Raw genomic sequence first — 143188 nt, 5'->3', positions numbered from 1 at the left:
CTGGGATAAGTCTCGGATGCATCCCAGAGGATGGAGCATTATCCAAGGAGAAAAATCATCTCAGGTACCTTCCCTGGAGGAGTCTGGGGTTGCTACCCAGGAACACAGGACCCTAAACCACCGGAAAAAAGACTCAGGGACATACCTGCGAGGAGTCTCCGGTGAATCCCAGAGGATGGAGCATTGCCCAAGGAGAAAATTCATCTCGGGTATCTTCCCTGGAGGAGTCTGGGGTTGCTACCCGGGATTACAGGGCCCCAAACCACAGGAAAACTATCTGCGGGAGATGCCTGGGAAGAATCTCACATGCATCCCAGAGGATGGAGCATTGCCCAAGGAGAAAAATCATCTCGGGTATCTTCCCTGGAGGAGTCTGGGGTTGCTACCTGGGATTTCAGATACCTAAACCACTAGAGAAAAGTCTGCGGGAGACACCTGTGAGGAGTCAGGGGTACATCCCAGAGGATGGAGCAGATTCTAAAGAGAAAAATCATCTCGGGTATCTTCCCTGGAGGAGTCTGGGGTTGCCACCTGGGATCACAGGGCCCTAAACCACCATAAAAAAGACTGAGGGACATACCTGTGAGGAATCTCCAGCGAATCCCAGAGGATGGAGCATTGCCCAAGGAGAAAAATCATCTCGGGTATCTTCCCTGGAGGAGTCTGGGGTTGCTACCCGGGATCACAGGGCCCTAAAGCATTGGAGAAAACTCTGCGGGAGATGCCTGGGAGGAGTTCTGGGTAGATCCCGCAGGATGGACCACTGTCAAGAGAGAAATATCATCTCGGGTGTCTTCCCTGGAGGAGTCTGGGGTTGCTACCTGGGATGACAGGACCCTAAACCACTGGAAAAAAGACTGAGGGACATACCTGTGAGGAACCTCCGGTGAATTCCAGAGGATGGAGCATTGCCCAAGGAGAAAAATCACCTCGGGTATCTTCCCTGGAGGAGTCTGGGGTTGCTACCCGGGATTACAGTGCGCCAAACCACAGGAAAAATATCTGTGGGAGATGCCTGGGAGAAATCTCAGGTGCATCCCAGAGGATGGAGCATTGCCCAAGGAGAAAAGTCATCTCGGGTATCTTCCCTGGAGGAGTCTGGCGTTGCTACCTGGGATCACAGGGCCCTAAACGCCAGGAAGAAAACACTCAGGAACAGAGCTGGGAGGAGTCTCGGGTGCATCCCGAAGGATGGACAATAGTCCAAGGATAAAAATCATCTCGGGTATCTTCCCTGGAGGAGTCTGGGGTTGCCACCTGGGATCACAGGGCCCTAAAGCATTGGAGAAAACTCTGCGGGAGATGCCTGGGAAGAGTTCTGGGTAGATCCCGCAGGATGGACCACTGTCAAGAGAGAAAAATCATCTCGGGTGTCTTCCCTGGAGGAGTCTGGGGTTGCTACCCGGGATGACAGGACCCTAAACCACCGGAAAAAAGACTCAGGGACATACCTGCGAGGAGTCTCCGGTGAATCCCAGACGATGCAGCATTGTCCAAGGAGAAAAATCACCTCGGGTATCTTCCCTGGAGGAGTCTGCGGTTGCTACCCAGGATTACAGGGCCCCAAACCACAGGAAAAATATCTGCGGGAGACGACTGGGAAGAATCTCTGGTGCATCCAGAGGATGGAGCATTGCCCAAGGAGAAAAATCATCTCGGGTATCTTCCCTGGAGGAGTCCGGGGTTGCTACCTGGGATTTCAGATACCTAAACCACTAGAGAAAAGTCTGCGGGAGACACCTGGGAGGAGTCAGGGGTACATCCCAGACGATGGAGCATATTCTAAAGAGAAAAATCATCTCGGGTATCTTCCCTGGAGAAGTCTGGGGTTGCTACCTGGGATAAGAGGGCCCCAAACCACTGGAGAAAAGGCTGCGGGAGATGCCTGGGAAGAATCTCAGATGCATCCCAGAGGATGGAACATTTTCTAAGGAGAAAATTCATCTCGGGTATCTTCCCTGGAGGAGTCTGGGGTTGCTACCTGGGCTAACAGGGCCCCAAACCACTTGAGAAAAGTCTGCGGGAGATGCCTGGGAAGAATCTCAGATGCATCCCAGAGGATGGACCATTTTCTAAGGAGAAAATTCATCTCGGGTATCTTCCCTGGAGGAGTCTGGGGTTGCTACCTGGGATCACAGGGCCCTAAAGCATTGGAGAAACCTCTGCGGGAGACGCCTGGGAAGAGTTCTGGGTAGATCCCGCAGGATGGGCCACTGTCAAGAGAGAAATATCATCTTGGGTATCTTCCCTGGAGGAGTCTGGGGTTGCTACCCGGGATGACAGGACCCTAAACCACCGGAAAAAAGACTCAGGGACATACCTGCGAGGAGTCTCCGGTGAATCCCAGACGATGCAGCATTGTTCAAGGAGAAAAATCATCTCGGGTATCTTCCCTGGAGGAGTCTGGGCTTGCTACCCGGGATCACAGGGCCCTAAACCACCGGAAATAAGACTCGGTGACATACCTGCGAGCAGTCTCGGGTGCATCCCGCAGGATGGAGCATTGTCAAAGGAGAAAAATCATCTTGGGTATCTTTCCTGGAGGAGTCTGGAGTTGCTACCTGGGATCACAGGGCCCTAAACCCCAGGAAGAAAACACTCAGAAACAGAGCTGGGAGGAGTCTCCGGTGCATCCCGCAGGATGGAGAATTGTTCAAGGAGAAAAATCATCTCGGATATCTTCCCTGGAGAAGTCTGGTCTTGCTATCCAGGATTATAGGGCCCCAAACCACAGGAAAAATGTCTGCAGGAGACGACTGGGAGGAATCTCAGGTGCATCCCAGAAGATGGAGTACTGCCAAAAGAGGAAAATCATCTCAAGTATCTTCCCTGGAGCAGTCTGGGGTTGCTACCTGGGATGACAGGACCCTAAACCACCGGAAAAAAGACTGAGGGACATACCTGTGAGGAACCTCCGGTGAATTCCAGAGGAGGGAGCATTGCCCAAGGAGAAAAATCATCTTGGGTATCTTCCCTGGAGGAGTCTGGGGTTGCTACCCAGGATTACAGGGCCCCAAACCACAGGAAAAATATCTGCGGGAGACGACTGGGAAGAATCTCTGGTGCATCCCAGAGGATGGAGCATTGCCAAAGGAGAAAAATCATCTCGGGTATCTTCCCTGGAGGAGTCTGGGGTTGCCACCTGGGATCACAGGGCCCTAAACCACCAGAAAAAAGACTGAGGGACATACCTGTGAGGAATCTCCAGTGAATCCCAGAGGATGGAGGATTGCCCAAGGAGAAAAATCATCTCGGGTATCTTCCCTGGAGGAGTCTGGGCTTGCTACCTGGGATCACAGGGCCCTAAACCCCAGGAAGAAAACACTCAGAAACAGAGCTGGGAGGAGTCTCGGGTGCATCCCGAAGGATGGAGCATTGCCCAAGGAGGAAAATAATCTCAATGTATCTTCCCTGGAGAAGTCTGGGGTTGCTACCCGAGATGACAGGACCCTAAATCACCGGAATAAAGACTCAGTGACATAGCTGGGATAAGTCTCGGATGCATCCCAGAGGATGGAGCATTATCCAAGGAGAAAAATCATCTCAGGTACCTTCCCTGGAGGAGTCTGGGGTTGCTACCCGGGAACACAGGACCCTAAACCACCGGAAAAAAGACTCAGGGACATACCTGCGAGGAGTCTCCGGTGAATCCCAGAGGATGGAGCATTGCCCAAGGAGAAAATTCATCTCGGGTATCTTCCCTGGAGGAGTCTGGGGTTGCTACCCGGGATTACAGGGCCCCAAACCACAGGAAAACTATCTGCGGGAGATGCCTGGGAAGAATCTCACATGCATCCCAGAGGATGGAGCATTGCCCAAGGAGAAAAATCATCTCGGGTATCTTCCCTGGAGGAGTCTGGGGTTGCTACCTGGGATTTCAGATACCTAAACCACTAGAGAAAAGTCTGCGGGAGACACCTGTGAGGAGTCAGGGGTACATCCCAGAGGATGGAGCAGATTCTAAAGAGAAAAATCATCTCGGGTATCTTCCCTGGAGGAGACTGGGGTTGCTACCTGGGATAACAGGGCCCCAAACCACTGGAGAAATGTCTGCGGGAGATGCCTGGGAAGAATCTCAGATGCATCCCAGAGGATGGAACATTTTCTAAGGAGAAAATTCATCTCGGGTATCTTCCCTGGAGGAGTCTGGGGTTGCTACCCGGGATCACAGGGCCCTAAAGCATTGGAGAAACCTCTGCGGGAGACGCTTGGGAAGAGTTCTGGGTAGATCCCGCAGGATGGACCACTGTCAAGAGAGAAATATCATCTTGGGTATCTTCCCTGGAGGAGTCTGGGGGTGCTACCCGGGATGACAGGACCCTAAAACACCAGAAAAAAGACTGAGGGACATACCTGTGAGGAATCTCCGGTGAATCCCAGAGGATGGAGCATTGCCCAAGGAGAAAAATCATCTCGGGTATCTTCCCTGGAGGAGTCTGGCGTTGCTACCTGGGATCACAGGGCCCTAAACGCCAGGAAGAAAACACTCAGAAACAGAGCTGGGAGGAGTCTCGGGTGCATCCCGAAGGATGGACAATAGTCCAAGGAGAAAAATCATCTCGGGTATCTTCCCTGGAGGAGTCTGGGGTTGCCACCTGGGATCACAGGGCCCTAAAGCATTGGAGAAAACTCTGCGGGAGATGCCTGGGAAGAGTTCTGGGTAGATCCCGCAGGATGGACCACTGTCAAGAGAGAAAAATCATCTCGGGTGTCTTCCCTGGAGGAGTCTGGGGTTGCTACCCGGGATGACAGGACCCTAAACCACCGGAAAAAAGACTCAGGGACATACCTGCGAGGAGTCTCCGGTGAATCCCAGACGATGCAGCATTGTCCAAGGAGAAAAATCACCTCGGGTATCTTCCCTGGAGGAGTCTGGGGTTGCTACCCAGGATTACAGGGCCCCAAACCACAGGAAAAATATCTGCGGGAGACGACTGGGAAGAATCTCTGGTGCATCCCAGAGGATGGAGCATTGCCCAAGGAGAAAAATCATCTCGGGTATCTTCCCTGGAGGAGTCTGGGGTTGCCACCTGGGATCACAGGGCCCTAAACCACCAGAGAAAAGACTGAGGGACATACCTGTGAGGAATCTCCGGTGAATCCCAAAGGATGGAGAATTGCCCAAGGAGAAAAATCACCTCGGGTATCTTCCCTGGAGGAGTCTGGGGTTGCTACCTGGGATCACAGGGCCCTAAACGCCAGGAAGAAAACACAGAAACAGAGCTGGGAGGAGTCTCGGGTGCATCCCGAAGGATGGACAATAGTCCAAGGAGAAAAATCATCTCGGGTATCTTCCCTGGAGGAGTCTGGGGTTGCTACCCGGGATGACAGGGCCCTAAAGCATTGGAGAAACCTCTGCGGGAGACGCCTTGGAAGAGTTCTGGGTAGATCCCGCAGGATGGACCACTGTCAAGAGAGAAATATCATCTTGGGTATCTTCCCTGGAGGAGTCTGGGGTTGCTACCCGGGATGACAGGACCCTAAACCACCGGAAAAAAGACTCAGGGACATACCTGCGAGGAGTCTCCAGTGAATCCCAGACGATGCAGCATTCTCCAAGGAGAAAAATCACCTCGGGTATCTTCCCTGGAGGAGTCTGCGGTTGCTACCCAGGATTACAGGGCCCCAAACCACAGGAAAAATATCTGAGGGAGACGACTGGGAAGAATCTCTGGTGCATCCCAGAGGATGGAGCATTGCCCAAGGAGAAAAATCATCTCGGGTATCTTCCCTGGAGGAGTCTGGGGTTGCCACCTGGGATCACAGGGCCCTAAACCACCAGAAAAAAGACTGAGGGACATACCTGTGAGGAATCTCCAGCGAATCCCAGAGGATGGAGCATTGCCCAAGGAGAAACATCATCTCGGGTATCTTCCCTGGAGGAGTCTGGGGTTGCCACCTGGGATCACAGGGCCCTAAAGCATTGGAGAAAACTCTGCGGGAGATGCCTGGGAGGAGTTCTGGGTAGATCCCGCAGGATGGACCACTGTCAAGAGAGAAATATCATCTCGGGTGTCTTCCCTGGAGGAGTCTGGGGTTGCTACCTGGGATGACAGGACCCTAAACCACTGGAAAAAAGACTGAGGGACATACCTGTGAGGAACCTCCGGTGAATTCCAGAGGATGGAGCATTGCCCAAGGAGAAAAATCATCTCAGGTATCTTCCCTGGAGGAGTCTGGGGTTGCTACCCAGGATTACAGTGCGCCAAACCACAGGAAAAATATCTGTGGGAGATGCCTGGGAGAAATCTCAGGTGCATCCCAGAGGATGGAGCATTGCCCAAGGAGAAAAATCATCTCGGGTATCTTCCCTGGAGGAGTCTGGCGTTGCTACCTGGGATCACAGGGCCCTAAACGCCAGGAAGAAAACACTCAGGAACAGAGCTGGGAGGAGTCTCGGGTGCATCCCGAAGGATGGACAATAGTCCAAGGATAAAAATCATCTCGGGTATCTTCCCTGGAGGAGTCTGGGGTTGCCACCTGGGATCACAGGGCCCTAAAGCATTGGAGAAAACTCTGCGGGAGATGCCTGGGAAGAGTTCTGGGTAGATCCCGCAGGATGGACCACTGTCAAGAGAGAAAAATCATCTCAGGTGTCTTCCCTGGAGGAGTCTGGGGTTGCTACCCGGGATGACAGGACCCTAAACCACCGGAAAAAAGACTCAGGGACATACCTGCGAGGAGTCTCCGGTGAATCCCAGACGATGCAGCATTGTCCAAGGAGAAAAATCACCTCGGGTATCTTCCCTGGAGGAGTCTGCGGTTGCTACCCAGGATTACAGGGCCCCAAACCACAGGAAAAATATCTGCGGGAGACGACTGGGAAGAATCTCTGGTGCATCCCAGAGGATGGAGCATTGCCCAAGGAGAAAAATCATCTCGGGTATCTTCCCTGGAGGAGTCTGGGGTTGCTACCTGGGATAAGAGGGCCCCAAACCACTGGAGAAAAGGCTGCGGGAGATGCCTGGGAAGAATCTCAGATACATCCCAGAGGATGGAACATTTTCTAAGGAGAAAATTCATCTCGGGTATCTTCCCTGGAGGAGTCTGGGGTTGCTACCTGGGCTAACAGGGCCCCAAACCACTTGAGAAAAGTCTGCGGGAGATGCCTGGGAAGAATCTCAGATGCATCCCAGAGGATGGAACATTTTCTAAGGAGAAAATTCATCTCGGGTATCTTCCCTGGAGGAGTCTGGGGTTGCTACCTGGGATCACAGGGCCCTAAAGCATTGGAGAAACCTCTGCGGGAGACGCCTGGGAAGAGTTCTGGGTAGATCCCGCAGGATGGGCCACTGTCAAGAGAGAAATATCATCTTGGGTATCTTCCCTGGAGGAGTCTGGGGTTGCTACCCGGGATGACAGGACCCTAAACCACCGGAAAAAAGACTCAGGGACATACCTGCGAGGAGTCTCCGGTGAATCCCAGACGATGCAGCATTGTTCAGGGAGAAAAATCATCTCGGGTATCTTCCCTGGAGGAGTCTGGGCTTGCTACCCGGGATCACAGGGCCCTAAACCACCGGAAATAAGACTCGGTGACATACCTGCGAGCAGTCTCGGGTGCATCCCGCAGGATGGAGCATTGTCAAAGGAGAAAAATCATCTTGGGTATCTTTCCTGGAGGAGTCTGGAGTTGCTACCTGGGATCACAGGGCCCTAAACCCCAGGAAGAAAACACTCAGAAACAGAGCTGGGAGGAGTCTCCGGTGCATCCCGCAGGATGGAGAATTGTTCAAGGAGAAAAATCATCTCGGATATCTTCCCTGGAGAAGTCTGGTCTTGCTATCCAGGATTATAGGGCCCCAAACCACAGGAAAAATGTCTGCAGGAGACGACTGGGAGGAATCTCAGGTGCATCCCAGAAGATGGAGTACTGCCAAAGGAGGAAAATCATCTCAAGTATCTTCCCTGGAGCAGTCTGGGGTTGCTACCTGGGATGACAGGACCCTAAACCACCGGAAAAAAGACTGAGGGACATACCTGTGAGGAACCTCCGGTGAATTCCAGAGGATGGAGCATTGCCCAAGGAGAAAAATCATCTTGGGTATCTTCCCTGGAGGAGTCTGGGGTTGCTACCCAGGATTACAGGGCCCCAAACCACAGGAAAAATATCTGCGGGAGACGACTGGGAAGAATCTCTGGTGCATCCCAGAGGATGGAGCATTGCCAAAGGAGAAAAATCATCTCGGGTATCTTCCCTGGAGGAGTCTGGGGTTGCCACCTGGGATGACAGGGCCCTAAACCACCAGAAAAAAGACTGAGGGACATACCTGTGAGGAATCTCCAGTGAATCCCAGAGGATGGAGCATTGCCCAAGGAGAAAAATCATCTCGGGTATCTTCCCTGGAGGAGTCTGGGCTTGCTACCTGGGATCACAGGGCCCTAAACCCCAGGAAGAAAACACTCAGACACAGAGCTGGGAGGAGTCTCGGGTGCATCCCGAAGGATGGAGCATTGCCCAAGGAGGAAAATAATCTCAGGTATCTTCCCTGGAGAAGTCTGGGGTTGCTACCCGAGATGACAGGACCCTAAATCACCGGAATAAAGACTCAGGGACATAGCTGGGATAAGTCTCGGATGCATCCCAGAGGATGGAGCATTATCCAAGGAGAAAAATCATCTCAGGTACCTTCCCTGGAGGAGTCTGGGGTTGCTACCCGGGAACACAGGACCCTAAACCACCGGAAAAAAGACTCAGGGACATACCTGCGAGGAGTCTCCGGTGAATCCCAGAGGATGGAGCATTGCCCAAGGAGAAAATTCATCTCGGGTATCTTCCCTGGAGGAGTCTGGGGTTGCTACCCGGGATTACAGGGCCCCAAACCACAGGAAAACTATCTGCGGGAGATGCCTGGGAAGAATCTCACATGCATCCCAGAGGATGGAGCATTGCCCAAGGAGAAAAATCATCTCGGGTATCTTCCCTGGAGGAGTCTGGGGTTGCTACCTGGGATTTCAGATACCTAAACCACTAGAGAAAAGTCTGCGGGAGACACCTGTGAGGAGTCAGGGGTACATCCCAGAGGATGGAGCAGATTCTAAAGAGAAAAATCATCTCGGGTATCTTCCCTGGAGGAGACTGGGGTTGCTACCCGGGATCACAGGGCCCTAAAGCATTGGAGAAACCTCTGCGGGAGACGCTTGGGAAGAGTTCTGGGTAGATCCCGCAGGATGGACCACTGTCAAGAGAGAAATATCATCTTGGGTATCTTCCCTGGAGGAGTCTGGGGTTGCTACCCGGGATGACAGGACCCTAAAACACCAGAAAAAAGACTGAGGGACATACCTGTGAGGAATCTCCGGTGAATCCCAGAGGATGGAGCATTGCCCAAGGAGAAAAATCATCTCGGGTATCTTCCCTGGAGGAGTCTGGCGTTGCTACCTGGGATCACAGGGCCCTAAACGCCAGGAAGAAAACACTCAGAAACAGAGCTGGGAGGAGTCTCGGGTGCATCCCGAAGGATGGACAATAGTCCAAGGATAAAAATCATCTCGGGTATCTTCCCTGGAGGAGTCTGGGGTTGCCACCTGGGATCACAGGGCCCTAAAGCATTGGAGAAAACTCTGCGGGAGATGCCTGGGAAGAGTTCTGGGTAGATCCCGCAGGATGGACCACTGTCAAGAGAGAAAAATCATCTCGGGTGTCTTCCCTGGAGGAGTCTGGGGTTGCTACCCGGGATGACAGGACCCTAAACCACCGGAAAAAAGACTCAGGGACATACCTGCGAGGAGTCTCCGGTGAATCCCAGACGATGCAGCATTGTCCAAGGAGAAAAATCACCTCGGGTATCTTCCCTGCAGGAGTCTGGGGTTGCTACCCAGGATTACAGGGCCCCAAACCACAGGAAAAATATCTGCGGGAGACGACTGGGAAGAATCTCTGGTGCATCCCAAAGGATGGAGAATTGCCCAAGGAGAAAAATCACCTCGGGTATCTTCCCTGGAGGAGTCTGGGGTTGCTACCTGGGATCACAGGGCCCTAAACGCCAGGAAGAAAACACTCAGAAACAGAGCTGGGAGGAGTCTCGGGTGCATCCCGAAGGATGGACAATAGTCCAAGGAGAAAAATCATCTCGGGTATCTTCCCTGGAGGAGTCTGGGGTTGCTACCCGGGATGACAGGGCCCTAAAGCATTGGAGAAACCTCTGCGGGAGACGCCTTGGAAGAGTTCTGGGTAGATCCCGCAGGATGGACCACTGTCAAGAGAGAAATATCATCTTGGGTATCTTCCCTGGAGGAGTCTGGGGTTGCTACCCGGGATGACAGGACCCTAAACCACCGGAAAAAAGACTCAGGGACATACCTGCGAGGAGTCTCCGGTGAATCCCAGACGATGCAGCATTGTCCAAGGAGAAAAATCACCTCGGGTATCTTCCCTGGAGGAGTCTGCGGTTGCTACCCAGGATTACAGGGCCCCAAACCACAGGAAAAATATCTGCGGGAGACGACTGGGAAGAATCTCTGGTGCATCCCAGAGGATGGAGCATTGCCCAAGAAGAAAAATCATCTCGGGTATCTTCCCTGGAGGAGTCTGGGGTTGCCACCTGGGATCACAGGGCCCTAAACCACCAGAAAAAAGACTGAGGGACATACCTGTGAGGAATCTCCAGCGAATCCCAGAGGATGGAGCATTGCCCAAGGAGAAAAATCATCTCGGGTATCTTCCCTGGAGGAGTCTGGGGTTGCTACCCGGGATCACAGGGCCCTAAAGCATTGGAGAAAACTCTGCGGGAGATGCCTGGGAGGAGTTCTGGGTAGATCTCGCAGGATGGACCACTGTCAAGAGAGAAATATCATCTCGGGTGTCTTCCCTGGAGGAGTCTGGGGTTGCTACCTGGGATGACAGGACCCTAAACCACTGGAAAAAAGACTGAGGGACATACCTGTGAGGAACCTCCGGTGAATTCCAGAGGATGGAGCATTGCCCAAGGAGAAAAATCATCTCAGGTATCTTCCCTGGAGGAGTCTGGGGTTGCTACCCAGGATTACAGTGCGCCAAACCACAGGAAAAATATCTGTGGGAGATGCCTGGGAGAAATCTCAGGTGCATCCCAGAGGATGGAGCATTGCCCAAGGAGAAAAATCATCTCGGGTATCTTCCCTGGAGGAGTCCGGGGTTGCTACCTGGGATTTCAGATACCTAAACTACTAGAGAAAAGTCTGCGGGAGACACCTGGGAGGAGTCAGGGGTACATCCCAGACGATGGAGCATATTCTAAAGAGAAAAATCATCTCGGGTATCTTCCCTGGAGGAGTCTGGGGTTGCTACCTGGGATAAGAGGGCCCCAAACCACTGGAGAAAAGGCTGCGGGAGATGCCTGGGAAGAATCTCAGATGCATCCCAGAGGATGGAACATTTTCTAAGGAGAAAATTCATCTCGGGTATCTTCCCTGGAGGAGTCTGGGGTTGCTACCTGGGATCACAGGGCCCTAAAGCATTGGAGAAACCTCTGCGGGAGACGCCTGGGAAGAGTTCTGGGTAGATCCCGCAGGATGGGCCACTGTCAAGAGAGAAATATCATCTTGGGTATCTTCCCTGGAGGAGTCTGGGGTTGCTACCCGGGATGACAGGACCCTAAACCACCGGAAAAAAGACTCAGGGACATACCTGCGAGGAGTCTCCGGTGAATCCCAGACGATGCAGCATTGTTCAAGGAGAAAAATCATCTCGGGTATCTTCCCTGGAGGAGTCTGGGCTTGCTACCCGGGATCACAGGGCCCTAAACCACCGGAAATAAGACTCGGTGACATACCTGCGAGCAGTCTCGGGTGCATCCCGCAGGATGGAGCATTGTCAAAGGAGAAAAATCATCTTGGGTATCTTTCCTGGAGGAGTCTGGAGTTGCTACCTGGGATCACAGGGCCCTAAACCCCAGGAAGAAAACACTCAGAAACAGAGCTGGGAGGAGTCTCCAGTGCATCCCGCAGGATGGAGAATTGTTCAAGGAGAAAAATCATCTCGGATATCTTCCCTGGAGAAGTCTGGTCTTGCTATCCAGGATTATAGGGCCCCAAACCACAGGAAAAATGTCTGCAGGAGACGACTGGGAGGAATCTCAGGTGCATCCCAGAAGATGGAGTACTGCCAAAGGAGGAAAATCATCTCAAGTATCTTCCCTGGAGCAGTCTGGGGTTGCTACCTGGGATGACAGGACCCTAAACCACCGGAAAAAAGACTGAGGGACATACCTGTGAGGAACCTCCGGTGAATTCCAGAGGATGGAGCATTGCCCAAGGAGAAAAATCATCTTGGGTATCTTCCCTGGAGGAGTCTGGGGTTGCTACCCAGGATTACAGGGCCCCAAACCACAGGAAAAATATCTGCGGGAGACGACTGGGAAGAATCTCTGGTGCATCCCAGAGGATGGAGCATTGCCAAAGGAGAAAAATCATCTCGGGTATCTTCCCTGGAGGAGTCTGGGGTTGCCACCTGGGATGACAGGGCCCTAAACCACCAGAAAAAAGACTGAGGGACATACCTGTGAGGAATCTCCAGTGAATCCCAGAGGATGGAGGATTGCCCAAGGAGAAAAATCATCTCGGGTATCTTCCCTGGAGGAGTCTGGGCTTGCTACCTGGGATCACAGGGCCCTAAACCCCAGGAAGAAAACACTCAGAAACAGAGCTGGGAGGAGTCTCGGGTGCATCCCGAAGGATGGAGCATTGCCCAAGGAGGAAAATAATCTCAGGTATCTTCCCTGGAGAAGTCTGGGGTTGCTACCCGAGATGACAGGACCCTAAATCACCGGAATAAAGACTCAGGGACATAGCTGGGATAAGTCTCGGATGCATCCCAGAGGATGGAGCATTATCCAAGGAGAAAAATCATCTCAGGTACCTTCCCTGGAGGAGTCTGGGGTTGCTACCCGGGAACACAGGACCCTAAACCACCGGAAAAAAGACTCAGGGACATACCTGCGAGGAGTCTCCGGTGAATCCCAGAGGATGGAGCATTGCCCAAGGAGAAAATTCATCTCGGGTATCTTCCCTGGAGGAGTCTGGGGTTGCTACCCGGGATTACAGGGCCCCAAACCACAGGAAAACTATCTGCGGGAGATGCCTGGGAAGAATCTCACATGCATCCCAGAGGATGGAGCATTGCCCAAGGAGAAAAATCATCTCGGGTATCTTCCCTGGAGGAGTCTGGGGTTGCTACCTGGGATTTCAGATACCTAAACCACTAGAGAAAAGTCTGCGGGAGACACCTGTGAGGAGTCAGGGGTACATCCCAGAGGATGGAGCAGATTCTAAAGAGAAAAATCATCTCGGGTATCTTCCCTGGAGGAGACTGGGGTTGCTACCCGGGATCACAGGGCCCTAAAGCATTGGAGAAACCTCTGCGGGAGACGCTTGGGAAGAGTTCTGGGTAGATCCCGCAGGATGGACCACTGTCAAGAGAGAAATATCATCTTGGGTATCTTCCCTGGAGGAGTCTGGGGTTGCTACCCGGGATGACAGGACCCTAAAACACCAGAAAAAAGACTGAGGGACATACCTGTGAGGAATCTCCGGTGAATCCCAGAGGATGGAGCATTGCCCAAGGAGAAAAATCATCTCGGGTATCTTCCCTGGAGGAGTCTGGCGTTGCTACCTGGGATCACAGGGCCCTAAACGCCAGGAAGAAAACACTCAGAAACAGAGCTGGGAGGAGTCTCGGGTGCATCCCGAAGGATGGACAATAGTCCAAGGATAAAAATCATCTCGGGTATCTTCCCTGGAGGAGTCTGGGGTTGCCACCTGGGATCACAGGGCCCTAAAGCATTGGAGAAAACTCTGCGGGAGATGCCTGGGAAGAGTTCTGGGTAGATCCCGCAGGATGGACCACTGTCAAGAGAGAAAAATCATCTCGGGTGTCTTCCCTGGAGGAGTCTGGGGTTGCTACCCGGGATGACAGGACCCTAAACCACCGGAAAAAAGACTCAGGGACATACCTGCGAGGAGTCTCCGGTGAATCCCAGACGATGCAGCATTGTCCAAGGAGAAAAATCACCTCGGGTATCTTCCCTGCAGGAGTCTGGGGTTGCTACCCAGGATTACAGGGCCCCAAACCACAGGAAAAATATCTGCGGGAGACGACTGGGAAGAATCTCTGGTGCATCCCAAAGGATGGAGAATTGCCCAAGGAGAAAAATCACCTCGGGTATCTTCCCTGGAGGAGTCTGGGGTTGCTACCTGGGATCACAGGGCCCTAAACGCCAGGAAGAAAACACTCAGAAACAGAGCTGGGAGGAGTCTCGGGTGCATCCCGAAGGATGGACAATAGTCCAAGGAGAAAAATCATCTCGGGTATCTTCCCTGGAGGAGTCTGGGGTTGCTACCCGGGATGACAGGGCCCTAAAGCATTGGAGAAACCTCTGCGGGAGACGCCTTGGAAGAGTTCTGGGTAGATCCCGCAGGATGGACCACTGTCAAGAGAGAAATATCATCTTGGGTATCTTCCCTGGAGGAGTCTGGGGTTGCTACCCGGGATGACAGGACCCTAAACCACCGGAAAAAAGACTCAGGGACATACCTGCGAGGAGTCTCCGGTGAATCCCAGACGATGCAGCATTGTCCAAGGAGAAAAATCACCTCGGGTATCTTCCCTGGAGGAGTCTGCGGTTGCTACCCAGGATTACAGGGCCCCAAACCACAGGAAAAATATCTGCGGGAGACGACTGGGAAGAATCTCTGGTGCATCCCAGAGGATGGAGCATTGCCCAAGAAGAAAAATCATCTCGGGTATCTTCCCTGGAGGAGTCTGGGGTTGCCACCTGGGATCACAGGGCCCTAAACCACCAGAAAAAAGACTGAGGGACATACCTGTGAGGAATCTCCAGCGAATCCCAGAGGATGGAGCATTGCCCAAGGAGAAAAATCATCTCGGGTATCTTCCCTGGAGGAGTCTGGGGTTGCTACCCGGGATCACAGGGCCCTAAAGCATTGGAGAAAACTCTGCGGGAGATGCCTGGGAGGAGTTCTGGGTAGATCTCGCAGGATGGACCACTGTCAAGAGAGAAATATCATCTCGGGTGTCTTCCCTGGAGGAGTCTGGGGTTGCTACCTGGGATGACAGGACCCTAAACCACTGGAAAAAAGACTGAGGGACATACCTGTGAGGAACCTCCGGTGAATTCCAGAGGATGGAGCATTGCCCAAGGAGAAAAATCATCTCAGGTATCTTCCCTGGAGGAGTCTGGGGTTGCTACCCAGGATTACAGTGCGCCAAACCACAGGAAAAATATCTGTGGGAGATGCCTGGGAGAAATCTCAGGTGCATCCCAGAGGATGGAGCATTGCCCAAGGAGAAAAATCATCTCGGGTATCTTCCCTGGAGGAGTCCGGGGTTGCTACCTGGGATTTCAGATACCTAAACTACTAGAGAAAAGTCTGCGGGAGACACCTGGGAGGAGTCAGGGGTACATCCCAGACGATGGAGCATATTCTAAAGAGAAAAATCATCTCGGGTATCTTCCCTGGAGGAGTCTGGGGTTGCTACCTGGGATCACAGGGCCCCAAACCACTGGAGAAAAGGCTGCGGGAGATGCCTGGGAAGAATCTCAGATGCATCCCAGAGGATGGAACATTTTCTAAGGAGAAAATTCATCTCGGGTATCTTCCCTGGAGGAGTCTGCGGTTGCTACCTGGGATCACAGGGCCCTAAAGCATTGGAGAAACCTCTGCGGGAGACGCCTGGGAAGAGTTCTGGGTAGATCCCGCAGGATGGGCCACTGTCAAGAGAGAAATATCATCTTGGGTATCTTCCCTGGAGGAGTCTGGGGTTGCTACCCGGGATGACAGGACCCTAAACCACCGGAAAAAAGACTCAGGGACATACCTGCGAGGAGTCTCCGGTGAATCCCAGACGATGCAGCATTGTTCAAGGAGAAAAATCATCTCGGGTATCTTCCCTGGAGGAGTCTGGGCTTGCTACCCGGGATCACAGGGCCCTAAACCACCGGAAATAAGACTCGGTGACATACCTGCGAGCAGTCTCGGGTGCATCCCGCAGGATGGAGCATTGTCAAAGGAGAAAAATCATCTTGGGTATCTTTCCTGGAGGAGTCTGGAGTTGCTACCTGGGATCACAGGGCCCTAAACCCCAGGAAGAAAACACTCAGAAACAGAGCTGGGAGGAGTCTCCGGTGCATCCCGCAGGATGGAGAATTGTTCAAGGAGAAAAATCATCTCGGATATCTTCCCTGGAGAAGTCTGGTCTTGCTATCCAGGATTATAGGGCCCCAAACCACAGGAAAAATGTCTGCAGGAGACGACTGGGAGGAATCTCAGGTGCATCCCAGAAGATGGAGTACTGCCAAAGGAGGAAAATCATCTCAAGTATCTTCCCTGGAGCAGTCTGGGGTTGCTACCTGGGATGACAGGACCCTAAACCACCGGAAAAAAGACTGAGGGACATACCTGTGAGGAACCTCCGGTGAATTCCAGAGGATGGAGCATTGCCCAAGGAGAAAAATCATCTTGGGTATCTTCCCTGGAGGAGTCTGGGGTTGCTACCCAGGATTACAGGGCCCCAAACCACAGGAAAAATATCTGCGGGAGACGACTGGGAAGAATCTCTGGTGCATCCCAGAGGATGGAGCATTGCCAAAGGAGAAAAATCATCTCGGGTATCTTCCCTGGAGGAGTCTGGGGTTGCCACCTGGGATCACAGGGCCCTAAACCACCAGAAAAAAGACTGAGGGACATACCTGTGAGGAATCTCCAGTGAATCCCAGAGGATGGAGCATTGCCCAAGGAGAAAAATCATCTCGGGTATCTTCCCTGGAGGAGTCTGGGGTTACTACCCGGGATCACAGGGCCCTAAAGCATTGGAGAAAACTCTGCGGGAGATGCCTGGGAGGAGTTCTGGGTAGATCCCGCAGGATGGACCACTGTCAAGAGCGAAATATCATCTCGGGTGTCTTCCCTGGAGGAGTCTGGGGTTGCTACCCGGGATGACAGGACCCTAAACCACCGGAAAAAAGACTCAGGGACATACCTGCGAGGAGTCTCCGGTGAATCCCAGACGATGCAGCATTGTCCAAGGAGAAAAATCACCTCGGGTATCTTCCCTGGAGGAGTCTGCGGTTGCTACCCAGGATTACAGGGCCCCAAACCACAGGAAAAATATCTGCGGGAGACGACTGGGAAGAATCTCTGGTGCATCCCAGAGGATGGAGCATTGCCCAAGGAGAAAAATCATCTCGGGTATCTTCCCTGGAGGAGTCCGGGGTTGCTACCTGGGATTTCAGATACCTAAACCACTAGAGAAAAGTCTGCGGGAGACACCTGGGAGGAGTCAGGGGTACATCCCAGACGATGGAGCATATTCTAAAGAGAAAAATCATCTCGGGTATCTTCCCTGGAGGAGTCTGGGGTTGCTACCTGGGATAAGAGCGCCCCAAACCACTGGAGAAAAGTCTGCGGGAGATGCCTGGGAAGAATCTCAGATGCATCCCAGAGGACGGAACATTTTCTAAGGAGAAAATTCATCTCGGGTATCTTCCCTGGAGGAGTCTGGGGTTGCTACCTGGGATCACAGGGCCCTAAAGCATTGGAGAAACCTCTGCGGGAGACGCCTGGGAAGAGTTCTGGGTAGATCCCGCAGGATGGGCCACTGTCAAGAGAGAAATATCATCTTGGGTATCTTCCCTGGAGGAGTCTGGGGTTGCTACCCGGGATGACAGGACCCTAAACCACCGGAAAAAAGACTCAGGGACATACCTGCGAGGAGTCTCCGGTGGATCCCAGACGATGCAGCATTGTTCAAGGAGAAAAATCATCTCGGGTATCTTCCCTGGAGGAGTCTGGGCTTGCTACCCGGGATCACAGGGCCCTAAACCACCGGAAATAAGACTCGGTGACATACCTGCGAGCAGTCTCGGGTGCATCCCGCAGGATGGAGCATTGTCAAAGGAGAAAAATCATCTTGGGTATCTTTCCTGGAGGAGTCTGGAGTTGCTACCTGGGATCACAGGGCCCTAAACCCCAGGAAGAAAACACTCAGAAACAGAGCTGGGAGGAGTCTCCGGTGCATCCCGCAGGATGGAGAATTGTTCAAGGAGAAAAATCATCTCGGATATCTTCCCTGGAGAAGTCTGGTCTTGCTATCCAGGATTATAGGGCCCCAAACCACAGGAAAAATGTCTGCAGGAGACGACTGGGAGGAATCTCAGGTGCATCCCAGAAGATGGAGTACTGCCAAAGGAGGAAAATCATCTCAAGTATCTTCCCTGGAGCAGTCTGGGGTTGCTACCTGGGATGACAGGACCCTAAACCACCGGAAAAAAGACTGAGGGACATACCTGTGAGGAACCTCCGGTGAATTCCAGAGGATGGAGCATTGCCCAAGGAGAAAAATCATCTTGGGTATCTTCCCTGGAGGAGTCTGGGGTTGCTACCCAGGATTACAGGGCCCCAAACCACAGGAAAAATATCTGCGGGAGACGACTGGGAAGAATCTCTGGTGCATCCCAGAGGATGGAGCATTGCCAAAGGAGAAAAATCATCTCGGGTATCTTCCCTGGAGGAGTCTGGGGTTGCCACCTGGGATGACAGGGCCCTAAACCACCAGAAAAAAGACTGAGGGACATACCTGTGAGGAATCTCCAGTGAATCCCAGAGGATGGAGCATTGCCCAAGGAGAAAAATCATCTCGGGTATCTTCCCTGGAGGAGTCTGGGCTTGCTACCTGGGATCACAGGGCCCTAAACCCCAGGAAGAAAACACTCAGAAACAGAGCTGGGAGGAGTCTCGGGTGCATCCCGAAGGATGGAGCATTGCCCAAGGAGGAAAATAATCTCAGGTATCTTCCCTGGAGAAGTCTGGGGTTGCTACCCGAGATGACAGGACCCTAAATCACCGGAATAAAGACTCAGGGACATAGCTGGGATAAGTCTCGGATGCATCCCAGAGGATGGAGCATTATCCAAGGAGAAAAATCATCTCAGGTACCTTCCCTGGAGGAGTCTGGGGTTGCTACCCGGGAACACAGGACCCTAAACCACCGGAAAAAAGACTCAGGGACATACCTGCGAGGAGTCTCCGGTGAATCCCAGAGGATGGAGCATTGCCCAAGGAGAAAATTCATCTCGGGTATCTTCCCTGGAGGAGTCTGGGGTTGCTACCCGGGATTACAGGGCCCCAAACCACAGGAAAACTATCTGCGGGAGATGCCTGGGAAGAATCTCACATGCATCCCAGAGGATGGAGCATTGCCCAAGGAGAAAAATCATCTCGGGTATCTTCCCTGGAGGAATCTGGGGTTGCTACCTGGGATTTCAGATACCTAAACCACTAGAGAAAAGTCTGCGGGAGACACCTGTGAGGAGTCAGGGGTACATCCCAGAGGATGGAGCAGATTCTAAAGAGAAAAATCATCTCGGGTATCTTCCCTGGAGGAGACTGGGGTTGCTACCCGGGATCACAGGGCCCTAAAGCATTGGAGAAACCTCTGCGGGAGACGCTTGGGAAGAGTTCTGGGTAGATCCCGCAGGATGGACCACTGTCAAGAGAGAAATATCATCTTGGGTATCTTCCCTGGAGGAGTCTGGGGTTGCTACCCGGGATGACAGGACCCTAAAACACCAGAAAAAAGACTGAGGGACATACCTGTGAGGAATCTCCGGTGAATCCCAGAGGATGGAGCATTGCCCAAGGAGAAAAATCATCTCGGGTATCTTCCCTGGAGGAGTCTGGCGTTGCTACCTGGGATCACAGGGCCCTAAACGCCAGGAAGAAAACACTCAGAAACAGAGCTGGGAGGAGTCTCGGGTGCATCCCGAAGGATGGACAATAGTCCAAGGATAAAAATCATCTCGGGTATCTTCCCTGGAGGAGTCTGGGGTTGCCACCTGGGATCACAGGGCCCTAAAGCATTGGAGAAAACTCTGCGGGAGATGCCTGGGAAGAGTTCTGGGTAGATCCCGCAGGATGGACCACTGTCAAGAGAGAAAAATCATCTCGGGTGTCTTCCCTGGAGGAGTCTGGGGTTGCTACCCGGGATGACAGGACCCTAAACCACCGGAAAAAAGACTCAGGGACATACCTGCGAGGAGTCTCCGGTGAATCCCAGACGATGCAGCATTGTCCAAGGAGAAAAATCACCTCGGGTATCTTCCCTGCAGGAGTCTGGGGTTGCTACCCAGGATTACAGGGCCCCAAACCACAGGAAAAATATCTGCGGGAGACGACTGGGAAGAATCTCTGGTGCATCCCAAAGGATGGAGAATTGCCCAAGGAGAAAAATCACCTCGGGTATCTTCCCTGGAGGAGTCTGGGGTTGCTACCTGGGATCACAGGGCCCTAAACGCCAGGAAGAAAACACTCAGAAACAGAGCTGGGAGGAGTCTCGGGTGCATCCCAGAGGATGGACAATAGTCCAAGGAGAAAAATCATCTCGGGTATCTTCCCTGGAGGAGTCTGGGGTTGCTACCCGGGATGACAGGGCCCTAAAGCATTGGAGAAACCTCTGCGGGAGACGCCTTGGAAGAGTTCTGGGTAGATCCCGCAGGATGGACCACTGTCAAGAGAGAAATATCATCTTGGGTATCTTCCCTGGAGGAGTCTGGGGTTGCTACCCGGGATGACAGGACCCTAAACCACCGGAAAAAAGACTCAGGGACATACCTGCGAGGAGTCTCCGGTGAATCCCAGACGATGCAGCATTGTCCAAGGAGAAAAATCACCTCGGGTATCTTCCCTGGAGGAGTCTGCGGTTGCTACCCAGGATTACAGGACCCCAAACCACAGGAAAAATATCTGCGGGAGACGACTGGGAAGAATATCTGGTGCATCCCAGAGGATGGAGCATTGCCCAAGAAGAAAAATCATCTCGGGTATCTTCCCTGGAGGAGTCTGGGGTTGCCACCTGGGATCACAGGGCCCTAAACCACCAGAAAAAAGACTGAGGGACATACCTGTGAGGAATCTCCAGCGAATCCCAGAGGATGGAGCATTGCCCAAGGAGAAAAATCATCTCGGGTATCTTCCCTGGAGGAGTCTGGGGTTGCTACCCGGGATCACAGGGCCCTAAAGCATTGGAGAAAACTCTGCGGGAGATGCCTGGGAGGAGTTCTGGGTAGATCTCGCAGGATGGACCACTGTCAAGAGAGAAATATCATCTCGGGTGTCTTCCCTGGAGGAGTCTGGGGTTGCTACCTGGGATGACAGGACCCTAAACCACTGGAAAAAAGACTGAGGGACATACCTGTGAGGAACCTCCGGTGAATTCCAGAGGATGGAGCATTGCCCAAGGAGAAAAATCATCTCAGGTATCTTCCCTGGAGGAGTCTGGGGTTGCTACCCAGGATTACAGTGCGCCAAACCACAGGAAAAATATCTGTGGGAGACGACTGGGAAGAATCTCTGGTGCATCCCAGAGGATGGAGCATTGCCCAAGGAGAAAAATCATCTCGGGTATCTTCCCTGGAGGAGTCCGGGGTTGCTACCTGGGATTTCAGATACCTAAACTACTAGAGAAAAGTCTGCGGGAGACACCTGGGAGGAGTCAGGGGTACATCCCAGACGATGGAGCATATTCTAAAGAGAAAAATCATCTCGGGTATCTTCCCTGGAGGAGTCTGGGGTTGCTACCTGGGATAAGAGGGCCCCAAACCACTGGAGAAAAGGCTGCGGGAGATGCCTGGGAAGAATCTCAGATGCATCCCAGAGGATGGAACATTTTCTAAGGAGAAAATTCATCTCGGGTATCTTCCCTGGAGGAGTCTGCGGTTGCTACCTGGGATCACAGGGCCCTAAAGCATTGGAGAAACCTCTGCGGGAGACGCCTGGGAAGAGTTCTGGGTAGATCCCGCAGGATGGGCCACTGTCAAGAGAGAAATATCATCTTGGGTATCTTCCCTGGAGGAGTCTGGGGTTGCTACCCGGGATGACAGGACCCTAAACCACCGGAAAAAAGACTCAGGGACATACCTGCGAGGAGTCTCCGGTGAATCCCAGACGATGCAGCATTGTTCAAGGAGAAAAATCATCTCGGGTATCTTCCCTGGAGGAGTCTGGGCTTGCTACCCGGGATCACAGGGCCCTAAACAACCGGAAATAAGACTCGGTGACATACCTGCGAGCAGTCTCGGGTGCATCCCGCAGGATGGAGCATTGTCAAAGGAGAAAAATCATCTTGGGTATCTTTCCTGGAGGAGTCTGGAGTTGCTACCTGGGATCACAGGGCCCTAAACCCCAGGAAGAAAACACTCAGAAACAGAGCTGGGAGGAGTCTCCGGTGCATCCCGCAGGATGGAGAATTGTTCAAGGAGAAAAATCATCTCGGATATCTTCCCTGGAGAAGTCTGGTCTTGCTATCCAGGATTATAGGGCCCCAAACCACAGGAAAAATGTCTGCAGGAGACGACTGGGAGGAATCTCAGGTGCATCCCAGAAGATGGAGTACTGCCAAAGGAGGAAAATCATCTCAAGTATCTTCCCTGGAGCAGTCTGGGGTTGCTACCTGGGATGACAGGACCCTAAACCACCGGAAAAAAGACTGAGGGACATACCTGTGAGGAACCTCCGGTGAATTCCAGAGGATGGAGCATTGCCCAAGGAGAAAAATCATCTTGGGTATCTTCCCTGGAGGAGTCTGGGGTTGCTACCCAGGATTACAGGGCCCCAAACCACAGGAAAAATATCTGCGGGAGACGACTGGGAAGAATCTCTGGTGCATCCCAGAGGATGGAGCATTGCCAAAGGAGAAAAATCATCTCGGGTATCTTCCCTGGAGGAGTCTGGGGTTGCCACCTGGGATCACAGGGCCCTAAACCACCAGAAAAAAGACTGAGGGACATACCTGTGAGGAATCTCCAGTGAATCCCAGAGGATGGAGCATTGCCCAAGGAGAAAAATCATCTCGGGTATCTTCCCTGGAGGAGTCTGGGGTTGCTACCCGGGATCACAGGGCCCTAAAGCATTGGAGAAAACTCTGCGGGAGATGCCTGGGAGGAGTTCTGGGTAGATCCCGCAGGATGGACCACTGTCAAGAGCGAAATATCATCTCGGGTGTCTTCCCTGGAGGAGTCTGGGGTTGCTACCCGGGATGACAGGACCCTAAACCACCGGAAAAAAGACTCAGGGACATACCTGCGAGGAGTCTCCGGTGAATCCCAGACGATGCAGCATTGTCCAAGGAGAAAAATCACCTCGGGTATCTTCCCTGGAGGAGTCTGCGGTTGCTACCCAGGATTACAGGGCCCCAAACCACAGGAAAAATATCTGCGGGAGACGACTGGGAAGAATCTCTGGTGCATCCCAGAGGATGGAGCATTGCCCAAGGAGAAAAATCATCTCGGGTATCTTCCCTGGAGGAGTCCGGGGTTGCTACCTGGGATTTCAGATACCTAAACCACTAGAGAAAAGTCTGCGGGAGACACCTGGGAGGAGTCAGGGGTACATCCCAGACGATAGAGCATATTCTAAAGAGAAAAATCATCTCGGGTATCTTCCCTGGAGGAGTCTGGGGTTGCTACCTGGGATAAGAGGGCCCCAAACCACTGGAGAAAAGGCTGCGGGAGATGCCTGGGAAGAATCTCAGATGCATCCCAGAGGATGGAACATTTTCTAAGGAGAAAATTCATCTCGGGTATCTTCCCTGGAGGAGTCTGGGGTTGCTACCTGGGATCACAGGGCCCTAAAGCATTGGAGAAACCTCTCCGGGAGACGCCTGGGAAGAGTTCTGGGTAGATCCCGCAGGATGGGCCACTGTCAAGAGAGAAATATCATCTTGGGTATCTTCCCTGGAGGAGTCTGGGGTTGCTACCCGGGATGACAGGACCCTAAACCACCGGAAAAAAGACTCAGGGACATACCTGCGAGGAGTCTCCGGTGAATCCCAGACGATGCAGCATTGTACAAGGAGAAAAATCATCTCGGGTATCTTCCCTGGAGGAGTCTGGGCTTGCTACCCGGGATCACAGGGCCCTAAACCACCGGAAATAAGGCTCGGTGACATACCTGCGAGCAGTCTCGGGTGCATCCCGCAGGATGGAGCATTGTCAAAGGAGAAAAATCATCTTGGGTATCTTTCCTGGAGGAGTCTGGAGTTGCTACCTGGGATCACAGGGCCCTAAACCCCAGGAAGAAAACACTCAGAAACAGAGCTGGGAGGAGTCTCCGGTGCATCCCGCAGGATGGAGAATTGTTCAAGGAGAAAAATCATCTCGGATATCTTCCCTGGAGAAGTCTGGTCTTGCTATCCAGGATTATAGGGCCCCAAACCACAGGAAAAATGTCTGCAGGAGACGACTGGGAGGAATCTCAGGTGCATCCCAGAAGATGGAGTACTGCCAAAGGAGGAAAATCATCTCAAGTATCTTCCCTGGAGCAGTCTGGGGTTGCTACCTGGGATGACAGGACCCTAAACCACCGGAAAAAAGACTGAGGGACATACCTGTGAGGAACCTCCGGTGAATTCCAGAGGATGGAGCATTGCCCAAGGAGAAAAATCATCTTGGGTATCTTCCCTGGAGGAGTCTGGGGTTGCTACCCAGGATTACAGGGCCCCAAACCACAGGAAAAATATCTGCGGGAGACGACTGGGAAGAATCTCTGGTGCATCCCAGAGGATGGAGCATTGCCAAAGGAGAAAAATCATCTCGGGTATCTTCCCTGGAGGAGTCTGGGGTTGCCACCTGGGATCACAGGGCCCTAAACCACCAGAAAAAAGACTGAGGGACATACCTGTGAGGAATGTCCAGTGAATCCCAGAGGATGGAGCATTGCCCAAGGAGAAAAATCATCTCGGGTATCTTCCCTGGAGGAGTCTGGGGTTGCTACCCGGGATCACAGGGCCCTAAAGCATTGGAGAAAACTCTGCGGGAGATGCCTGGGAGGAGTTCTGGGTAGATCCCGCAGGATGGACCACTGTCAAGAGCGAAATATCATCTCGGGTGTCTTCCCTGGAGGAGTCTGGGGTTGCTACCTGGGATGACAGGACCCAAAACCACTGGAAAAAAGACTGAGGGACATACCTGTGAGGAACCTCCGGTGAATTCCAGAGGATAGAGCATTGCCCAAGGAGAAAAATCATCTCAGGTATCTTCCCTGGAGGAGTCTGGGGTTGCTACCCAGGATTACAGTGCGCCAAACCACAGGGAAAATATCTGTGGGAGATGCCTGGGAGAAATCTCAGGTGCATCCCAGAGGATGGAGCATTGCCCAAGGAGAAAAATCATCTCGGGTATCTTCCCTGGAGGAGTCTGGCGTTGCTACCTGGGATCACAGGGCCCTAAACGCCAGGAAGAAAACACTCAGAAACAGAGCTGGGAGGAGTCTCGGGTGCATCCCGAAGGATGGACAATAGTCCAAGTATAAAAATCATCTCGGGTATCTTCCCTGGAGGAGTCTGGGGTTGCCACCTGGGATCACAGGGCCCTAAAGCATTGGAGAAAACTCTGCGGGAGATGCCTGGGAAGAGTTCTGGGTAGATCCCGCAGGATGGACCACTGTCAAGAGAGAAAAATCATCTCGGGTGTCTTCCCTGGAGGAGTCTGGGGTTGCTACCCGGGATGACATGACCCTAAACCACCGGAAAAAAGACTCAGGGACATACCTGCGAGGAGTCTCCGGTGAATCCCAGACGATGCAGCATTGTCCAAGGAGAAAAATCACCTCGGGTATCTTCCCTGGAGGAGTCTGCGGTTGCTACCCAGGATTACAGGGCCCCAAACCACAGGAAAAATATCTGCGGGAGACGACTGGGAAGAATCTCTGGTGCATCCCAGAGGATGGAGCATTGCCCAAGGAGAAAAATCATCTCGGGTATCTTCCCTGGAGGAGTCCGGGGTTGCTACCTGGGATTTCAGATACCTAAACCACTAGAGAAAAGTCTGCGGGAGACACCTGGGAGGAGTCAGGGGTACATCCCAGACGATGGAGCATATTCTAAAGAGAAAAATCATCTCGGGTATCTTCCCTGGAGGAGTCTGGGGTTGCTACCTGGGATAAGAGCGCCCCAAACCACTGGAGAAAAGTCTGCGGGAGATGCCTGGGAAGAATCTCAGATGCATCCCAGAGGACGGAACATTTTCTAAGGAGAAAATTCATCTCGGGTATCTTCCCTGGAGGAGTCTGGGGTTGCTACCTGGGATCACAGGGCCCTAAAGCATTGGAGAAACCTCTGCGGGAGACGCCTGGGAAGAGTTCTGGGTAGATCCCGCAGGATGGGCCACTGTCAAGAGAGAAATATCATCTTGGGTATCTTCCCTGGAGGAGTCTGGGGTTGCTACCCGGGATGACAGGACCCTAAACCACCGGAAAAAAGACTCAGGGACATACCTGCGAGGAGTCTCGGGTGGATCCCAGACGATGCAGCATTGTTCAAGGAGAAAAATCATCTCGGGTATCTTCCCTGGAGGAGTCTGGGCTTGCTACCCGGGATCACAGGGCCCTAAACCACCGGAAATAAGACTCGGTGACATACCTGCGAGCAGTCTCGGGTGCATCCCGCAGGATGGAGCATTGTCAAAGGAGAAAAATCATCTTGGGTATCTTTCCTGGAGGAGTCTGGAGTTGCTACCTGGGATGACAGGGCCCTAAACCCCAGGAAGAAAACACTCAGAAACAGAGCTGGGAGGAGTCTCCGGTGCATCCCGCAGGATGGAGAATTGTTCAAGGAGAAAAATCATCTCGGATATCTTCCCTGGAGAAGTCTGGTCTTGCTATCCAGGATTATAGGGCCCCAAACCACAGGAAAAATGTCTGCAGGAGACGACTGGGAGGAATCTCAGGTGCATCCCAGAGGATGGAGTACTGCCAAAGGAAGAAAATCATCTCAAGTATCTTCCCTGGAGCAGTCTGGGGTTGCTACCTGGGATAAAAGGGCCCCAAACCACTGGAGAAAAGTCTGTGGGAGATGCCTGGGAAGAATCTCAGATGCATCCCAGAGGATGGAACATTTTCTAAGGAGAAAATTCATCTCGGGTATCTTCCCTGGAGGAGTCTGGGGTTGCTACCCGGGATCACAGGGCCCTAAAGCATTGGAGAAACCTCTCCGGGAGACGCCTGGGAAGAGTTCTGGGTAGATCCTGCAGGATGGACCACTGTCAAGAGAGAAATATCATCTTGGGTATCTTCCCTGGAGGAGTCTGGGGTTGCTACCTGGGATCACAGGGCCCTAAACCCCAGGAAGAAAACACTCAGAAACAGAGCTGGGAGGAGTCTCCGGTGCATCCCGCAGGATGGAGAATTGTTCAAGGAGAAAAATCATCTCGGATATCTTCCCTGGAGAAGTCTGGTCTTGCTATCCAGGATTATAGGGCCCCAAACCACAGGAAAAATGTCTGCAGGAGACGACTGGGAGGAATCTCAGGTGCATCCCAGAAGATGGAGTACTGCCAAAGGAGGAAAATCATCTCAAGTATCTTCCCTGGAGCAGTCTGGGGTTGCTACCTGGGATGACAGGACCCTAAACCACCGGAAAAAAGACTGAGGGACATACCTGTGAGGAACCTCCGGTGAATTCCAGAGGATGGAGCATTGCCCAAGGAGAAAAATCATCTTGGGTATCTTCCCTGGAGGAGTCTGGGGTTGCTACCCAGGATTACAGGGCCCCAAACCACAGGAAAAATATCTGCGGGAGACGACTGGGAAGAATCTCTGGTGCATCCCAGAGGATGGAGCATTGCCAAAGGAGAAAAATCATCTCGGGTATCTTCCCTGGAGGAGTCTGGGGTTGCCACCTGGGATCACAGGGCCCTAAACCACCAGAAAAAAGACTGAGGGACATACCTGTGAGGAATGTCCAGTGAATCCCAGAGGATGGAGCATTGCCCAAGGAGAAAAATCATCTCGGGTATCTTCCCTGGAGGAGTCTGGGGTTGCTACCCGGGATCACAGGGCCCTAAAGCATTGGAGAAAACTCTGCGGGAGATGCCTGGGAGGAGTTCTGGGTAGATCCCGCAGGATGGACCACTGTCAAGAGCGAAATATCATCTCGGGTGTCTTCCCTGGAGGAGTCTGGGGTTGCTACCTGGGATGACAGGACCCAAAACCACTGGAAAAAAGACTGAGGGACATACCTGTGAGGAACCTCCGGTGAATTCCAGAGGATAGAGCATTGCCCAAGGAGAAAAATCATCTCAGGTATCTTCCCTGGAGGAGTCTGGGGTTGCTACCCAGGATTACAGTGCGCCAAACCACAGGGAAAATATCTGTGGGAGATGCCTGGGAGAAATCTCAGGTGCATCCCAGAGGATGGAGCATTGCCCAAGGAGAAAAATCATCTCGGGTATCTTCCCTGGAGGAGTCTGGCGTTGCTACCTGGGATCACAGGGCCCTAAACGCCAGGAAGAAAACACTCAGAAACAGAGCTGGGAGGAGTCTCGGGTGCATCCCGAAGGATGGACAATAGTCCAAGTATAAAAATCATCTCGGGTATCTTCCCTGGAGGAGTCTGGGGTTGCCACCTGGGATCACAGGGCCCTAAAGCATTGGAGAAAACTCTGCGGGAGATGCCTGGGAAGAGTTCTGGGTAGATCCCGCAGGATGGACCACTGTCAAGAGAGAAAAATCATCTCGGGTGTCTTCCCTGGAGGAGTCTGGGGTTGCTACCCGGGATGACATGACCCTAAACCACCGGAAAAAAGACTCAGGGACATACCTGCGAGGAGTCTCCGGTGAATCCCAGACGATGCAGCATTGTCCAAGGAGAAAAATCACCTCGGGTATCTTCCCTGGAGGAGTCTGCGGTTGCTACCCAGGATTACAGGGCCCCAAACCACAGGAAAAATATCTGCGGGAGACGACTGGGAAGAATCTCTGGTGCATCCCAGAGGATGGAGCATTGCCCAAGGAGAAAAATCATCTCGGGTATCTTCCCTGGAGGAGTCCGGGGTTGCTACCTGGGATTTCAGATACCTAAACCACTAGAGAAAAGTCTGCGGGAGACACCTGGGAGGAGTCAGGGGTACATCCCAGACGATGGAGCATATTCTAAAGAGAAAAATCATCTCGGGTATCTTCCCTGGAGGAGTCTGGGGTTGCTACCTGGGATAAGAGCGCCCCAAACCACTGGAGAAAAGTCTGCGGGAGATGCCTGGGAAGAATCTCAGATGCATCCCAGAGGACGGAACATTTTCTAAGGAGAAAATTCATCTCGGGTATCTTCCCTGGAGGAGTCTGGGGTTGCTACCTGGGATCACAGGGCCCTAAAGCATTGGAGAAACCTCTGCGGGAGACGCCTGGGAAGAGTTCTGGGTAGATCCCGCAGGATGGGCCACTGTCAAGAGAGAAATATCATCTTGGGTATCTTCCCTGGAGGAGTCTGGGGTTGCTACCCGGGATGACAGGACCCTAAACCACCGGAAAAAAGACTCAGGGACATACCTGCGAGGAGTCTCGGGTGGATCCCAGACGATGCAGCATTGTTCAAGGAGAAAAATCATCTCGGGTATCTTCCCTGGAGGAGTCTGGGCTTGCTACCCGGGATCACAGGGCCCTAAACCACCGGAAATAAGACTCGGTGACATACCTGCGAGCAGTCTCGGGTGCATCCCGCAGGATGGAGCATTGTCAAAGGAGAAAAATCATCTTGGGTATCTTTCCTGGAGGAGTCTGGAGTTGCTACCTGGGATGACAGGGCCCTAAACCCCAGGAAGAAAACACTCAGAAACAGAGCTGGGAGGAGTCTCCGGTGCATCCCGCAGGATGGAGAATTGTTCAAGGAGAAAAATCATCTCGGATATCTTCCCTGGAGAAGTCTGGTCTTGCTATCCAGGATTATAGGGCCCCAAACCACAGGAAAAATGTCTGCAGGAGACGACTGGGAGGAATCTCAGGTGCATCCCAGAGGATGGAGTACTGCCAAAGGAAGAAAATCATCTCAAGTATCTTCCCTGGAGCAGTCTGGGGTTGCTACCTGGGATAAAAGGGCCCCAAACCACTGGAGAAAAGTCTGTGGGAGATGCCTGGGAAGAATCTCAGATGCATCCCAGAGGATGGAACATTTTCTAAGGAGAAAATTCATCTCGGGTATCTTCCCTGGAGGAGTCTGGGGTTGCTACCCGGGATCACAGGGCCCTAAAGCATTGGAGAAACCTCTCCGGGAGACGCCTGGGAAGAGTTCTGGGTAGATCCTGCAGGATGGACCACTGTCAAGAGAGAAATATCATCTTGGGTATCTTCCCTGGAGGAGTCTGGGGTTGCTACCCGGGATGACAGGACCCTAAACCACCGGAAAAAAGACTCAGGGAAATACCTGCGAGGAGTCTCCGGTGAATCCCAGACGATGCAGCATTGTCCAAGGAGAAAAATCACCTTGGGTATCTTCCCTGGAGGAGTCTGGGGTTGCTACCCGGGATTACAGGGCCCCAGACCACAGGAAAACTATCTGCGGGAGACGACTGGGAAGAATCTCTGGTGCATCCCAGAGGATGGAGCATTGCCCAAGTAGAAAAATCATCTCGGGTATCTTCCCTGGAGGAGTCTGGGGTTGCTACCCGGGATTTCAGATACCTAAACCACTAGAGAAAAGTCTGCGGGAGACACCTGGGAGGAGTCAGGGATACATCCCAGAGGATGGAGCAGATTCTAAAGAGAAAAATCATCTCGGGTATCTTCCCTGGAGGAGTCTGGGGTTGCTACCTGGGATAGCAGGGCCCCAAACCACTGGAGAAAAGTCTGCGGGAGATGCCTGGGAAGAATCTCATATGCATCCCAGAGGATGGAACATTTTCTAAGGAGAAAATTCATCTCGGGTATCTTCCCTGGAGGAGTCTGGGGTTGCTACCTGGGATCACAGGGCCCTAAAGCATTGGAGAAACCTCTGCGGGAGACGCTTGGGAAGACTTCTGGGTAGATCCTGTAGGATGGACCACTGTCAAGAGAGAAATATCATCTTGGGTATCTTCCCTGGAGGAGTCTGGGGTTGCTACCCGGGATGACAGGACCCTAAACCACCGGAAAAAAGACTCAGGGAAATACCTGCGAGGAGTCTCCGGTGAATCCCAGACAATGCAGCATTGTCCAAGGAGAAAAATCACCTCGGGTATCTTCCCTGGAGGAGTCTGGGGTTGCTACCCAGGATTACAGGGCCCCAAACCACAGGAAAAATATCTGCGGGAGACGACTGGGAAGAATCTCTGGTGCATCCCAGAGGATGGAGCATTGCCCAAGGAGAAAAATCATCTCGGGTATCTTCCCTGGAGGAGTCTGGGGTTGCTACCTGGGATTTCAGATACCTAAACCACTAGAGAAAAGTATGCGGGAGACAACTGGGAGGAGTCAGGGGTACATCCCAGAGGATGGAGCATTTTCTAAAGAGAAAAATCATCTCGGGTATCTTCCCTGGAGGAGTCTGGGGTTGGTACCTGCGATAAAAGGGCCCCAAACCACTGGAGAAAAGTCTGCGGGAGATGCCTGGGAAGAATCTCAGATGCATCCAAGAGGATGGAACATTTTCTAAGGAGAAAATTCATCTCGGGTATCTTCCCTGGAGGAGTCTGGGGTTGCTACCTGGGATGACAGGACCCTAAACCAACGGAAAAATGTCTCAGGGACATAGCTGCGATATGTCTCGGATGCATCCCAGAGGATGGAGCATTGCCCAAGGAGGAAAATCATCTCAGGTATCTTCCCTGGAGGAGTCTGGGGTTGCTACCCGAGATGACAGGACCCTAAATCACCGGAATAAAGACTCAGGGACATAGCTGGGATAAGTCTCGGATGCATCCCAGAGGATGGAGCATTTTCTAAAGAGAAAAATCATCTCGGGTATCTTCCCTGGAGGAGTCTGGGGTTGCTACCCGGGATCACAGGGCCCTAAACCACCGGAAATAAGACTCAGTGACATACCTGCGAGCAGTCTCGGGTGCATCCCGCAGGATGGAGCATTGTCAAAGGACAAAAATCATCTTGGGTATCTTTCCTGGAGGAGTCTGGAGTTGCTACCTGGGATTAAAAGGCTCTAAACCCCAGGAAGAAAACACTCAGAAACAGAGCTGGGAGAAATCTCAGGTGCATCCCAGAGGATGGAGCATTGCCCAAGGAGAAAAATCATCTCGGGTATCTTCCCTGGAGGAGTCTGGGGTTGATACCTGGGATTTCAGATACCTAAACCACTAGAGAAAAGTCTGCGGGAGACACCTGGGAGGAGTCAGGGGTACATCCCAGAGGATGGAGCAGATTCTAAAGAGAAAAATCATCTCGGCTATCTTCCCTGGAGGAGTCTGGGGTTGCTACCCGGGATCACAGGGCCCTAAAACCCAGGAAGAGAACACTCAGAAACAGACGTAGGAGGAGTCTCGGTTGCATCTCGCAGGATGGAGCATTGTCCAAGGAGAAAAATCATCTTGGCTATCTTCGCTGGAGGAGTCTGGGCTTGCTATCCAGGATTATAGTACCCCAAACCACAGGAAAAATGTCTGCGGGAGACGACTGGGAAGAATCTCGGATGTATCCCAGAGGTTGGAGAATTGCCCAAGGATAAAAATCATCTTGGGTATCTTCCCTGGAGGAGTCTGGGGTTGCTACCTGGGATGACAGGACCCTAAACCACCGGAATAAAGACTCAGGGACATAGCTGTGATAAGTCTCAGATGCATCCCAGAGGATGGAGCATTTTCTAAAGAGAAAAATCATCTCGGGTACCTTCCCTGGAGGAGTCTGGGGTTGCTACCCGGGAACACAGGACCCTAAACCACAGGAAAAAAGAGTCAGGGACATACCTGCGAGGAGTCTCCGGTGAATCCCAGAGGATGGAGCATTGCCCAAGGAGAAAAATCATCTCGGGTATCTTCCCTGGAGGAGTCTGGGGTTGCTACCTGGGATTTCAGATACCTAAACCACTAGAGAAAAGTCTGCGGGAGACACCTGGGAGGAGTCAGTGGTATATCCCAGAGGATGGAGCATTTTCTAAAGAGAAAAATCATCTCGGGTATCTTCCCTGGAGGAGTCTGCGGTTGCTACCTGGGATAAAAGGGCCCCAAACCACTGGAGAAAAGTCTGCGGGAGATGCCTGGGAAGAATCTCAGATGCATCCCAGAGGATGGAACATTTTCTAAGGAGAAAATTCATCTCGGGTATCTTCCCCGGAGGAGTCTGGGGTTGCTACCCGGGATCACAGGGCCCTAAAGCATTGGAGAAACCTCTGTGGGAGACGCCTGGGAAGACTTCTGGGTAGATCCCGCAGGATGGACCACTGTCAAGAGAGAAATATCATCTTGGGTATCTTCCCTGGAGGAGTCTGGGGTTGCTACCTGGGATGACAGGACCCTAAACCACCGGAAAAAACTCAGGGACATACCTGCGAGGAGTCTCCGGTGAATCCCAGACGATGCAGCATTCTCCAAGGAGAAAAATCACCTCGGGTATCTTCCCTGGAGGAGTCTGGGGTTGCTACCCGGGATTACAGGGCCCCAGACCACAGGAAAACTATCTGCGGGACACGACTGGGAAGAATCTCTGGTGCATCCCAGAGGATGGAGCATTGCCCAAGGAGAAAAATCATCTCGGGTATCTTCCCTGGAGGAGTCTGGGGTTGCTACCTGGGATTTCAGATACCTAAACCACTAGAGAAAAGTCTGCGGGAGACACCTGGGAGGAGTCAGGGGTACATCCCAGAGGATGGAGCAGATTCTAAAGAGAAAAATCATCTCGGGTATCTTCCCTGGAGGAGTCTGGGGTTGCTACCTGGGATAAAAGGGCCCCAAACCACTGGAGAAAAGTCTGTGGGAGATGCCTGGGAAGAATCTCAGATGCATCCCAGAGGATGGAACATTTTCTAAGGAGAAAATTCATCTCGGGTATCTTCCCTGGAGGAGTCTGGGGTTGCTACCCGGGATCACAGGGCCCTAAAGCATTGGAGAAACCTCTCCGGGAGACGCCTGGGAAGAGTTCTGGGTAGATCCTGCAGGATGGACCACTGTCAAGAGAGAAATATCATCTTGGGTATCTTCCCTGGAGGAGTCTGGGGTTGCTACCTGGGATAGCAGGGCCCCAAACCACTGGAGAAAAGTCTGCGGGAGATGCCTGGGAAGAATCTCAGATGCATCCCAGAGGATGGAACATTTTCTAAGGAGAAAATTCATCTCGGGTATCTTCCCTGGAGGAGTCTGGGGTTGCTACCCGAGATCACAGGGCCCTAAAGCATTGGAGAAACCTCTGCGGGAGACGCTTGGGAAGACTTCTGGGTAGATCCCGCAGGATGGACCACTGTCAAGAGAGAAATATCATCTTGGGTATCTTCCCTGGAGGAGTCTGGGGTTGCTACCCGGGATGACAGGACCCTAAACCACCGGAATAAAGACTCAGGGAAATACCTGCGAGGAGTCTCCGGTGAATCCCAGACAATGCAGCATTGTCCAAGGAGAAAAATCACCTCGGGTATCTTCCCTGCAGGAGTCTGGGGTTGCTACCCAGGATTACAGGGCCCCAAACCACAGGAAAAATATCTGCGGGAGACGACTGGGAAGAATCTCTGGTGCATCCCAGAGGATGGAGCATTGCCCAAGGAGAAAAATCATCTCGGGTATCTTCCCTGGAGGAGTCTGGGGTTGCTACCTGGGATTTCAGATACCTAAACCACTAGAGAAAAGTATGCGGGAGACAACTGGGAGGAGTCAGGGGTACATCCCAGAGGATGGAGCATTTTCTAAAGAGAAAAATCATCTCGGGTATCTTCCCTGGAGGAGTCTGGGGTTGCTACCTGGGATAAAAGGGCCCCAAACCACTGGAGAAAAGGCTGCGGGAGATGCCTGGGAAGAATCTCAGATGCATCCCAGAGGATGGAACATTTTCTAAGGAGAAAATTCATCTCGGGTATCTTCCCTGGAGGAGTCTGGGGTTGCTACCCGGGATCACAGGGCCCTAAAGCATTGGAGAAACCTCTGCGGGAGACGCTTGGGAAGACTTCTGGGTAGATCCCGCAGGATGGACCACTGTCAAGAGAGAAATATCATCTTGGGTATCTTCCCTGGAGGAGTCTGGGGTTGCTACCCGGGATGACAGGACCCTAAACCACCGGAAAAAAGACTCAGGGACATACCTGCGAGGAGTCTCCGGTGAATCCCAGACGATGCAGCATTGTCCAAGGAGAAAAATCACCTCGGGTATCTTCCCTGGAGGAGTCTGGGGTTGCTACCCAGGATTACAGGGCCCCAAACCACAGGAAAAATATCTGCGGGAGACGACTGGGAAGAATCTCTGGTGCATCCCAGAGGATGGAGCATTGCCCAAGGAGAAAAATCATCTCGGGTATCTTCCCTGGAGGAGTCTGGGGTTGCCACCTGGGATCACAGGGCCCTAAACCACCAGAAAAAAGACTGAGGGACATACCTGTGAGGAATCTCCAGCGAATCCCAGAGGATGGAGCATTGCCCAAGGAGAAAAATCATCTCGGGTATCTTCCCTGGAGGAGTCTGGGGTTGCTACCCGGGATCACAGGGCCCTAAAGCATTGGAGAAAACTCTGCGGGAGATGCCTGGGAGGAGTTCTGGGTAGATCCCGCAGGATGGACCACTGTCAAGAGAGAAATATCATCTCGGGTGTCTTCCCTGGAGGAGTCTGGGGTTGCTACCTGGGATGACAGGACCCTAAACCACTGGAAAAAAGACTGAGGGACATACCTGTGAGGAACCTCCGGTGAATTCCAGAGGATGGAGCATTGCCCAAGGAGAAAAATCATCTCAGGTATCTTCCCTGGAGGAGTCTGGGGTTGCTACCCAGGATTACAGTACGCCAAACCACAGGAAAAATATCTGTGGGAGATGCCTGGGAGAAATCTCAGGTGCATCCCAGAGGATGGAGCATTGCCCAAGGAGAAAAATCATCTCGGGTATCTTCCCTGGAGGAGTCTGGCATTGCTACCTGGGATCACAGGGCCCTAAACGCCAGGAAGAAAACACTCAGGAACAGAGCTGGGAGGAGTCTCGGGTGCATCCCGAAGGATGGACAATAGTCCAAGGATAAAAATCATCTCGGGTATCTTCCCTGGAGGAGTCTGGGGTTGCCACCTGGGATCACAGGGCCCTAAAGCATTGGAGAAAACTCTGCGGGAGATGCCTGGGAAGAGTTCTGGGTAGATCCCGCAGGATGGACCACTGTCAAGAGAGAAAAATCATCTCGGGTGTCTTCCCTGGAGGAGTCTGGGGTTGCTACCCGGGATGACAGGACCCTAAACCACCGGAAAAAAGACTCAGGGACATACCTGCGAGGAGTCTCCGGTGAATCCCAGACGATGCAGCATTGTCCAAGGAGAAAAATCACCTCGGGTATCTTCCCTGGAGGAGTCTGCGGTTGCTACCCAGGATTACAGGGCCCCAAACCACAGGAAAAATATCTGCGGGAGACGACTGGGAAGAATCTCTGGTGCATCCCAGAGGATGGAGCATTGCCCAAGGAGAAAAATCATCTCGGGTATCTTCCCTGGAGGAGTCTGGGGTTGCTACCTGGGATTTCAGATACCTAAACCACTAGAGAAAAGTCTGCGGGAGACACCTGGGAGGAGTCAGGGGTACATCCCAGAGGATGGAGCAGATTCTAAAGAGAAAAATCATCTCGGGTATCTTCCCTGGAGGAGACTGGGGTTGCTACCTGGGATAACAGGGCCCCAAACCACTGGAGAAAAGTCTGCGGGAGATGCCTGGGAAGAATCTCAGATGCATCCCAGAGGATGGAACATTTTCTAAGGAGAAAATTCATCTCGGGTATCTTCCCTGGAGGAGTCTGGGGTTGCTACCCGGGATCACAGGGCCCTAAAGCATTGGAGAAACCTCTGCGGGAGACGCTTGGGAAGACTTCTGGGTAGATCCCGCAGGATGGACCACTGTCAAGAGAGAAATATCATCTTGGGTATCTTCCCTGGAGGAGTCTGGGGTTGCTACCCGGGATGACAGGACCCTAAAACACCAGAAAAAAGACTGAGGGACATACCTGTGAGGAATCTCCGGTGAATCCCAGAGGATGGAGCATTGCCCAAGGAGAAAAATCATCTCGGGTATCTTCCCTGGAGGAGTCTGGCGTTGCTACCTGGGATCACAGGGCCCTAAACGCCAGGAAGAAAACACTCAGAAACAGAGCTGGGAGGAGTCTCGGGTGCATCCCGAAGGATGGACAATAGTCCAAGGATAAAAATCATCTCGGGTATCTTCCCTGGAGGAGTCTGGGGTTGCCACCTGGGATCACAGGGCCCTAAAGCATTGGAGAAAACTCTGCGGGAGATGCCTGGGAAGAGTTCTGGGTAGATCCCGCAGGATGGACCACTGTCAAGAGAGAAAAATCATCTCGGGTGTCTTCCCTGGAGGAGTCTGGGGTTGCTACCCGGGATGACAGGACCCTAAACCACCGGAAAAAAGACTCAGGGACATACCTGCGAGGAGTCTCCGGTGAATCCCAGACGATGCAGCATTGTCCAAGGAGAAAAATCACCTCGGGTATCTTCCCTGCAGGAGTCTGGGGTTGCTACCCAGGATTACAGGGCCCCAAACCACAGGAAAAATATCTGCGGGAGACGACTGGGAAGAATCTCTGGTGCATCCCAGAGGATGGAGCATTGCCCAAGGAGAAAAATCATCTCGGGTATCTTCCCTGGAGGAGTCTGGGTTTGCTACCCGGGATCACAGGGCCCTAAACCACCGGAAATAAGACTCGGTGACATACCTGCGAGCAGTCTCGGGTGCATCACGCAGGATGGAGCATTGTCCAAGGAGAAAAATCATCTTGGGTATCTTTCCTGGAGGAGTCTGGAGTTGCTACCTGGGATCACAGGGCCCTAAACCCCAGGAAGAAAACACTCAGAAACAGAGCTGGGAGGAGTCTCGGGTGCATCCCGCAGGATGGAGAATTGTCCAAGGAGAAAAATCATCTCGGATATCTTCCCTGGAGAAGTCTGGTCTTGCTATCCAGGATTATAGGGCCCCAAACCACAGGAAAAATGTCTGCAGGAGACGACTGGGAGGAATCTCAGGTGCATCCCAGAGGATGGAGTACTGCCAAAGGAGGAAAATCATCTCAAGTATCTTCCCTGGAGCAGTCTAGGGTTGCTACCTGGGATGACAGGACCCTAAACCACTGGAAAAAAGACTGAGGCACATACCTGTGAGGAACCTCCGGTGAATTCCAGAGGATGGAGCATTGCCCAAGGAGAAAAATCATCTCGGGTATCTTCCCTGGAGGAGTCTGGGGTTGCTACCTGGGATTTCAGATACCTAAACCACTAGAGAAAAGTCTGCGGGAGACACCTGGGAGGAGTCAGGGGTACATCCCAGAGGATGGAGCAGATTCTAAAGAGAAAAATCATCTCGGGTATCTTCCCTGGAGGAGTCTGGGGTTGCTACCTGGGATAAAAGGGCCCCAAACCACTGGAGAAAAGGCTGCGGGAGATGCCTGGGAAGAATCTCAGATGCATCCCAGAGGATGGAACATTTTCTAAGGAGAAAATTCATCTCGGGTATCTTCCCTGGAGGAGTCTGGGGTTGCTACCCGGGATCACAGGGCCCTAAAGCATTGGAGAAACCTCTGCGGGAGACGCTTGGGAAGACTTCTGGGTAGATCCCGCAGGATGGACCACTGTCAAGAGAGAAATATCATCTTGGGTATCTTCCCTGGAGGAGTCTGGGGTTGCTACCCGGGATGACAGGACCCTAAACCACCGGAAAAAAGACTCAGGGACATACCTGCGAGGAGTCTCCGGTGAATCCCAGACGATGCAGCATTGTCCAAGGAGAAAAATCACCTCGGGTATCTTCCCTGGAGGAGTCTGGGGTTGCTACCCAGGATTACAGGGCCCCAAACCACAGGAAAAATATCTGCGGGAGACGACTGGGAAGAATCTCTGGTGCATCCCAGAGGATGGAGCATTGCCCAAGGAGAAAAATCATCTCGGGTATCTTCCCTGGAGGAGTCTGGGGTTGCCACCTGGGATCACAGGGCCCTAAACCACCAGAAAAAAGACTGAGGGACATACCTGTGAGGAATCTCCAGCGAATCCCAGAGGATGGAGCATTGCCCAAGGAGAAAAATCATCTCGGGTATCTTCCCTGGAGGAGTCTGGGGTTGCTACCCGGGATCACAGGGCCCTAAAGCATTGGAGAAAACTCTGCGGGAGATGCCTGGGAGGAGTACTGGGTAGATCCCGCAGGATGGACCACTGTCAAGAGAGAAATATCATCTCGGGTGTCTTCCCTGGAGGAGTCTGGGGTTGCTACCTGGGATGACAGGACCCTAAACCACTGGAAAAAAGACTGAGGGACATACCTGTGAGGAACCTCCGGTGAATTCCAGAGGATGGAGCATTGCCCAAGGAGAAAAATCATCTCAGGTATCTTCCCTGGAGGAGTCTGGGGTTGCTACCCAGGATTACAGTACGCCAAACCACAGGAAAAATATCTGTGGGAGATGCCTGGGAGAAATCTCAGGTGCATCCCAGAGGATGGAGCATTGCCCAAGGAGAAAAATCATCTCGGGTATCTTCCCTGGAGGAGTCTGGCATTGCTACCTGGGATCACAGGGCCCTAAACGCCAGGAAGAAAACACTCAGGAACAGAGCTGGGAGGAGTCTCGGGTGCATCCCGAAGGATGGACAATAGTCCAAGGATAAAAATCATCTCGGGTATCTTCCCTGGAGGAGTCTGGGGTTGCCACCTGGGATCACAGGGCCCTAAAGCATTGGAGAAAACTCTGCGGGAGATGCCTGGGAAGAGTTCTGGGTAGATCCCGCAGGATGGACCACTGTCAAGAGAGAAAAATCATCTCGGGTGTCTTCCCTGGAGGAGTCTGGGGTTGCTACCCGGGATGACAGGACCCTAAACCACCAGAAAAAAGACTCAGGGACATACCTGCGAGGAGTCTCCGGTGAATCCCAGACGATGCAGCATTGTCCAAGGAGAAAAATCACCTCGGGTATCTTCCCTGGAGGAGTCTGCGGTTGCTACCCAGGATTACAGGGCCCCAAACCACAGGAAAAATATCTGCGGGAGACGACTGGGAAGAATCTCTGGTGCATCCCAGAGGATGGAGCATTGCCCAAGGAGAAAAATCATCTCGGGTATCTTCCCTGGAGGAGTCCGGGGTTGCTACCTGGGATTTCAGATACCTAAACCACTAGAGAAAAGTCTGCGGGAGACACCTGGGAGGAGTCAGGGGTACATCCCAGACGATGGAGCATATTCTAAAGAGAAAAATCATCTCGGGTATCTTCCCTGGAGGAGTCTGGGGTTGCTACCTGGGATAAGAGGGCCCCAAACCACTGGAGAAAAGGCTGCGGGAGATGCCTGGGAAGAATCTCAGATGCATCCCAGAGGATGGAACATTTTCTAAGGAGAAAATTCATCTCGGGTATCTTCCCTGGAGGAGTCTGGGGTTGCTACCTGGGCTAACAGGGCCCCAAACCACTGGAAAAAAGTCTGCGGGAGATGCCTGGGAAGAATCTCAGATGCATCCCAGAGGATGGAACATTTTCTAAGGAGAAAATTCATCTCGGGTATCTTCCCTGGAGGAGTCTGGGGTTGCTACCTGGGATCACAGGGCCCTAAAGCATTGGAGAAACCTCTGCGGGAGACGCCTGGGAAGAGTTCTGGGTAGATCCCGCAGGATGGGCCACTGTCAAGAGAGAAATATCATCTTGGGTATCTTCCCTGGAGGAGTCTGGGCTTGCTACCCGGGATGACAGGGCCCTAAACCACCGGAAATAAGACTCGGTGACATACCTGCGAGCAGTCTCGGGTGCATCCCGCAGGATGGAGCATTGTCAAAGGAGAAAAATCATCTTGGGTATCTTTCCTGGAGGAGTCTGGAGTTGCTACCTGGGATCACAGGGCCCTAAACCCCAGGAAGAAAACACTCAGAAACAGAGCTGGGAGGAGTCTCCGGTGCATCCCGCAGGATGGAGAATTGTTCAAGGAGAAAAATCATCTCGGATATCTTCCCTGGAGAAGTCTGGTCTTGCTATCCAGGATTATAGGGCCCCAAACCACAGGAAAAATGTCTGGAGGAGACGACTGGGAGGAATCTCAGGTGCATCCCAGAAGATGGAGTACTGCCAAAGGAGGAAAATCATCTCAAGTATCTTCCCTGGAGCAGTCTGGGGTTGCTACCTGGGATGACAGGACCCTAAACCACCGGAAAAAAGACTGAGGGACATACCTGTGAGGAACCTCCGGTGAATTCCAGAGGATGGAGCATTGCCCAAGGAGAAAAATCATCTTGGGTATCTTCCCTGGAGGAGTCTGCGGTTGCTACCCAGGATTACAGGGCCCCAAACCACAGGAAAAATATCTGCGGGAGACGACTGGGAAGAATCTCTGGTGCATCCCAGAGGATGGAGCATTGCCAAAGGAGAAAAATCATCTCGGGTATCTTCCCTGGAGGAGTCTGGGGTTGCCACCTGGGATCACAGGGCCCTAAACCACCAGAAAAAAGACTGAGGGACATACCTGTGAGGAATCTCCAGTGAATCCAGGAGGATGGAGCATTGCCCAAGGAGAAAAATCATCTCGGGTATCTTCCCTGGAGGAGTCTGGGCTTGCTACCTGGGATCACAGGGCCCTAAACCCCAGGAAGAAAACACTCAGAAACAGAGCTGGGAGGAGTCTCGGGTGCATCCCGAAGGATGGAGCATTGCCCAAGGAGGAAAATAATCTCAGGTATCTTCCCTGGAGAAGTCTGGGGTTGCTACCCGAGATGACAGGACCCTAAATCACCGGAATAAAGACTCAGGGACATAGCTGGGATAAGTCTCGGATGCATCCCAGAGGATGGAGCATTATCCAAGGAGAAAAATCATCTCAGGTACCTTCCCTGGAGGAGTCTGGGGTTGCTACCCGGGAACACAGGACCCTAAACCACCGGAAAAAAGACTCAGGGACATACCTGCGAGGAGTCTCCGGTGAATCCCAGAGGATGGAGCATTGCCCAAGGAGAAAATTCATCTCGGGTATCTTCCCTGGAGGAGTCTGGGGTTGCTACCCGGGATTACAGGGCACCAAACCACAGGAAAACTATCTGCGGGAGATGCCTGGGAAGAATCTCACATGCATCCCAGAGGATGGAGCATTGCCCAAGGAGAAAAATCATCTCGGGTATCTTCCCTGGAGGAGTCTGGGGTTGCTACCTGGGATTTCAGATACCTAAACCACTAGAGAAAAGTCTGCGGGAGACACCTGGGAGGAGTCAGGGGTACATCCCAGAGGATGGAGCAGATTCTAAAGAGAAAAATCATCTCGGGTATCTTCCCTGGAGGAGTCTGGGGTTGCTACCTGGGATAAAAGGGCCCCAAACCACTGGAGAAAAGGCTGCGGGAGATGCCTGGGAAGAATCTCAGATGCATCCCAGAGGATGGAACATTTTCTAAGGAGAAAATTCATCTCGGGTATCTTCCCTGGAGGAGTCTGGGGTTGCTACCCGGGATCACAGGGCCCTAAAGCATTGGAGAAACCTCTGCGGGAGACGCTTGGGAAGACTTCTGGGTAGATCCCGCAGGATGGACCACTGTCAAGAGAGAAATATCATCTTGGGTATCTTCCCTGGAGGAGTCTGGGGTTGCTACCCGGGATGACAGGACCCTAAACCACCGGAAAAAAGACTCAGGGACATACCTGCGAGGAGTCTCCGGTGAATCCCAGACGATGCAGCATTGTCCAAGGAGAAAAATCACCTCGGGTATCTTCCCTGGAGGAGTCTGGGGTTGCTACCCAGGATTACAGGGCCCCAAACCACAGGAAAAATATCTGCGGGAGACGACTGGGAAGAATCTCTGGTGCATCCCCGAGGATGGAGCATTGCCCAAGGAGAAAAATCATCTCGGGTATCTTCCCTGGAGGAGTCTGGGGTTGACACCTGGAATCACAGGGCCCTAAACCACCAGAGAAAAGACTGAGGGACATACCTGTGAGGAATCTCCGGTGAATCCCAAAGGATGGAGAATTGCCCAAGGAGAAAAATCACCTCGGGTATCTTCCCTGGAGGAGTCTGGGGTTGCTACCTGGGATCACAGGGCCCTAAACGCCAGGAAGAAAACACTCAGAAACAGAGCTGGGAGGAGTCTCGGGTGCATCCCGAAGGATGGACAATAGTCCAAGGAGAAAAATCATCTCGGGTATCTTCCCTGGAGGAGTCTGGGGTTGCTACCCGGGATGACAGGGCCCTAAAGCATTGGAGAAAACTCTGCGGGAGACGCCTTGGAAGAGTTCTGGGTAGATCCCGCAGGATGGACCACTGTCAAGAGAGAAATATCATCTTGGGTATCTTCCCTGGAGGAGTCTGGGGTTGCTACCCGGGATGACAGGACCCTAAACCACTGGAAAAAAGACTCAGGGACATACCTGCGAGGAGTCTCCGGTGAATCCCAGACGATGCAGCATTGTCCAAGGAGAAAAATCACCTCGGGTATCTTCCCTGGAGGAGTCTGGGGTTGCTACCCAGGATTACAGGGCCCCAAACCACAGGAAAAATATCTGCGGGAGACGACTGGGAAGAATCTCTGGTGCATCCCAGAGGATGGAGCATTGCCCAAGGAGAAAAATCATCTCGGGTATCTTCCCTGGAGGAGTCTGGGGTTGCCACCTGGGATCACAGGGCCCTAAACCACCAGAAAAAAGACTGAGGGACATACCTGTGAGGAATCTCCAGCGAATCCCAGAGGATGGAGCATTGCCCAAGGAGAAAAATCATCTCGGGTATCTTCCCTGGAGGAGTCTGGGGTTGCTACCCGGGATCACAGGGCCCTAAAGCATTGGAGAAAACTCTGCGGGAGATGCCTGGGAGGAGTTCTGGGTAGATCCCGCAGGATGGACCACTGTCAAGAGCGAAATATCATCTCGGGTGTCTTCCCTGGAGGAGTCTGGGGTTGCTACCTGGGATGACAGGACCCTAAACCACTGGAAAAAAGCCTGAGGGACATACCTGTGAGGAACCTCCGGTGAATTCCAGAGGATGGAGCATTGCCCAAGGAGAAAAATCATCTCAGGTATCTTCCCTGGAGGAGTCTGGGGTTGCTACCCAGGATTACAGTGCGCCAAACCACAGGAAAAATATCTGTGGGAGATGCCTGGGAGAAATCTCAGGTGCATCCCAGAGGATGGAGCATTGCCCAAGGAGAAAAATCATCTCGGGTATCTTCCCTGGAGGAGTCTGGCGTTGCTACCTGGGATCACAGGGCCCTAAACGCCAGGAAGAAAACACTCAGGAACAGAGCTGGGAGGAGTCTCGGGTGCATCCCGAAGGATGGACAATAGTCCAAGGATAAAAATCATCTCGGGTATCTTCCCTGGAGGAGTCTGGGGTTGCCACCTGGGATCACAGGGCCCTAAAGCATTGGAGAAAACTCTGCGGGAGATGCCTGGGAAGAGTTCTGGGTAGATCCCGCAGGATGGACCACTGTCAAGAGAGAAAAATCATCTCGGGTGTCTTCCCTGGAGGAGTCTGGGGTTGCTATTCGGGATGACAGGACCCTAAACCACCGGAAAAAAGACTCAGGGACATACCTGCGAGGAGTCTCCGGTGAATCCCAGACGATGCAGCATTGTCCAAGGAGAAAAATCACCTCGGGTATCTTCCCTGGAGGAGTCTGCGGTTGCTACCCAGGATTACAGGGCCCCAAACCACAGGAAAAATATCTGCGGGAGACGACTGGGAAGAATCTCTGGTGCATCCCAGAGGATGGAGCATTGCCCAAGGAGAAAAATCATCTCGGGTATCTTCCCTGGAGGAGTCCGGGGTTGCTACCTGGGATTTCAGATACCTAAACCACTAGAGAAAAGTCTGCGGGAGACACCTGGGAGGAGTCAGGGGTACATCCCAGACGATGGAGCATATTCTAAAGAGAAAAATCATCTCGGGTATCTTCCCTGGAGGAGTCTGGGGTTGCTACCTGGGATAAGAGGGCCCCAAACCACTGGAGAAAAGGCTGCGGGAGATGCCTGGGAAGAATCTCAGATGCATCCCAGAGGATGGAACATTTTCTAAGGAGAAAATTCATCTCGGGTATCTTCCCTGGAGGAGTCTGGGGTTGCTACCTGGGCTAACAGGGCCCCAAACCACTTGAGAAAAGTCTGCGGGAGATGCCTGGGAAGAATCTCAGATGCATCCCAGAGGATGGAACATTTTCTAAGGAGAAAATTCATCTCGGGTATCTTCCCTGGAGGAGTCTGGGGTTGCTACCTGGGATCACAGGGCCCTAAAGCATTGGAGAAACCTCTGCGGGAGACGCCTGGGAAGAGTTCTGGGTAGATCCCGCAGGATGGGCCACTGTCAAGAGAGAAATATCATCTTGGGTATCTTCCCTGGAGGAGTCTGGGGTTGCTACCCGGGATGACAGGACCCTAAACCACCGGAAAAAAGACTCAGGGACATACCTGCGAGGAGTCTCCGGTGAATCCCAGACGATGCAGCATTGTTCAAGGAGAAAAATCATCTCGGGTATCTTCCCTGGAGGAGTCTGGGCTTGCTACCCGGGATCACAGGGCCCTAAACCACCGGAAATAAGACTCGGTGACATACCTGCGAGCAGTCTCGGGTGCATCCCGCAGGATGGAGCATTGTCAAAGGAGAAAAATCATCTTGGGTATCTTTCCTGGAGGAGTCTGGAGTTGCTACCTGGGATCACAGGGCCCTAAACCCCAGGAAGAAAACACTCAGAAACAGAGCTGGGAGGAGTCTCCGGTGCATCCCGCAGGATGGAGAATTGTTCAAGGAGAAAAATCATCTCGGATATCTTCCCTGGAGAAGTCTGGTCTTGCTATCCAGGATTATAGGGCCCCAAACCACAGGAAAAATGTCTGCAGGAGACGACTGGGAGGAATCTCAGGTGCATCCCAGAAGATGGAGTACTGCCAAAGGAGGAAAATCATCTCAAGTATCTTCCCTGGAGCAGTCTGGGGTTGCTACCTGGGATGACAGGACCCTAAACCACCGGAAAAAAGACTGAGGGACATACCTGTGAGGAACCTCCGGTGAATTCCAGAGGATGGAGCATTGCCCAAGGAGAAAAATCATCTTGGGTATCTTCCCTGGAGGAGTCTGCGGTTGCTACCCAGGATTACAGGGCCCCAAACCACAGGAAAAATATCTGCGGGAGACGACTGGGAAGAATCTCTGGTGCATCCCAGAGGATGGAGCATTGCCCAAGGAGAAAAATCATCTCGGGTATCTTCCCTGGAGGAGTCTGGGGTTGCCACCTGGGATCACAGGGCCCTAAACCACCAGAAAAAAGACTGAGGGACATACCTGTGAGGAATCTCCAGTGAATCCAGGAGGATGGAGCATTGCCCAAGGAGAAAAATCATCTCGGGTATCTTCCCTGGAGGAGTCTGGGCTTGCTACCTGGGATCACAGGGCCCTAAACCCCAGGAAGAAAACACTCAGAAACAGAGCTGGGAGGAGTCTCGGGTGCATCCCGAAGGATGGAGCATTGCCCAAGGAGGAAAATAATCTCAGGTATCTTCCCTGGAGAAGTCTGGGGTTGCTACCCGAGATGACAGGACCCTAAATCACCGGAATAAAGACTCAGGGACATAGCTGGGATAAGTCTCGGATGCATCCCAGAGGATGGAGCATTATCCAAGGAGAAAAATCATCTCAGGTACCTTCCCTGGAGGAGTCTGGGGTTGCTACCCGGGAACACAGGACCCTAAACCACCGGAAAAAAGACTCAGGGACATACCTGCGAGGAGTCTCCGGTGAATCCCAGAGGATGGAGCATTGCCCAAGGAGAAAATTCATCTCGGGTATCTTCCCTGGAGGAGTCTGGGGTTGCTACCCGGGATTACAGGGCACCAAACCACAGGAAAACTATCTGCGGGAGATGCCTGGGAAGAATCTCACATGCATCCCAGAGGATGGAGCATTGCCCAAGGAGAAAAATCATCTCGGGTATCTTCCCTGGAGGAGTCTGGGGTTGCTACCTGGGATTTCAGATACCTAAACCACTAGAGAAAAGTCTGCGGGAGACACCTGGGAGGAGTCAGGGGTACATCCCAGAGGATGGAGCAGATTCTAAAGAGAAAAATCATCTCGGGTATCTTCCCTGGAGGAGTCTGGGGTTGCTACCTGGGATAAAAGGGCCCCAAACCACTGGAGAAAAGGCTGCGGGAGATGCCTGGGAAGAATCTCAGATGCATCCCAGAGGATGGAACATTTTCTAAGGAGAAAATTCATCTCGGGTATCTTCCCTGGAGGAGTCTGGGGTTGCTACCCGGGATCACAGGGCCCTAAAGCATTGGAGAAACCTCTGCGGGAGACGCTTGGGAAGACTTCTGGGTAGATCCCGCAGGATGGACCACTGTCAAGAGAGAAATATCATCTTGGGTATCTTCCCTGGAGGAGTCTGGGGTTGCTACCCGGGATGACAGGACCCTAAACCACCGGAAAAAAGACTCAGGGACATACCTGCGAGGAGTCTCCGGTGAATCCCAGACGATGCAGCATTGTCCAAGGAGAAAAATCACCTCGGGTATCTTCCCTGGAGGAGTCTGGGGTTGCTACCTGGGATCACAGGGCCCTAAACGCCAGGAAGAAAACACTCAGAAACAGAGCTGGGAGGAGTCTCGGGTGCATCCCGAAGGATGGACAATAGTCCAAGGAGAAAAATCATCTCGGGTATCTTCCCTGGAGGAGTCTGGGGTTGCTACCCGGGATGACAGGGCCCTAAAGCATTGGAGAAACCTCTGCGGGAGACGCCTTGGAAGAGTTCTGGGTAGATCCCGCAGGATGGACCACTGTCAAGAGAGAAATATCATCTTGGGTATCTTCCCTGGAGGAGTCTGGGGTTGCTACCCGGGATGACAGGACCCTAAACCACTGGAAAAAAGACTGAGGGACATACCTGTGAGGAATCTCCAGCGAATCCCAGAGGATGGAGCATTGCCCAAGGAGAAAAATCATCTCGGGTATCTTCCCTGGAGGAGTCTGGGGTTGCTACCCGGGATCACAGGGCCCTAAAGCATTGGAGAAAACTCTGCGGGAGATGCCTGGGAGGAGTTCTGGGTAGATCCCGCAGGATGGACCACTGTCAAGAGAGAAATATCATCTCGGGTGTCTTCCCTGGAGGAGTCTGGGGTTGCTACCTGGGATGACAGGACCCTAAACCACTGGAAAAAAGCCTGAGGGACATACCTGTGAGGAACCTCCGGTGAATTCCAGAGGATGGAGCATTGCCCAAGGAGAAAAATCATCTCAGGTATCTTCCCTGGAGGAGTCTGGGGTTGCTACCCAGGATTACACTGCGCCAAACCACAGGAAAAATATCTGTGGGAGATGCCTGGGAGAAATCTCAGGTGCATCCCAGAGGATGGAGCATTGCCCAAGGAGAAAAATCATCTCGGGTATCTTCCCTGGAGGAGTCTGGCGTTGCTACCTGGGATCACAGGGCCCTAAACGCCAGGAAGAAAACACTCAGGAACAGAGCTGGGAGGAGTCTCGGGTGCATCCCGAAGGATGGACAATAGTCCAAGGATAAAAATCATCTCGGGTATCTTCCCTGGAGGAGTCTTGGGTTGCCACCTGGGATCACAGGGCCCTAAAGCATTGGAGAAAACTCTGCGGGAGATGCCTGGGAAGAGTTCTGGGTAGATCCCGCAGGATGGACCACTGTCAAGAGAGAAAAATCATCTCGGGTGTCTTCCCTGGAGGAGTCTGGGGTTGCTACCCGGGATGACAGGACCCTAAACCACCGGAAAAAAGACTCAGGGACATACCTGCGAGGAGTCTCCGGTGAATCCCAGACGATGCAGCATTGTCCAAGGAGAAAAATCACCTCGGGTATCTTCCCTGGAGGAGTCTGCGGTTGCTACCCAGGATTACAGGGCCCCAAACCACAGGAAAAATATCTGCGGGAGACGACTGGGAAGAATCTCTGGTGCATCCCAGAGGATGGAGCATTGCCCAAGGAGAAAAATCATCTCGGGTATCTTCCCTGGAGGAGTCCGGGGTTGCTACCTGGGATTTCAGATACCTAAACCACTAGAGAAAAGTCTGCGGGAGACACCTGGGAGGAGTCAGGGGTACATCCCAGACGATGGAGCATATTCTAAAGAGAAAAATCATCTCGGGTATCTTCCCTGGAGGAGTCTGGGGTTGCTACCTGGGATAAGAGGGCCCCAAACCACTGGAAAAAAGGCTGCGGGAGATGCCTGGGAAGAATCTCAGATGCATCCCAGAGGATGGAACATTTTCTAAGGAGAAACTTCGTCTCGGGTATCTTCCCTGGAGGAGTCTGGGGTTGCTACCTGGGCTAACAGGGCCCCAAACCACTTGAGAAAAGTCTGCGGGAGATGCCTGGGAAGAATCTCAGATGCATCCCAGAGGATGGAACATTTTCTAAGGAGAAAATTCATCTCGGGTATCTTCCCTGGAGGAGTCTGGGGTTGCTACCTGGGATCACAGGGCCCTAAAGCATTGGAGAAACCTCTGCGGGAGACGCCTGGGAAGAGTTCTGGGTAGATCCCGCAGGATGGGCCACTGTCAAGAGAGAAATATCATCTTGGGTATCTTCCCTGGAGGAGTCTGGGGTTGCTACCCGGGATGACAGGACCCTAAACCACCGGAAAAAAGACTCAGGGACATACCTGCGAGGAGTCTCCGGTGAATCCCAGACGATGCAGCATTGTTCAAGGAGAAAAATCATCTCGGGTATCTTCCCTGGAGGAGTCTGGGCTTGCTACCCGGGATCACAGGGCCCTAAACCACCGGAAATAAGACTCGGTGACATACCTGCGAGCAGTCTCGGGTGCATCCCGCAGGATGGAGCATTGTCAAAGGAGAAAAATCATCTTGGGTATCTTTCCTGGAGGAGTCTGGAGTTGCTACCTGGGATCACAGGGCCCTAAACCCCAGGAAGAAAACACTCAGAAACAGAGCTGGGAGGAGTCTCCGGTGCATCCCGCAGGATGGAGAATTGTTCAAGGAGAAAAATCATCTCGGATATCTTCCCTGGAGAAGTCTGGTCTTGCTATCCAGGATTATAGGGCCCCAAACCACAGGAAAAATGTCTGCAGGAGACGACTGGGAGGAATCTCAGGTGCATCCCAGAAGATGGAGTACTGCCAAAGGAGGAAAATCATCTCAAGTATCTTCCCTGGAGCAGTCTGGGGTTGCTACCTGGGATGACAGGACCCTAAACCACCGGAAAATAGACTGAGGGACATACCTGTGAGGAACCTCCGGTGAATTCCAGAGGATGGAGCATTGCCCAAGGAGAAAAATCATCTTGGGTATCTTCCCTGGAGGAGTCTGCGGTTGCTACCCAGGATTACAGGGCCCCAAACCACAGGAAAAATATCTGCGGGAGACGACTGGGAAGAATCTCTGGTGCATCCCAGAGGATGGAGCATTGCCAAAGGAGAAAAATCATCTCGGGTATCTTCCCTGGAGGAGTCTGGGGTTGCCACCTGGGATCACAGGGCCCTAAACCACCAGAAAAAAGACTGAGGGACATACCTGTGAGGAATCTCCAGTGAATCCCAGAGGATGGAGCATTGCCCAAGGAGAAAAATCATCTCGGGTATCTTCCCTGGAGGAGTCTGGGGTTGCTACCCGGGATCACAGGGCCCTAAAGCATTGGAGAAAACTCTGCGGGAGATGCCTGGGAGGAGTTCTGGGTAGATCCCGCAGGATGGACCACTATCAAGAGAGAAATATCATCTCGGGTGTCTTCCCTGGAGGAGTCTGGGGTTGCCACCTGGGATGACAGGACCCTAAACCACTGGAAAAAAGACTGAGGGACATACCTGTGAGGAACCTCCGGTGAATTCCAGAGGATGGAGCATTGCCCAAGGAGAAAAATCATCTCAGGTATCTTCCCTGGAGGAGTCTGGGGTTGCTACCCAGGATTACAGTGCGCCAAACCACAGGAAAAATATCTGTGGGAGATGCCTGGGAGAAATCTCAGGTGCATCCCAGAGGATGGAGCATTGCCCAAGGAGAAAAATCATCTCGGGTATCTTCCCTGGAGGAGTCTGGCGTTGCTACCTGGGATCACAGGGCCCTAAACGCCAGGAAGAAAACACTCAGAAACAGAGCTGGGAGGAGTCTCGGGTGCATCCCGAAGGATGGACAATAGTCCAAGGAGAAAAATCATCTCGGGTATCTTCCCTGGAGGAGTCTGGGGTTGCCACCTGGGATCAAAGGGCCCTAAAGCATTGGAGAAAACTCTGCGGGAGATGCCTGGGAAGAGTTCTGGGTAGATCCCGCAGGATGGACCACTGTCAAGAGAGAAAAATCATCTCGGGTGTCTTCCCTGGAGGAGTCTGGGGTTGCTACCCGGGATGACAGGACCCTAAACCACCGGAAAAAAGACTCAGGGACATACCTGCGAGGAGTCTCCGGTGAATCCCAGACGATGCAGCATTGTCCAAGGAGAAAAATCACCTCGGGTATCTTCCCTGGAGGAGTCTGCGGTTGCTACCCAGGATTACAGGGCCCCAAACCACAGGAAAAATATCTGCGGGAGACGACTGGGAAGAATCTCTGGTGCATCCCAGAGGATGGAGCATTGCCCAAGGAGAAAAATCATCTCGGGTATCTTCCCTGGAGGAGTCCGGGGTTGCTACCTGGGATTTCAGATACCTAAACCACTAGAGAAAAGTCTGCGGGAGACACCTGGGAGGAGTCAGGGGTACATCCCAGACGATGGAGAATATTCTAAAGAGAAAAATCATCTCGAGTATCTTCCCTGGAGGAGTCTGGGGTTGCTACCTGGGATAAGAGGGCCCCAAACCACTGGAGAAAAGGCTGCGGGAGATGCCTGGGAAGAATCTCAGATGCATCCCAGAGGATGGAACATTTTCTAAGGAGAAAATTCATCTCGGGTATCTTCCCTGGAGGAGTCTGGGGTTGCTACCTGGGCTAACAGGGCCCCAAACCACTGGAGAAAAGTCTGCGGGAGATGCCTGGGAAGAATCTCAGATGCATCCCAGAGGACGGAACATTTTCTAAGGAGAAAATTCATCTCGGGTATCTTCCCTGGAGGAGTCTGGGGTTGCTACCTGGGATCACAGGGCCCTAAAGCATTGGAGAAACCTCTGCGGGAGACGCCTGGGAAGAGTTCTGGGTAGATCCCGCAGGATGGGCCACTGTCAAGAGAGAAATATCATCTTGGGTATCTTCCCTGGAGGAGTCTGGGCTTGCTACCCGGGATCACAGGGCCCTAAACCACCGGAAATAAGACTCGGTGACATACCTGCGAGCAGTCTCGGGTGCATCCCGCAGGATGGAGCATTGTCAAAGGAGAAAAATCATCTTGGGTATCTTTCCTGGAGGAGTCTGGAGTTGCTACCTGGGATCACAGGGCCCTAAACCCCAGGAAGAAAACACTCAGAAGCAGAGCTGGGAGGAGTCTCCGGTGCATCCCGCAGGATGGAGAATTGTTCAAGGAGAAAAATCATCTCGGATATCTTCCCTGGAGAAGTGTGGTCTTGCTATCCAGGATTATAGGGCCAGAAACCACAGGAAAAATGTCTGCAGGAGACGACTGGGAGGAATCTCAGGTGCATCCCAGAGGATGGAGTACTGCCAAAGGAGGAAAATCATCTCAAGTATCTTCCCTGGAGCAGTCTGGGGTTGCTACCTGGGATGACAGGACCCTAAACCACCGGAAAAAAGACTGAGGGACATACCTGTGAGGAACCTCCGGTGAATTCCAGAGGATGGAGCATTGCCCAAGGAGAAAAATCATCTTGGGTATCTTCCCTGGAGGAGTCTGGGGTTGCTACCCAGGATTACAGGGCCCCAAACCACAGGAAAAATATCTGCGGGAGACGACTGGGAAGAATCTCTGGTGCATCCCAGAGGATGGAGCATTGCCAAAGGAGAAAAATCATCTCGGGTATCTTCCCTGGAGGAGTCTGGGGTTGCCACCTGGGATCACAGGGCCCTAAACCACCAGAAAAAAGACTGAGGGACATACCTGTGAGGAATCTCCAGTGAATCCCAGAGGATGGAGCATTGCCCAAGGAGAAAAATCATCTCGGGTATCTTCCCTGGAGGAGTCTGGGGTTGCTACCCGGGATCACAGGGCCCTAAAGCATTGGAGAAAACTCTGCGGGAGATGCCTGGGAGGAGTTCTGGGTAGATCCCGCAGGATGGACCACTGTCAAGAGAGAAATATCATCTCGGGTGTCTTCCCTGGAGGAGTCTGGGGTTGCTACCTGGGATGACAGGACCCTAAACCACTGGAAAAAAGACTGAGGGACATACCTGTGAGAAACCTCCGGTGAATTCCAGAGGATGGAGCATTGCCCAAGGAGAAAAATCATCTCAGGTATCTTCCCTGGAGGAGTCTGGGGTTGCTACCCAGGATTACAGTGCGCCAAACCACAGGAAAAATATCTGTGGGAGATGCCTGGGAGAAATCTCAGGTGCATCCCAGAGGATGGAGCATTGCCCAAGGAGAAAAATCATCTCGGGTATCTTCCCTGGAGGAGTCTGGCGTTGCTACCTGGGATCACAGGGCCCTAAACGCCAGGAAGAAAACACTCAGAAACAGAGCTGGGAGGAGTCTCGGGTGCATCCCGAAGGATGGACAATAGTCCAAGGATAAAAATCATCTCGGGTATCTTCCCTGGTGGAGTCTGGGGTTGCTACCCGAGATGACAGGACCCTAAATCACCGGAATAAAGACTCAGGGACATAGCTGGGATAAGTCTCGGATGCATCCCAGAGGATGGAGCATTTTCTAAAGAGAAAAATCATCTCGGGTATCTTCCGTGGAGGAGTCTGGGGTTGCTACCCGGGATCACAGGACCCTAAACCACCGGAAATAAGACTCGGTGACATACCTGCGAGGAGTCTCGGGTGCATCCCAGAGGATGGAGCATTGCCCAAGGAGAAAAATCATCTCGGGTATCTTCCCTGGAGGAGTCTGGCGTTGCTACCTGGGATCACAGGGCCCTAAACGCCAGGAAGAAAACACTCAGAAACAGAGCTGGGAGGAGTCTCGGGTGCATCCCGAAGGATGGACAATAGTCCAAGTATAAAAATCATCTCGGGTATCTTCCCTGGAGGAGTCTGGGGTTGCCACCTGGGATCACAGGGCCCTAAAGCATTGGAGAAAACTCTGCGGGAGATGCCTGGGAAGAGTTCTGGGTAGATCCCGCAGGATGGACCACTGTCAAGAGAGAAAAATCATCTCGGGTGTCTTCCCTGGAGGAGTCTGGGGTTGCTACCCGGGATGACAGGACCCTAAACCACCGGAAAAAAGACTCAGGGACATACCTGCGAGGAGTCTCCGGTGAATCCCAGACGATGCAGCATTGTCCAAGGAGAAAAATCACCTCGGGTATCTTCCCTGGAGGAGTCTGGGGTTGCTACCCAGGATTACAGGGCCCCAAACCACAGGAAAAATATCTGCGGGAGACGACTGGGAAGAATCTCTGGTGCATCCCAGAGGATGGAGCATTGCCCAAGGAGAAAAATCATCTCGGGTATCTTCCCTGGAGGAGTCCGGGGTTGCTACCTGGGATTTCAGATACCTAAACCACTAGAGAAAAGTCTGCGGGAGACACCTGGGAGGAGTCAGGGGTACATCCCAGACGATGGAGCATATTCTAAAGAGAAAAATCATCTCGGGTATCTTCCCTGGAGGAGTCTGGGGTTGCTACCTGGGATAAGAGGGCCCCAAACCACTGGAGAAAAGGCTGCGGGAGATGCCTGGGAAGAATCTCAGATGCATCCCAGAGGATGGAACATTTTCTAAGGAGAAAATTCATCTCGGGTATCTTCCCTGGAGGAGTCTGGGGTTGCTACCTGGGCTAACAGGGCCCCAAACCACTGGAGAAAAGTCTGCGGGAGATGCCTGGGAAGAATCTCAGATGCATCCCAGAGGATGGAACATTTTCTAAGGAGAAAATTCATCTCGGGTATCTTCCCTGGAGGAGTCTGGGGTTGCTACCTGGGATCACAGGGCCCTAAAGCATTGGAGAAACCTCTGCGGGAGACGCCTGGGAAGAGTTCTGGGTAGATCCCGCAGGATGGGCCACTGTCAAGAGAGAAATATCATCTTGGGTATCTTCCCTGGAGGAGTCTGGGCTTGCTACCCGGGATGACAGGACCCTAAACCACCGGAAAAAAGACTCAGGGACATACCTGCGAGGAGTCTCCGGTGAATCCCAGACAATGCAGCATTGTTCAAGGAGAAAAATCATCTCGGGTATCTTCCCTGGAGGAGTCTGGGCTTGCTACCCGGGATCACAGGGCCCTAAACCACCGGAAATAAGACTCGGTGACATACCTGCGAGCAGTCTCGGGTGCATCCCGCAGGATGGAGCATTGTCAAAGGAGAAAAATCATCTTGGGTATCTTTCCTGGAGGAGTCTGGAGTTGCTACCTGGGATCACAGGGCCCTAAACCCCAGGAAGAAAACACTCAGAAACAGAGCTGGGAGGAGTCTCCGGTGCATCCCGCAGGATGGAGAATTGTTCAAGGAGAAAAATCATCTCGGATATCTTCCCTGGAGAAGTCTGGTCTTGCTATCCAGGATTATAGGGCCCCAAACCACAGGAAAAATGTCTGCAGGAGACGACTGGGAGGAATCTCAGGTGCATCCCAGAGGATGGAGCATTGCCCAAGGAGAAAAATCATCTCGGGTATCTTCCCTGGAGGAGTCTGGGGTTGCTACCCGGGATCACAGGGCCCTAAAACCCAGGAAGAGAACACTCAGAAACAGACGTGGGAGGAGTCTCGGGTGCATCTCGCAGGATGGAGCATTGTCCAAGGAGAAAAATCATCTTGGCTATCTTCGCTGGAGGAGTCTGGGCTTGCTATCCAGGATTATAGTACCCCAAACCACAAGAAAAATGTCTACGGGAGACGACTGGGAATAATCTCGGATGTATCCCAGAGGGTGGAGAATTGCCCAAGGATAAAAATCATCTTGGGTATCTTCCCTGGAGGAGTCTGGGGTTGCTACCTGGGATGACAGGACCCTAAACCACTGGAATAAAGACTCAGGGACATAGCTGTGATAAGTCTCAGATGCATCCCAGAGGATGGAGCACTTTCTAAAGAGAAAAATCATCTCGGGTATCTTCCCTGGAGGAGTGTGGGGTTGCTACCCGGGATGACAGGACCCTAAACCACCGGAAAAATGTCTCAGTGACATAGCTGCGATAAGTCTCGGATGCATCCCAGAGGATGGAGAATTATCACAGGAGAAAAATCATCTAGGGTACCTTCCCTGGAGGAGTCTGGGGTTGCTACCCGGGATGACAGGACCATAAACCACCGGAAAAAAGACTGAGGGACATACCTGTGAGGAACCTCCGGTGAATTCCAGAGGATGGAGCATTGCCCAAGGAGAAAAATCATCTCGGGTATCTTCCCTGGAGGAGTCTGGGGTTGCTACCCAGGATTACAGTGCTCCAAACCACAGGAAAAATATCTGCGGGAGAAGACTGGGAAGAATCTCAGGTGCATCCCAGAGGATGGAGCATTGCCCAAGGAGAAAAATCATCTCGGGTATCTTCCCTGGAGGAGTCTGGGGTTGCCACCTGGGATCAAAGGGCCCTAAACGCCAGGAAGAAAACACTCAGAAACAGAGCTGGGAGGAGTCTCGGGTGCATCCCAGAGGATGGAGCATTGCACAAGGAGAAAAATCATCTCGGGTATCTTCCCTGGAGGAGTCTGGGGTTGCTACCCGGGATCACAGGACCCTAAACCACCGGAAATAAGACTCGGTGACATACCTGCGAGGAGTCTCGGGTGCATCCCAGAGGATGGAGCATTGTCCAAGGAGAAAAATCATCTTGGTTATCTTCCCTGGAGGAGTCTGGGGTTGCCACCTGGGATCACAGGGCCCTAAACCACCAGAAAAAAGACTGAGGGACATACCTGTGAGGAATCTCCGGTGAATCACAGAGGATGGAGCATTGCCCAAGGAGAAAAATCATCTCGGGTATCTTCCCTGGAGGAGTCTGGGGTTGCTACCTGGGATGACAGGACCCTAAACCACCGGAATAAAGACTCAGGGACATAGCTGTGATAAGTCTCAGATGCATCCCAGAGGATGGAGCATTTTCTAAAGAGAAAAATCATCTCGGGTATCTTCCCTGGAGGAGTGTGGTTGCTACCCGGGATGATAGGACCCGAAATCACCGGAAAAATGTCTCAGGGACATAGCTGCGATAAGTCTCGGATGCATCCCAGAGCATGGAGTACTGCCAAAGGAGGAAAATCATCTCAAGTATCTTCCCTGGAGCAGTCTGGGGTTGCTACCTGGGATGACAGGACCCTAAACCACCGGAAAAAAGACTGAGGGACATACCTGTGAGGAACCTCCGGTGAATTCCAGAGGATGGAGCATTGCCCAAGGAGAAAAATCATCTCAGGTATCTTCCCTGGAGGAGTCTGGGGTTGCTACCCAGGATTACAGTGCGCCAAACCACAGGAAAAATATCTGTGGGAGATGCCTGGGAGAAATCTCACGTGCATCCCAGAGGATGGAGCATTGCCCAAGGAGAAAAATCAGCTCGGGTATCTTCCCTGGAGGAGTCTGGGGTTGCTACCTGGGATTTCAGATACCTAAACCACTAGAGAAAAGTCTGCGGGAGACACCTGGGAGGAGTCAGGGGTACATCCCAGAGGATGGAGCAGATTCTAAAGAGAAAAATCATCTCGGGTATCTTCCCTGGAGGAGTCTGGGGTTGCTACCTGAGATAAAAGGGCCCCAAACCACTGGAGAAAAGTCTGCGGGAGATGCCTGGGAAGAATCTCAGATGCATCCCAGAGGATGGAAAATTTTCTAAGGAGAAAATTCATCTCGGGTATCTTCCCTGGAGGAGTCTGGGGTTGCTACCCGGGATCACAGAGCCCTAAAGCATTGGAGAAACCTCTGCGGGAGACGCCTGGGAAGAGTTCTGGGTAGATCCTGCAAGATGGACCACTGTCAAGAGAGAAATATCATCTTGGGTATCTTCCCTGGAGGAGTCTGGGGTTGCTACCCGGGATGACAGGACCCTAAACCACCGGAAAAAACTCAGGGACATACCTGCGAGGAGTCTCCGGTGAATCCCAGACGATGCAGCATTCTCCAAGGAGAAAAATCACCTCGGGTATCTTCCCTGGAGGAGTCTGGGGTTGCTACCCAGGATTACAGGGCCCCAAACCACAGGAAAAATATCTGCGGGAGACGACTGGGAAGAATCTCTGGTGCATCCCCGAGGATGGAGCATTGCCCAAGGAGAAAAATCATCTCGGGTATCTTCCCTGGAGGAGTCTGGGCTTGCTACCTGGGATCACAGGGCCCTAAACCCCAGGAAGAAAACACTCAGAAACAGAGCTGGGAGGAGTCTCGGGTGCATCCCGAAGGATGGACAATAGTCCAAGGATAAGAATCATCTCGGGTATCTTCCCTGGAGGAGTCTGGGGTTGCTACCCGGGATCACAGGGCCCTAAAGCATTGGAGAAAACTCTGCGGGAGATGCCTAGGAGGAGTTCTGGGTAGATCCCGCAGGATGGACCACTGTCAAGAGAGAAAAATCATCTCGGGTGTCTTCCCTGGAGGAGTCTGGGGTTGCTACCTGGGATGACAGGTATCTAAACCACCGGAAAAATGTCTCAGGGACATAGCTGCGATATGTCTCGGATGCATCCCAGAGGATGGAGCATTGCCCAAGGAGGAAAATCATCTCAGGTATCTTCCCTGGAGGAGTCTGGGGTTGCTACCCGAGATGACAGGACCCTAAATCACCGGAATAAATACTCAGGGACATAGCTGGGATAAGTCTCGGATGCATCCCAGAGGATGGAGCTTTTTCTAAAGAGAAAAATCATCTCGGGTATCTTCCCTGGAGGAGTCTGGGCTTGCTACCCGGGATCACAGGGCCCTAAACCACCATAAGAAAACACTCAGAAACAGAGCTGGGAGGAGTCTCGGGTGCATCCCAGAGGATGGACAATAGTCCAAGGATAAGAATCATCTCGGGTATCTTCCCTGGAGGACTCTGGGGTTGCTACCCGGGATCACAGGGCCCTAAAGCATTGGAGAAAACTCTGCGGGAGATGCCTAGGAGGAGTTCTGGGTAGATCCCGCAGGATGGACCACTGTCAAGAGAGAAAAATCATCTCGGGTGTCTTCCCTGGAGGAGTCTGGGGTTGCTACCTGGGATGACAGGTATCTAAACCACCGGAAAAATGTCTCAGGGACATAGCTGCGATATGTCTCGGATGCATCCCAGAGGATGGAGCATTGCCCAAGGAGGAAAATCATCTCAGGTATCTTCCCTGGAGGAGTCTGGGGTTGCTACCCGAGATGACAGGACCCTAAATCACCGGAATAAATACTCAGGGACATAGCTGGGATAAGTCTCGGATGCATCCCAGCGGATGGAGCTTTTTCTAAAGAGAAAAATCATCTCGGGTATGTTCCCTGGAGGAGTCTGGGCTTGCTACCCGGGATCACAGGGCCCTAAACCACCGGAAATAAGACTCGGTGACATACCTGCGAGCACTCTCGGGTGCATCCCGCAGGATGGAGCATTGTCAAAGGAGAAAAATCATCTTGGGTATCTTTCCTGGAGGAGTCTGGAGTTGCTACCTGGGATCACAGGGCCCTAAACCCCAGGAAGAAAACACTCAGAAACAGAGCTGGGAGGAGTCTCGGGTGCATCCCGCAGGATGGAGAATTGTCCAAGGAGAAAAATCATCTCGGATATCTTCCCTGGAGAAGTCTGGTCTTGCTATCCAGGATTATAGGGCCCCAAACCACAGGAAAAATGTCTGCAGGAGACGACTGGGAGGAATCTCAGGTGCATCCCAGAGGATGGAGTACTGCCAAAGGAGGAAAATCATCTCAAGTATCTTCCCTGGAGCAGTCTGGGGTTGCTACCTGGGATGACAGGACCCTAAACCACCGGAAAAAAGACTGAGGGACATACCTGTGAGGAACCTCCGGTGAATTCCAGAGGATGGAGCATTGCCCAAGGAGAAAAATCATCTTGGGTATCTTCCCTGGAGGAGTCTGGGGTTGCTACCCAGGATTACAGTGCGCCAAACCACAGGAAAAATATCTGTGGGAGATGCCTGGGAGAAATCTCACGTGCATCCCAGAGGATGGAGCATTGCCCAAGGAGAAAAATCATCTCGGGTATCTTCCCTGGAGGAGTCTGGGGTTGCTACCTGGGATAAGAGGGCCCCAAACCACTGGAGAAAAGGCTGCGGGAGATGCCTGGGAAGAATCTCAGATGCATCCCAGAGGATGGAACATTTTCTAAGGAGAAAATTCATCTCGGGTATCTTCCCTGGAGGAGTCTGGGGTTGCTACCTGGGCTAACAGGGCCCCAAACCACTGGAGAAAAGGCTGCGGGAGATGCCTGGGAAGAATCTCAGATGCATCCCAGAGGATGGAACATTTTCTAAGGAGAAAATTCATCTCGGGTATCTTCCCTGGAGGAGTCTGGGGTTGCTACCTGGGATCACAGGGCCCTAAAGCATTGGAGAAACCTCTGCGGGAGACGCCTGGGAAGAGTTCTGGGTAGATCCCGCAGGATGGGCCACTGTCAAGAGAGAAATATCATCTTGGGTATCTTCCCTGGAGGAGTCTGGGGTTGCTACCCGGGATGACAGGACCCTAAACCACCGGAAAAAAGACTCAGGGACATACCTGCGAGGAGTCTCCGGTGAATCCCAGACGATGCAGCATTGTTCAAGGAGAAAAATCACCTCGGGTATCTTCCCTGGAGGAGTCTGGGCTTGCTACCCGGGATCACAGGGCCCTAAACCACCGGAAATAAGACTCGGTGACATACCTGCGAGCAGTCTCGGGTGCATCCCGCAGGATGGAGCATTGTCAAAGGAGAAAAATCATCTTGGGTATCTTTCCTGGAGGAGTCTGGAGTTGCTACCTGGGATCACAGGGCCCTAAACCCCAGGAAGAAAACACTCAGAAACAGAGCTGGGAGGAGTCTCCGGTGCATCCCGCAGGATGGAGAATTGTTCAAGGAGAAAAATCATCTCGGATATCTTCCCTGGAGAAGTCTGGTCTTGCTATCCAGGATTATAGGGCCCCAAACCACAGGAAAAATGTCTGCAGGAAACGACTGGGAGGAATCTCAGGTGCATCCCAGAGGATGGAGTACTGCCAAAGGAGGAAAATCATCTCAAGTATCTTCCCTGGAGCAGTCTGGGGTTGCTACCTGGGATGACAGGACCCTAAACCACCGGAAAAAAGACTTAGGGACATACCTGTGAGGAACCTCCGGTGAATTCCAGAGGATGGAGCATTGCCCAAGGAGAAAAATCATCTTGGGTATCTTCCCTGGAGGAGTCTGGGGTTGCTACCCAGGATTACAGTGCGCCAAACCACAGGAAAAATATCTGTGGGAGATGCCTGGGAGAAATCTCACGTGCATCCCAGAGGATGGAGCATTGCCCAAGGAGAAAAATCATCTCGGGTATCTTCCCTGGAGGAGTCTGGGGTTGCTACCTGGGATTTCAGATACCTAAACCACTAGAGAAAAGTCTGCGGGAGACACCTGGGAGGAGTCAGGGGTACATCCCAGAGGATGGAGCAGATTCTAAAGAGAAAAATCATCTTGGATATCTTCCATGGAGGAGTCTGGGGTTGCTACCCGGGATCACAGGGCCCTAAAACCCAGGAAGAGAACACTCAGAAACAGACGTGGGAGGAGTCTCGGGTGCATCTCGCAGGATGGAGCATTGTCCAAGGAGAAAAATCATCTTGGCTATCTTCGCTGGAGGAGTCTGGGCTTGCTATCCAGGATTATAGTACCCCAAACCACAGGAAAAATGTCTGCGGGAGACGACTGGGAAGAATCTCGGATGTATCCCAGAGGTTGGAGAATTGCCCAAGGATAAAAATCATCTTGGTTATCTTCCCTGGAGGAGTCTGGGGTTGCTACCTGGGATGACAGGACCCTAAACCACCGGAATAAAGACTCAGGGACATAGCTGTGATAAGTCTCAGAGGCATCCCAGAGGATGGAGCATTTTCTAAAGAGAAAAATCATCTCGGGTATCTTCCCTGGAGGAGTGTGGGGTTGCTACCCGGGATGACAGGACCCTAAACCACCGGAAAAATGTCTCAGGGACATAGCTGCGATAAGTCTCGGATGCATCCCAGAGGATGGAGAATTATCCAAGGAGAAAAATCATCTTGGTTATCTTCCCTGGAGGAGTCTGGGGTTGCCACCTGGGATCACAGGGCCCTAAACCACCAGAAAAAAGACTGAGGGACATACCTGTGAGGAATCTCCGGTGAATCCCAGAGGATGGAGCATTGCCCAAGGAGAAAAATCATCTCGGGTATCTTCCCTGGAGGAGTCTGGGGTTGCTACCTGGGATCACAGGGCCCTAAACCCCAGGAAGAAAACACTCAGAAACAGAGCTGGGAGGAGTCTCGGGTGCATCCCGAAGGATGGACAATAGTCCAAGGATAAAAATCATCTCGGGTATCTTCCCTGGAGGAGTCTGGGGTTGCTACCCGGGATCACAGGGCCCTAAAGCATTGGAGAAAACTCTGCGGGAGATGCCTGGGAGGAGTTCTGGGTAGATCCCGCAGGATGGACCACAGTCAAGAGAGAAATATCATCTCGGGTATCTTCCCTGTAGGAGTCTGGGGTTGCTACCTGGGATGACAGGTATCTAAACCACCGGAAAAATGTCTCAGGGACATAGCTGCGATAAGTCTCGGATGCATCCCAGACGATGGAGTATTATCCAAGAAGAAAAATCATCTTGGGTACCTTCCGTGGAGGAGTCTGGGGTTGCTACCCGGGATCACAGGACCCTAAACCACCGGAATTAAGACTCGGTGACATACCTGCGAGGAGTCTCGGGTGCATCCCCGAGGATGGAGCATTGTCCAAGGAGAAAAATCATCTTGGTTATCTTCCCTGGAGGAGTCCGGGGTTGCTACCTGGGATCAAAGGGCCCTAAACGCCAGGAAGAAAACACTCAGAAACAGAGCTGGGAGGAGTCTCGGGTGCATCCCAGAGGATGGAGCATTGCACAAGGAGAAAAATCGTCTCGGGTATCTTCCCTGGAGGAGTCTGGGGTTGCCACCTGAGATCACAGGGCCCTAAAGCATTGGAGAAAACTCTGCGGGAGATGCCTGGGAAGAGTTCTGGGTAGATCCCGCAGGATGGACCACTGTCAAGAGAGAAAAATCATCTCGGGTGTCTTCCCTGGAGGAGTCTGGGGTTGCTACCTGGGATGACAGGACCCTAAACCACCGGAAAAATGTCTCAGGGACATAGCTGCGATATGTCTCAGATGCATCCCAGAGGATGGAGCATTGCCCAAGGAGGAAAATCATCTCAGGTATCTTCCCTGGAGGAGTCTGGGGTTGCTACCCGAGATGACAGGACCCTAAATCACCGGAATAAAGACTCAGGGACATAGCTGGGATAAGTCTCGGATGCATCCCAGAGGATGGAGCATTTTCTAAAGAGAAAAATCATCTCGGGTATCTTCCGTGGAGGAGTCTGGGGTTGCTACCCGGGATCACAGGACCCTAAACCACCGGAAATAAGACTCGGTGACATACCTGCGAGGAGTCTCGGGTGCATCCCAGAGGATGGAGCATTGTCCAAGGAGAAAAATCATCTTGGTTATCTTCCCTGGAGGAGTCTGGGGTTGCCACCTGGGATCACAGGGCCCTAAACCACCAGAAAAAAGACTGAGGGACATACCTGTGAGGAATCTCCGGTGAATCCCAGAGGATGGAGCATTGCCCAAGGAGAAAAATCATCTCGGGTATTTTCCCTGGAGGAGTCTGGGGTTGCTACCTGGGATCACAGGGCCCTTAACCCCAGGAAGAAAACACTCAGAAACACAGCTGGGAGGAGTGTCAGGTGCATCCCGAAGGATGGACAATGGTCCAAGGATAAAAATCATCTCGGGTATCTTCCCTGGAGGAGTCTGGGGTTGCTACCCGGGATCACAGGGCCCTAAAGCATTGGAGAAAACTCTGCGGGAGATGCCTGGGACGAGTTCTGGGTAGATCCCGCAGGATGGACCACAGTCAAGAGAGAAATATAATCTCGGGTATCTTTCCTGTAGGAGTCTGGGGTTGCTACCTGGGATGACAGGACCCTAAACCACCGGAATAAAGACTCAGGGACATACCTGTGATAAGTCTCAGATGCATCCCAGAGGATGGAGCATTTTCTAAAGAGAAAAATCATCTCGGGTATCTTCCCTGGAGGAGTGTGGGGTTGCTACCCGGGATGACAGGACCCTAAACCACCGGAAAAATGTCTCAGGGACATAGCTGCGATAAGTCTCGGATGCATCCCAGAGCATGGAGAATTACGCAAGGAGAAAAATCATCTCGGGTATCTTCCCTGGAGGAGTCTGGCGTTGCCACCTGGGATCACAGGGCCCTAAACCACCAGAAAAAAGACTGAGGGACATACCTGTGAGGAATCTCAAGTGAATCCCAGAGGATGGAGCATTGCCCAAGGAGAAAAATCATCTCGGGTATCTTCCCTGGAGGAGTCTGGGGTTGCTACCTGGGATCACAGGGCCCTAAAGCTTTGGAGAAAACTCTGCGGGAGATGCCTGGGAGGAGTTCTGGGTAGATCCCGCAGGATGGACCACTGTAAGAGAGAAATATCATCTCGGGTGTCTTCCCTGGAGGAGTCTGGGGTTGCTACCTGGGATGACAGGACCCTAAACCACTGGAAAAAAGAATGAGGGACATACCTGTGAGGAACCTCCGGTGAATTCCAGAGGATGGAGCATTGCCCAAGGAGAAAAATCATCTCAGGTATCTTCCCTGGAGGAGTCTGGGGTTGCTACCCAGGATTACAGTGCGCCAAACCACAGGAAAAATATCTGTGGGAGATGCCTGGGAGAAATCTCACGTGCATCCCAGAGGATGGAGCATTGCCCAAGGAGAAAAATCATCTCGGGTATCTTCCCTGGAGGAGTGTGGGGTTGCTACCTGGGATTTCACATACCTAAACCACTAGAGAAAAGTCTGCGGGAGACACCTGGGAGGAGTCAGGGGTACATCCCAGAGGATGGAGCAGATTCTAAAGAGAAAAATCATCTCGGGTGTCTTCCCTGGAGGAGTCTGGGGTTGCTACCTGGGATGACAGGACCCTAAACCACCGGAAAAAAGACTCAGGGACATACCTGCGAGGAGTCTCCGGTGAATCCCAGAGGATGCAGCATTGTCCAAGGAGAAAAATCACCTCGGGTATCTTCCCTGGAGGAGTCTGGGGTTGCTACCCAGGATTACAGGGCCCCAAACCACAGGAAAAATATCTGCGGGAGACGACTGGGATAATCTCTGGTGCATCCCCGAGGATGGAGCATTGCCCAAGGAGAAAAATCATCTCGGGTATCTTCCCTGGAGGAGTCTGGGCTTGCTACCTGGGATCACAGGGCCCTAAACGCCAGGAAGAAAACACTCAGAAACAGAGCTGGGAGGAGTCTCGGGTGCATCCCAGAGGATGGACAATAGTCCAAGGATAAGAATCATCTCGGGTATCTTCCCTGGAGGAGTCTGGGTTTGCTACCCGGGATCACAGGGCCCTAAAGCATTGGAGAAAACTCTGCGGGAGATGCCTAGGAGGAGTTCTGGGTAGATCCCGCAGGATGGACCACTGTCAAGAGAGAAAAATCATCTCGGGTGTCTTCCGTGGAGGAGTCTGGGGTTGCTACCTGGGATGACAGGTATCTAAACCACCGGAAAAATGTCTCAGGGACATAGCTGCGATATGTCTCAGATGCATCCCAGAGGATGGAGCATTGCCCAAGGAGGAAAATAATCTCAGATATCTTCCCTGGAGGAGTCTGGGGTTGCTACCCGGGATGACAGGACCCTAAATCACCGGAATAAAGACTCAGGGACATAGCTGGGATAAGTCTCGGATGCATCCCAGCGGATGGAGCATTTTCTAAAGAGAAAAATCATCTCGGGTATCTTCCCTGGAGGAGTCTGGGCTTGCTACCCGGGATCACAGGGCCCTAAACCACCATAAGAAAACAATCAGAAACAGAGCTGGGAGGAGTCTCGGGTGCATCCCAGAGGATGGAGCATTTTCTAAAGAGAAAAATCATCTCGGGTATCTTCCCTGGAGGAGTCTGGGGTTGCTACCCGGGATCACAGGGCCCTAAACCACCGGAAATAAGACTCGGTGACATACCTGCGAGCAGTCTCGGGTGCATCCCGCAGGATGGAGCATTGTCAAAGGAGAAAAATCATCTCGGGTATCTTCCCTGGAGGACTGTGGGGTTGCTACCCGGGATGACAGGACCCTAAAACACCGGAAAAATGTCTCAGGGACATAGCTGCGATAAGTCTCGGATGCATCCCAGAGGATGGAGAATTATCCAAGGAGAAAAATCATCTCGGGTACCTTCCCTGGAGGAGTCTGGGGTTGCTACCCGGGAACACAGGACCCTAAACCACCGGAAAAAAGACTCAGGGACATACCTGCGAGGAGTCTCCGGTGAATCCCAGAGGATGGAGCATTGCCCAAGGAGAAAAATCATCTCGGGTATCTTCCCTGGAGGAGTCTGGGGTTGCTACCCGGGATCACAGGGCCCTAAAGCATTGGAGAAAACTCTGCAGGAGACGCCTGGGAAGAGTTCTGGGTAGATCCCGCAGGATGGGCCACTGTCAAGAGAGAAATATCATCTTGGGTATCTTCCCTGGAGGAGTCTGGGCTTGCTACCTGGGATCACAGGGCCCTAAACGCCAGGAAGAAAACACTCAGAAACAGAGCTGGGAGGAGTCTCGGGTGCATCCCGAAGGATGGACAATAGTCCAAGGATAAGAGTCATCTCGGGTATCTTCCCTGGAGGAGTCTGGGTTTGCTACCCGGGATCACAGGGCCCTAAAGCATTGGAGAAAACTCTGCGGGAGATGCCTAGGAGGAGTTCTGGGTAGATCCCGCAGGATGGACCATTGTCAAGAGAGAAATATCATCTCGGGTATCTTCCCTGGAGGAGTCTGGGGTTGCTACCCGGGATGACGGGACCCTAAACCACCGGAAAAAAGACTCAGGGACATACCTGCGAGGAGTCTCCGGTGAATCCCAGACGATGCAGCATTGTCCAAGGAGAAAAATCACCTCGGGTATCTTCCCTGGAGGAGTCTGGGGTTGCTACCCAGGATTACAGTGCCCCAAACCACAGGAAAAATATCTGCGGGAGACGACTGGGAAGAATCGCTGGTGCATTCCAGAGGATGGAGCATTGCCCAAGGAGAAAAATCATCTGGGGTATCTTCCCTGGAGGAGTCTGGGGTTACTACCTGGGATCACAGGGCCCTAAACGCCAGGAAGAAAACACTCAGAAACAGAGCTGGGAGGAGTCTCGGGTGCATCCCGAAGGATGGACAATAGTCCAAGGATAAAAATCATCTCGCGTATCTTCCCTGGAGGAGTCTGGGGTTGCTACCCGGGATCACAGGGCCCTAAAGCACTGGAGAAAACTCTGCGGGAGATGCCTGGGAGGAGTTCTGGGTAGATCCCGCAGGATGGACCACAGTCAAGAGAGAAATATCATCTCGGGTATCTTACCTGTAGGAGTCTGGGGTTGCTACCTGGGATGACAGGTATCTAAACCACCGGAAAAATGTCTCAGGGACATAGCTGCGATAAGTCTCGGATGCATCCCAGAGGATGGAGCATTATCCAAGGAGAAAAATCATCTTGGGTACCTTCCGTGGAGGAGTCTGGGGTGGCTACCCGGGAACACAGGACCCTAAACCACCGGAAATAAGACTCGGTGACATACCTGCGAGGAGTCTCGGGTGCATCCCGCAGGATGGAGCATTGTCCAAGGAGAAAAACCATCTTGGTTATCTTCCCTGGAGGAGTCTGGGGTTGCTACCTGGGATCAAAGGGCCCTAAACCACCATAAGAAAACAATCAGAAACAGAGCTGGGAGGAGTCTCGGGTGCATCCCAGAGGATGGAGCATTGCCCAAGGAGAAAAATCATCTTGGCTATCTTCCCTGGAGGAGTCTGGGGTTGCTGCCTGGGATGACAGGACCCTAAACCACCGGAAAAATGTCTCAGGGACATAGCTGCGATATGTATCGGATGCACCCCAGAGGATGGAGCATTGCTCAAGGAGGAAAATCATCTCAGGTATCTTCCCTGGAGGAGTCTGGGGTTGCTACCCGAGATGACAGGACCCTAAATCACCGGAATAAAGACTCAGGGACATAGCTGGGATAAGTCTCGGATGCATCCCAGAGGATGGAGCATTTTCTAAAGAGAAAAATCATCTCGGGTATGTTCCCTGGAGGAGTCTGGGCTTGCTACCCGGGATCACAGGGCCCTAAACCACCGGAAATAAGACTCGGTGACATACCTGCGAGGAGTCTCGGGTGCATCCCCCAGGATGGAGCATTGTCCAAGGAGAAAAATCATCTTGGTTATCTTCCCTGGAGGAGTCCGGGGTTGCTACCTGGGATCAAAGGGCCCTAAACCCGAGGAAGAAAACACTCAGAAACAGAGCTGGGAGGAGTCTCGGGTGCATCCCAGAGGATGGAGCATTGCCCAAGGAGAAAAATCATCTCGGGTATCTTCCCTGGAGGAGTCTGGGGTTGCCACCTGGGATCACAGGGCCCTAAAGCATTGGAGAAAACTCTGCGGGAGATGCCTGGGAGGAGTTCTGGGTAGATCCCGCAGGATAGACCACTGTCAAGAGAGAAAAATCATCTCGGGTGTCTTCCCTGGAGGAGTCTGGGGTTGCTACCTGGGATGACAGGACCCTAAACCACCGGAAAAATGTCTCAGGGACATAGCTGCGATATGTCTCGGATGCATCCCAGAGGATGGAGCATTGCCCAAGGAGGAAAATCATCTCAGGTATCTTCCCTGGAGGAGTCTGGGGTTGCTACCCGAGATGACAGGACCCTAAATCACCGGAATAAAGACTCAGGGACATAGCTGGGATAAGTCTCGGATGCATCCCAGAGGATGGAGCATTTTCTAAAGAGAAAAATCATTTTGGGTACCTTCCGTGGAGGAGTCTGGGGTTGCTACCCGGGTTCACAGGACCCTAAACCACCGGAAATAAGACTTGGTGACATACCTGCGAGGAGTCTCTGGTGAATCCCAGACGATGCAGCATTGTCCAAGGAGAAAAATCACCTCTGGTATCTTCCCTGGAGGAGTCTGGGGTTGCTACCCGGGATTACAGGGCCCCAAACCACAGGAAAAATATCTGCGGGAGACGACTGGGAAGAATCTCTGGTGCATCCCAGAGGATGGAGCATTGCCCAAGGAGAAAAATCATCTTGGTTATCTTCTCTGGAGGAGTCTGGGCTTGCTACCCGGGATCACAGGGCCCTAAACCACCGGAATTAAGACTCGGTGACATACCTGCGAGCAGTCTCGGGTGCATCCCGCAGGATGGAGCATTGTCAAAGGAGAAAAATCATCTTGGTTATCTTCCCTGGAGGAGTCTGGGGTTGCCACCTGGGATCACAGGGCCCTAAACCACCAGAAAAAAGACTGAGGGACATACCTGTGAGGAATCTCCGGTGAATCCCAGAGGATGGAGCATTGCCCAAGGAGAAAAATCATCTCGGGTATTTTCCCTGGAGGAGTCTGGGGTTGCTACCTGGGATCACAGGGCCCTTAACCCCAGGAAGAAAACACTCAGAAACACAGCTGGGAGGAGTGTCAGGTGCATCCCGAAGGATGGACAATGGTCCAAGGATAAAAATCATCTCGGGTATCTTCCCTGGAGGAGTCTGGGGTTGCTACCCGGGATCACAGGGCCCTAAAGCATTGGAGAAAACTCTGCGGGAGATGCCTGGGACGAGTTCTGGGTAGATCCCGCAGGATGGACCACAGTCAAGAGAGAAATATAATCTCGGGTATCTTTCCTGTAGGAGTCTGGGGTTGCTACCTGGGATGACAGGACCCTAAACCACCGGAATAAAGACTCAGGGACATACCTGTGATAAGTCTCAGATGCATCCCAGAGGATGGAGCATTTTCTAAAGAGAAAAATCATCTCGGGTATCTTCCCTGGAGGAGTGTGGGGTTGCTACCCGGGATGACAGGACCCTAAACCACCGGAAAAATGTCTCAGGGACATAGCTGCGATAAGTCTCGGATGCATCCCAGAGCATGGAGAATTACGCAAGGAGAAAAATCATCTCGGGTATCTTCCCTGGAGGAGTCTGGCGTTGCCACCTGGGATCACAGGGCCCTAAACCACCAGAAAAAAGACTGAGGGACATACCTGTGAGGAATCTCAAGTGAATCCCAGAGGATGGAGCATTGCCCAAGGAGAAAAATCATCTCGGGTATCTTCCCTGGAGGAGTCTGGGGTTGCTACCTGGGATCACAGGGCCCTAAAGCTTTGGAGAAAACTCTGCGGGAGATGCCTGGGAGGAGTTCTGGGTAGATCCCGCAGGATGGACCACTGTAAGAGAGAAATATCATCTCGGGTGTCTTCCCTGGAGGAGTCTGGGGTTGCTACCTGGGATGACAGGACCCTAAACCACTGGAAAAAAGAATGAGGGACATACCTGTGAGGAACCTCCGGTGAATTCCAGAGGATGGAGCATTGCCCAAGGAGAAAAATCATCTCAGGTATCTTCCCTGGAGGAGTCTGGGGTTGCTACCCAGGATTACAGTGCGCCAAACCACAGGAAAAATATCTGTGGGAGATGCCTGGGAGAAATCTCACGTGCATCCCAGAGGATGGAGCATTGCCCAAGGAGAAAAATCATCTCGGGTATCTTCCCTGGAGGAGTGTGGGGTTGCTACCTGGGATTTCACATACCTAAACCACTAGAGAAAAGTCTGCGGGAGACACCTGGGAGGAGTCAGGGGTACATCCCAGAGGATGGAGCAGATTCTAAAGAGAAAAATCATCTCGGGTGTCTTCCCTGGAGGAGTCTGGGGTTGCTACCTGGGATGACAGGACCCTAAACCACCGGAAAAAAGACTCAGGGACATACCTGCGAGGAGTCTCCGGTGAATCCCAGAGGATGCAGCATTGTCCAAGGAGAAAAATCACCTCGGGTATCTTCCCTGGAGGAGTCTGGGGTTGCTACCCAGGATTACAGGGCCCCAAACCACAGGAAAAATATCTGCGGGAGACGACTGGGATAATCTCTGGTGCATCCCCGAGGATGGAGCATTGCCCAAGGAGAAAAATCATCTCGGGTATCTTCCCTGGAGGAGTCTGGGCTTGCTACCTGGGATCACAGGGCCCTAAACGCCAGGAAGAAAACACTCAGAAACAGAGCTGGGAGGAGTCTCGGGTGCATCCCAGAGGATGGACAATAGTCCAAGGATAAGAATCATCTCGGGTATCTTCCCTGGAGGAGTCTGGGTTTGCTACCCGGGATCACAGGGCCCTAAAGCATTGGAGAAAACTCTGCGGGAGATGCCTAGGAGGAGTTCTGGGTAGATCCCGCAGGATGGACCACTGTCAAGAGAGAAAAATCATCTCGGGTGTCTTCCGTGGAGGAGTCTGGGGTTGCTACCTGGGATGACAGGTATCTAAACCACCGGAAAAATGTCTCAGGGACATAGCTGCGATATGTCTCAGATGCATCCCAGAGGATGGAGCATTGCCCAAGGAGGAAAATCATCTCAGGTATCTTCCCTGGAGGAGTCTGGGGTTGCTACCCGGGATGACAGGACCCTAAATCACCGGAATAAAGACTCAGGGACATAGCTGGGATAAGTCTCGGATGCATCCCAGCGGATGGAGCATTTTCTAAAGAGAAAAATCATCTCGGGTATCTTCCCTGGAGGAGTCTGGGCTTGCTACCCGGGATCACAGGGCCCTAAACCACCATAAGAAAACAATCAGAAACAGAGCTGGGAGGAGTCTCGGGTGCATCCCAGAGGATGGAGCATTTTCTAAAGAGAAAAATCATCTCGGGTATCTTCCCTGGAGGAGTCTGGGGTTGCTACTCGGGATCACAGGGCCCTAAACCACCGGAAATAAGACTCGGTGACATACCTGCGAGCAGTCTCGGGTGCATCCCGCAGGATGGAGCATTGTCAAAGGAGAAAAATCATCTCGGGTATCTTCCCTGGAGGACTGTGGGGTTGCTACCCGGGATGACAGGACCCTAAAACACCGGAAAAATGTCTCAGGGACATAGCTGCGATAAGTCTCGGATGCATCCCAGAGGATGGAGAATTATCCAAGGAGAAAAATCATCTCGGGTACCTTCCCTGGAGGAGTCTGGGGTTGCTACCCGGGAACACAGGACCCTAAACCACCGGAAAAAAGACTCAGGGACATACCTGCGAGGAGTCTCCGGTGAATCCCAGAGGATGGAGCATTGCCCAAGGAGAAAAATCATCTCGGGTATCTTCCCTGGAGGAGTCTGGGGTTGCTACCCGGGATCACAGGGCCCTAAAGCATTGGAGAAAACTCTGCAGGAGACGCCTGGGAAGAGTTCTGGGTAGATCCCGCAGGATGGGCCACTGTCAAGAGAGAAATATCATCTTGGGTATCTTCCCTGGAGGAGTCTGGGCTTGCTACCTGGGATCACAGGGCCCTAAACGCCAGGAAGAAAACACTCAGAAACAGAGCTGGGAGGAGTCTCGGGTGCATCCCGAAGGATGGACAATAGTCCAAGGATAAGAGTCATCTCGGGTATCTTCCCTGGAGGAGTCTGGGTTTGCTACCCGGGATCACAGGGCCCTAAAGCATTGGAGAAAACTCTGCGGGAGATGCCTAGGAGGAGTTCTGGGTAGATCCCGCAGGATGGACCATTGTCAAGAGAGAAATATCATCTCGGGTATCTTCCCTGGAGGAGTCTGGGGTTGCTACCCGGGATGACGGGACCCTAAACCACCGGAAAAAAGACTCAGGGACATACCTGCGAGGAGTCTCCGGTGAATCCCAGACGATGCAGCATTGTCCAAGGAGAAAAATCACCTCGGGTATCTTCCCTGGAGGAGTCTGGGGTTGCTACCCAGGATTACAGTGCCCCAAACCACAGGAAAAATATCTGCGGGAGACGACTGGGAAGAATCGCTGGTGCATTCCAGAGGATGGAGCATTGCCCAAGGAGAAAAATCATCTGGGGTATCTTCCCTGGAGGAGTCTGGGGTTACTACCTGGGATCACAGGGCCCTAAACGCCAGGAAGAAAACACTCAGAAACAGAGCTGGGAGGAGTCTCGGGTGCATCCCGAAGGATGGACAATAGTCCAAGGATAAAAATCATCTCGCGTATCTTCCCTGGAGGAGTCTGGGGTTGCTACCCGGGATCACAGGGCCCTAAAGCACTGGAGAAAACTCTGCGGGAGATGCCTGGGAGGAGTTCTGGGTAGATCCCGCAGGATGGACCACAGTCAAGAGAGAAATATCATCTCGGGTATCTTACCTGTAGGAGTCTGGGGTTGCTACCTGGGATGACAGGTATCTAAACCACCGGAAAAATGTCTCAGGGACATAGCTGCGATAAGTCTCGGATGCATCCCAGAGGATGGAGCATTATCCAAGGAGAAAAATCATCTTGGGTACCTTCCGTGGAGGAGTCTGGGGTGGCTACCCGGGAACACAGGACCCTAAACCACCGGAAATAAGACTCGGTGACATACCTGCGAGGAGTCTCGGGTGCATCCCGCAGGATGGAGCATTGTCCAAGGAGAAAAACCATCTTGGTTATCTTCCCTGGAGGAGTCTGGGGTTGCTACCTGGGATCAAAGGGCCCTAAACCCCAGGAAGAAAACAATCAGAAACAGAGCTGGGAGGAGTCTCGGGTGCATCCCAGAGGATGGAGCATTGCCCAAGGAGAAAAATCATCTTGGCTATCTTCCCTGGAGGAGTCTGGGGTTGCTGCCTGGGATGACAGGACCCTAAACCACCGGAAAAATGTCTCAGGGACATAGCTGCGATATGTATCGGATGCACCCCAGAGGATGGAGCATTGCTCAAGGAGGAAAATCATCTCAGGTATCTTCCCTGGAGGAGTCTGGGGTTGCTACCCGAGATGACAGGACCCTAAATCACCGGAATAAAGACTCAGGGACATAGCTGGGATAAGTCTCGGATGCATCCCAGAGGATGGAGCATTTTCTAAAGAGAAAAATCATCTCGGGTATGTTCCCTGGAGGAGTCTGGGCTTGCTACCCGGGATCACAGGGCCCTAAACCACCGGAAATAAGACTCGGTGACATACCTGTGAGCAGTCTCGGTTGCATCCCGCAGGATGGAGAATTGTCCAAGCAGAAAAATCATCTCGGATATCTTCCCTGGAGAAGTCTGGTCTTGCTATCCAGGATTATAGGGCCCCAAACCACAGGAAAAATGTCTGCAGGAGACGACTGGGAGGAATCTCAGGTGCATCCCAAAGAATGGAGCACTGCCAAAGGAGGAAAATCATCTCAAGTATCTTCCCTGGAGGAGTCTGGGGTTGCTACCTGGGATTTCAGATACCTAAACCACTAGAGAAAAGTCTGCGGGAGACACCTGGGAGGAGTCACGGGTACATCCCAGAGGATGGAGCAGATTCTAAAGAGAAAAATCATCTCGGCTGTCTTCCCTGGAGGAGTCTGGGGTTGCTACCTGGGATGACAGGACCCTAAACCACCGGAATAAAAACTCAGGGACATAGCTGTGATAAGTCTCAGATGCATCCCAGAGGATGGAGCATTTTCTAACGAGAAAAATCATCTCGGGTATCTTCCCTGGAGGAGTCTGGGGTTGCTGCCCGGGATGACAGGACCCTAAACCACCGGAAAAATGTCTCAGGGACATAGCTGCGATAAGTCTCGGATGCATCCCAGAGGATGGAGAATTATCCAAGGAGAAAAATCATCTCGGGTATCTTCCCTGGAGGAGTCTGGGCTTGCTACCCGGGATCACAGGGCCCTAAACCACCATAAGAAAACACTCAGAAACAGAGCTGGGAGGAGTCTCGGGTGCATCCCAGAGGATGGAGAATTATCCAAGGAGAAAAATCACCTCGGGTACCTTCCCTGGAGGAGTCTGGGGTTGCTACCCGGGATCACAGGGCCCTAAAGGATTGGAGAAACCTCTGCGGGAGACGCCTTGGAAGAGTTCTGGGTAGATCCCGCAGGATGGACCACTGTCAAGACAGAAATATCATCTTGGGTATCTTCCCTGGAGGAGTCTGGGGTTGCTTCCCGGGATGACAGGACCCTAAACCACCGGAAAAAAGACTCAGGGACATACCTGCGAGGAGTCTCCGGTGAATCCCAGAGGATGGAGCATTGCCCAAGGAGAAAAATCATCTCGGGTATCTTCCCTGGAGGAGTCTGGGGTTGCCACCTGGGATCACAGGGCCCTAAACCACCAGAAAAAAGACTGAGGGACATACCTGTGAGGAATCTCCAGTGAATCCAGGAGGATGGAGCATTGCCCAAGGAGAAAAATCATCTTGGGTATCTTCCCTGGAGGAGTCTGGGGTTGCTACCCGAGATGACAGGACCCTAAATGACCGGAATAAAGACTAAGGGACATAGCTGGGAGGAGTCTCGGGTGCATCCCAGAGGATGGAGCATTTTCTAAAGAGAAAAATCATCTCGGGTATCTTCCCTGGAGGAGTCTGGGTTTGCTACCCGGGATTACAGGGCCCTAAACCACCGGAAATAAGACTCGGTGACATACCTGTGAGGAGTCTCCGGTTAATCCCAGAGGATGGAGCATTGCCCAAGGAGAAAATTCATCTCGGGTATCTTCCCTGGAGGAGTCTGGGGCTGCTACCCAGGATTACAGGGCCCCAAACCACAGGAAAAATATCTGCGGGAGACGACTGGGAAGAATCTCTGGTGCATCCCAGAGGATGGAGCATTGCCCAAGGAGAAAAATCATCTCGGGTATCTTCCCTGGAGGAGTCTGGGGTTGCCACCTGGGATCACAGGGCCCTAAACCACCAGAAAAAAGACTGAGAGACATACCTGTGAGGAATCTCCGGTGAATCCCAGAGGATGGAGCATTGCCCAAGGAGAAAAATCATCTCGGGTATCTTCCCTGGAGGAGTCTGGCGTTGCTACCTGGGATCACAGGGCCCTAAACGCCAGGAAGAAAACACTCAGAAACAGAGCTGGGAGGAGTCTCGGGTGCATCCCGAAGGATGGACAATAGTCCAAGGATAAAAATCATCTCGGGTATCTTCCCTGGAGGAGTCTGGGGTTGCTACCCGGGATCACAGGGCCCTAAAGCATTGGAGAAAACTCTGCGGGAGATGCCTGGGAGGAGTTTTGGGTAGATCCCGCAGGATGGACCACAGTCAAGAGAGAAATATCATCTCGGGTATCTTCCCTGTAGGAGTCTGGGGTTGCTACCTGGGATGACAGGTATCTAAACCACCGGAAAAATGTCTCAGGGACATAGCTGCGATAAGTCTCGGATGCATCGCAGACGATGGAGCATTATCCAAGGAGAAAAATCATCTTGGGTACCTTCCGTGGAGGAGTCTGGGGTTGCTACCCGGGATCACAGGACCCTAAACCACCGGAAATAAGACTCGGTGACATACCTGCGAGGAGTCTCGGGTGCATCCCCCAGGATGGAGCATTGTCCAAGGAGAAAAATCATCTTGGTTATCTTCCCTGGAGGAGTCCGGGGTTGCTACCTGGGATCAAAGGGCCCTAAACCCGAGGAAGAAAACACTCAGAAACAGAGCTGGGAGGAGTCTCGGGTGCATCCCAGAGGATGGAGCATTGCCCAAGGAGAAAAATCATCTCGGGTATCTTCCCTGGAGGAGTCTGGGGTTGCCACCTGGGATCACAGGGCCCTAAAGCATTGGAGAAAACTCTGCGGGAGATGCCTGGGAGGAGTTCTGGGTAGATCCCGCAGGATAGACCACTGTCAAGAGAGAAAAATCATCTCGGGTGTCTTCCCTGGAGGAGTCTGGGGTTGCTACCTGGGATGACAGGACCCTAAACCACGGGAAAAATGTCTCAGGGACATAGCTGCGATATGTCTCGGATGCATCCCAGAGGATGGAGCATTGCCCAAGGAGGAAAATCATCTCAGGTATCTTCCCTGGAGGAGTCTGGGGTTGCTACCCGAGATGACAGGACCCTAAATCACCGGAATAAAGACTCAGGGACATAGCTGGGATAAGTCTCGGATGCATCCCAGAGGATGGAGCATTTTCTAAAGAGAAAAATCATTTTGGGTACCTTCCGTGGAGGAGTCTGGGGTTGCTACCCGGGTTCACAGGACCCTAAACCACCGGAAATAAGACTCGGTGACATACCTGCGAGGAGTCTCTGGTGAATCCCAGACGATGCAGCATTGTCCAAGGAGAAAAATCACCTCTGGTATCTTCCCTGGAGGAGTCTGGGGTTGCTACCCGGGATTACAGGGCCCCAAACCACAGGAAAAATATCTGCGGGAGACGACTGGGAAGAATCTCTGGTGCATCCCAGAGGATGGAGCATTGCCCAAGGAGAAAAATCATCTTGGTTATCTTCTCTGGAGGAGTCTGGGCTTGCTACCCGGGATCACAGGGCCCTAAACCACCGGAATTAAGACTCGGTGACATACCTGCGAGCAGTCTCGGGTGCATCCCGCAGGATGGAGCATTGTCAAAGGAGAAAAATCATCTTGGGTCTCTTTCCTGGAGAAGTCTGGAGTTGCTACCTGGGATCACAGGGCCCTAAACCCCAGGAAGAAAACACTCAGAAACAGAGCTGGGACGAGTCTCAGGTGCATCCCGCAGGATGGAAAATTGTCCAAGGAGAAAAATCATCTCGGATATCTTCCCTGGAGAAGTCTGGTCTTGCTATCCAGGATTATAGGGCCCCAAACCACAGGAAAAATGTCTGCGGGAGACGACTGGGAAGAATCTCGGATGTATCCCAGTGGATGGGGCACTGCCAAAGGAGGAAAATCATCTCAAATATCTTCCCTGGAGCAGTCTGGGGTTGCTACCTGGGATGACAGGACCCTAAACCACCAGAATAAAGACTCAGGGACATAGCTGTGATAAGTCTCAGATGCATCCCAGAGGATGGAGCATTTTCTAACGAGAAAAATCATCTCGGGTATCTTCCCTGGAGGAGTCTGGGGTTGCTACCCGGGATGACAGGACCCTAAACCACCGGAAAAATGTCTCAGGGACATAGCTGCGATAAGTCTCGGATGAATCCCAGAGGATGGAGAATTATCCAAGGAGAAAAATCATCTCGGGTACCTTCCCTGGAGGAGTCTGGGGTTGCTACCCGGGATCACAGGGCCCTAAAGCATTGGAGAAAACTCTGCGGGAGACGCCTGGGAAGAGTTCTGGGTAGATCCCGCAGGATGGACCACTGTCAAGACAGAAATATCATCTTGGGTATCTTCCCTGGAGGAGTCTGGGGTTGCTACCCGGGATGACAGGACCCTAAACCACCGGAAAAAAGACTCAGGGACATACCTGTGAGGAGTCTCCGGTGAATCCCAGACGATGCAGCATTGTCCAAGGAGAAAAATCACCTCGGGTATCTTCCCTGGAGGAGTCTGGGGTTGCTACCCGGGATTACAGGGCCCCAAACCACAGGAAAAATATCTGCGGGAGATGCCTGGGAAGAATCTCAGATGCATCCCAGAGGATGGAACATTTTCTAAGGAGAAAATTCATCTCGGGTATCTTCCCTGGAGGAGTCTGGGGTTGCTAGCCGGGATCACAGGACCCTAAACCACCGGAAATAAGACTCGGTGACATACCTGCGAGGAGTCTCTGGTGAATCCCAGACGATGCAGCATTGTCCAAGGAGAAAAATCACCTCTGGTATCTTCCCTGGAGGAGTCTGGGGTTGCTACCCGGGATTACAGGGCCCCAAACCACAGGAAAAATATCTGCGGGAGACGACTGGGAAGAATCTCTGGTGCATCCCAGAGGATGGAGCATTGCCCAAGGAGAAAAATCATCTCGGGTATCTTCCCTGGAGGAGTCTGGGGTTGCTACCTGGGATTTCACATACCTAAACCACTACAGAAAAGTCTGCGGGAGACAACTGGGAGGAGTCAGGGGTACATCCCAGAGGATGGAGCAGATTCTAAAGAGAAAAATCATCTCGGGTATCTTCCCTGGAGGAGTCTGGGCTTGCTACCTGGGATAACAGGGCCCCAAACCACTGGAGAAAAGTCTGCGGGAGATGCCTGGGAAGAATCTCAGATGCATCCCAGAGGATGGAACATTTTCTAAGGAGAAAATTCATCTCGGGTATCTTCCCTGGAGGAGTCTGGGGTTGCTACCCGGGATCACAGGGCCCTAAAGCATTGGAGAAACCTCTGCGGGAGACGCCTGGGAAGAGTTCTGGGTAGATCCCTCAAGATGGACCACTGTCAAGACAGAAATATCATCTTGGGTATCTTCCCTGGAGGAGTCTGGGGTTGCTACCCAGGATGACAGGACCCTAAACCACCGGAAAAAAGACTTAGGGACATACCTGCGAGGAGTCTCGGGTGCATCCCAGATGATGCAGCATTGTCCAAGGAGAAAAATCACCTCGGGTATCTTCCCTGGAGGAGTCTGGGCTTGCTACCTGGGATAACAGGGCCCCAAACCACTGGAGAAAAGACTGCGGGAGATGCCTGGGAAGAATCTCAGATGCATCCCAGAGGATGGAACATTTTCTAAGGAGAAAATTCATCTCGGGTATCTTCCCTGGAGGAGTCTGGGGTTGCCACCTGGGATCACAGGGCCCTAAAGCATTGGAGAAACGTCTGCGGGAGATGCCTGGGAAGAGTTCTGGGTAGATACCGCAAGATGGACCACTGTCAAGACAGAAATATCATCTTGGGTATCTTCCCTGGAGGAGTCTGGGGTTGCTACCCAGGATGACAGGACCCTAAACCACCGGAAAAAAGACTTAGGGACATACCTGCGAGGAGTCTCGGGTGCATCCCGGATGATGCAGCATTGTCCAAGGAGAAAAATCACCTCGGGTATCTTCCCTGGAGGAGTCTGGGCTTGCTACCTGGGATAACAGGGCCCCAAACCACTGGAGAAAAGGCTGCGGGAGATGCCTGGGAAGAATCTCAGATGCATCGCAGAGGATGGAACATTTTCTAAGGAGAAAATTCATCTCGGGTATCTTCCCTGGAGGAGTCTGGGGTTGCTATCCGCGATGACAGGACCCTAAACCACTGGAAGAAAACACTCAGAAACAGAGCTGGGAGGAGTCTCCGGTGCATACCGCAGTATGGACAATAGTCCAAGGAGGAAAATCATCTCCGGTATCTTCCCTGGAGGAGTCTGGGGTTGCTACCTGGGATGACAGGACCCTAAACCACCGGATAAATGTCTCAGGGACATAGCCGCGATAAGTCTCGGATGCATCCCAGAGGACGGAGCATTGCCCAAGGAGGTAAATCATCTTGGGTATCTTCCCTGACGGAGTCTGGGGTTGCTACCCAGGATTACAGGGCCCCAAAACACAGGAAAAATGTCTGCGGGAGACGACTAGGAAGAATCTCAGGTGCATCCCAGAGGATGGAGCATTGCCCAAGGTGAAAAATCATCTTGGGTATCTTCCCTGGAGGAGTCTGGGGTTGCTACCTGGGATTTCAGATCCTTAAACTACTGGAGAAAAGTCTGCGGGAGACGCCTGGGAGGAGTCAGGGGTACATCCCAGAGGATGGAGCATTTTGTAAAGAGAAAAATCATCTCGGGTATCTTCCCTGGAGGAGTCTGGGGTTGATACCCAGGATCACAGGGCCCCAAACAACAGGAAAAATGTCTGCGGGAGACGCCTGGGAGGAATCTCGGATACATCCCAGAGGATGGAGCTTTGCCCAAGGATAAAAATCATCTTTTGTATCCTCCCTGGAGGAGTCTGGGGTTCCTACCTGGGGTCACAGGCCCCCAAACCACCGGAAAAAAGACTCAGGAACATACCTGCAAGGAGTCTCGGATGCATCCCAGAGATGGAGCATTGTCCAATGAGAAAAATCATCTTGGCTTTCTTCCCTGGAGGAGCCTGGGGTTGCTACCCGCGATGACCAGACCCTCAACCACCGGAATAAAGACTGTGGGAGACGCCTGGGAGGAGTTCTGAGTGATTCCTGCAGGATAGCTCATTCCCAAGTAGAGAAATCATCTTTGGTATCTTCCCTGGAGGAGTCTGGGGTTGCTACCCGGGATCACAGGTCACCAAAACACTGGAAAAAAAGACTCAGGGCCATACCTGGGACATAGCTGGGATAAGTCTCGGGTGCATCCCAGAGGATGGAGCATTGTCCAAGGAGAAAAATCATCTCGGGTATCTTCCCTGGACGAGTCTGGGGTTGCTTCCTGGGATCTCAGGTCCCTAAAGCTGTGATCAAGAGCCTGCAGGAGTTGCCTCGGAGGAGTCTTGTGTGGACCCTGGAGGATACATTTTCATAGAAAAAGAGTGTTTTGGTAGAGAAAACCATGTCAGTTTTCCATGCTGAGATGGCCCTGAAGTGCCCCCAGTGGAAGCAGAGGAGGGGTTGGGCAGTGCTGGTGTCCCCTGGAGCCACCGCTGCCCTGGAGGCCTCGCAAAAGGTCTTGCTCGAGTCCTCAGGGAACAGCCCATAGCCACTTTTGGGGTCAGGAAGGAATTTTTTCCCCGGGGCACACTGGCACGGGCCCCCGGGGGTTTTTCGCCTTCCTCTGCAGCCCCGAGCACGGCCCCTTGCCAGGGCTCCTCGGGGCCAGTTGTGGCCAGCGGTTCCCTGTCCTGGCAGGAGCGGGAGTCCAGCGGTGCCCTCCATCCCTCCGCCTCTCCTCCCTGTGCCAGCTTGGCAGGGGCACCTCCGGGACCTCCCTGCACGAGCCCCCCGGGGGTCTTCTGCCCTGGGCCGGGCACGGCCTGCTTGCACAGGCTGCAGGCGCCATGCTACCTCAGGACGGAGCGGGCAATCGAAGCGGAGCCTCCGTCTCCTCTGCCAGAGCCGCCGGCTGTGCCTCGTCTGTCCCGGCCGCAGCCCGAGAGCGTCTCCACCGGCCCGGGCCCGACCCTGTGCCCCGGGGGAGCCCCGCAGCCTCTGCCCCGCCGCCAGCCCGCCTCTCCCCGGGCCCGTCCCCGTCCCCGTCCCCGACCCCGCCGGCACCGGGGGGAGCGCAGCCAGCGGCCGCAGCCCGGCCCCTCTCCGCACCCCCGCTGCCCGCCGACGGCCGCCCCGCCAGACCCCCGGCAGCAGCGGGCAGGGGCGGGGCCGCGCCCGGGGGACGCCCGACGGCTGCGCCGCTGCCCGCTCCCGCGGGGACCCGCTCACGGGCCCGCCGGCCCCGCGCTTCTGCCCTCGGGCCCCGCCGCGGCCTCCGCAGCCTCCGCGGAGCGAGGCCCACACGCCCCCTGCCCGCAGCCCCCGCACGCACCCACCGGGACCCCCGGCCCCCTCCGCGCCCACACCTGCCCCGCCGCTCCGCCGGGGCTCCCGCCGCACGGCCCGGCCCGGGCCCGCAGGGTCGCAGCCCACTCGAGCCGAGCCCAGACGAGCCGAGCCCAGACGAGCCGATCCAGCCAGCCGTGCGGGCAGAGCCGGGCCGAGCCGGGCGGGGGGAGCAGGCGGCAGGCGCGGCCGGAGCGAGGCAGTGCCGCCTCCCCGGGACTCCCTCCCGCCTCTGCCGGGGATGGGGGGGCGGGTGGCCGAGCAGCGCAGCGTCCCCGCAGGGCCCTCCCTGCCCTCTGCACCTGCAGGAGCAGACAAGTCCCCCCCAGGAGAGGCACTCGACGCTGTTCCATCCTTCCCCCGCTCTCTGCCCCCCTGCCCGTCCCCAGCGTCTTCCCGTCCTTTGGGACCTGCTCCTTGCTGCCCGGCCAGCTCCTCTGGGAAGCCCCTTCCCGGGCACTCTTGGGCCAGCAGGCAGTGCCAACGGCGTCCCTGGCAAGGGCCTGTGGCCCAACGCCTGTGGCAACCCAGCCCCGTCCTGCTGGGGAGGGCGAGGATGGGGCTGTGCTCGTGGCCGGGCGGGAGCAGTGTGGGTTGGGGGGATGCTGCATGCCCCCAGGGATGCCATACCCGTGGACATGCTGTGCCCGCAGGGATGCCATGCCCGTGGGGGTTCCCATGCCCACTGGGGTGCTGTGCCTGGGGGATTGCCATGTCTGTGGAGATTCTACGCCTGCAGGGACGTAGGTGCTGTACCCATGGGGATGCCGTGCCCCTGGAGATGCTGTGACCATGGTGGTGCCGTGCACGTTGGGATGCTGTGCCCGCAGCGTGCTGGCACTGTGTGAGGTCTGCTGGTCCCTGCTGCAGGACTGGATGATCAGTGTGACCATCGGCTGGAACTGCAACCTGGACCTGTCCAACAGCGAGTGCCGCCCTCGCTACTCCTTCCACCACCTCCACCCCAAAAGGACTTCGGCTTCCCCTTGGCTACAGCTACAGGTGATGGCCCTGGCCCTGCCCTGGCCCCGCTGCTCCGCATCCTTCATCCAGCCCTGCCCCACCATCTCCACAGCACGCATTGGTCTGAGGATGCTCTGTGGTGGGGGGGCATCACCCTCGGGTGCTCCAGCCTCAGGCCAGCCCATCCCGTCCCTGCCTGGGTACCACCGGAGCTGCAAAGGGCCATGGTAGCAGGCTGGGGTAACACTCACTCTGCCCGAGACCATCCAAGTCCCCCCCAGCTCTGAGTGACATGCTGCCCCCTGAAGGAGTTGCACCCCTGCCTGGGTGGGACATGTCCTACAGCCAAGTGTCACCGCTGCCAGCCCTAGGCCTGTCAAGAAACCCCCGTGCTCAGCATCCCTGCCTGGGGCTGCTCCCTGCGGGCAGAAGGGAGGGGACGGGGGAGGGGGGGGTGTCCCCATCCTTGAGCCCTGCAGTGCTGACGTGCGGAAACAAAGTCCACAACTCACACAGCGTTATAAAGCAGCTATGTCTATTGCAGCGCTGGTGCAAGGGGGATCGCTCCTCCAAACTTACACACCGTAAAGGGTTAGTTATACAGCTTACAGACATGCTATATATACACATTCACAAGGTTTTGGGGAAATGATTAACATGTTCGTTACTTTTCCGGGAACTCATTACCATAGGCTACTACCCACCCCGGTATGCGCATTATAGTCTCTCGGATAGTCCTTCAGAATCCTCTGGGAGTCGTTGACTCCTTTTTAATCACTGTATTGTTTTGGTCAACTGTCCTTATCTGGTTGCCAAAGCCGCTGCTCTATGGCTCCAGATGGCTCTGCTTTCTGCCACTTCCAAGGTAGAGCTGCCCCAGGGTCACCATTCAGGAACCTCTCAGCTACGACTCTTGCTATGCATTTTGCCATGTTGCAATGTCTCTCTGGATGTTGTTTCCCCGTAGCGAGGCCATGGTGGGGACAGGCACATCCCCCAGCGCTCGTGGGGAGCTGGAGGGTCCTGGGGCTGCTTGCCCTGCTGCAGGCATGTGGGAAGAGCGCGGGGTCCCCCCAGCCCCCTCCGGGCACCGTCCCTGCCCACAGGCTGCCTGCAGAACCTGACACAGGCAGGCACCTTGGTTCGGGCGGCACTGCCCCCCCCGCTGCTACTGCAAGAGGAGGTCGCCCCTGACGGCACCTTGTCGGGCACCTCCCGAGAGCCCCCGGGGAGCACAGGAGGGGCTCTGCCCGCAGCCCCGGGGACCCTTTTCCCCCGGAGGGGGCAGGAGCCGGAGCCGCCTGTCCGACGCTGGCAGCCCCTTCCCCTAGAGCTGCAGGGGGACAGCCGGGGGGCTGCAGGGATCAGACACGGACAGGTCCGTGGTCCTTCCTGCCCAGCAAGGTCACAGCTCCACCCCCTCAGCTGCATGCACCCCCCCACGGCCACAGCTCCTGCTTCCCCCCTCCCCAAATCTACACATGCCTTCTACAAGCCAGTCATTTACAGAAATTCAACATTAAAACCGCACCTGGGGGCCAGCACAGCCCTGCGGAGCACAGCTCCAGCCCTCGGTGCCCCCAGACCCCCGTGCCCGGCAGCGGGGGGCAGGACAGCCCCATGGTCCAGCTCTTCTCCCGCAGCTCCTCCGCGTTCGGCTCCCCTTCCCCCTCCTCTTCTGCCCCCGCCACCTCCTCCTCCCACACTCCTCTCTTGCCGCTGTCCTTCTGGAGGGACACAGGGACAGCGCAGCAGTTCCTCCTGCCCGGCCAACACCTCCCTGCTCAGCTCGACCCCCCCCCGCTGCTGCCGGGGTACGGAGCGCTTCCCAGCTCTGACCTCCCCGTAGCGGACGCGAGAGTCCAACTTCCCTCGATACCTCCATAACCGGCTGGATCCATCCAGAGCAGGAACTCCCCGCAGCGGGAGCAGGAGATGGTCAGAGAGCGGAAGATCCCCTCGGAGTGGGTGCCGGAGGGCGGAGACTGCAGTCCCCCCCCGCGTTGGCATCGTCCCGAGTTCAGAGCCTTCTCTGGGGGACACTGTGGGGAGGAGGCGGCGCTGGCAAAGACGGGGGGGTTCCCTTCTCCCCTCCCACCACTGGGGGATGGATGGGCCGAACAGATCCGACCCCCGCCGACCCCATCCGACCCCATCCGAGCGGAGCCGAGCCCCGCCGGTGCCCGCGGGCGCGGTGCGGCTCCTCCCGCCGCGGGTGACGGCGCGCAGGAACCGGCCCCGCGGCACCGGGCGCTGCAGCTGCTCGTCCCGCTGCGCTCCGGCGGGGCGGCGCGGGCTCGGGGAGCTCCTGCCCAGGGCGGGGGCGGGCGGGCGGAGCGGGGCGCTGCCGGGGCCGGGGGGCGGCCCGCGGGGGAGGGGGCGTGTGGCGGTGGGAACGCGCGGACTGCGATATGCAGGATCGAAACCGACATCCGCTGTATTAAGCAAGCGTGCTCTTTACATACTTTTCTACCACGGCCAGTAATTGCCTACTTTGCTTGTTTACACCATCGCGTACTCCAAAAGATCACGTTCCCACCGAAAAGGGAATCTCTCCTCCCTGTGAGCAGCACCTCCTTATCTCGGGAGGAGCTACACACAACTTCGTGGTCTGCCAGAACAGTGCTGCAGCTGCTTATTCCTCCCTATTAGTTCTACCCCACTTAACCCTTCTTTTGCCTCAGTCCCCACATCTCCCCCTGTTTTGTTTTTCAATTAAAAACGCCGAGTTTATCATCTTCTGCAGGGCCCTTTGCAGACAAGAGTATAAACATGGAAAAATTAATGCTATAAAAAAAATTATGATCAATATCATTAATCCTGTCTTAATAATTGCAGCTATCCATCCTGTAATTCCCCAACCAGATAACAAATCGTTCAACCAATTCCATTCATTGTCTATTTGCAACTTTCTGACCCCCTCCTTTAACATTTGAATGTTTTTACGCACAGATTCTGAATGATCTGACAGATTCACACGACACACTTGTGAAAGACCAAAGTAACCGCTGGGCTATAGCCGGCCCACACAAAAACCAACTTCCTTGTACTTTCACCGCTGCAGCAAAAGTTGTTGCCAACATCTCCATGTTATGAGAGTTAGAACCGATTCTTTGACATGTCTCAATCATTTGGACTATCGTTGGATTTTGTAATGAACGCAAAATACACTGACATTCATAATTAGCATTTCCCACAACAAGCTGCGTTAACAAAGACTCTTTCGCAGCAGCATTCGCTGCTTGCAAGGGCTGCCACTTGGCAAGCAGATTTCCACATTGACTCAAATAATACCATTTGCGTAGGAGTAAGTATTAAACGTGTAATTTGCCAAATATCATAGGGTGTTAACTCATTCCCCCCAAATATTCCTTGTAGCAAACTTTGAGTATGTGGTGCACTTAACCCATTTTGCATAAGAGTTTGTCTCAAGTCTTTAATTACTCCATAAGGAAAAGGCGAGTGCTCATTAGGCTGATCCGTTCGTCGTAAGACGGGACACGCTATTGCATTTCCACATGCTGTATCTCCACTGTCCAGTGCCTTTTGCTTTATTTGCCTCCATTTTTCAACTGGAACATATCAAAAAGGGACATCTTCGTTAAAGTCTGCTAAAATAGTACCTTCCCCTGTGAAACTTGCAGTATTAGACTTCTTCGTAGGTGATTCATAACATCCTGGCAAATCAGAGTGAGGCTGTCGCTTAAGTTTTGAAGCATCTGCGTTAGAATTTATTGGATCAGGGCAATCTCGTAACTCTGAACTTTCCTTAACCACGAACTCAGTCTGAGATGCCCGATCTCCTGGACTCTCGTGCAGTTAATGCTATTTTAGCAATTTCCACTATGGAATCACAGAATCACGGAGTTTTAAGAGTTGGAAGGGACCTCTAGAGATAATCAAGACCAACTCCCCTGCTAAAGCAGGATTGCCCAGAGCACATGACTCAGGACTGCATCCAGGTGGGTCTTGAAAAGCTCCAGAGAAGGGGACTCCACAACCTCCCTGGGCAGCCTGGGCCAGTGCTCTGTCACCCTCACCGTAAAGAAGTGTTTCCGTGTATTTGAACGGAACTTCCTGTGTTCTAACTTGTGCCCATTGCCCCTCGTCCTGTCACTGGGAACCATTGAAAAGAGCCTGGCTCCATCCTCCTTCAACCCACCCTTTAGATACTCATATGCCATAATAAGGTCTCCCCTCAGCCTTCTCTTCTCCAGGCTAAAGAGTCCCAGCTCTCTCAGCCTTTCCTCATACGGGAGATGCTCCAATCCCTTCATCATCTTAGTTGCCCTTCGCTGGACTCGCTCCAGCAGTTCCCTGTCCCTCTTGAGCTGGGGAGCCCAAAACTGGACACAGTATTGCAGTTGTGGCCTCACCAGTGCAGAGTAGAGGGGGAGAATGACCTCCTTTGACCTACTGGCCACACTCTTCCCTATGCAGCCCAGGATTCCATTGGCCTTTTTGGCAACAAGGGCACATTGCTGGGCCATGGATAATTTACTGTCTACCATGAGCCCCAGATCCTTCTCCTCAGAGCTACTTCCCAGCAGGTCCGCCCCTAACCGATACTGGTGCTTTACATTCTTCCTCCCCAGGTGCAGGACCTTGCACTTGCTTTTGTTGAACCTCATTAGGTTCTTCTCTACCCAGCTCTCCAGCCTGTCCAGGTCACGCTGGATGGCAGCACGGCCCTCTGGGGTGTCAGCCACTCCACCCAGTTTGGTATCATCAGCAAACTTGCTGAGGATACACTCTGCCCCCTCATCCAGGTCACTAATGAATATATTAAACAAAATTGGACCCAGTATTGACCCCTGGGGGACACCACTGGTTACAGGCCTCCAACTAGACTCTGTGCCGCTGATCACAACCCTCTGAGTTCTGTCCCGCAGCCAACTCTCGATCCACCTCGCTGTTGCCTCATCTAGCCCAAACTTCCTCAGCTTCCTAATGAGGATGTTGTGGGAGACAGTGTCAAAAGCCTTGCTAAAGTCAAGGTAGGTGACATCTACGACTCTCCCCTCATCCAGCCAACCAGTTATAACATCATAGAAAGCTATCAGATTGGCCAAGCATGATTTACCCTTGGTAAATCCATGTTGACCACTTCCATTAACTTCCTGTTCCTCAACGTGTTTGGAGATGAGTCTCTCCATTACTTTCCCAGGGACAGAGGTGAGACTAATTGGTCTTTAGTTCCCTGGGTCCTCCTTCTTGCCTTTTTTGAAGATCGGAGTGATGTCAGCCTTCCTCCAGTCCTCAGGCACCTCTCCTGTTCTCCATGACCTTTCAAAGATGATGGAGAGTAGTCTAGCAATAACATCTGCCAGCTCTCTCAGCACTCGCGGGTGCATCCCGTCAAGGCCCATGGACTTATGAATGTCCAGCTTGGCCAAGTGGTCTCTGACACGGTCCTTCTCAAATGAGGGAAAATCTTCCTCTCTCCAGACCTTCTCCTTTGCCTTCAGAGTATGGGATTCATGAGGGACAGCTTTAGCAGTGAAGACCGAAGAAAAGGCGGCATTCAGGAACTCTGCCTTCTCTGTGTCTTCCACCACTAGGGCACCTGTCTCATTCGCCAGTGGGCCTACATTTTCCCTAATCTTCCTTTTTCTATTGATATACTCAAAGAATCTCTTCTTATTGTCTTTAACTGCAGTGGCCAAGCTGAGTTCTGAAGTTCACTTGTGCTGTTGTCTGAAGTTTACTTGTGCTGTTTTCTTCTCCTGGCAATGCCAGCAGCAGAGCCGTCGGAGGAGAAGGGTGAGTGCCAGGCTGGTGGTGCGGAGGGGCGTGTGAGTGTGATGTGCGCGGTGGCCCCGGAAGGCACTGAGAAGGGTCGGTTGGTCTGGCTGTGCGGGAGGATGCTCTGCCCGCGGTGACCACCCGAGCAAGCGCGGCCTTGGGGAAGCGTCTGGTTGAGCGTTTGTTGGCGTATTGGAGAAGAGCTGGGCAGGTGTCCCAAAGGGCAGCGTTTGGTGGGACCCCCTTCAGCCCAAAACTTTGTGGGACCTTATTGAAGCCACCCTGGTGAGGCCTCTGCTCCTTCCACCCAAGTACTTTACGTTTCACACCGTGGAGTGGTCATTTCTGACTGCATCCTCAGCAGGACCTGGGGCCGGTGGCAGTAGCTTCAACTGTGGAGCTGTAGAGACCTGGGAAGGATGGAGGAGAAGGAATGAGGCTCCTGGTGAAGGGAGGGAAGTGAGGAGGTGCGGCGTCCACGCTGGCCTTGAGGACTGGCTGGGCAGGAGAGGACATGTTGGTGTAGGAGCCATGGAGCAGCCCGTGGCCAGAAGCAGAGGGTGGACACAGGGAGCATGGGTTCAATGTGACAGGGAGCACAACCTCGGCGCAGCGGGTTTAACTAGAGGGCTGGGAGCGAGAGCGGCGTCCAGCCTGGGCAAGGGAGCTGGGTCTGCTCGTCCTCCATGTGAGAAATGGTGGTTTGCAGGTAGCATCTGGTTGCACTTGCTGGAATGCAGAGCAGGAGAGAGTTGTGTCTACTGCCAGGGGAGATTTCTGATGGATTTGAGACATGAAAGAGTTGACGAGGCTTTGGGCTGGGTTGACTTGGGTTGGGGTGCTGGCACGCACCCCTTGCTGCTTTCCCCCCTGTCCCCAGCCCAGGTCTTGAGGGAACATCTTCCTCAGCCTTGGCTTTCTCTTCTCTTGGACCTGGAAAAGTGAAACGATGATGGAAATCAGAGCCAAACCAGACATGGTGCTCGGTTCTCGCCAACCCCCTACTTTCTGCGCAGGGGACCGATGGTGGTCACAGCACGGTTTCAGCTTTGCGGGGTTACGGCTGCTCTGAAAGGCCGTTGGGGCCGGTTTTCCCCTACAAAGGCAGGACACAGGCAGAAAGATGGCAGCGGGGAGGAACTGAGGGTACCTGGGTGCTGGGTCGGGGCCGCAGCTCACCCCAATGCACCCTCGGGTGCCCCCGTGCTCTGTGAGGGGGGGGTTTCAGGGCCTGAAGGGTTGTCCCTGTGTCCCTGCCGGGCTCACTGTGGTGTCACGCTGCTCTGCGTCGGGCTGGGGGTGGCGGGGAAGGGTCTGGCACACTGGGGCCATCACTGACCCTTGTTTTCTCTCCCACCATGGAGCTCCTGGGTGTACCTCTCGGGTCTGTACGGAGCCCCCCCGGCCGGCGCCTGCTCCAGGCTGAACAACCCCAACGCTCAGCCTGTCCTCCCAGCAGAGGGGCTCCAACCCTCTCAGCATCTCTGTGGCCTCCTCTGGCCCCGCTCCAGCAGGTCCATGTCTTTCCTATGTTGGGGGCTCCAGAGCTGGACGCAGTACTCCAGGTGGGGTCTCACCAGAACGCAGCAGAGGGGCAGAACCACATCCCTTGCCCTGCTGACCATACTTCTGATGCAGCCTGGGATATAGATGGCTTTCTGGGCTGTGATCACGTGTTGCCGGCTCATGTTGAGCTTCTCATCAATCAGCACCCCCAGGTCCTTCTCCCCAGGGCTGCGCTCCATCCATTCTCCGCCCAGCCTGGATTTGTGCTGGAGATTGCCCCGACCCATGTGCAGGAGCTTGCACTGGGCCTCATTGAACTTCATGAGGTTGGCATGTGCCCACCTCTCCAGCCTGTCATTAGTAGAAGGCCAGGCCTGCAGCACCCGGTTATCACCCTGGCTCGGGTGGGAGGGGATGCTCCTGCATGGGGGGGTTGCCCTGCACTGGGGGGGAAATGCCACCGAGGGAAGGTCTCGCCAAAGTGGGGGCTGCGCTCATGCTCCCTCTCCCCCATCCCTCCCCAGATCGCCCCGGCAGAAGGTCCCGAGGGCAGCGAGCGGATGGTCATCATCACAGGGCCGCCCGAGGCTCAGTTCAGGGTGCTCTGGGTGGGGGCTATGGGGGGGGGAACAGTAAGGGACAAGTCGCGGGCATCCCTGTGGTCACCACTGTGCTGCCAGCCTGGCTTGGCCTCCCTCAGCGCCGGGGGAGTTCTTTGCTGGGTACCATGGTTTTGATGCTGCTGGACGTGGCGACATTATCAGCTTTGGGGATGGAGAGGCACAGCGGGCGCTGCCTGATGGTTTTCCTTCCCGTCCGTCTCCTCCCCAGGCCCAGGGGTGAATATTTGGGAAGCTGAAAGAGGCAAACTTCTTTAACGCGAAAGAAGAAGTGAAGCTTGAAGCCCACATCAAGGTGCCTTCCTTCGCAGCCGGCCATGTGATAGGCAAAGGTGGCAAAACGGTGGGTGGTGGTGCCCCGGGGATGCAGAGTTGGGCATCACCCATCACCCCTGCCCACCCCAGGGGGACAAATCCCGGGTGCACAGTGGTTTCAGCGATGTCTTGACCCTCAGCCCCCATGTCCTGGTGGTGGTTCTCGTTGGTCCCAAGGAAGGAGGAGACACACAGGGTGCCTGGTGCCGTGGTGACACCGGCAGTGGAGGATTTTGGCTCTTCCACAACAGAAGCCTCTTGTGGTTCGCTCCAGGTGAACAAACTGCAAAACTTAACCAGTGCGGAAGTCCTTGTGCCATGAGACCAAACCCTGGACGAGAACGAGGAGGTCATCGTTAAAATCATTGGGCATTTCTTTGCCAGTCAGGTACGGTTTGGCTGTGGCTTTACCTGATCTTCCCCGGCCGCTTTCATCCACCGAGGAAAGGTGTGGGGCTTGCTGAGCCCAGCACCACCCGAGCGACCTGCTGCTCTTCTTTTGGGAGGTCCCTGTGTCCCCAAGAGGCACTGAAGGTGTTTCGGTAGCTCCCCCCGGCTGTGCGAGCGCTGAAATTGAAGATTGGCTTGATTGATCTAAAAATGGGTGTTTTGGATGCTGTGCAGAGCAGCACCCAGGGTGTGAATGGACTCCCCGGTGCGGGCAAATCCATGCGCATCCCACCTGGGTGCATCTTCCATAACCTTGTCTCCTGTACACTTAGGTGGCATGGCGAGCCCCCAAAAAATTCAGGCTCTCTCGAGGAGTGAAGCACAAGTTAAAAAAACAACCAACCAACCAACCTGAAATTAATTACAGCTTGTCCAGAGTGACAAGTTGGGAGCAGCGAGATGCTCGATGGGGGCTCGGGAGTGGTTGGTGGGGGGAGAAACAGTGCCCTGACCCCCACCTCTTGCTTTTCCCCTCTCCTCCCCAAGACTGCACAGCGCAAGATGAGGGAAATGCTCCAGCAGGTGAAGCAGCAGGAGCAGAAACACGCTCCGGGAGCCCCGGCCTCGCAGCACAGCAAGGGAGGCTCCCGCCGTGCCGCCCAGCACCGCCCGATGAATGTAACCCCGCCGCCGGACATCCCCCCCTCCCAAACCCTCCTCCCCCACCCCCAGCGGGTCAGGGGAGCAAACCAAAGACCCCCCCAAACACACGGCCCCCCATTCCCCGCGGCGCTGCGAGGATGCACAGCCGAGGGGTACGGGGAGGGCTCTCTCCATCCCACAGCCTCCCCCTTCCTCCTCCCTCGCCTCCCGACGCTCTCCCTTTAGTTGGACTAAGGTGGGCAGGTTTGGGTACCTCAGCACCTCACGCTTGTGTCTCCCTTTTAGAGATTTTGTGTGCCTTGGTAACCTGAGAGTTGGAGATCCTTTTTTAATTAATTTTCTAATAAAAAAAGAACCGAGTTGGAAAAGTGATGGGGATAGGCAGCACTCTGGTCATTCTCTCCGGGGCGTTGTGGAGGAAGGCTGCCAGTCTTCCTCCCAGTGTACTTTTCCCCGTTGGCTCCAGACTGCTGCTGGGGCTGAGCTCTGAGCCGCCAGAGCGGTTCTCGGCAGACGGTCACTCGGCGCAGACAATGAGGCCCTGAATAGCCCTTCCTGTGCTCTTGATGGCTCCGGACGGCTCTGCTCCTCTGCTGCTTCTAAGGTGGGGCTGCCCCAGTGCCCTCACTCAGGAGCCTTTTGTCTGTGCGGGTCTCACTTGTGACAGGGGGTGGGGGTGTTGCCAAACTAACTGCTGTGCTGCGATGTGTGAGTGGGTGTTCCCGCCCGTGTCAGTGCCAGAGCTCTTCCGTAGGCTCTTCTGCTAGCGGAGAGCCAGGGGCCGCTCCTTCAGGAGAGAGCTTGTTTAAAAAGAGGAAAAAAAAAAAAGGGGGGGGGGGGGGGGGGGGGGGAAGTGGGAAAAGAAAAAAGAGGAAAAAGATAAAAAAAGGGGAAAAAAGTAAAAAAAGAGAAAAATTAAAACGGGGGAAAAGGGAGAAACAGAGAAAAAAGGGGGGGGAAGAAAAAAAAAGGGAAAAAGAACAAAGGGGACAAAGAGGAAAAAAGTAAAAAAAGAGAAAAAGTAAAACGGGGGGGACGGGAAACAGAAAAAAGGGGGAAAAAGCAAAAAACAAAAAGGGAAAAAGAAAAAAGGGGAAAAAGAGAAAAAAGGGGGAAGAAGTGAAAAAAGAGAAAAATAAAAATGGGGGGAAAGGGGAAACAGAGAAAAATGGGGGAAAAGGCAAAAAAAATCGGAAAAAAAAGGGGAAAAAGAGAAAAAAGGAGGGGGGAGCGAAAAAGAAAAGGGAGAAAGAAGAAAAAGGGCAAAAGAAAAAAAAAAACCCACATATTAAAAAAGAAAGGTAGAAAGGAAAAAAACAAACAAACAAACCAAGGAAGGAAAGTGGGAACATCCCCCGGGCAGGAGGAGGGACAGGAGCCGGGGGAGGGGGGAGGTGGGGGGAGGTGGGGGGAGGTGGGGGGAGGTGGCGGTGCCAGCGCCGGCCCCGGGGGCTGCGACACCACGTTTTTGTCCTCTACTGCAAAGTGTTCTGTGAAAAACAACCAACCAAATCCCACCCAACGACAACATCAAAAAACAAAGAGAAATCTCTCCAGCTCACACGAGCCTGAGCTGCTCTCCGCTGCTCTCTTTCCAGTGTCTCGGGGGGGGGGTCACGGCCGAGCTGAGATTGGGGGTGGTGGTGGTGGGAGTTTGCCCCATGGCTGTGATGGGGGGAGAAGGGGTGGGTGAGGAGTGGGGGATGTGGTGTGGGGTTTTTTTTTGGGGTGGTGGTGTTTTTTTGCCAGGTGTCGCTTTACCCAGTGGCTCGGGGAGGCGTTGGCATCAGGAAGCCTGTGCTAAAGCGGAGTGGGGGCCTCGCCGCAGTTGGTTAGCAAAGCCAAAGTCGTTATTAATGGTTATTAATGGTGCACTAATTACGCCCTTGTAACTGGGAAGCTCAGATGCCCCCTAAGCACCCCCCCGGTGCTTCTCTAGCCAGGCGAGCGCTGGGCGTCCCCCCCGCAGGAGAGGAGAGCACCTCCGGGGTGGGTGGAAGGGCATCACCCAACGGGGAGAGGACCAAGATGGGGCTTGGGTGTCCCTTGGGGTGGCTGGGTGGCGGGGTAGGGCTTCTGGGGGCTGCCACGATGAGGGACACCCCCACACCTTTCTCCATGGCTCCCAGAGCTCTGCTCCCTCCCTCCCTCCCACCCATCCAGTGCCACCGGAGAGGTGGTGTCCCCCCTCCTGGGGCGGGCAGGGGCTGTGCCACCCCATCTAACACCTCAACGCACCAAAGCACCTCACTGGGGGAGGGACTCTCTGCGCCTGGTAGCCCCGTGCTCCCCAGCACTGTAAGGATGGGGCTGAGCCCCCACCACGGCCACCCTGTGCAAACCAAAGACCCCCCACCCCCATTCCCCACAGCGCTGCGAGGATGCACAGCCGAGGGGTACGGGGAGGGCTCTCTCCATCCCACAGCCTCCCCCTTCCTCCTCCCTCGCCTCCCGACGCTATCCCTTTAACAGAGGCAGAGAGAAAGAGAGGGTTTATTATTCTTTTTTTTTTTTAATTTTTTATTTTTTATTTCCTAAAAGCCACCGGTTTTTCATCCCAGGCATAGCCAGCGTTGAGGGGGGGAGGTTGGGCTGCGGCACACAGCGCAGTGGCTCATCAGTTTTTAGAATTAATGTAACGATAACAAAACTAACGGCGATTTTTAAGTTTTGTAAGGATTTTATTTATTTATTTATTTATTTCATTTCAGAGGGGGTGGGGGCGGGAGGGGGATGTTTGTTTTTTAGCACAAGCCGGCTTTTCTAGAGGTTAAAGAAAGGTCGTGCTCGGCCGTAAACGCTTTGGGGAAAGATCCCGGTTGCAAGGAGAGAAGGTGGGAAAAGAGGGGCAGGGGGGGAAAACAGATTTCCAAGAGGTTGTCAGCCCAGGGCTGGGGGAAAAAAAAAAAACCAAAACACTAGCAAAATTTTTTTTTTTTTTTAATTTCAAAAATAAAACACACACAACCCCCAACCCCAAATGACACACACACATCCACACACAAAAACTACCTCAGGTTTTCATACCTCAGCAGATTGCGCTTCTGTTTCCCTTTTACAGATTTTCTATGCCTTGTAAAACTGATAGCTGGAGCATTATTTTTGTTTATTTTCTTAATAAAAAAAAAAAAAAAGAGTTGGAAAACACACTCTTACTGAGTGCGAAGCGGGAGAAGGAAAGCAATCCCACGGGTGCCAGAGCTCTTCCATAGTCTCCTTCCGCTGGCTGAGAGCCAGGGGCCGTTCCTTCGGAGAAAGCTTGAGAGATGTTTGAAAAGAGAAAAAGAAAAAAACCAAAAGAAAAAAATGGGGGGAGAAAAAAAAAGAGGGGAAAGAAGAACAAAGAGAAAAAGGAGATAAAAGGGGGGGAAGAAAAAAGGGGGAAAAAGAAAAAAAGGGAAAATGAAAAAAGGGGAGGGAAGAGAAAAAAAAAGGAAAAGGAAACAAAAACCCCAAATATAAATAAAGGTAAAAAGGAAAAAAAAAAAACAACCAAACCAAGCAAGGAAAGTGGTGAAAGCCACCGGGCAAGAGGGACGAGAGCCGGGGGTGAGGTGGCGGTGCCAGCGCCGGCCCTGGGGGCTGCGACACCACACTGCAAAGTGTTCTGTGAAAAAAAACAACCCAAACCCACCCAATGACAACATCAAAAAACAAAGAGAAATCTCTCCAGCTCACAAGAGCCTGAGCTCGCTCTCCATTGCTTTTGTTCCAGTGTCTCGGGGGGGGGTCACGGCCGAGCTGAGATTGGGAGTGGGGGTGGGAGTTTGCCCCATGGCTGTGATGGGGGGAGAAGGGGTGGGTGGGGAGTGGGGGATGTGGTGTGGGGTTTTTTTTGGGGTGGTGGTGGTGGTTTTTTTGCCAGGTGTCGCTTTACCCAGTGGCTCAGTGAGTGTGACTAAACGGGAAAAAGGGCTTCACTGAGAGGTTCAAATTAACAATTTCTTTGGACTTCGCTCACGGGTCCAATACGTCACTATTGCAAGTTCTGTGTGTGCAATGGCGATTACACTATTGCAATTTAAAAGAAATTAGCGGGATCCACTATCGCGAGCTACAAACGCCCCCGACAAGTAGCAACACAAACCACAAGGGCGCTAGATATTAATACCTTAGAAGAGTGCACCAGTCACAAACTCAATCGCATGGCATATACCGTACGGATGTTTCTTAGTCACTTACCCTCTCTCTCTCAGGTGAGGTCGCTCCATCCCGGGGAAGTTACCCTGTACAGCGTCCTGGATGGGGGGGGCGGATCTCCTAGGGGCCAGCTGTATCCTTGGAGGATTCCCCATTTGTCTCCCCAGACCCTGCGGTTTATATTTCCTGACTCGGTGAGGGTGCAGGATTATGCCCGAGTGGATTACACTGTCTGGGATATTTCCCTCTGGTGGGGCGATAGCAAACTCTCTGTTGCCAATTTGTGATGTCCGGCGCTCAACGTCACGGGAAGAGTGGTGGGATGGGACTCGGGGCATTTTGTTTGTTAAGGGCCATTTGGTTTTGGTTGTTCTGTGCCATCTTGAGATAAGCCCGGGCTGAGATGTTCTGCAGCTCCCCCCAAGTTCTCTCTGCACAGCCAAGGCACGGCGGAGATGGAGCTGAGTGGGATGGCAGCTCCCTGCCTCTCACCTCTTGTGCTCTGAAACCGGCTTGGCTGGCTGCTCCCACACAGTGTGTTACTGGCTTGCCCAGCAGGTAAAGAACCCAGATTTGGGACGCCACTGGGGTGTCCGTTAGGGGTCCTGGGCTGCCCTTATGTGGTCCTGGGCGGCACTCTTGCAGGCCAGAGGGAGTCTGGGGCAGCCCTTCAAGGATCTGGGGGTCCCCTCTGGTGCCTCTGGGGAGGGTTTTGTGGCTGGGGAGGGCCAAGCTGGTTTCAAGAGGTGCTTCCTCCCTTTCTCCAGCCCACCCAGCTCCCCCGACACCCCCACCCCGCCAGGTTGGTGGGTGCCAGCAGTGCCAGCCTGTCCCACTGGGTCGGGCACTGAGGGGGTGTTATGGTTTGAGAGACCCATAACAATTTGTTGTCATTTAGACAATCATTCTATCACCCGATGACCCCTCCCCACCTGGGAAAGGGAAATCGGGAAAAACAAGAAAACCCGAGAGCTGAAGTATAAACAGATTTAATAAAATAAGATTAGATAATTAACATTAACAGCACTAAAGAACTGATATTGATCCCGACACCAATACGGAATATGCAAAGATTATACTCAGCCAGTTATATCAGTAGGAAGCTGTGCACTCCCAGCAGTGGACAGCAAATGTCGGACACTGCGAGCGCTACGGCTTCAGGAGGAAGGGAAGGCCTCAGGGCTCCGGCACCAGGGCACGAAGTTCTCAGGATGGCAGCCATCAAGGGAGAGAGAGCGACTTCGCAGCAAACTTTCTAATTTATAATGAGTGTGACGTTGATGGTATGAAATAATCCTGTTGGCCAGCTTGGGTCAAGTGCCCGGGTCTCGCTCCTCCTTATCCCTGCACCTGGCTAGCTCAAAAACACTGAGACCTTGAGACCCACACACCATAGCTGGCTGTAAAGTAAATATTTTCACAAATTCAGACACTGGAGTCTTCTGAAAGTGCAGTTTTCCCAAGCATTAGAAGAGAAATTAGTCCTGTGTCTCTCAAACCAGGACATTCCACCCCTTATTTCATACCATATATATGACACACTCAAATTACTGTTGTATTAGTCCTCTCATATATATACACACAAATATATAATCCTCTAAACCTATAAACTATTCCTCTAAAAGGTCTGTTGAGTTTTTTAGTTAAAAACTAGGAGTTCCATCTATCATAATAGTCTTTTAGGGTAGGAACCAGTGATGTGGCATTTCCTTAGTTGTCAGAGCGGGACCAGGCCTCCATACAGGACAACAGACGTGTAGAGTTGGGCGCAGCAATATAACGTGTTGTGCTCACGGCTAGCATGTTCCCTGTCGCTGGACGCCATTCGATGGAGTTAGCTCCGGTTTCATTACCACCATGTTATCCTGAAAAACACTTATTGAACACTGTTAGTGTTATAAGACAATTAACACCACACATTTTAAAATTAAGGATTCTCGCCCCAAATCAAATCTCCTAACGGTATACATCGAACTTCTCCATTTTCCTGCATCACCCACCAGGTATGCCCTGGTCCCTCAGCAAAAGCAACCCCACGAGTGGGCCTGCCTTTACCTGAGGCCGGGGCAACCCAGACTGTTTTCCCCAACATATTCTTTACATGCACCACAGGGACCTTGTCCCCTTCTACAGTAGGTAAAAGCTCTGACTGAGCCGGACCAGCTCGGCTGACAGTTCCCCTGGTGTTGACTAACCAGGTGGCTTTCGGTAAATGCTCATCCCACTTTTTAAATGTTCCAGCAGTCATTGCTTTCAAGGTAGTCTTCAGTAATCCATTGCATCGTTCGACCTTCCCAGCAGCTGGTGCGTGGTAGGGGATATGATATATCCATTCAATACCATGTTCTTTAGCCCAGGCATCTATGAGATTATTTCGGAAGTGAGTCCCATTGTCTGACTCAATTCTCTCTGGAGTACCATGTCGCCACAACACTTGTCTTTCCAGGCCTAAAATAGTGTTACGGGCAGTGGCATGAGACACAGCATATGTTTCCAGCCATCCGGTGGTTGCTTCCACCATTGTAAGCACATAGCACTTGCCCTGGCGGGTTCGTGGAAGGGAAATATAGTCAATTTGCCAGGCCTCTCCATACTTATATTTCAGCCACCGTTCTCCGTACCATAAAGGTTTTGACCGTTTAGCTTGCTTAATTTCAGCACATGTTTCACATTCATGAATGACCTGTGATATATTATCCATAGTCAAATCCACCCCTCGGTCACGGGCCCATCTATATGTTGCATCTCTTCCTTGATGACCTGAAGTGTCATGGGCCCACCGAGCTAAAAACAATTCACTCTTACGTTGCCAGTCCAAGTCTACTTGGGACACTTTAATTTTAGCAGCCTGATCCACCTGCTGGTTATTTTGTTGTTCCTCAGTGGCCCGACTCTTGGGTACATGGGCATCTACATGGCGTACCTTAACAGACAACTTTTCTAATCGGGCAGCAATATCTTGCCACAAATCAGCAGCCCAAATGGGTTTACCTCTGCGCTGCCAGTTACTCTTTTTCCACTCCTTTAACCATCCCCACAAGGCATGTGCCACCATCCATGAGTCAGTATAAAGATAAAGCACCGGCCACTTTTCTCGCTCGGCAATATTTAAAGCCAACTGGATGGCTTTCACTTCTGCAAACTGACTTGACTCACCCACTCCCTCAGCCGCTTCTGCGACTCGTCGAGTGGGACTCCATACAGCAGCTTTCCACCTTCTCTGGTTTCCTACAATACGACAAGATCCATCTGTGAATAGCGCATATTGCCTTTCATTTGCTGATAATTGATTATATGGTGGGGCTTCCTCAGCGCGCACCACCCTCTCCTCTGGGGACCCGCCAAAATCTGTGCCTTGCGGCCAATCCGTGATCACCTCCAAAATTCCTGGACGATTAGGATTCCCTATTCGAGCTCGCTGAGTAATTAGTGCTATCCATTTACTCCACGTCGCATCAGTTGCATGATGTGTGGAAGGAGCCTTCCCTTTAAACATCCAGTTCAACACTGGCAACCGAGGCGCCAGGAGGAGCTGTGCTTCAGTACCAATTACCTCCGAAGCAGCTCGGACTCCTTCATATGCTGCCAATATCTCTTTCTCAGTAGTAGTATACCGAGCCTCGGATCCTCTATATGCTCGGCTCCAAAACCCTAGGGGTCGGCCTCGAGTCTCTCCAGGTGCTCTTTGCCAGAGACTCCAGGTAGGGCCGTTCTCCCCTGCTGCAGTGTAGAGCACATTTTTTACATCTGGTCCAGTCCGAACTGGCCCAAGGGCTACTGCATGGACAATTTCCCGTTTAATTTGTTCAAAGGCTGATTACTGCTCAGGGCCCCATTTAAAATCATTCTTCTTCCTCGTCACTTCATAGAGAGGGCTCACAATCTGACTGTAACCAGGAATATGCATTCTCCAGAAACCCACAACGCCTAAGAAGGTTTGTGTTTCCTTTTTGTTAGTAGGTGGTGACATAGCTGTTATTTTATTAATCACGTCCATTGGGATCTGACGACGCCCGTCTTGCCACTTAATTCCTAAAAACTGGATTTCTCGCGCAGGCCCCTTGACCTTACCTCGTTTGATGGCAAAACCAGCTTCCAGAAGGATTTGGATTACCTTCTCCCCTTTCTCAAAAACTTCTTCTGCCGTATTACCCCATACAATGATGTCGTCAATGTATTGCAGGTGTTCTGGAGCTCCACCCTTCTCCAGTGCAGTCTGGATCAGTCCATGGCAAATAGTAGGGCTGTGTTTCCACCCCTGGGGCAGTCGATTCCAGGTGTACTGTACGCCCCTCCAGGTGAAAGCAAACTGTGGCCTGCACTCTGCTGCTAAAGGAATAGAGAAAAAGGCATTAGCAATGTCAATTGTAGCATACCAGTTAGCTTCCTTTGACTCCAGCTCATAATGAAGTTCTAACATATCTGGGACGGCAGCACTCAATGGTGGTGTGACTTCATTCAGGCCACGATAGTCTACTGTCAGTCTCCATTCCCCATTAGGCTTTCGCACTGGCCATATGGGACTGTTAAAGGGTGAACGAGTCCTACTGATCACCCCTTGGCTTTCCAGCTGACGGATCAACTTCTGTATAGGGAGCAAAGAATCTCGATTAGTGCGATATTGTCGCCTATGCACCGTTGTAATAGCAATGGGCACCTTTTGTTCCTCAACCCTCAATAACCCCACAATAGAAGGGTCCTCTGACAGCCCAGGCAAAGTAGACAGTTGGATAACTTCCTCCATCTCCACCGCCGCTACACCAAACGCCCACCGGTAGCCCCTCGGGTCCTTAAAATACCCTCTCCTGAGGTAATCAATGCCAAGAATGCATGGAGCATCTGGACCAGTCACAATGGGGAACTTTTCCCATTTATTCCCAGTTAGGCTCACTTCGGCCTCCAATACAGTCAGCTCTTGAGAACCCCCCGTCACTCCAACAATCGTGATGGGTTCTGCCCCTCTATGATTTGACGGCATTATGGTGCACTGTGCACCAGTGTCCACCAAGGCCCTATACTTTTGTGGTTCTGATGCGCCAGGCCATCGAATCCACACAGTCCAATAAACTCGATTATCCCTCTCCTCCTCCTGGCTGGAGGCAGGGCACCTCTACTTTCGACTAGAGGGTCCCTCAGTGCCATCCCTGACAGCCACATGTCGTAAATCAGGTTCCGAAGCCCATCTGTGCTGTCTGGGGGACTGTCCACTGGAAACTGGAGCAGCATGTCTTCTGAAAGAACCCCTCTTTGGGGGTGTTTTACTCCGCAAGTCACGTACGCGTGTCTGTAATGCTGAAGTAGGTTTTCCATCCCACTGCTTCATGTTTTCCCCCCAATCACGCAAAGTAGCCCACAGAACACGTCGCGGTGTGCATCGTTTCTCTTGAACAGTTCTTTTAGGAAAGCGTTTGTCCTTAACTGAGACACCAGCCTGGTCACATGACCTGTCCAACGCTGAAACACCGGCCCAGTCACGTAACCTGTCCAATGCTGAGACACCGTCCCGTGGGGTAGAAAAAAGATTATGTGCATAATGCTGCATGTCAGTATCCACATCTCCCACTGTCGGTGCCTCATCCTCTTTCCAACGAAAGAATGCCAATACATGAGCGTACGCTGCCGGTGCACTCAGTACCCACTTGCGCCAAATGGGTCCAGTAATTTTGAGTCCATCTGGATTTAATGATGCCTCCAGGTTGTCCAAATCAGTAAAAATCATCTCTCTCACAGCTATTTCCCTCAGATTCTGAACACCTCTCTCAATAGTTGTCCACTTGGATGGGCGGTATGGGATATCGTCCCTATAGGGATACCTGCTCCTCACACCTAGCAGGAGTCGCCTCCAGAGGGTGAGGGACTGTGGTGGTCCTCCAAGAGCCCTGTCAATACCCGAATCTCTAGCTAATGGTCCCAACCGCTTGGCTTCTCTACCATCTAAGTCCAAACTATCAGCTCCAGTATCCCAGCATCGGAGTAGCCAAGGAATCACTTGCTCGCCTTCCTGACGGCCGTAATCCTTACGTATATCACGCACCTCACTAAGGGTTAATGATCGAGTAGTCTCCTCTGTTACGTCGTTGTATGATGTCCCTGGTTGACCAGTGCTATCTAGCCCTATTGCACGTTTCCTCTTATGTACAGGGTTAACTAATACTGGCACTGGTTGTGTCTGTAGGTCAGCTGCATCAGCCATCACCAAGGTCAGAGTAGGTCTAGTACTTGTTGCAGCTGCGGGTCCTTTTGTGGGAGGCGGTGGGGTCTGGATAGGATCAGTGCCTTTCACAGGGCCAACAGGGTCTGCACAGGTATGATGTATGTCGCAGGGGCTGGCGGGGGCTGTACAGGCTCGATGTCCGTCGGGGGGGCTGACGGGGGCTGTGCAGGCGCGATGTCCGTCGGGGGGGCTGGCGGGGGCTGTGCAGGCAGGATGCCCGTCGGGGGGGCTGGCAGGGGCTGTGCAGGCTCGAGGTCCGTCGGGGGGGCTGGCCGGGAATGTGCAGGCGCGATGTCCGTCGGGGGGGCTGGCGGGGGCTGTGCAGGCAGGATGCCCGTCGGGGGGGCTGGCAGGGGCTGTGCAGGCTCGAGGTCCGTCGGGGGGGCTGGCCGGGAATGTGCAGGCGCGATGTCCGTCGGGGGGGCTGGCGGGGGCTGTGCAGGCGCGATGTCCGTCGGGGGGGCTGACGGGGGCCGTGCCGGTACGGTGTACAGCAGGGGGGGCCAGTGGGGACTGTCGTAGGAGCCGGCAGGATCTCAGCCTGCGGAGTCTGGATCGGATCAACGCCTGCCATAGAGGCCGGCAGCGTCTGTGTGCGGTAGGAGCCGGCGGGGTTGCTGCCGGACGTTTCCCTCTACTGCAGGTCCAGACAACAAAACAGATCAAACCCTCAAAACTTAACAACCCAAGCACAACAATCAAAATGTTCCAAGGGTATTCCAAACTCTCAAAACCCGTTACTATTGATGACATCAGTACATACAAATTCTCAAGAGACATCCCCTCCTTCGCTAAATGGCCCGTAACATAACCCAAGGTATAATTATGCACAATGGTCAGCAAAGGACTCCCCCCGTCCCGAGGTGGGTCTGACCGCTGTGATTCTCGAGATGTCATTACATAGGTGACAAATAACGGAAAAATTACAAACGACCCGATAACATAGCAAAATAATGCCACACAAAATAACAAGGCAATGTTTTGGAATCCAAACTGAGAAACGATAAGCTGCCTTAAAGGAGAGACAAACAGCAATGACCTCCCCCACAGCTCCCATAGCTCCTGACCTAAGTTTACACAAAGATAGCAGAGAACTCGGACCAGATTCCTCCCTTGAAACCATTCCAACAGAGTCATAGTGACTTCTTAACGAATCCAATCAAATCTGTTTAAAACTTCAACCCTTCAGAACTCTCCAATTAAAACTTTTGGTTCTCACAGCACTATTTAAATTAAGCACAAAATATCACACTGAGTGCCAAACTTGTTACAATACCACGTTGGGCGCCAAATTTGTTATGGTTTGAGAGACCCATAACAATTTGTTGTCATTTAGACAATCATTCTATCACCCGATGACCCCTCCCCACCTGGGAAAGGGAAATCGGGAAAAACAAGAAAACCCGAGAGCTGAAGTATAAACAGATTTAATAAAATAAGATTAGATAATTAACATTAACAGCACTAAAGAACTGATATTGATCCCGACACCAATACGGAATATGCAAAGATTATACTCAGCCAGTTATATCAGTAGGAAGCTGTGCACTCCCAGCAGTGGACAGCAAATGTCGGACACTGCGAGCGCTACGGCTTCAGGAGGAAGGGAAGGCCTCAGGGCTCCGGCACCAGGGCACGAAGTTCTCAGGATGGCAGCCATCAAGGGAGAGAGAGCGACTTCGCAGCAAACTTTCTAATTTATAATGAGTGTGACGTTGATGGTATGAAATAATCCTGTTGGCCAGCTTGGGTCAAGTGCCCGGGTCTCGCTCCTCCTTATCCCTGCACCTGGCTAGCTCAAAAACACTGAGACCTTGAGACCCACACACCATAGCTGGCTGTAAAGTAAATATTTTCACAAATTCAGACACTGGAGTCTTCTGAAAGTGCAGTTTTCCCAAGCATTAGAAGAGAAATTAGTCCTGTGTCTCTCAAACCAGGACAGGGGGGCACAGCCCCAGCCGCGGGATTGGAGGAGGAACCACAGCACCAGGGATAGAGACCAACATTTTATTTCTTTAACATTTCCCATGGGGGGCACCCCAGGGTTGCGCGGCTGCACCGCAGCTGGTGCCAGGAGGGACTCCAATGTCCCCCCCACAGCTCACCTGGCTCCGCTCGTGATGCTTTCGATGGGGCTCAGCGCGGTCTCTTCTGTGCTACGGACCAAGCAGCTCCAGGTAGGCGACTGCTGCACCGCACTGTGCCGCAGCGTGGGGTTGTGTGGGGGGCTGCGGCGTGGGGCTGGGAGCTGCTCCCGTCTCACCCAGCTCCCGGGGTCCTGCAGAGGGACTGGAAGAAGCCAAAGCAAGGGATGACGGACACGAGAGCCCGCCCAGAGGAGCAGAGCGGTGAGTGGCCCTGGCACCGAGCACCATGCAAACAGCCCACACCCCACAGCAGCCCTGAGCCGGGGCTGTGCCAGGGGCTGCCGGCCGCTCACTCCGTCCCCTCCCTCAGCAGCTTCTTGACTAGCAGATGAAGGATGGGAGCTCAAGTCGATGCAGGAGAAGCAGGGAGTGTGGGGGAGACCCCCAGATGCTGCCCCAGACCCTCAGCCTGTGCCCTGCCCTGCCTGCACTGGGCAGCCCTGCCCGCCTGCTGAGGAGGGGGTGCTGCCCGCGGGCTCCAGCGGAGGAGACGGGGTGCAGCGGGCTCTCTTCTCTCTCCTCCTCTGCAGGGCAACCGAGGAGGCAGCGAGGAGGGAGCACCGGGCCCCACAGGACCCACTGGGCTCCCTGCCAACCATATACCATCCGAGCAGAGATGCCTCTCTCTACCCCCTGTCCCCCCCCCCCAAGCCCACAGGTCCCCCTGCCCTCCTCTCCCGCCTATAGGTCCTATCAGTGGGGACAGCTCCTTCTGGTCCAGGCACCCCCCGGGCTCCTGGGCCCCCCGAGGGCCACCGCAAGAGCCCCTGCAGCCTGTGCTCGCTGGCCAACTCGGAGGACTGCAGCAGCCTGTTGAGGAGCAGCTCCTCTTCCCGATGCTCCCTCTACCACTTCCTGGAGCCCTGGCCCAGTGCAGCAACAGAGCCAGTGGTGCTCACACACTCAGGACAACCCCGCTCTCCCATGGCTGCTGGTGGGGCAGTGGGGAAACTGGGGCTGGTCCTCAGCCAGGAGCCTCCACAGGAGCTGCCAGCAGGGACCGAGAAAGAGTGGGTTCCCCGGCAGGGGATGGACAGGACACAGAGGCCCACGGACGAGCACCTGTCCCCCGGAAGGCCCCCAGCCATGGACATGGACAAGGTGGTGCGGGAGATCACCTGCGCTTTACAGGCCTTGAAGGCAAAGAGGGAGGAGTCCTGCAAGACCATGGGCAGGGAGTGTGGCCAGGCAGACCCAGGGCTGTGCAGGGCAGGAAGATGCCCACGGCAGGGCTGCGCCTGGCTGTGGGGCTACCTGAAGGGCTGGTGGAGATGCCACTAGCCGTGTCTGCTTCTGCCAGCCCTGCAAGTGGTGACAGCGCCAGGCCCAGGAGACCAACAGTGCCCCGAATACTGAGCGGCTGTGGGGTGTGGGGCCGGGAACCCCTCTGGGGTACCCCCTATGTGAAATGTTAAAGAAATAAAATGTTTGTCTCTAGCCCTCGTGCTGTCCTCCCTCCTCCCATCCCACCGCTGCGGGTGCTCCCCCGAGGGAGCAGGTGCAATCAGCAAGCACTGTGTGTTGAGCTCCCCTGCTCACAGCCATGCTCCGCCTGAAGGCGGCGAGGCAGGAGCAGTCCCCAGCCAACTTGGGCACAAAAAGGTTCATCTGACTCAGCGGGTGAGGAAGGGCCCGTTTCAACTCCGTACCTTTGGTATTCTCAGGTCGGAGGATTTGATGGAGCCAACTGAGAGCGGCAGCGTACGCTGTGGGGCTCTGAGCTGCTGTGTGGTGCCAGGTCTATCCAACGTCAGGCAGTACATTCACAGGAGACGTCACCGCTAACAACTCTTCTGAGGAAGTCGGTCCGTTTCTGTAGTCGTAGCCTGCCTGGAGAAACAGCCCCACGGAGTTAATAGTCTGCTGAGCAGCAAGGGAGCAGAGTCGCTGACTCTCAACCAAGGACTGAAACACAGCAACCCACTCTACTGCCTTCCCCCTACGCCCGCTGCCTCCCACAGTTTAGAAGAACCAGGGGGTTCCAAGTGAGGGGACCCCTCCCCCACTCCCCCAAAGCTGCTCAACATCCCCAAACCTCCCTCAAGACACGGGACTCCTCCCACACACCTCCACTCCCCACACCTCCACCCCTCCCCCTCCCCCAACGCTCCAAAAAGCAGCAGTCCTTAGGGCAGACTCCTTAAGCTGACTCCACAGCTACGGCTCCCCGTCGGCTCTGGGGGAGACGAGGGGGCCCCGCGGGTCTCCGTGGGCTTTAAGGGGGTCCCAGGGCTGCCCACGGGCTCCCAGCAATGCCCGTGCCCACCACCCACCCCCGCTTCAGAGGGCCCAGCGCTGACAACCCCCGACCCATCTCGGGGGTACCTGGGGGGACTCGGCCGTGGGCTGGAGGCGGGCGAAGGGGGCACGGCCGGGCTGACCTGCCGGAGGAAGGGGGGGGCTGAGAGCGGAGCCCAGAGCGGAGCCAAGCGCCCCGCCAGGCCGGCCCCGGGCACCCTGCGCTGCGGCCGGGGCTGCCGCCACCTGCGGAGAGCGAGCGGGGGGTGAGGGGGCGGCAGCGGGGGACGTGGCCTGAATCGGCTCTGTTTCCCCCGGGGACCCCCCACTCGGCTCCCCCCCCCCCAAACAGGCCCAGACCGCCCCCCGAGCCCCCCAGCCCGGTCCCGCCACCCCACAAACCCCCCGAACTGGCCCTGCACACCTCCGCGCCGCCGCCGCCACCCCGCCCGCCCGCTCCCGCCCTCCTCGGCTCCGGTCCCCCCGTCTCCCCCGGTACCGACCGTCGCAGCTCCCGCCCGACGCCGTACACCGGAAGTGCTCCCCCTCACGTCCGCCCACCCGCGCATGTGCCGAGGCGAAAACCCGGGCCACGCCCCCCTGCGTCGCCGCGGCAAACGCGAGCGAGGGGGCGGGGCCACGCCGCGCCGAGGAGAACGAGCCCCGCACCACAGCTTCTCTCCGCGTCGGGCAATGCGAGGCCGAAACCATCCCTGCCCTCCCCAAAATGAGCCGGACATCTGCCTGCAGAGCTCCGCCAGCCCCCCCGACGGACATCACGGGGATGGGGGGGAAGAAAACAACCAGAAAGGTACTGAAAATAGCTTGGAGATGGGGCTTAGAGATCCTTCTGAGAGGCAAAACCCGGCCTTTGTTCTCATTTTTGATCACGGGGTTTCGCAGTGCTTCGCGGGCAGTGGTTATCCAGGGGCATCAGCTATCCCGGGAAGCGAAAGTTCCCATCCCATGTGGCAAAAGTCCACTCGCATGAATAACTTAGACAAAACCAGCCCACAAAAGGACAAGAGGCGCGTTTGGTCACCTTTTCCTAAAAGCTTCGCTAAACTGTATACTCAGATTGGCCCTGTCCTGCAGTTTCTGTCCCAGAGTTTTGCCCCCAAACCCACGCTTCTAGCCCCGGTCCCCAAGCCCTCCCTCAGGGCCCACCACCTTTCCCCAGCCCGGCCTGTCCTTAAAGCTTTTCTTTTCACACACAGCCCTTTCCACTCACCTCCCTGCGGGACCTCCTCTCTCACAGGCACCTCACAGCCCTGCAAACCGCCCTCTCCCGAAAACCCATTCCCCCCTCGCTCCCCCCTCACACAACACCTACTCCCCTCACACCCTCGCTCACCCCCCCCCCCCATCTCTCGCCCCCCCTTTCCCCTCTCCTCCCATTCAAAATGGCGCCGCCCTTCCCTTCCCCTCTCGCCTTTTCCTGCCACAGCCCCCGCCCCCCGCTCAGGTGACACCGCACACAGCCGCCATGAGGCGCGGCGGGGAGGGCCGGGGCTGTGAGAGGCGATGGCGGTGAGGGAACTCTTGGCTTTTCTCCTCTTCTTTTCATCTCCTCAGGCTTCGGGCAGCCCCGCGTGGGCGGCTGGAGATCCCCCCCTCCCCTTCCAGGAGTGGCCCCGGCCCTGGGGCGGCCCCCGCCTCCCTCCTCCCCACAGGCTCTCCTCAGGGGGAGCCCCCAAATCTGTCCCCCGGGCGGCCCTACAGCCTCCTGTGTGTCCGGGAATGGGGTTTCCTTCAGGGAGTGTCTCCAAACCTATTCCCGGGGTGTCCCCACAGCCTCCTGCGTTGGCGGGAATGGTGTTTCCCTCAGGGAGAGCCCCCAAATCCATCTCTGTCGTTGCCCTACAGCCTCCTGCATGGCTGGGAGCAGTGTTTCCCTCAGGGAGAGCCCCCAAATCCAGCCTGTGTGGCCAGGAATGGCGTTTCCCCTATGGATGGAGCCCTCTCCTTCCCCTGACTCCACTCCTGGGCAGCCTTTTCCTCCCTCCCACCTTCTCCCCACAGCCTCTTCCAGGGCTGGGAAAACACTCCTGCCCTTTCTCTTCCTGCGGGTTTTGAGAAGAAGAGCCCCCCCGTCTGCCCAGCCCACACGTGGGGTCTGGGCAGCTCCACGCCTTGTGTTTGAACCGGGAATTGGGATATTTCAGTTTTCTTCTGCGATCAGGCCTGGTTGTGAAAGGGCCAGTTGTAGTGGTTAGGCTTTGGTGGGTGAGTAACAGCAACTCTTATTTAAATTTTCCTTTTTTTTAGATTTTGTGTAGGGGGCTTGTTGTCCTCACGCCCTCGAGTTCTGCTCCAGGTCAAGTGAAGCCCCATGGAACTGGCCCTAAGGGCGGCGGCGGCCATGGACCAGCGCCCCTTTGGCGTCGAGAACGTGGTTTATTTTGAGGTGAATCTCCCTGTTTTTCTTGAAAAGCGGGGGTCTGGTTTGTAGCGAGGCTTAAAACCCCGGGTTGTGCCTAAACGTGGGTCTGATTTCAACCTCAGGGGCTGCAACTCTGTCCAGCTCTGACTCACAGCCCTGGCAGCACGGTCAGCATGCCGGGCTCGGCGTTCTCTTGTATTTTGAAGGGTTTCTTACGGATCGGCAGCAGCCGGGGATATTTAGCAGCTGTGTATTGGTGGTGGAATCCATGTGGTGAAAAGATCTTTGGGGTAAAGAGGTGAATAGGTGTTGTTTTCTTTTTTTTTCACCTGGAGAATGTTTCTTGTTGCCTTGTACCTGTAAAAAGATGTTCAAATCGTTATGGTGTTCAAATCGTTTCATAAAATTACCCCCTAGACAGGAATATGTTTTGTGGTTGGTTTGGGTTTTTTTTTATGAGAGTCCTTTCAGCCTGCTCTCCAGGTGGAAATGGGAAATGCAAAGGCATTACAATGATAGATTTGCTAAATCTGTTGCCAAGGTCTATATTAGTGGCTTTCCCTGAAGCGGGGAAAAGACGTCCTGTTTAATTGTTGTTTGCATTTGAAATTCTCTGTGAAATGGATTAAGCAGTGTGGGCTTCTTTTTGTGGGTCTGCCCTTGGAAGGAGAGCGCCTTGAGGAAAAGGCTTTTCTGGAGGGGACAGAGAATTTAATTGCTGATGGCTCTAAAAGCGCGCCCTGTTTGGGTGGCCTGAAAACAAAACCCGTGAAAATCCATGACTGAAAAATGAGACTTTCTCCTAATGATCGGGGCTGCTGTTTCTACTGATTGGCCCATGAATAACAGCTCGTTCCTTACTGGTGGCTGAGGACCCTTGAATTGTTTCCCAAAGCCTAAGGCAGCGGGAAGGGCTGGGGTTGTCAGATCACTGCAAATCAAATAAAAGAGAGCGGTTTGGAGTTGTCTCGTTCCCTCTTTCTTTTCCCAAGAAAGAGGGGTGGAAAATGGCAAAATGTTTTGCGGCAAAGTTCAAAATGGCAAAGGATGTACCGTGTGGGGGGTGGGACGTGGGTTTAGGTGTTGGTGGGGACCCCAGCAATAAACCGTAAGAGGTAGAGCAGCTTTGTGGGACTTTTGGGGCTTGTTTTTGTGTGGATATTCGCTCGTTGCAGACCACGTGCCGGAGCCCTCCAACAGAGGCAATAGAAAAATAAGTCTTTTTCTTAGTACTAATGCTTTGAATTTTCCAGTGTGGGAAAAGCCGCAAAAGTGTGTATTTCTGCCCAGCTGCGGAGAAATGGGTAATACTGAGCCCTACAATAGCTTGGTTGTTTTTTTTCCCCCCGTGTGATGACTGGTGTGGAGGGAGTTTGTGCCAAAGAGTCAACTTCTGATTGTGGGCAGCCCCTGTTTTAGGAACTGTTGCACAGATTGCTTATCGATGCAACTGCTGCCGCGACTCCCGCACTCCCTGCTGAGTGATAATCCAAAACTGCAGAGCGAGCTGGGTGCCCGTGGAAGGGGAACTGCACTCTCAAGTGGAAATACTTGGGGTCTCGTTGCCTGTGGGAGGGAAAGGGACGTCAAGAGTAAACCTAAAGGAACTTCTCACCTTCAGAGATCGGGCTCTGGAGGTGACGGTTAATTGAGGGGAGTCGTGGAAGCGTGCTTTACTGAGCAACATGCTGCTGCCGGCCCAAGACTAAATGTCTCCAAAGTTTGGGGTTGGTTTAAGTGCTTTTTGGTTATTAGCTGGATGTCACTCTTACAAGCACCTCTTGCCCTGTCTGGAGGGGTTTGCTGCTGCCTCCTGCATTGGGCCGAGGGGACCGGCAGCCCTCAGGACAGGGACTTTCTCAGGCGTGGAGGTTAAACCTGGTGCGTGCTGCTTAAAAACTGCTCTAGGTGTTAGTGCAGTGGTCACGGTGAGAAATGTGGTGGCTTAGGGGAGCCTGAGATTCGCATTCCTCTTAAGTGCGTGGGATTTTGGGGAGCCTGGGTGGTACAATCCCCTTCCTGCTCCCAGATTCCTGTCGCTGACCCGGCAGCGGATGGTTGGAAGAACTGATGCCCGCAGCGGCTGAGGGTCGGCATGATCCCGGCATCGCCGGAGCTCTGGAGCCGAGGAATGGGAGCGTGGCCCGTTTCCATCATGGCCTGTGAGGGAAATAGTGCAGTTTGATATAGCCGGGGTGCGTAAACAGGGATTCCTCTTTGCACGTGTGCTTACAGGGTGCACGCAGGTGTGTTACTTGGAGTGTTTCTTAATGCCTGCGAAGCTTTCCGAGATTGGTTAATGAGCGTTGCTTTGCTGTGCAAGTGCAAAGTGTTATTTTCATGGAGAAACCAGCTCGGATGTTCCATTTAGGCATTCTGCCTTTAAAAAAAGAAAAATATTTTCAAGCTTTCCTTGCAGGCAGAATAACATCTGCTTTTGAGGATTGTTTCTTTCCCTGCAGGGTGGAAAAATCTACAGCCTCGCTAAGGCTGCAGAGGAAGAAAACTTGTCAGTTTCCTAGAGCAAACTGCAGTTTGGAGAGGGGGGGTGGTTTGCCAGAGCGCCTTTTAGCACCTGGTCGGGCACATTTCTTTTCCCTCGGGGCTGAGGTTTAACATCGCCTTTTCATGTGGCTGGGTTTTGGTTGTATGAATTAATGGGTGTTTCAATGGGAACCACAAGACCTAATTTCTCAGTCGCCATCCCAAAAATTGTGCATTCTAAAAAATCAGAATGCGGATGCAAGAACAGAATTTGGACCAGATTCTCTGGCGCCAGGACAGTGCACCGATGCTGCAGGGTGCTTTCCCCGGCAGCGAAGGCATGGTCTGGCAGGAAGGCGGTGGTGGGGATGGCGAGGTACTGCCGGCTCAGCCGCCCCATGGCCGGGAAGCGATGCTCGTTCTTCTTCCACCAGCGCAGCAGCTGGTGCTGCGCTTGCAGAGGGGCTCCAGGATGTAGTTTTCCAGTTGCTGGTGGATCTTGGGTATGCTCTCCTCGGGTCCTACCCCAAAAGGATGTCATAGATGCTCTGAGATGGGGCGCTGGTGCATGGGTCCTTGCGAGCAGGCAGCTGGCTGCCGGCATCTGCGCCTGTGGCTTTGGAATCCGAGTTTGGCACCCCAGACTGGGTGGCAGATGGGGACTGGTGGTTGCAAACCCACAACAGCGTGGTTCTCACTGGCTGGTGCAGCTCGCTTCTCAGGCTGGGGCTGAGAAACTGCATCTCCTTGAAGCGCGGGTCCAAAACAGAGGTGATAGCTGCTGGGCTTTCGAGCACTTTCTCGAATGCAGTTCCCTTCAGTTTGGAAGACGGCAGAACACGGAGAATGGCATTACATGCCATCTACTCCTTGGTGTGTTGATTGGACAGGGAATCAGTCAAAAGAGAAAATAAGAAAAATTAATTTGCCTTCTACTTGGATGGCAGAAATCTACGAGAGGCAATAGAAGTCGGATGGTTGAACAAAATCTTGCATGGCTTTGAGTTTGCCCTGAGCTGACGGCTGCAAAGCCTATTGCGAAACCTATTCATTTTTGTGATCGTAGTGATTTTTGTTGGTGTTTTGTTTGGATGTCTTAAGAGTATCGTTATCAAGCAATTATCTCCCCCCAGCCCCGCCATGCCCGCCGGCAGCAATGGGCCGATGGGGTCCTCAGCTGTCAGGTGGGAGGCAGCGGCACCGGGGCAGGGAGGGGGATGCCCGGTACCCCCGGGCGGGCCGTGCCGCCGGTGTGGCTGGAGGATGCTCCATGGCTGCTCACTGCGGCATTTCCCATGGCAGGGAGGAAACACAGGGGGAGCAGGGGGTGGGGGCAAATGGGGGAGGCAAAGCATCTGCACGGGGGGGAGGGGGGGCGCTGTGAGGGCCATGGAAAGGGGAGTGAAGGGCATCTGCAAGGTTGGAGGGGGTAAGGAGGGTGGTAGGTGTCTAAAATGGGGTGCTGGGGGTGTGCAAGGAGGGGGGGCAGCAGGCCGCTGAAGGGGGGTGTAAGGCATCTGCAAGGCGGAGGGGTGGGGGCTCAAAGGGGGAGGTGAGGGGTACCCAAGGTGGGTGTGGGAGGGAGGCACCTGGGCGATGCCTGTTGTGGGTCTCCCCACCAGCCCCCCCCTCCTTGTCCCCTCCTCCGCATCTCGATGTGACCCCCTGGTGATGCTGTGGCCCTTCAGAGCAGTGGGACAAAGGCCACTGTCCCCACAGAGCCCCATGCCACCCGGTCACCTCAGCTATTGTCCCACCGGGCGCTTGTGCGGATGCGCCTGGTGTTGGGGTGCAGGCAGGAGGTGGCTGGGTGGTCCCCCCATCTTTCTGCATTTCCTTAGCCTGGGGGAGGGCCTGTCCGCCCCCCCGCTGCACCCATGGGACCCGGCTGCAGGAGCTGCTCTCGGGGGCAAACGAGAGGTGGGGAATTAATTAATCTGGCCTGAAATTACAGCTCACGGCAAAGACTGAGAGGAATTTGCGTCTCCACCAGCAAGGGATGACGGTCACGTCCTGGTGATGCTCAGCTGTGACCTGCGTGTGTCCCCCCCTCACAGCCCCACTTTGGGGCTCTGGAGATGTGTCCTCTCCCGGGTCCAGTCCCCGTCACAGCCCAAATCCTGGCTCAGGAGCCAGAGGGGTCCCCGCAGGGGACGGTGCTGACCCCCACGATAGCAAAGGAGGGAGCCACAGGACCGGTGGCTTCGTCTGGGTAGGATGGAGATGGAGAGGGGCAAGGAGGGGGGTCTCCTGCTCCACCACCAGAGCAGCTCCCCCAGTTTGGCCCCTCATCCCCTTATAACACTGGGATCAGTGTTATTAATTACACTTTGCGCGAGATTAATTACATTAATCGTCCCTCCTGCTGCTGGTGGCCAGTCCAGCTTGCGTGTGACGGGACGAGGGGGCCGAGGTGGGAAGTTTGCGTGCTCGTGCGATGCTTTTGGCCTCCCCCGGCACCGGGAGGACTCAAAGCCGGACCTGAACCTCTGCTTTGTACTTTTCCTCATCCTCAATTACATCAACGCTTCCCCAGGGAAAGATTTTTCTTTCTAACTGGAGGAGTTGCACTGAGACAGGTAAACTGAGGCAGGACAGTCAAAAATCCCTCTCTCTCCTGCTGGGACAAAAAAAACACTGCAGCAAAATAATAATTTGGAGAAGTTTTCTTGAGATGGAACAACACTCTCTGCTCCGAAACTCAAAAGTGAGCTCGCCATCCCCTTTCCCAGCCCAGTTTCGATGCTTTGATGTTTTCCAGGCACCTGGCAGCGGCGGCGAAGGACAAAGTACTCGGGGGCCAGAAAAAGCTCATTCCCAGATGGGAACGTTTGTTCCTTTTGCTCGTTAAATTGGCTGGCGAGTGGGAGGTGTGAGCTTCCCCGAGCGTCGCTGCTGCGCGGCGGCAGGTGATGCCATTCGGTTGAAGCAGGAATTTGGGGGATAAAAAGCAGATTTCCGGTATTTTGCTCTTCTCTAAAGAGAAGGGTTTCCTGGAGGCCCTTTCAAAGCTGCAGTTGCGACTCGAGTGTAAGACGTGGTTGGTTTTTTATTTCTTTGAGCGCGGTGATCCCAGTGATGCTTCCCCAGCCCCGGGGGCAAGGAGAGAAGAGAACTCCTGTAGTTCTCCTTCAGCTTTTAAGGCACAGATGCTCTTTGTGCAGCGCTGGCAGTGGTATTTCAGCCAAGGAGGGCATTAGCTGTCAGCCCTTGGCTTTTTTTTTTTGAGGGGAAAAATGCAGTTTTGTGTGGAAAGCGGGCTTGCAGCAAGAGAAGCCTGAGCCTGGTTGGGCTGAAGACGAAGCTTCACCCTTGTAGGTTCTGAGGGCCTTTGGAGGTAGGTGGTGGCCATGTCCTGTGGCCAAGTGCCATCTAGTGAGTCCTGCAGGTATCACGTTTGGAGAATGAAACTGGCTGTGCTCAAAAGTGTGGGGTTGGGTCTCCCCACCCCAGCCCACCCCCAGTTTGGAAATCCCTATTTTAATTTTTCGAAAGGAACCACAAGAATGAAGCAGGAGGCTTGGTTTTGGTTTGAAACACTCAACTGTCTCCCCTTTTAGTAAATCCTTCCAGACTCACGGTGTATACAATACAGGTGACATTACAGGTGGTTTTATTTGGGTAGGGGAAAAAAAACCTCCTCCAAGTCCGTGTTTTTAGGGCTGTGCCTGAAGGAGGAGACATGCAGAGGTGTGATCCTCGTTGGCTCGCGTGGCCGCGGGGATGGGTGATGACTGGGAGGACGTAAGGGAGCTCTCCTCACCTGGCCCCAACTTGTACCTTCTTCTTCTCGCTAAACAGAGACACGACGAGGAGGCGGTGATGGACCAGGGAAGAACGAGCACCGTTGCCAATATTCACTATGAGAAGGAGGAGCTGAAAGGTGAGTCGGGAGAGGTGGCACCAGCTCCACGCGTTTTCCCGTTGCGCAAAGTCCCTGCCGCGTCCTGTGCTCAGTGTACGCATCACCTGCAGCGAAACGTGGCGTGCTTCTAAATAAACAAGCACAGTTATTTTCACTTTTTTTTTAATGTTGTGGCTTTTAGACAGAGGGGAAAAAGCCCCCGCGGCATCTGTGGTGTGAGTGTTGGCCACGGAGCTGGGTAGTTCCCAGCTTGTTTTCTCAGAGGCTGCTCTTGGCTTGGAGAGGTCAGGAGAATAATTTGATGGCTGCAGACACAGGGCTGTGATTTTCTTTTTTTTTGTTCTAGACTTCATTATCACGGGACTAATTGGATCTCCTCTTGTCGCCTTGTGCCGACAAAGATTTTAAAAATAATTACCTTCTGTGGCTGCTTAATGAGCAGGTCTGAGTGTTGTCCAGCCGAAGCTGGAATTTGAGACGAGGGTTGATACTTTCAGGGCACTTTTAGGTGACCCGGAGCCATCGCTTGTTGTTGCTCTGTTGTTGCAAAGTTAGAGTAAAACAGGCTTGTAAAAAGGGACGGGTCTCTGACATTCAGGAATGCAGTGAAACTAAAATGAAGAGAAGTTGGTGTTTCCTCCTGGGATGGCTGTGCTGGTTTAATCATGGCAGCGGCGTCAACCGTCTCCGCAATATCGAGAGTGATGAGAATGCTGCTTTTTTTGCAGGCCACCACACCCTGTCCGTGGGCATGCGGATGCCGCTGGTGAGGCAAAGCCACCGGCACCACCGACCCCACCGCCAGAAGCATCGGAAGAAGGAACGGGAGGACTGTGCCCCGATGGAGCAGGGCTACCACTGTAAGTCCCGCCGCAGCATTCATGAGCCTCCTCGGGGCTGCGTGGGTGCCGGGGTCCTCTGCAAGCAGGTCCGTGTGGCTGATTTGTGTGGTTTGCTGTTCTTCTGAGGGAAAGTGGCATTATTTGGGAGGCAGTTGAAGGCATAATGGATTGAGGCTGGTCTTCCTTAGAGGGATCCTGCCTTTAAAAATGGAAACGTGGGGAAGGAAAGTGGCCCATCCTTATGCAGAGGTGGAACAGATGGTTCTCCTTCTCCATGGCTCTGTGCAAGCCTGGCCGGACCCGGGGGAGAGGGGCCAGCCCAATATTTAGGGCTGAACTGGTGCCAATCGATGGCCACGTAGGGCTTGCTCCAGCGCTCGCTGCCGTCTTCCACGTCCTCCTCAAACTTCAGCCACCTGCGGACATCGGGCACGATCAGCCCCGTTGCAAGAAAACAGCCTCAGCTCTGCAACCCCTTTGGTGCAGCTACGGGGCGGCAAGAGGAGAAGGCTCCGCGCATCGGCACCTGCAGCTGCAAAAGCTTTGCGTCCCAGAGAGCGGAAGGCAGAGCCCGCGGCCGCCACCGCAGCTGGCAGCAGGGATTTACCTTGCCGTTTCCTTCCACTCGGCATCTTCACCCTCCTTCAGGAAGATCTCATCCAGCTCGGTGAACAAGTGGTGGGGAATGTGCTGCTCATCCTCCTCGGTGCCGAGGATGAACTACACCCGCTGGGATGGGGTGTCTGGGGGCAGAAGATAAATCCCGTTACCACACCTGCATTCGGCCTGTCACGCTCACATGCAAAGCGGCCATCGATTGGCACCAGTTCAGCCCTAAATATTGGGCTAGCCCCTCTCCCCCGGGTCTGGCCAGGCTTGCACAGAGCCATGGAGAAGGAGAAACGCCAGATCGGGCAAAAAATGTCATTATCTAGGATGGGAAATAATTATCTGAGTGGAGTGATGAATAAGCACTTTGATGATGGCTTTTAGCAAAAGAGAATTCTTCCTTTTGCTGCAAAGGCTGAACTGCAGGTCCGTGGCTACTATCATGACGGATGAGGTGTGACGAGATAAGAGATATCTCCGGGTCATTTTGGGGGCTTTCTTCACCTCTCCCTGTCTCTGTAGTAGTGAGGAAGAGGGTTTGTTGTCCCTCTTAGCTGCCTGCAGGAGGCTAAAATCCCACCTGGGCTGCAGCCTGCGCCTCATCCTTCTCCCCAGGGTCCCCAGCATGCTGCCCCCAGTGGTGGCATTGCCAGGGCCAGTGAAACTTCTCCTCTTGAAGCAGAAGGCTGTGGGGTGCCATGGGGGACGGGAGCCTGGTGGAGATGGTTACAAATACTGTGATGCACAGATTTTTCCTTTGGGGGGAATATTTCCTGCCATTTCCAACAGGCGATCTGCGGAAAATGACCTTGCATTTCGCCAAGAGCTTATTGCACTGGTTAGGACATCCGAGATGGGTCATCCTCTCACCTGGTTGTCTCCTACGGCAGGTCTTCCACGATGTTGCCTATAAAGCCAAGAACCGAGCTGACCTGGTGGCTGGCATCGATGAGTTTCTGGATCAGGTCATGGTTTTGCCGCCAGGAGAGTGGGATCCCTCCATCCGAATTGAGCCCCCGAAAAACGTCCCTTCGCAGGTGGGTGATGCGGCAGAAGGAGGCACGATGGGGACGGGCAGGAGGGCAGCACGGCTGGGGGTGCTGCTCAGGGGCCCAAATTTACAGGTCACATACCCAGCCCAAAAAGCAAAACAAGCCAGTGGCTTAAAAGACATATCTTTATCTTATTTCCATTTTACCAGGAAAAAAGGAAGGTGCCAGAAGCTCTCGATGACAGTGCTTCTTGCAGCAAGCCGGAGAAACACAGCGGTCCTGAACTGGAGCAGACAGGAAGGTGTGAACTGAAATAGTTTGGTGGGGTGTTTTTCTGTTTGCCCCTAAAATCTGAGTGTGCACCTCCCTTCTAGCAGAGTTTTGGGGTGAAGTGGGTCAGTGAAGGGGCTCCAGGTTACCAGCTTGGTCCCTTGGGCTGGGTGGGTGGGAGATTTGGGCAGCTGGGCTCAGCCGCAGCGTGGTTGCACACAGGTTTTCTTGCTTTGGGGTGGAAGCAGATGTGTAAGTACCTCCAGGTAGAGCTGTGCTGCTTCTCAAAGTGAGGGACTGTTGCAATAAGAGGGGACGGGCTCTCAGGTTTGGTCTCTTTTTCTTTCTGTTGGAGGATGGACAGTGGGGTGGATTGAGAAGCTGACAGATAGAGCTCAGAGGGTTGTGGTTAGTGGTGCAGTCTAGTTGGAGGTCAGTAACAAGTGGTGTCCCTCAGGGGTCAGTACTGGGTCCAGTCCTGTTCAATATATTCATCGATGATCTGGATGAAGGGATAGAGTGTACCATCGGCAAGTTTGCTGATGACACTAAACTGGGAGGAGTGGCTGACAGGCCGGAAGGCTGTGCTGCTTTACAGCGTGACCTGGACAGGCTGGAGAGTTGGGCAGGGAGGAACCTAATGAAATTCAACAAGGGTGAATGTAGGGTACTGCATCTGGGGAGGAATAACCCCACGCATCGGTACAGGTTGGGGGCTGACTCTCTCCTGGAGAGCAGCTCTGTGGAAAGGGACCTGGGAGTCCTGGTGGACAACAGGATGACCATGAGCCAGCAATGTGCCCTGGTGGCCAAGAGGGCCAATGGCATCCTGGGGGGCATCAAAAAGAGTGTGGCCAGCAGGTGGAGGGAGGTCATCCTCCCCCTCTACTCTGCCCTGGTGAGGCCGCATCTGGAGTACTGCGTCCAGTTCTGGGCTCCCCAGTTCAAGAAAGACAGGGATCTGCTGGAGAGGGTCCAGCAAAGGGCTACGAAGATGATTAGGGGATTAGAACATCTTTCATATGAGGAAAGGCTGAGGAACTTGGGTCTCTTTAGTGTAGAGAAAAGAAGACTGAGGGGGGATCTTATTAATGCTTTCAAATACTTAAAGGGAGGATGCCAGAGGGATGGGAGGAGTCTTTTTTCAGTGGTGCCCATTGATAGGACGAGGGGTAATGGGCACAAGCTTGAACATAGGAAGTTCCATCTTAACATGAGGAGGAACTTCTTCACTTTGAGGGTAGTGGAGCACTGGAACAGGCTGCCCAGAGAGGTTGTGGAGTCTCCCACTCTGGAGATGTTCAAAACCCGCCTGGACGCTGTCCTGTGCAACCTGTTGTAGGTGACCCTGCTCTGGCAGGGGGGTTGGACTAGATGATCTCCAGAGGTCCCTTCCAACCCTGACTATTCTGTGATTCTGTGTTTTTTTTGTATGCCTCAGTTTCTCCTGGGGCTAAAATGGGAGAAGGAGACTTCTTTTTAGCAATGGAAGTTACTCTGTGCTTGCGATTGTCCTTCCTCAGCCAAGAAAACAACGTGGTCTTCCACGAAAATGGTTTAATTTTTTTTCCTTCCTCCAGGCTCTTTGGAGGTTTGATCCGGGATGTGAAGCGAAAAGCCCCCTGGTTCTGGAGTGACTTTCGGGATGGTCTGAGCCTGCAGTGTCTGGCGTCCTTCCTCTTCCTCTGCTGTGCCTGCATGTCCCCCGTCATCAATCACCTTTGGGGGACTGCTGGGGGAGGCGACCAACAGCCACATAGTGAGCACCTCTCTCTGTTGGGTGGCACGAGGGAGGACAACACTCATGCAAAAGTCCTTGCTGCAGTGAATTTGCACTTGTGGTTTTCCCTCTAATGATTTAATTACTCGCTGCTGCCTCTTTTCCCTGGACAGAGTGCCATGGAGTCGCTGCTGGGCACATCCATGACCGGCGTGGTGTATTTCCTCTTTGCTGGCCAACCTCTCACCATCCTCGGCAGCACCGGCCCCATCCTCGTGTTCGAGAAGATCCTCTACAAATTCTGCAAGTAAGGCTGGCTGCTGCGGCCAGGTGCTGCGAGCGCCTTCAGAAGAAGGCAGGGATGGAGAAAAGATGTTTTTGTTAGTGGTAGTTGGTAGATTTAAGTTGTCTTCTGTGTCACAGACATCACGCGCTGCTGCTTTAGTATGTGACGGTGCAGGAGCCCTCGGTCTCTGAAGGATGGATGGGTGGTTCAGGGTTTTTAGAGTTAAAGTGAAAGAGCAGGAGGAGGAGAAACCACAAGGATATGGATGCCCGAGATGGGCTGCACAGGGAAGATGAGACAAATGACTCTGGTTTGGAATGAGGGAAGATTTGCTTTCCTCTCAGTACAAACTCGGGCACTTTTTTGCATGTTTTTTGCTGGAAGTGGAAATATATTTTACCCACATATCCAAACAGTTCTCTGGTCAAATGTTTTGATGATTTTTGAAAAAGCAGGAGCTTTTCAGGCAAAACGGATATTTTCCGTGACAGTCTTTTTGTTGTGGCAACTGTGATGGGAGATTAACCTCTCTTATTGCAATTAAATTTATTATGAAGCCCCAACTTGCTGGCAGCAGGTAACTGGGTGCAAACCCAGCCGGTTTGGCTGTTAGGGCATCGGGGTGATGTGGGAGAACACCACCTTCCACAACAGGGACCTGACCTCAATTAGCCTCCGAGGCATTAACACAAGGTAATTGTTAAAGAATGATAATTAAATAATTGGCCTCTCCTCCTGCGGGCCCACACCCTGCGCCGCAGCCCCGAGGCTGTCTGTCGTAGGACGTGGAAACTGCATTTACCATCCGCAGCCTTGACACGCTCCTGAATTGCTGCCGACTTTCCCCAAAGGAAGGCACGGCTCGGAGCCTCTTGCTGCCCTTTCCACCCTGCGTTTTCTTTTGCTTTCCCAGGGACTACGCACTCTTCCTCTCTCTACGGGCGTGCATTGGGCTGTGGACCGCCTTCTTCTGCATAGTGCTGGTGGCCACTGACGCTAGCTCTTTGGTGTGCTACATCACCCGCTTCACCGAAGAAGCCTTCGCCTCCCTCATCTGCATCATCTTCATCTATGAGGCTCTGGAGAAGCTGAGTCACCTGCGAGAGGCCTACCCTGTGCACACGCACAGCAAGCTGGACTTCCTCACCATCTCCTAGTGGGTTTCTTCCTCCTAAAGTGCCGCTGCCCCTTGGCAGGAGCTCAGGGCTGCACCTCCATCGCCTTCCCCTCACCTCTGTCTTGGCTCCTCTCCTCCCAGCTGTAAGGGTGAGGCACCGACCCATCCCAGCAACGAAACCCTGCAGTTCTGGGAGAGCAACAAGATCAATGTGTCTGGCATCACCTGGGAGAACCTCACGGTGACTGTAAGTGCCCCGAGTCACTGCTTCCTCGTGCCGCGGCCGTGGCGTCCAGGGGCACTGGCCTGGTGCAAAGCTCAGAGCCCTTCGGGTGATGATGGGCTTCCAACTGTGCCAGTGCTGCTCTGAAAAGTCGTTATTTCAGTCTAAGGTGTGGGTTTAACCCCCTTGGGCCTGGGAAGGAGAGTCCACCTCATCCCTGACATGGTGGGCAATAACTGTTATCCGCAGGACAGCGGTTCTGTCTGGGAGCAAGGTTCAGTGGGTGCTTTGGTTATTGGAGAAGTTGGAGGACTTCAGTTCATGCTTGAAGGCCATAATTAGCTTCCTTAATTGGTTCCTAGTAACTCCAGGCCTTGCTTTCTTACTCAGCGCTGTCTGAAGGTACGTGCATAAACTTGCATGTCTGAGCAGCTCCTTGGGCCATTGTTGCTGGAAGCAGAGCTCAGGCACAGGGTGGGACGCTCTTATAGACATCTTCACCCCCCTTGGCTGTGTCCTGTGAGCCCGCCCCTGGGAAGGGACAATTTGTCTCTTCTCCTTTCCTGTCACTGTTGTCTTAGCCCTCCTTCCCCGTTCCCTCTTTCACTCTCCCCAAGAGTTTCCGGTGTCTTCTTCAGCCACGGTTACCTGCCGTTCAAGCGGAGGATGTGCCATAGGTCTGTGGTATGGTGTCCCATCACATCTCCTGTCTCCGCTGTCGTGGAGAGTTTCATGGACCTGCCTGTGGACACGATGGCCCCTACACACCTGAAGTCCTCTTCTGGTGCTGCATCCTCTTCTTCTCCACCTTTGTCCTGTCGAGCTTATTGAAGAAGTTTAAAACCAGCCGTTACTTCCCAACCAGAGTAGGTAGAAGACAGTGGCCAGCAGCAGTCTCCCCACTCATTTCCCAAAATGGCTTTCCCGGAGCACTAAGCAGTGTTTGCCACCGCTTGGTCAAACTGGGAAATGTTGACCTTGAAGGCCAAACTTGCATGTCCCTCACTCATTTCCAGGAGTGCAAAACGATCGTAGCGTTTCCCACCTGCCTCGCAACCTGTCCTGGAGCGGTTTTTTGCCCAGGCAGTGGGAAATCAGGTCTTCCAAAGTTGGTTGTTTGTTGTTTTTTTGTTTGTGTTTTTTTTTTCACCTGGTGTGCCCAAGGGGAAAGTTGATTTAAATGAGGAGCTGCCATAGAAAAAGACACAAAAGACACTGTTTCTTCCTTTTGAGGAGTAAATGATGCCTCAGTGCCTTATTCCCATTGTAGCTGTGAGTGCAGCTGTAGTGGCAGACATCTGTTTCCTTATTTTTTAATATTTATTGGCTTTTATTAAACTTTTTTTATTCTCTGACACCAGATCTCACAGGGACAAACACAGCAACAGTATCTAACTGAGGGATTTGCTGCATGTCCTCAGGGTGGTGGGAATTTGTTAACCAGCCTTAATGCTGTTGATGTCTTTAACTTTTCCATCTCACGGTATGGCCCTGTTTGTGCTGTCCCTTTCAGCTCTGCTTTCTTGCCCCAGGTACGGTCTACAGTAAGTGACTTTGGTGTCTTCCTCACCATTGTCATCATGGTGCTCATTGACTTCCTGGTTGGGATCCCGTCACCGAAGCTCCGTGTCCCCCACATGTTCAAGGTAATGGGGTGTTTTGGTGTGGAGCTGCTTTCAGCTCTTGGGGATGCCACAGGGTGATGCTGGGACAGGACAGGGCTGAGTCTGAGGATGCTGGTGGTGTTACCATCTCCTCTTCCACCTCCGAGTGCATCGTTTCCTTCTGGAAAGAAGAAGCCAGCCCCAAAACTTGATACCTACAGAAGCATCTATAGGTGCTTGCGACGAGGACACTGGCACTGCTGAACCCCATAGGAGAGACATGAAGACATGAAGGCAGGGCCAGGAGATGAGGCACCACAGCAATGGAGGGGAAAATCAAAGCCAGTGAAGTGGCTGGGCTGGGAGTTGATCCTGATGTGTGGTTTGGCTTTGTTGCAGCGTACCAGAGACGACCGCGGGTGGTTGGTCAACCCCATAGGGCCCAACCCTTGGTGGACGGGTGTTGGCACGTCCATCCCAGCTCTGCTCTGCACCATCTTGATATTCATGGACCATCAGATCACGGCTGTCATTGTCAACAGGAAGGAGCACAAGCTGAAGGTAAGAGGCTGCAAGAGCTGACCCCATCCCCACCCCACTCTGGGCTGCAGGTGTGGGGAGAAGCTCCTATGCCAAGTGCTTTGTGAAGGCGTTGGCTTGGGACAAGGTCAGGCTGTGTGACAGGATGCTCTGCTGGATTAGTGATGTCACAGGGAGCAAACGAGGGGACTTCAGATGAGCAATCTTTTGGAGGAACAAATTAATTTTCGAGCACTATAGAAGCGTGTTTTTGTTTCAGAACGCCAGCAGGAGCTGGGGGAAGGAATCGTTTTGACGCGCTGCCAGGGATAACTTGGGGTCACGCCTTGCTTGCCAGTGGTAGAACTTTCTTTATGAATGAAAATAGTCTTTTTTGTTTGGTTTTTTTTTTTTTTTTTGAGAAGTAGCTATTGTACAAACCTCCCAAATCCACTTGGTCTGAACTCCTGCCAGATTTTCATGCAAGGTGCTTGGGCCGAGGCAAAGGAAAAGCATTTGCTCCCTGCGCTCCAGTTTTACATTGGAGTTTTTGGGGAATTTTTGTTTGTTTGTTTGTTTTATGATAATTATTTTTCTTGTTTCGGCTCTGCCATCAGCCTGGAAGCTGCAAAAGGCAGAAACGGCGCCTTCTCCTCCCCTGGCTGTTAAATTAATATAAGGCAGCGCTTCAGATCAAACCCCTCCAATCCGCCGGGTGGTGGCGGGAGCGGCCAGGCGAGACCTGGGGCTCTGTGTCCCCGGGCTGCCCCTCCGCTGTCCCTCCGCTTTCCTTCCTTTTCCCTCGCTGGCTCTCTCTCTGTGGTGTTTTTTCCTCCTCCCCTCTCCTCACAAAGCCGCGTCTCTCTCGCAGGGTGGGATGAGCCCGGAGGCAAGTGGGAAGGTGCCTTTTCCTCCTCCTTTTTCCTGCCCCTTTGCAGGAAGAAGCTGTTGAGCAGAGATGGTTCTCGTGCTCTCTTCCCATCTCGGGGGGGTCGTTGGGCTGCGGCGTGGGGCTGCAGAGCCCGGGAGGAGAGGACAACCCCGAAGAAAAGGTCCCCTTGCCGCCCTCCACCAGCAGCGGTGGGATGGGTGCAGGGAACCTCCTGCCATCGGCTTATCCCGTCCCCTGCGGGAGCCTTTTTCTGCAGCAAACCGACCCAAACCGACAACGGCACGTTGGTGCTTCTTGCTAAATGGGGAGGGGGGAGAAAAACAAATCTATCAGTTTGCTCTGTAAGGATGGAAGCGGCGCATCCCCAAACAGGGCCAAAATCAGGCGGCTTTTACAGGATGGGGTTTTGCAAAGCTGCTGGTGCCAGTGCCCCATGGTGACGGTCAGAGGGGGAAGAAACTGGTTGAGCCCTTAAAAAGAGGAAAAGACAAAGGCTCGGAGGAAGGGAAAGGTGCAGTGCCGGGGTTTCCTTGCTGCTGTTCCTCCGGGATGCCCGTGCGCGTCCCCTCCACGCTGCCCTCCGGGCAGGACCGTGCTCGCTGCTCCGGCTCTGCCTCCCTGGAGGGGAAAGGTCCCGGCGCAGGAGAGTCCCCATCTCTCCCCCCTTCCCAAAAGAAACTTTAATTACCGGAGAGGTACATTATTACGCCGGTGACCCACAGTGGCTGGGGGGCTGTGGTACCAGCCCTATTGCTGCCCTACCCTTAAAATGGAATTATACACTTCTAATATAGGACAATTTGGTTTTCTTTTTTCCATTTTGTTTTCCTCCCTGTAAAAGGAGGGAGCGGGGCGAGCTTCACTCCCTCCTGGCAGGGACCGGGAGAAATGAGAAAATCAGGATCTAATTTCTCATTTTTCAAAAAGTCTCCATCTGACTTTCAGAAGCTTGAGACACTGGCGTTTTTATAATTTCAGTATGTTATACAGCAGAAGGCCAACACTTTTGTTAGATTCATGAAAAAGTTAAGAGCCCCTGGGAGATAGCCTCCCAGCCTGCAGTTCCTAGACACATCCAGGCTTACTACAACTGTAATTGAGAGCTGGAAATCTTTTTGCTGGTTTATCCACTGCACTTTGGCTTGTGCTCAGTAGCACTCCAGTGTCATATGCAAATCTATAGCCTGGGATGAGCCAGTGACTTGGAATCCACCATGACGCAAGCTACAGCAAAGACACACAGATATGCACAGTGAACATTGTACCTCTGAGTGGCTGCCAAACCTAGTATGCTAAGGGAATTAAGGCAGAATCTTACTATTGACAACTAAGCATTGCTTCAATCTTGCAAATGATGCTCTTTTTCTCTTTTTTAACCTTCTTGCTTTAACTGACATATCTTGATATCTGTAGAAACCCGATTTCTTTCCCAGAAAGAAAGAAAATAGGACTCTGGACAATTAGAACATCTTCCTACTAATAGTAGAGGATGAACAGGACAACCTGCTTACACTATATCCTTCAAGCCACTTCCCACTGCTTAGGTTCATCTTGTATACTAATTGAGACCAGGCTCGCTCTTAATTTATTTTTTAAAAAGCCATCTCCTTATACAAAACATGTATTAAGCAAGAGTCTGCAATTTACCTTGGGCTGGTCACATCATGGGTATTATGGAACAACTTCTGTATCTTGTTGCTAGAAACAACTCACACTTTCACCAGGTAGGAATAGGCTTCCACGTGAAAAGCCCAGAAGTGCTTCCCTTTGGCAATCCCAGTGTCGCCAATGATGTAATCCAGGGTTGTGTAGCATCCGGCCTGCATGCGCTCAGACCCCAGCAGTAGAGGAAATCCAGCCCTACTTTCCACAGAGGTTCTTCCTGGGTTCAGCAGGAGATGTTCACTGTTGTACCCGCATTTGTCATCAAAAAGAAAACTGAGAACTGAAAAACAGCATCCCAAAAAATTTTCTCTTAGTTAAGTATTTCTGTGCTTATAAACTATATTTTAAGTCACGCTGGCACTAGAATTCCTCGCTTTTAAAGGCTACCAGGAACATTACGCAAGCTAACACAGTCTCAGTATGCTACCTACTTAACCTGTTTGTTAACAGTGCTTTTAAACATGTATACAACCGGTAACAGTGTAGTAGAAGTCTGGGAGCTACTGGAAACCACCTACAGCTCTTAACACCACCAGCAGCTCGTGGACATAAGAAAACCCAATACCTGGGGCTGGAGGCGTACGCAAGATAACTTCTCGGCTCCAAGGGCTAGAGATGGATCCTTTATATCCTCGAACTCTGAAGGCATAGCTGCTGTCGTCATCGAGATCAGATATTACTTTGCTCTTGCTGCAAACTTCGATCTCCTGCCACGTTGTACTCTCCTCTTCTCTATGAAGCTTATGATACTCAAGAACATAGATATCAGCTGAGTCTGTCTTCCCAGGGCATTCCCAACTGATCAGAGCTTTGTTGTACATTTTGCTCTGCTCTTCATTGATTTCTGGTATTTCTAGACCTGGAATGACAGAGATTCGGGAGAAAAAAACCTCAAATGTAGATACATGTTGTTTTAGAATTAAACACAGAAGCCCTTTGTTGAGTGGCTACAGCACTGGGGGGACAGTGGGGGGGGGAAATCTGACTCAGTCAAAGAGTGCAGATGAGGATGGGTCTGTTCATGCACTTAAATCCTTTCTGGTTTTACTTTGAAAGTTGTATTATTTATTTTTGCTGGCAACTAAAAAACCATATAAAAACCTATTCTTTTCTGTCATGCAATCACGACAAAAAGCTGCTAGGAAGACCTAGTATTACTTAACTACAATATTTTGGAAGCCAATGTAAACTGGTTCTGAATGCCATGGCATCTTAGCTTCTTTATCAAAGCTGAAGCTAGCATTGCTGCCAGGTAGTGCCTTGTGAATCACAGAGGCAGAAGGGACAATGCAAGTCACAAGATTGAGTTCTGCAACTGCAGCCCTGCACAAGTTTTGCCTCTTTCCAGAGAAGCCCTTAAAGCTGTAACTCATGAAAGACGTGATGCTCTCATAATTTGCCATTGGAATGGAAGGACAAGTCACCAAGGATCTCTTCTTGCTTGGCTATGTCCATCACAAAGTCCTCGAAAGTAGTTTCAGCTGCTGGCTTGAAGCTCTTCAGAGATTCAGTAGCTTTTTGGATTCTGAAAGCACAGAAGCAGAGGGATGGCAGAAGAGGGAAAAAGGAATTCACATGGGTGCATTCCTTAAAGCAAAACCGCTAGGTTTTGCTTTAAAAAAAGTTCTCTTTTCAGGTACTTACTCATGTGTCCCAGAAACTTGTCTCTCTAGACAGAATTAAAATGCAAAATTTAAAGGCCTTTTGTACATCAGTGTAAAGATAACTAACAGGGAATCTTTTGGTTGGCAGAGCATTTTAACAATTTGGGGCATTACATTCAAAGAACAAAATAGGTGTGAAGCGCTAATGGAGCACAACTATTCAGATCAAAGAGTTTAAAGCCAGAAGAGACCTGTTAGATTAACTTGCAAATACCCGATGCAATCTCTGAGCAAAGGACTGTATCAGTGAGCTGAATGGGTTACCCTTCCACTGCAGTCCTACTGAAGAAGGCTAGGCGTTGGCGCAGGACAGAGCCCCTCCTCTGGGCTGTTTTTTAACGCACACTGTAATATAGGAATTTCTACTGAATGGTTCCGGGACCGCCTCTGAGGCTCTGCAGCACAAAGTACTTGCATTCGGTACTTTCCTAGCAGGTGTCCAAAGAATAGGACTGACCAGACATCCCTGGAACAGTACCTGTACCTCAAATGGAAGATAATTAATAAGATACTTGACATGAAGTTGTTTTGCTGTTTGAACAAAACAAGATGGATCGGTTTCTTTAAGCAGTTCTTGAGCAAGTCCTACAAGGCCATTATTTTCCAGGAGCCCTTGAGATTCTTCTGCTTGTGTTTGCAATTTTTCCAGCCTTAAATTCTTAGAAGCTTCAATTGCCCTAAGAGCTGCGGATTTCTTCTCTTCCAGGACATGAGATAATTTCTCAAAACTCTGAGATGCTTCTTCTTTAGCTCTTTCACTGTTGCACTAGGAGGGAACAAAAGACATTTTAGACGGATCCCACAGCACAGAGTACCCCTCTACCGGAAGAAGAAGAGTATAAAACCAGGGACTTTCGGGAAACGGGTGCGAGCCGTCGGCGGAGTGAGACTCCCGGGCCGCCCAGCGCTGTTTTGCTTGCTGCCGCTTGCTAATAAATACTTCAGTCTTAATTGGCTCCGTCTCCTTGCATCAATTTGTGGGACTAACCCATAACAAACCTGAAATTAATTACAGCTTGTTGGGAGTGTCGAGATGCTCGGTGGGGGCTCGGGGTTGGGTGGGGGGGGGAGAAGCGGTGCCCTGACCCCCACCTCTTGCTTTTCCCCTCTCCTCCCCAAGACTGCACAGCGCAAGATGAGGGAAATGCTCCAGCAGGTGAAGCAGCAGGAGCAGAAACACGCTCCGGGAGCCCCGGCCCCGCAGCACAGCAAGGGAGGCTCCCGCCGTGCCGCCCAGCACCGCCTGATGAATGTAACCCCGCCGCCGGACATCCCCCCCCTCCCAAACCCTCCTCCCCCACCCCCAGCGGGTCAGGGGAGCAAACCAAAGACCCCCCCAAACACACAGGCCCCCATTCCCCGCGGCGCTGCGAGGATGCACAGCCGAGGGGTACGGGGAGGGCTCTCTCCATCCCACAGCCTCCCCCTTCCTCCTCCCTCGCCTCCCGACGCTCTCCCTTTAGTTGGACTAAAGTGGGCAGGTTTGGGTACCTCAGCACCTCACGCTTGTGTCTCCCTTTTAGAGATTTTGTGTGCCTTGGTAACCTGAGAGTTGGAGATCCTTTTTTAATTAATTTTCTAATAAAAAAAGAACCGAGTTGGAAAAGCGATGGGGATAGGCAGCACTCTGGTCATTCTCTCCGGGGCGTTGTGGAGGAAGGCTGCCAGTCTTCCTCCCAGTGTACTTTTCCCCGTTGGCTCCAGACTGCTGCTGGGGCTGAGCTCTGAGCCGCCAGAGCGGTTCTCGGCAGACGGTCACTCGGCGCAGACAATGAGGCCCTGAATAGCCCTTCCTGTGCTCTTGATGGCTCCGGACGGCTCTGCTCCTCTGCTGCTTCTAAGGTGGGGCTGCCCCAGTGCCCTCACTCAGGAGCCTTTTGTCTGTGCGGGTCTCACTTGTGACAGGGGGTGGGGGTGTTGCCAAACTAACTGCTGTGCTGCGATGTGTGAGTGGGTGTTCCCGCCCGTGTCAGTGCCAGAGCTCTTCCGTAGGCTCCTTCTGCTAGCGGAGAGCCAGGGGCCGCTCCTTCAGGAGAGAGCTTGTTTAAAAAGAGGAAAAAAAAAAAAGGGGGGGGGGGGGGGGGGAAGTGGGAAAAGAAAAAAGAGGAAAAAGATAAAAAAAGGGGAAAAAAGTAAAAAAAGAGAAAAAGTAAAACGGGGGGGACGGGAAACAGAAAAAAGGGGGAAAAAGCAAAAAACAAAAAGGGAAAAAGAAAAAAGGGGAAAAAGAGAAAAAAGGGGGAAGAAGTGAAAAAAGAGAAAAATAAAAATGGGGGGGGAGGGAAAACAGAGAAAAATGGGGAAAAGGAAAAAAAAATCGGAAAAAAAAGGGGAAAAAGAGAAAAAAGGAGGAGGAAGCGAAAAACAAAAGGGAGAAAGAAGAAAAAGGGCAAAAGAAAAAAAACCCCACATATTAAAAAAGAAAGGTAGAAAGGAAAAAAACAAACAAACAAACCAAGGAAGGAAAGTGGGAACATCCCCCGGGCAGGAGGAGGGACAGGAGCCGGGGGAGGGGGGAGGTGGGGGGAGGTGGGGGGAGGTGGGGGTGCCAGCGCCGGCCCCGGGGGCTGCGACACCACGTTTTTGTCCTCTACTGCAAAGTGTTCTGTGAAAAACAACCAACCAAATCCCACCCAACGACAACATCAACAAACAAAGAGAAATCTCTCCAGCTCACACGAGCCTGAGCTCGCTCTCCGCTGCTCTCTTTCCAGTGTCTCGGGGGGGTCATGGCCGAGCTGAGATTGGGGGTGGTGGTGGTGGGAGTTTGCCCCATGGCTGTGATGGGGGGAGAAGGGGTGGGTGAGGAGTGGAGGATGTGGTGTGGGGGTTTTTTTGGGGTGGTGGTGTTTTTTTGCCAGGTGTCGCTTTACCCAGTGGCTCGGGGAGGCGTTGGCATCAGGAAGCCTGTGCTAAAGCGGAGTGGGGGCCTCGCCGCAGTTGGTTAGCAGAGCCAAAGTCGTTATTAATGGTTATTAATGGTGCACTAATTACACCCATCTAACGGGGAAGCTCAGATGCCCCCTAAGCACCCCCCCGGTGCTTCTCTAGCCAGGCGAGCGCTGGGCGTCCCCCCCGCAGGAGAGGAGAGCACCTCCGGGGTGGGTGGAAGGGCATCACCCAACGGGGAGAGGACCAAGATGGGGCTTGGGTGTCCCTTGGGGTGGCCGGGTGGCGGGGTAGGGCTGCTGGGGGCTGCCACGATGAGGGACACCCCCACACCTTTCTCCATGGCTCCCAGAGCTCTGCTCCCTCCCTCCCTCCCACCCATCCAGTGCCACCGGAAACGTGGTGTCCCCCCTCCCGGGGTGGGCAGGGGCTGTGCCACCCCATCTAACACCTGAACGCACCAAAGCACCTCACTGGGGGAGGGACTCTCTGCGCCTGGTAGCCCCGTGCTCCCCAGCACTGTAAGGATGGGGCTGAGCCCCCACCACGGCCACCCTGTGCAAACCAAAGACCCCCCCACCCCCATTCCCCACAGCGCTGCGAGGATGCACAGCCGAGGGGTACGGGGAGGGCTCTCTCCATCCCACAGCCTCCCCCTTCCTCCTCCCTCGCCTCCCGACGCTCTCCCTTCAGTTGGACTAACACAGGCAGAGAGAGAGAAAGAGAGGTTTCATTATTCTTTTTTTTTTTTTTAATTTTTTATTTTTTATTTCCTAAAAGCCACCGGTTTTTCATCCCAGGCATGGCCAGAGGAGCTCCCCCAGCGTTGAGGGGGGGAGGTTGGGCTGCGGCACACAGCGCAGCGGCTCATGAGTTTTTAGAATTAATGTAACGATAACAACACTAACGGCGACTTTTAAGTTTTGTAAGGATTTTATTTATTTATTTCATTTCAGAGGGGGTGGGGGCGGGAGGGGGATGTTTGTTTTTTAGCACAAGCCGGCTTTTCTAGAGGTTAAAGAAAGGCCGTGCTCGGCCGTAAACGCTTTGGGGAAAGATCCCGGTTGCAAGGAGAGAAGGTGGGAAAAGAGGGGCAGGGGGGGAAAACAGATTTCCAAGAGGTTGTCAGCCCAGGGCTGGGGGAAAAAAAAAACAAAACACTAGCAAAATTATTATTTTTTTTTTAATTTCAAAAATAAAACACACACAACCCCCAACCCCAAATGACACACACACATCCACACACAAAAACTACCTCAGGTTTTCATACCTCAGCAGATTGCGCTTCTGTTTCCCTTTTACAGATTTTCTATGCCTTGTAAAACTGATAGCTGGAGCATTATTTTTGTTTATTTTCTTAATAAAAAAAAAATGAGTTGGAAAACACACTCTTACTGAGTGCGAGGTGGGAGAAGGAAAGCAATCCCATGGGTGCCAGAGCTCTTCCATAGTCTCCTTCCGCTGGCTGAGAGCCAGGGGCCGTTCCTTCGGAGAAAGCTTGAGAAATGTTTGAAAAGACAAAAAGAAAAAAACCAAAAGAAAAAAATGGGGGGAGAAAAAAAAAGAGGGGAAAGAAGAACAAAGAGAAAAAGGAGATAAAAGGGGGGGAAGAAAAAAGGGGGAAAAAAAAAAAGGGAAAATGAAAAAAGGGGAGGGAAGAGAAAAAAAAAGGAAAAGGAAACAAAAACCCCAAATATAAAAAAAGAAAGGTACAAAGGAAAAAACAAAACTAACCAAGCAAGGAAAGTGGTGAAAGCCATCGGGCAGGAGGAGGGACGAGAGCCAGGGGGTGAGGTGGCGGTGCCAGCGCCAGCCCTGGGGGCTGCGACACCACACTGCAAAGTGTTCTGTGAAAAACAACCAACCAAATCCCACCCAACGACAACATCAAAAACCAAAGAGAAATCTCTCCAACTCACACGAGCCTGAGCTCGCTCTCCGTTGCTTTTGTTCCAGTGTCTCGGGGGGGGTCACGGCCGAGCTGAGATTGGGGGGGTGGTGGTGGGAGTTTGTCCCATGGCTGTGATGGGGGGAGAAGGGGTGGGTGGGGAGTGGGGGATGTGGTGTGGGTTTTTTTTTGGGGTGGTGGCGGTGGGTTTTTTGCCAGGTGTCGCTTTACCCAGTGGCTCGGGGAGTGTGACGAAACGGGAAAAAGGGCTTCACTGAGAGGTTCAAATTAACAATTTCTTTGGACTTCGCTCACGGGTCCAATACGTCACTATTGCAAGTTCTGTGTGTGCGATGGCGATTACACTATTGCAATTTAAAAGAAATTAGCAGGATCCACTATTGCGAGCTACAAATGCCCCCGACAAGTAGCAACACAAACCACAAGGGCGCTAGATATTAATGCCTTAAAAGAGTGCACCAGTCACAAACTCAATCACATGGCATATACCGTACGGATGTTTCTTAGTCACTTACCCTCTCTCTCTCAGGTGAGGTCGCTCCATCCCGGGGAAGTTACCCTGTACAGCGTCCTGGATGGGGGGGACAGATCTCCTAGGGGCCAGCTGTATCCTTGGAGGATTCCCCATTTGTCTCCCCAGACCCTGCGGTTTATATTTCCTGACTCGGTGAGGGTGCAGGATTATGCCCGAGTGGATTACACTGTCTGGGATATTTCCCTCTGGTGGGGCAATAGCAAACTCTCTGTTGCCAATTTGTGATGTCCGGCGCTCAACCTCACGGGAATAGTGGTGGGATGGGACTCGGGGCATTTTGTTTGTTAAGGGCCATTTGGTTTTGGTTGTTCTGTGCCATCTTGAGATAAGCCTGGGCTGAGCTGTTCTGCAGCTGCCCCCAAGTTCTCTCTGCACAGCCAAGGCACGGCGGAGATGGAGCTGAGTGGGATGGCAGCTCCCTGCCTCTCACCTCTTGTGCTCTGAAACCGGCTTGGCTGGCTGCTCCCACACAGTGTGTTACTGGCTTGCCCAGCATGTAAAGAACCCAGATTTGGGACGCTACTGGGGTGTCCGTAAGGGGTCCTGGGCGGCCCTTATGGGGTCCTGGGGGGTACTCTTGCAGGCCAGAGGGAGTCTGGGGCAGCCCTTCAAGGATCTGGGGGTCCCCTCTGGTGCCTCTGGGGAGGGTTTTGTGGCTGGAGAGGGCCCAGCTGGTTTCAAGAGGTGCTTCCTCCCTTTCTCCAGCCCACCCAGCTCCCCCGACACCACCCTCCCCCCCAGGTTGGTGGGTGCCAGCAGTGCCAGCCTGTCCCACTGGGTCGGGCACTGAGGGGGGCACAGCCCCAGCCGCGGGATGGGAGGAGGAACCACAGCACCAGGGATAGAGACCAACATTTTATTTCTTTAACATTTCCCATGGGGGGCACCCCAGGGTTGCGCGGCTGCACCGCAGCTGGTGCCAGGAGGGACTCCAATGTCCCCCCCACAGCTCACCTGACTCCGCTCGTGATGCTTTTGATGGGGCTCAGCGCGGTCTCTTCTGTGCTACGGACCAAGCGGCTCCAGGTAGGCGACTGCTGCACCGCACTGTGCCACAGCGTGGGGTGGGGTGGGGGGCTGCGGCGCGGGGCTGGGAGCTGCTCCCATCTCACCCAGCTCCCGGGGTCCTGCAGAGGGACTGGAAGAAGCCAAAGCAAGGGTCGACGGACACGAGAGCCTGCCCAGAGGAGCAGAGCGGTGAGTGGCCCTGGCACCGAGCACCATGCAAACAGCCCACACCCCACGGCAGCCCTGAGCCGGGGCTGTGCCGGGGGCTGCCGGCCACTCACTCCGTCCCCTCCCTCAGCAGCTTCTTGACTAGCAGAGGAAGGATGGGAGCTCAAGTCGATGCAGGAGAAGCAGGGAGTGTGGGGGAGACCCCCAGATGCTGCCCCAGACCCTCAGCCCGTGCCGTGCCCTGCCCTGCCTGTGCTGGGCAGCCCTGCCCACCTGCTGAGGAGGGGGTGCTGCCCGTGGGCCCCGACGGAGGAGACGGGGTGCAGCGGGCTCTCTTCTCTCTCCTCCTCTGCAGGGCAACTGAGGAGGCAGCGAGGAGGGAGCACCGGGCCCCACAGAACCCACTGGGCTCCCTGCCAACCATATACCATCTGAGCAGTGATGCCTCTCTCTACCCCCTGTCCCCCCCAAGCCCCCAGGTCCCCCTGCCCTCCTCTCCCGCCTATAGGTCCTATCAGTGGGGACAGCTCCTTCTGCTCCAGGCACGGCCGGGCTGACCTGCCGGGGGAAGGGGGGGGGGCTGAGAGCGGAGCCCAGAGCGGAGCCAAGCGCCCCGCCAGGCCGGCCCCGGGCACCCTGCGCTGCGGCCAGGGCTGCCGCCACCTGCGGGGAGCGAGCGGGGGGTGAGGGGGCGGCAGCGGGGGACGGGGGCCAGAATCGGCCCTGTTTCCCCCGGGGAACCCCCACTCGGCTCTGCCCCCCCAAACAGGCCCAGACCGCCCCCCGAGCCCCCCAGCCCGGTCCCGCCACCCCACAAACCCCCCGAACTGGCCCTGCACTCCTCCGCGCCGCCGCCACCCCACCCCGCCCCGCCTTGCCCCGCCCGCCCGCTCGCTCGCTCGCTCCCGCCCTCCTCGGCTCCGGTCCCCCCGTCTCCCCCGGTACCCACCGTCGCAACTCCCGCCCGCCGACGCACACCGGAAGTGCTCCCCCTCACGTCCGCCCACCCGCGCATGTGCCGAGGCGAAAACCCGGGCCACGCCCCCCTGCGTCGCCGCGGCAAACGCGAGCGAGGGGGCGGGGCCGCGCCGAGGACAACGAGCCCCGCACCACAGCTTCTCTCCGCGTCGGGCAATGTGAGGCCGAAACCATCCCAGCCCTCCCCAAAAAGAGCCGGGACCCCCCGAAACCATCCCAGCCCTCCCCAAAATGAGCCGGACATCCGCCTGCAGAGCTCCGCCAGCCCCCCCGACGGACATCACGGGGATGGGGGGAAAGAAAACAACCAGAAAGGTACTGAAAATAGCTTGGAGGTGGGGCTCTCAGATCCTTCTGAGAGGCAAAACCCGGCCTTTGTTCTCATTTTTGATCACGGGGTTTCGCAGTGCTTCGCGGGCAGTGGTTATCCAGGGGCATCAGCTATCCCGGGAAGCGTAAGTTCCCATCCCATGTGGCAAAAATCCACTCACATGAATAACTTAGACAAAACCAGCTCTCAGAAGGGCAAGAGGCGCGTTTGGTCACCTTTTTCTTGAAGCTTCGCGAAAACTGTATACTCAGATTGGCCCTGTCCTGCAGTTCTTTCCCAGAGTTTTGCCCCAAACCCACGCTTCCGGCCCCGGTCCCCAAGCCCTCCCTCAGGGCCCACCACCTTTCCCCAGCCCAGCCTGTCCTTAAAGCTTTTCTTTTCACACACAGCCCTTTCCACTCACCTCCCTCCGGGGCCTCCTCTCTCACAGGCACCTCACAGCCCTGCAAACCGCCCTCTCCCGAAAACCCATTCCCCCCTCGCTCCCCCCTCACACAACACCTACTCCCCTCACACCCTCGCTCCCCCCCCGCCCCCCATCTCTCGCCCCCCCTTTCCCCTCTCCTCCCATTCAAAATGGCGCCGCCCTTCCCTTCCCTTCCCCTCCCGCCTTTTCCTGCCCCAGCCGCCGCCCCCCGCTCAGGTGACACCGCACACAGCCGCCATGAGGCGCGGCGGGGAGGGCCGGGGCTGTGAGAGGCGATGGCGGTGAGGGAACTCTTGGCTTTTCTCCTCTTCTTTTCATCTCCTCAGGCTTCGGGCAGCCCCGCGTGGGCGGCTGGAGATCCCCCCCTCCCCTTCCAGGAGTGGCCCCGGCCCTGGGGCGGCCCCCACCTCCCTCCTCCCCACAGGCTCTCCTCAGGGAGAGCTCCCAAATCTGTTCCCCGGGCGGCCCCACAGCCTCTTGTGAGGCTGGAAGCAGCGGTTCCCTCGGGGAGAGTCTCCAAACCCGTTCCCGGGGTTTCCCCACAGCCTCCTGCGTGGCTGGGAATGGTGTTTCCCTCAGGGAGAGCCCCCAAATCCATCTCTGTCGTTGCCCTACAGCCTCCTGCATGGCTGGGAGCAGTGTTTCCCTCAGGGAGAGCCCCCAAATCCATCTCTGTCGTTGCCCTACAGCCTCCTGCATGGCTGGGAGCAGTGTTTCCCTCAGGGAGAGCCCCCAAATCTGTCCCCCGGGCGGCCCCACAGCCTCTTGTGTGTCCAGGAATGGGGTTTCCTTCAGGGAGAGTCTCCAAACCTATTCCCGGGGTGTCCCCACAGCCTCTTGTGTGGCCGGGAATGGGGTTTCCCTCAGGGAGAGCCCCCAAATCCATCCCCAGGGTGGTCCCGCAGCCTCCTGTGTGGCCAGGAATGGCGTTTCCCCTATGGATGGAGCCCTCTCCTTCCCCTGACTCCACTCCTGGGCAGCCTTTTCCTCCCTCCCACCTTCTCCCCACAGCCTCTTCCAGGGCTGGAAAAACACTCCTGCCCTTTCTCTTCCTGCGGGTTTTGAGAAGAAGAGCCCCCCGTCTGCCCAGCCCACCCGTGGGGTCTGGGCAGCTCCACGCCTTGTGTTTGAACCAGGAATTGGGATATTTCAGTTTTCTTCTGCAATCAGGCCTGGTTGTGAAAGGGCCAGTTGTAGTGGTTAGGCTTTGGTGGGTGAGTAACAGCAAATCTTATTTAAATTTTCCTTTTTTTTAGATTTTGTGTAGGGGGCTTGTTGTCCTCATGCCCTCGAGTTCTGCTCCAGGTCAAGCGAAGCCCCATGGAACTGGCCCTAAGGGCGGCGGTGGCCATGGACCAGCGCCCCTTTGGCGTCGAGAACGTGGTTTATTTTGAGGTGAATCTCCCTGTTTTTCTTGAAAAGCGGGGGTCTGGTTTGTAGCGAGGCTTAAAACCCCGGGTTGTGCCTAAACGTGGGTCTGGTTTCAACTTCAGGGGCTGCAACTCTGTCCAGCTCTGACTCACAGCCTTGGCAGCACGGTCAGCATGCCGGGCTCGGCGTTCTCTTGTATTTTGAAGGGTTTCTTACGGATCGGCAGCAGCCGGGGATATTTAGCAGCTGTGTATTGGTGGTGGAATCCATGTGGTGAAAAGATCTTTGGGGTAAAGAGGTGAATAGGTGTTGTTTTCTTTTTTTTCACCTCAAGAATGTTTCTCGTTGCCTTGTACCTGTAAAAAGATGTTCAAATCGTTAAGGTGTTCAAATCGTTTCATAAAATTACCCCCTAGACAGGAATATGTTTTGTGGTTGGTTTGGGTTTTTTTTTATGAGAGTCCTTTCAGCCTGCTCTCCAGGTGGAAATGGGAAATGCAAAGGCATTACAATGATAGATTTGCTAAATCTGTTGCCAAGGTCTATATTAGTGGCTTTCCCTGAAGCGGGGAAAAGACGTCCTGTTTAATTGTTGTTTGCATTTGAAATTCTCTGTGAAATGGATTAAGCAGTGTGGGCTTCTTTTTGTGGGTCTGCCCTTGGAAGGAGAGCGCCTTGAGGAAAAGGCTTTTCTGGAGGGGACAGAGAATTTAATTGCTGATGGCTCTAAAAGCGCGCCCTGTTTGGGTGGCCTGAAAACAAAACCCGTGAAAATCCATGACTGAAAAATGAGACTTTCTCCTAATGATCGGGGCTGCTGTTTCTACTGATTGGCCCATGAATAACAGCTCGTTCCTTACTGGTGGCTGAGGACCCTTGAATTGTTTCCCAAAGCCTAAGGCAGCGGGAAGGGCTGGGGTTGTCAGATCACTGCAAATCAAATAAAAGAGAGCGGTTTGGAGTTGTCTCGTTCCCTCTTTCTTTTCCCAAGAAAGAGGGGTGGAAAATGGTAAAATGTTTTGCAGCAAAGTTCAAAATGGCAAAGGATGTACCGTGTGGGGGGTGGGACGTGGGTTTAGGTGTTGGTGGGGACCCCAGCAATAAACCGTAAGAGGTAGAGCAGCTTTGTGGGACTTTTGGGGCTTGTTTTTGTGTGGATATTCGCTCGTTGCAGACCACGTTCCGGAGCCCTCCAACAGAGGCATTAGAAAAAGAAGTCTTTTGATTAGTACTAATGCTTTGAATTTTCCAGTGTGGGAAAAGCCGCAAAAGTGTGTATTTCTGCCCAGCTGCGGAGAAATGGGTAATACTGAGCCCTACAATAGCTTGGTTGTTTTCCCCCTGTGTGATGACTGGTGTGGAGGGAGTTTGTACCAAAGAGTCAACTTCTGATTGTGGGCAGCCCCTGTTTTAGGAACTGTTGCACAGATTGCTTATCGATGCAACTGCTGCCGCGACTCCCGCACTCCCTGCTGAGTGATAATCCAAAACTGCAGAGCGAGCTGGGTGCCCGTGGAAGGGGAACTGCACTCTCAAGTGGAAATACTTGGGGTCTCTTTGCCTGTGGGAGGGAAAGGGACGTCAAGAGTCAACCTAAAGGAACTTCTCACCTTCAGAGATCGGGCTCTGGAGGTGACGGTTAATTGAGGGGAGTCGTGGAAGCGTGCTTTACTGAGCAACATGCTGCTGCCGGCCCAAGACTAAATGTCTCCAAAGTTTGGGGTTGGTTTAAGTGCTTTTTGGTTATTAGCTGGATGTCACTCTTACAAGCACCTCTTGCCCTGTCTGGAGGGGTTTGCTGCTGCCTCCTGCATTGGGCCGAGGGGACCGGCAGCCCTCAGGACAGGGACTTTCTCAGGCGTGGAGGTTAAACCTGGTGCGTGCTGCTTAAAAACTGCTCTGGGTGTTAGTGCAGTGGTCACGGTGAGAAATGTGGTGGCTTAGGGGAGCCTGAGATTCGCATTCCTCTTAAGTGCGGGGGATTTTGGGGAGCCTGGGTGGTACAATCCCCTTCCTGCTCCCAGATTCCTGTCGCTGACCCATCAGCGGGTGTCCTGGTTTGAGGTAAAACAGAACCAATTTTGTTCAGTAACTTGGCTTCTTAGCTGGGCCTCTTCTAACTACTGAAATTAACTGCATATTGTGCAGACAATGTTCACTCTCTCTGAGTGATAAGACCAATTGTTTACAGCTGATGCCCAGGCATGGCATGCAGAGAGGCTCTTGCTTACACTTATTGCCATAACAGCCAAGGCCAACCAACTTTGTCATTTGCCATGTTGGAGGGTCGGAAGCGGAAAAGCATAGTGGGGTCCCACCTGGAGGGAGGAGCGGACAGGACAGGTGACCCAAAACTGACCAACAGGGTATTCCATCCCATCTGCCTCATGCTCAGTATAAAAGCTGAGGGAACAAAGGGTCATGGGCTCTTCCTTCAATGGCCGACGTCTGAGGAGGACTCTCTCTGCCTGTGATCCCAATCCTGACTCCAGATCCGTAATCCAGTTCCCGTCCGTCACTGAGTCCAGCCTGGGACTGCCCCAGTGCCAGCCGGTGATGTGATTGTCATCTCGGGAGCTTGATACGGTTTTGTATATATTTTTCATTATTTCTTTTTATTTTATTATTAATATTTCATTAAAGTAGTTTAGTTTCTTCTAAACTCGTAAGTCTCTTTTTCCTCCTCTGCCTCTCTCTTTGTAGAGGGGAGCATCTGTCGGTCCCGTCTGGGGTCCCTCGGGTCCCCAGTGGTGGATTTGGCCTAAACCACGACAGCGGGGTGTTAGCAGAGCTGATGCCCGCAGCGGCTGAGGGTTGGCATGATCCCGGCATCGCCGGAGCTCTGGAGCCGAGGAATGGGAGCGTGGCCCGTTTCCATCATGGCTTGTGAGGGAAATAGTGCGGTTTGATATAGCCGGGGTGCGTAAACAGGGATTCCTCTTTGCACGTGTGCTTACAGGGTGCACGCAGGTGTGTTACTTGGAGTGTTTCTTAATGCCTGCGAAGCTTTCCGAGATTGGTTAATGAGCGTTGCTTTGCTGTGCAAGTGCAAAGTGTTATTTTCATGGAGAAACCAGCTCGGATGTTCCATTTAGGCATTCTGCCTTTAAAAAAAGAAAAATATTTTAAAGCTTTCCTTGCAGGCAGAATAACATCTGCTTTTGAGGATTGTTTCTTTCCCTGCAGGGTGGAAAAATCTACAGCCTCGCTAAGGCTGCAGAGGAAGAAAACTTGTCAGTTTCCTAGAGCAAACTGCAGTTTGGAGAGGGGGGGTGGTTTGCCAGAGCGCCTTTTAGCACCTGGTCGGGCACATTTCTTTTCCCTGGGGGCTGAGGTTTAACATCGCCTTTTCATGTGGCTGGGTTTTGGTTGTATGAATTAATGGGTGTTTCAATGGGAACCACAAGACCTAATTTCTCAGTCGCCATCCCAAAAATTGTGCATTCTAAAAAATCAGAATGCGGATGCAAGAACAGAATTTGGACCAGATTCTCTGGCGCCAGGACAGTGCACTGATGCTCCAGGGTGCTTTCCCCGGCAGCGAAGGCATGGTCTGGCAGGAAGGCGGTGGTGGGGATGGCGAGGTACTGCCGGCTCAGCCGCCCCATGGCCGGGAAGCGATGCTCGTTCTTCTTCCACCAGCGCAGCAGCTGGTGCTGCGCTTGCAGAGGGGCTCCAGGATGTAGTTTTCCAGTTGCTGGTGGATCTCGGGTATGCTCTCCTCGGGTCCTACCCCAAAAGGATGTCATAGATGCTCTGAGATGGGGCGCTGGTGCATGGGTCCTTGCGAGCAGGCAGCTGGCTGCCGGCATCTGAGCCTGTGGCTTTGGAATCCGAGTTTGGCACCCCAGACTGGGTGGCAGATGGGGACTGGTGGTTGCAAACCCACAACAGCGTGTTTCTCACTGGCTGGTGCAGCTCGCTTCTCAGGCTGGGGCTGAGAAACTGCATCTCCTTGAAGCACGGGTCCAAAACAGAGGTGATAGCTGCTGGGCTTTCGAGCACTTTCTCGAATGCAGTTCCCTTCAGTTTGGAAGACGGCAGAACACGGAGAATGGCATTACATGCGATCTACTCCTTGGTGTGTTGATTGGACAGGGAATCAGTCAAAAGAGAAAATAAGAAAAATTAATTTGCCTTCTACTTGGATGGCAGAAATCTATGAGAGGCAATAGAAGTCGGATGGTTGAACAAAATCTTGCATGGCTTTGAGTTTGCCCTGAGCTGACAGCTGCAAAGCCTATTGCGAAACCTATTCATTTTTGTGATCGTAGTGATTTTTGTTGGTGTTCTGTTTGGATGTCTTAAGAGTATCGTTATCAAGCAATTATCTCCCCCCAGCCCTGCCATGCCCGCCGGCAGCAATGGGCCGATGGGGTCCTCAGCTGTCAGGTGGGAGGCAGCGGCACCGGGGCAGGGAGGGGGATGCCCGGTACCCCCGGGCGGGCCGTGCCGCCGGTGTGGCTGGAGGATGCTCCATGGCTGCTCACTGCGGCATTTCCCATGGCAGGGAGGAAACACAGGGGGAGCAGGGGGTGGGGGCAAATGGGGGAGGCAAAGCATCTGCACGGGGGGGAGGGAGGGGGCTGTGAGGGCCATGGAAAGGGGAGTGAAGGGCATCTGCAAGGTTGGAGGGGGTAAGGAGGGTGGTAGGTGTCTAAAATGGGGTGCTGGGGGTGTGCAAGGAGGGGGGGCAGCAGGCCGCTGAAGGGGGGTGTAAGGCATCTGCAAGGCGGAGGGGTGGGGGCTCAAAGGGGGAGGTGAGGGGTACCCAAGGTGGGTGTGGGAGGGAGGCACCTGGGCGATGCCTGTTGTGGGTCTCCCCACCAGCCCCCCCCTCCTTGTCCCCTCCTCCGCATCTCGATGTGACCCCCTGGTGATGCTGTGGCCCTTCAGAGCAGGGGGACAAAGGCCACTGTCCCCACAGAGCCCCATGCCACCCGGTCACCTCAGCTATTGTCCCACCGGGCGCTTGTGCGGATGCGCCTGGTGTTGGGGTGCAGGCAGGAGGTGGCTGGGTGGTCCCCCCATCTTTCTGCATTTCCTTAGCCTGGGGGAGGGCCTGTCCGCCCCCCCGCTGCACCCATGGGACCCGGCTGCAGGAGCTGCTCTCGGGGGCAAACGAGAGGTGGGGAATTAATTAATCTGGCCTGAAATTACAGCTCACGGCAAAGACTGAGAGGAATTTGCGTCTCCACCAGCAAGGGATGACGGTCACGTCCTGGTGATGCTCAGCTGTGACCTGCGTGTGTCCCCCCCTCACAGCCCCACTTTGGGGCTCTGGAGATGTGTCCTCTCCCGGGTCCAGTCCCCGTCACAGCCCAAATCCTGGCTCAGGAGCCAGAGGGGTCC

The sequence above is a fragment of the Vanellus vanellus genome, assembly GCF_965231255.1.
Source record: "Vanellus vanellus genome assembly, contig: HAP1_SCAFFOLD_40, whole genome shotgun sequence".
In the NCBI taxonomy this organism is placed as follows: domain Eukaryota; kingdom Metazoa; phylum Chordata; class Aves; order Charadriiformes; family Charadriidae; genus Vanellus; species Vanellus vanellus.
The sequence above is the reverse complement of the archived record's forward strand: the minus strand, read 5'-3'. Positions refer to the sequence as shown.